The 144,179-nt window shown below is 38.0% G+C and overlaps 1 protein-coding gene across 2 annotated transcripts; it reads left to right on the forward strand.

Annotated features, from left to right (window-relative positions):
* The first annotated feature begins 7,125 nt into the window (after positions 1-7,125).
* PTH2R (parathyroid hormone 2 receptor) lies at positions 7,126-96,380 on the forward strand. 2 transcript variants are annotated; one of them, XM_065525960.2, is made up of 13 exons: positions 7,126-7,482; positions 29,220-29,322; positions 38,220-38,330; positions 38,443-38,564; positions 43,085-43,182; positions 44,077-44,266; positions 45,456-45,609; positions 50,248-50,308; positions 61,812-61,878; positions 82,828-82,922; positions 89,955-90,093; positions 92,546-92,587; positions 95,160-96,380. In XM_065525960.2, the coding sequence occupies exons 1-13, from the start codon at positions 7,408-7,410 to the stop codon at positions 95,553-95,555; spliced, it is 1,653 nt and encodes a 550-aa protein (XP_065382032.1). In that variant the 5' UTR covers positions 7,126-7,407; the 3' UTR covers positions 95,556-96,380. The 2 variants fall into 2 exon arrangements, with proteins under 2 accessions (XP_065382032.1, XP_065382033.1); XM_065525961.2 differs by lacking the exon at positions 92,546-92,587.
* Positions 96,381-144,179: the final 47,799 nt, after the last annotated feature.

Raw genomic sequence — 144,179 nt, forward strand, 5'->3', positions numbered from 1 at the left:
GTTTTCTTCCTGTTTTTGCACATTATATAACACACTCAGTTTCTTGGTGTGCTTTTGCCATTCAAAACACTTAAAATGCCCTTCCCCTTTGTCATAGCTTCTGAGAAGCTTTGCAGATTTTCTCACTATCCTGAAAGACTTCTTCAAGTAACCTTAGCCCCAAAGTAATCAGTCCCTCCCTCTGCAGCCTGTAGCTATTTTTATATTACATTATTTTGTCCATTTGATATTTTGCTTTGTCATATAAATTCTTTAGGGGAAAACCAGTATGTTCCCCTTTTTTTGGTTTTTGTCATTATTTACTTGTTACGGTGATCTTTCTTGTCTAAAAAGTACCTAGCATAAATTGCTAACAAAATGTCATAGCTCCCTACATCTTAAAAAGTCCTTAATCAAATTTTATTTTTCAAGTCTTCTTGTACTTATTTTAAGTGATAAAGAAACAACTAGATTGACATTTTCAATGTTCTTTCCTAATGCATCTCCAAATTAAAGGGTTGTTACTTTTCTTATCTAGGTGAAATTTCTCTTTCTTGTGTTATTTGGTACATTCTTGGGAGCATATGCCTTCGTATGCTGCAAGACTCAACATAAATTGCTCATAGATATGTCATACTGCCTGTAACGTTGACTGATCCTTTGGTTTAACAAGGATTAAAAATGTAATTCTATTGGGAAGTTATCTCTGTTGGGGGAAATGAGAAAATGCATGAGAAGGTGCTTAGTACATCTGTGAAGTTCTATGGAAATGCTAAAGCACATTCTATAGGGGCTCGGTAGGATGGTAGAAAAAGTGAAAAATGTGAAAACAGGAGACCTAAGCTGAGGTCTTCCCTGGCTGCTGAGTGTCCTTCTGCACATCATTTAGCTTCTTTCTGAGTTGTAGTTTCCTCATCTAAATGGGTACTACCACGAAAATGGGTATCTTAGTTTATGTCTCTCTAAGGCTTGTTTGGGGAATCAGGATATTTTGTTGGATGCAAATGTTTTGCAGAATGCAGATTTATGAAATAAATTGGTAATATGCTAAAAATATGAGCTATTGTTATAGACAGCAAATTATAGCCATTTAATCCATGATATTAGCTAGCTCAGTCAGACGTTTTCCATGGAGGCAGTAAGATTTTCATTATTAGAATTGTTTTTATTGAGGAAATATGCTATACATATGTAGGGATGGTTTAAGTATTGGGAAGAAGTTGTACGATTTTTTCACACAGTAAAATCCTATGGGATTTCTAGAGAAGACTTACAGCTTTCCTAAATTGTTGACAGAAGAGTGTGTCAACTCTGAGAAGTCCATTTAATTTTAGAAAGACAAAATGGAGGTACAAAAAGCAGAAGGGGCTATTTGTCCAGTTAGCATTTGGACAGGATTAAATCCTGGTGCTAAGTGATCTAACAATTAATGAAATCATATTGCTCTTACATGAGATGCCAGCAGCTAGATTTCACACTGCAAGCACAGGAGTTTGATGACAGGATGGTGTTCAGTTATTATTGGTGTGTAGCAAGTTACCCCTAAACTTAATGACTTAAAGTAAGTACAACCACTTACATAGCTCAGAAATCTGTAATTTGGACAGGGTTCTTCTCTACTTAAGCTGGCATCAACTGAGGCAGCTCAATTTGGGTTAGAGGATTCAGTTCCAACATGGCTCACTTATAGGGTTGATGAGTTGCCACTGGTAGTTGCCTGGAACAGTGGTTAGGATTGAGACCTGAGATCTTTAGTTGCCTGCACTGGGTTTCTCTATGGGCGTCTAGACTTCCTCACAGCATGGTGGCTAAATTCCAAGACTGAAAGAAGTCCTAGAGCCTAGAAGTAGAAGCTGCCAGTTTCTTAAGGCCAGGGTTTATTTCCACTATATTCTATAGATCAAGCAGTCATAGAGCCCATAATCACAGGAAGGAAACACAGACCCTCACCTCTCAATTAAAAGTGTGTGTCCAAGAGTTTTGGGGACATATTTTAAAACCTCTATAGTCAGAGAGTATAAGGGAAGGACAGAGAGAAGAAGAACATTAAGTCTTAGGAAGACAAGCTTGAGTTGGGGCTGTTAGTTGGCTACTGAGAAGAAAATTCTCATCTAATTATTTGAGAAACAAAGGCAGAACATTAGGAATTTAACAAGTAGGGTAGCGTAGATTTAAGAGAGAGGAAATGGCATGGTGCCAAGCACATAATTGTCCAACTTCTTAATTTTCTTCAGGCTTTATCTTGACTGAGGTGGGCCTTGAATTTGTTAATAATTTTCTTTAATCCTCAGTAGGGAAACTTTAAGATTGGCTATTGCTTCCTTTTCATTATTTCCCTTAAGCTACAAATTAATTACTATTTCCATAATAGGCTTTGCATATTAATAATTATAAATGGAATGTAATAGTGTATATGAAAGTATTATGCAAATACCAAGCTTACTGTCATTTGTATAACTGTACAGCTGATAAAAGTTTCTTCGACATTGTCATTATCTCATTTAATTGTTACATGGGCCTTATGAGGCAAATTGTTATTAGTAATAACAACCTTTCCTAATTAAACAGAGAGAAAGACACTTGCACACAAGCCACTGCACATCAGTTTGGAGTCAAGACAAAAACCCTCGCCTTGGGGAGTACCTTTTCTCTTCAGATGTACCCCAAGAAGTACCTGTGTTTGAATGGCCAGACTTCTCTGTTATCTGCCTACTTCCTGAGTTCCAGCGAGAAAACCCTCAGGACTGAGCTTCAGAGGCCTAAGTTCTTCAGCTTTCCAAATTTAACAGTCAGGCACTCAGAGGAAAGATTGCCAACCATTTGATGGAGGTGTTTCACATCTGAGTTTGATGAATGGTGTTCCACCCTGGATAAACTGGAGAGATGCTCTATTCAATCGATTGCAAACCCTACTTTGATTTCTAAGCCTCTTCTGTCAGAGCAGCCTTACATCGAGCTAAAGTTGTGATTTCAGAGGCATTAGCAAACTTTTGTCCTCCACCTCCCTTCAAAATATCTTTCCCAATAAAAAGATGGATTCTTTAATAAGTGATGTTGCATTAACTGGTTAGGTACTTGGAGAAATTGTTATATCACCTAAAAAATTGATACTTTAAAACATTACATGTAAAATTATGAAATGGTAGAAAAGAACTAGTAAAAAGATCTGATGAAAAGATTTTCTATTTTTTAGTATGCCATTCCTTTCTTCCATAAAAGCTAAGGAAGAAATTATAAAAGAAAAGATTGCTAGATTTAGATACATAAATTTTAAAAAAACTTCTGCACTGATCAAGATATTATAAATTAGGCCAAAAACAAAGTTGAAAAACATTTTGGTATTTATGTCAGAAAAATATTTTATATTGTAAATATAGACGGTGCTTTTCTACATAAATAGGGAATACTCAAACTTACCACAGCCCTTGGCCCATTCACAGACTAGGATCACAATAATAATAATAATAATAATATTCATCTTCACCAAACAATGCTAATGATACTAGCTAATACTTATTGAGCATTTCCCTGGACTTTATGTTTGTTTACTCACTTAACTTTTCCAACAAAATTTTGAGGGGGTGCAGTGGGCTGAATGTTTATGTTCCCCCAAAATACACATATTGAAGTTCTAGTCCTTAAGGTGATGGTTTACTAGGCAGAGACTTTGAGAGGTGATTTGGTCATGAGGGCTCTGAGATTAGTGCCCTTATAAAAGAGACCTCAGAAAAATCCCTCATCCCTTCTGCCATGTGAGGTTGCAATGAGAAGACAGCAGTGGTCAATGAGGAAGCAGGCTTTTATCAGACACTGAACCTGCCGGCACCTTGATCTTGGACTTTCCAGCCTCCAAACTGTGAGAAATAAATCTCTGTGGTTTATAAGCCACCCAGTTTATGGTATTTTGTTATAGCATCCGGAGCTGAGTAAAGGAGGTTCTCTCATTTCTCCCATCTTGCAATTGAGGAGATTAAGACAAAGAGAGGCCAGTATATAATTTGCTCAGGGTTACGCAGCTAGCACGTGGCAGGGCCAGAATTCAAAGCCTTTCTTCTTTCAAGAGGCAAGAACAAGAGATTTTAAAAGGCTGTAATACAATTGGCCAAAACTTAAAAATATACTAAAAATTAAAACAATAATGATATGTCCATCTTTGCTAAGTTGTCAAGACTTTGAAAAATAGTAACAACCAAGACAAGAGAGTAGGGAAACACTTCACCAAGGCCATGTGTTCTATTTGTAAATATTCACAATTAGCCTTAAATTTGAGCATATATTTTTAACAAAAATTTCATTAAAAATTTTATATCAAGACAATATGCAATGATTTACATACAAACACATGTTCAAGAATAATCATTAGAGATTCAGTAATGACCTGAGGTAAAACCTAGGAATATGCATTTTAACAAGCACAGCTGATTCTGATACCTTGACCAGCATGTGACATGGTGGTCCTGCAAAAGACAAAAACAAACTAACAAATAAATAAACACCAGCAAAAATCCAAAGCAAAACATTGCCAGAAATAACCAGAAAATGTCATTTTGACTGTGATTTGCTCAGAATTGAGTCTCTTTATCATCAAAATTCCATTTTTCATTTGTAATTGGAGATGATAAGACCTGTCACCTGCCTTTCATTGATTTAAGGACTGACAAGATGTCATTTGCAGCAATTTGGCAGGTAAGTCATTTCATCAACTTTGCATAAAGGTTTGTTTTAAAGTTGTTAGCTTGTAAATAATGTTAATTAATTATTCCTAATTTACCCATGATATAAGCAATTACATATTTTATGACAAGAGCCACAAATATCTTGATATCACAGCAATTTGTATATTTTTTCACTTTACCTAACATTTTTCAATTACTACAGTCTAATCAAGGCTTTCAATACTTTCAGTCTTGAACTGTGGATTTGTACCCGTTAGTATGAATGGACCACTTGAATAGCATACATTTAACAAAAATTGGTTTTAAGTTCCAAGGTATAGAACTTCTTATTTGATTGAACGTCTAGTTAACAAATAGCAGTAGTCTTGGGTACCCTTTGTGCTGTAATGCAGGATTTCTCAACCTTGGCACTATTGACATTTTGGGCCAGATATTTCTCTGATTTGAGGGGCTGTCCTATGAATTGTGGGATGGTTAGCAGCATCCATAGCCTCTTCCTACCACAAGCCAGTAGCATGTGTGACATATCAAAACTGACACAACCAAAAATGTTCTCAGACACTGCCAGACTCCTAAAGTGGAGCATGAAATTTTTCTTGGCCCAGAACCCATGCTGTTATGCACAGTAAATTATTCTCAATTTTTGGGAGATAGAACAATGAAATGAAAAGAAAAACTGCATGGAAAAGCATTCCTGGTTTTGTGAGTCCTAAGGAACATGATAAAAATTTGTAGTAATATTATTGCACAAATAGAACGGATGACTAGCAGTGCCACAATGACGGAATATCTGGACCTTGGACAAATACTTAGTGTCTATTTCCTTGTCTATTAATATGGATAACGATAATACTTACCTCGCAGAATTAAAGATTAATTTCATGGAAAGTACTTAGAATAGTAACTGAATGTAGTAGCACTTAAAAATGTTATATATCAGTATTACTACCATTATCATTATTTTCTTGCTTGAATAGGGTAATGTAACATGTGACGATTCTAAATCATGTAATCAAATTGAAGATTTTAGATAATAGCAACTATAGAGGGTTCTATTTTGAAAAAGAGTTTCAACACCCGCCTCCAAAAAGAACACACAAAAAACAAAAGCTCAAAACAAAAACTTTAAATCAGTGATGAAATCAGTGGAAAGTAAACTTTATTTGGTAATTCTGCAGGCATGTGCCAAGGTATGTATGTTGTATAATTTAGGTTCTGCTATTTCAAAAATGCACATGAAATTGTTTATAATACATGTACATGATATAAACAACACTATTAAAATAGAGATAGGAGTGAACATTTTCAGACATGTAGAAATGGAAATATGTCACTCCTTTAAATGTTTTAGAGCTGGCTGGCAATCAATAATCTATAAATTTTATAAGCAAACCCAGTTTTCATTTTGGCAGGAAATGAGGTCAATCTGTGAGAAATCTCAGATTATTGTGAATTATTGGGCTTCACCTATGGGATTTGCCTTTTTCCAACAGTATCAGATCCTGGGAGACTCAATGTCTAAAGCATTCTCTGGCATCTTGATAGTTATGCTTCTGAGGAAAATATAGGAATAGGCTTTGTCCCAAATCAAGGTGCTTACACAGCCACACACAAAGTGTTAAAGAATATTAGACCGGATGCGGTGACTCACGCCTGTAATCCCAACACTTTGGGAGGCAGAGGTGGGCGGATCACCTGAGGTCAAGGGTTCGAGACCAACCTGGCCAACATGGAGAAACCTCATCTCTACTTAAAAAAAATAAATAAATACATAAAAATAAAAAATAGCTGGGCGTGGTGGCGCGCCTATAGTATCAGCTACTTGGGGAGGCTGAAGCAGAAGAATCGCTTGAATCCAGGAGGTGGAGGTTGCAGTGAGCCAAGATCGTGCCACTGCACTCCAGCCTGGGCGACAGAGGGAGACTCCATCTCAAACAAAACAAAACAAAACAAAACAAAACAAAAAAAAAAGGGAAAAAAAGAATATTAGTTATCTTTTTTAAATGCCAGAATTCAAAGCACAATACCACACAAAGAACTTTTAAACCACAAGAAATACATATATTATTTCTACTTAACACACACCCAGTATTATAATGGTTAGGAGAAAATTAGAGCATTTTAGAGGGTTTTAGAACTGTCCGGCGAACAGCGCAGACGCAGGGCCCACCTGGCCTTGGGAGCCTTTAGTCATCCTGTGACTGTCCTAGGGCCGATGGTCAGCGCACGCAGGACAGTAGGGAACTTCTGGACCACTCCCCGAAGACCCAGGGGGCCCCTAGAGACAGGGCCCTGGAACCCGGGACGGAGTGGAAGGAAGCAGAAGCATTGTGAGTGGGGGGTGGCGGCATCAGCTCCGTGGGATCCTTTGCCCCCCGCCCCCGGGGCTGAGGGACGCGAGGAGGAGCGCGAGCGCAGCCGCGAGGGGCGCACCCGGATCCGCCTGGCGCGGGAGCCGCCCCCTTCCCGCGGCAGGTGGCGCGGGGCTGCGAGTCAAGTGCAGGACTCGGGCCAGTCTCTCCGGAAGACAAGACCAACCTCGAGTCGCGGCGCAGCAGGACGTGGGCTCTGAGAAGCGCGAGGCTCCGGCGACAAGACCCCAAGCACCTCGGCCGGTGGCCCGGGCCCGACCACCCCAGCTGCGCATCGTTACTGACCACAAGTTTGCCCAGGCCCAGCCAAGTTGGTGACTTGGAAGCTTCTCCCGGGCTCTGGAGGAGGGTCCCTGCTTTTCTCTACAGCCGTTCCGGGCATGGCCGGATTGGGGGCGTTACTCCACGTCTGGGGTTGGCTGATGCTCGGCAGCTGCCTCCTGGCCAGAGCCCAGGTAAGAGCCAGGGCTCCGCGACACCTGTTTTCGCGGAGCGTCCGGCGGCGATTTGGCTTTAGCAACACTGAGGCCAGGTGCGCGCGAGAGCTCATTCATGTTCACACATCCACACCCGCCCCGGCACGCACCGAGGCGCTCCCGGCAGGTGGTGGCAGGCAATTAGTGGAGCTTCAAAGATCTGCTTTAGTGGAGTGATGTCCTGGGGCATCCTGGCATCCGCAAAGTAAGGGGATATTTCAGAACAGCGGAGTCGTGGATCAGGAGTGTGAGGCTGGGAAGGTGAAGAAACTTTTCTTAAACTCCGTGGTCCCCATTTAATTAATGAAAACGGCTTTCGTCTGCTGGTAATTTACCATCGCTTTTGAGAATTTAAACTTACAGGATCGATTGTGATCACTATCTGAAAGAATAATTGGCTGTCTGTGATACAGAATCACACACCATTCAAGTTAGGAGACAGAATAAAAATACCAAAATACAGCTCATTTGTTAATGTTAAGAAGCGGTGGCTGTCACTTTCGTACCGCTAATATCATTTAGAGATTATCTGGGCGATCTTTCACAGTGAAGCCTCTTTAATGTGCAAGGCACAATTCAGACGCACTTTTTTTTTTTTTTGAGTCAAATCAAATGCAGGGTTTACAGTCAGCTTTTCAGATGAGCTAGAGAGATGCATATTGTGGTAGATGTTATGCAGTTCAAGAGCCCTGTGAATTTAAACTGAATCAAGGTATTTCTCTCCAATTCGGTAGGGGGTGCACCTAGACCATCAAATGAAGGCCCAGTAAAAAATTATTTCACCGTGAGAATGTAAAGCAGTGATTTATGTATTGATACTGTCTAAACTTAATACTATGTTCTCGGCTTTCAGATGACTAGTTTAAATTTCAATTATTCTAAAAGTGCAGTTTTAAAAACCTATTTGTTATAGACATAACCAGAGACATTAAAACTTAAAGGGGATTTCTAGAATATGTGCCATGCTAAAAGTGAGCTTTACTTAACATGACCAAGATGCTTCATGTAGATTTATTTTGTTGATAAATAAATTTTGTTAATAAGCAATTTGTGTGTCATACATTGACTAATAATATTAGCAATGGATACCTGAAAGTAAGGTACACTTAAACCTGAAAAAATTCATCAAGTGACCAGAAGGAATATGAATGCATGGAAAAAAATTTGGTGATAAATTTCCATGACCGTTATAGAACTCTGGTAGTCTCTACTATACTTCCTACATTTCTATCTTGTAAGATATTTGGATAATTTGCTTAAAAATGGCATCTTCTTATACCTAAGAGGCAACTAACCATTTATTTTCTTTAGTGTTCTAGATTACTTTTTATAAGGAAATGGGGAGGTATTATTTAGTACAATACGAAAAAAGGCTTGGTGTGGTGGCTCATGCCTGTAATCCCAGACCTTTGGGAGATAGGAGGATCTCTTGAGTCTGGGAGTTCGAGGCTGCTCTGAGCTATGATCATGCCACTGCACCCCAGCCTGGCAACAAAATGAGACCCTGTCTTGAAGGAAGGAAAGAAAGAAAAGAAAGAAAAAAAAAAGAAAAGAAAGAAAAAAGAAATCACCATGGGATTGTGGGCAGAATATTTTCTTTTTCTTTTGCTTTCAACAAAACCATTAGGACACTGAATACTTTTTCTATAATTTTAAACCAGGGTTTCCCAACCTTGGCATTATTGACATTTTGGGCTATATATAATAATTCTTTGTTTTGGTGGGGGCGGGGGTGTTGTCTTGTATATTGCAGGGTATTTAGCGCCATCCCTGTCTCTTACATCCAGTAGATGCTAGTAGCACCCCTCCCCCTAACTGAGACAACCAAAAATGTCTCTAGATGTTGCTATACATATTTTGGAAGGCAAAATCACTCCTGGTTGAGAATCATTGCTTTACACGGATTTCCATTTATATCTATAGATTATGAATTGCATAAAATGACAGTTTGTGGTATTACATTTGCCAAATTTTTGACATTTTAAACAAAATCTGGAGGTTAAATTCAAGTGATTTATATCGACAAACTGATACATTTTCTGACCTTCAGTTTCTTCATCTTCAAAAGAGTCATATTGGCCTAAGATTCTTTTAATTCTATAATTCTTGTCTTATTACTTTAGGTTACAGTCATTTTCTACTCTGAAATTCCATTAGTTAACCTGGAGTATAATAGAGACTAAATATATTCTGGGTATTATTTACTTCAAATATCAGTTGCTGATATTATTAGCTTAAGTATGAGAGACAAGGTATTTATGAAAAATGAGCCTGGCTTTATTAATTTTTTTTTAGCGTACCCAGTTAATGATGAATATATTGGTAGCTAACACAGATATTTGAAAAAATAATTATAATATATTGATAGAAAACCAAAGGGAACTCACAGGCAGAATGAACTTGTGTAGAGTAAATATTTAGTATTCAGTAAACGTTGGATCATACCATAAAATAGATGATATAGACTAGCGCTCATCAACTGTTTTAAGGGTCTCTGTGGTTTCTGGTTGGTAAAGATATACTTTTGTCTCAATGCACAGTTCAAAACCCATGCATTCATACATCATTACAGAGCCCAGCAATGCATTTTCTATAGTCAGATTATCACATGGTAATGAGGACCACTAGATAAACATGTTCAGTATTTTCTTTTACTGTGTTAGTGGATCCTCCTGGTAACAGACTGTGAGATGGAATTGGGGTTCCAGAGATTTATTAGGGGAGGAGGTAATGCTTGTGAAAGTTGAAAGGGAGAGGGAGAAGGATTGGACAGGGGTAACCTCAGACCAGCAAGCGAATCTGACAGTTTTGTCCAACTCAATGGAGAACCCTGGGGGAAAGGTTGCCCATCAGAGGAGTCCCCTGCTGTGAAAAAATGGCCACGTCTTAGAATTCCTACTATTGACCTTCCAGTATAAAGATTCAGAGCCTACTAGAAAAATCAGAAGTCTCTTTCTGGGTGTGGAAAAATGGTAATCAGTGATGCTACTTGCCAAGTACCAAATACTGTGCTAAGTACTTGATTCTCTCATTTAATTATCACAGTAACTTTATGAGATGGGCACTGTAATTGTTCACATTTTTATAAATGAGAAAATGGGGCTACGAGGTGTTAGATAATATACTCAACTCACACAAGCAGCCATGATTTATACTCTGGCTTTTACCTCTGGGGCCCACCCCTCCTACTGGTACCCTCATTGTGGAGATCAGCTGGGCACGGCTTAGTGACATTTTGTATACACATGTCCTCTGTCCCAGCAATCTCTGTCCCTGAGTCTCTATCCCAAGGAATTTCTCACCCAGGTCTATAATGATTCTCGCAGTAATTCTGTGATGTTAGAGAATTAGGGACAATCTGGGTGTTTGTAATGGGGTATTGTGCAGCAATAAAAAGCAATGGCTTAAATGTGCACAAATCAGCATGGACAAGATTGTAAAAACAGGATAACATGTGACACAGAAAGAATAGGATATATGGTATGATATCATTTACATACATTAAAATACATGCATATAAACAGTAATATATGTTTTATGAACATATTCAGATAAAAGATTTTGTGTGTGTGTGTGTGTGTCTCACATAAATGCTTGTATATGGGAGGTAGAGAAGTAGGAGTGGGGTATAGAGATAAAAGGGGATAAATCAACAAATCAAGTAGGCCTGCACTCTGCATCTCAATGCATGTGTTAATTGGAAATTGTGGTAATAATAAACAGAACTGTCAAAACTATTACTGGTGGAGTTAAGAATGAGGACAGCTGGGTGCAATGGCTCATGCCTGTAATCCCAGCACTTTGGGAGGCTGAGGTGGGCAGATTACTTGAGGTCAGGAGTTAGAGACCAGCCTGGCCAATGTGGTGAAACACCATCTCTACTAAAAATACAAAAATTAGCTGGGCATGGTGGCTCATGCCTGTAATCCCAGCTACTCGGGAGGGTGAGGTGGGAGGATGGCTTGAACACTGGAGGAAGAGGTTGCAGTGAGCTGAGATCATGCCAAGTCCTAGAATACAGGCAGCTTCTCCAAAGTGGAAACTAGGGACTATCTTTGGCAGAGTCAAATGGAAACTTGACTGTTGATTATCTCTATACTGTGTTTATTGCCACAAACACTATTATAGTTAAAGGTAAGAGAGTTGGTTTGTTCTCATTCTTTTCTGTTGACAACCAGGACTGTTTCCATTTGTCTTCTAGTTATAAGGAAGCCTTAAATCCCTGAGGAATGGGCTTCTTGGTGGCTGCATTGATTGTGAGTAGTCTCTTCAGCCCTGGTAGACCAGAGGCAGTGATATGGAAGGGTCCTAGGTGTGGCTTTTTCTTGCCAATGCACAGAGAGTAGGTTTCACTTTCCCAGAACTTCCTCAATTCTTTGTGACAAAATAAAATATTTTCAACCAGCATTCATGCATCTCACTTATTTTCCTGTCTTGAACTTCAGTTGGTTTTGTCATCTGCTAGAACCCATCTTGTCCTTTCTTTCCCCTCTGTTTTGTTTTTGTCTTTTCTCTGGGTTATTAATTAAGTTTTTAAACAGTCATGTGACTTTAGGTAGTTAATTTCATCTCTTGGTGTCTCCATTGGCTCCACTGTAAAATAGGACTTATTCATAGGATAAGCATTATAGTGACATCTACTCATAGAATGTGAGTCTTGAATTTAAAAATATACAAACAAAAAGCTTTAAGGTGCCTGATAACAAAATATGTGAGCTCTTTCCTCTTCTTTTATTAGAAGATCAGTCAAATTCTTTTTAATGGAACGATTATTAGATTAAGAATATTTCTAAGCATTAGTGGGAACTCCTGAAGGCTTTTAAATGGGGTGTGTATGTGTGTGAGAATTTTGCGAGGCTGTTTTCTCTTCCTTTTATTTCTTATGGCTTCTCCTTCAGAACCCACATTTTTCTGATAGCAAATGGACATTTTCTTCATAACACTGATAGCTGTTATAATATTACATTTATTAATATAAGTACTTGATTAATATCTACCTTCTTCATTGCTTTTGCTCAAAATTTGTTTCCTTCTTGCTGATGGATATTACCACTTCACTTTTCCCAGTTGTTATTATCTCCCAGGATCGCACAGCTGTGCTGCATGACAGATGTATTGCCTAGAGGGAGTGACACTAGTTAGAAATGAATAGAACATTGACCATTGTTGCTATTATGTGTAGATATATAATTTGGCCTTCAGCCTGATTTTCTGTAATCTCAGATCCTCGTTGCCGATTGCTGGCAGGAAACGATCTTCTTGATGATTTCTCATGTCCAAAACAGGTCAACACTATTTCTAGAGTGATAATCATTGGCTGATTTCATTTCCTCATGAAATGAACTCTATCACTGAGTAGAGCTTCCATAGAATAGCCTTGAAAGGCAGAGGTAGTGCTGTGTAAGGACACTGTACTGGAAGACAGGATACCTGGCTGTAGTCCATGTTTTACTGTAAATTAGCTGGGTGGCCACAGATAAGTGGCAAAATTCTGGGTCTCATTTTGTCATATGTCAAGAGTATAAGGCTTCAAGTTCCATCATACCAGAGATTCAGATTTTTTCAGGTTATCAACAGCGGTAGCTTTAAAAGTAATGTTTTTGCTATATACATATAACAGGGGTCAAAAGCAAAAACTACCTGCATTTCTATTTAGTCTTTGTCTATGTGCTTGTTCAATTAATATATACTTTCAATTATGTCATAAATGAAATTTTATATATATTTTCACTTGACATTATACAATCCACTTTTTTCCATTTTCCTATGACTATTTTCCTGTCTTCTGTACTCATTCTCTTTCTCTCTCAGTACAGGCCCATCTCCTCTCCATCCCACTCAGATAATACTGTACATCTTCCACCTCTTTCTCCATAATTTTTTTGCTCATATAAAATATAAACACAGATGTAGTTATTTCATCCTTATTTGTTTAAAAAGTGACCACCACACACACACACACACACACACACACACACAGAGAATGTTTATAAACAATGCAGAAGACTGGCAATTTGAACTCATTAAATTATATTACAAATGACAGAGAGCCACCACTTGAATCTTGAGAGAGTGGTCCTCCTTTCATCTTGGAGTGTTGTTATCATAGTATGTTCTCCCCATGTGATGCCACTCTAGCAATTTCAGACACAGCTACATAGAAGTCATGATTACAGAAACTCCAAGAGCCAGCCTTAGCAGAGACAGCATTTGACACTATCAAGTGTCACTGATGTACAGAAAGAAAAATTAGACTTTAAGGAATGCAAGTGTAAAAAAGATTCAGTGCTCAGGAACTATAAAGTTAGTTACTTGAAAATGGAATTTGAGCTCTGTTATGATTTCAATAGTGCAAGAGCTATACTTAATTATTCCTGCATTAACCATTATTTTTATATTTTTGAACATTTTTAACATATGGAATATAAGATATTGATTAAATGGAACATGTATTATTTTTACATTCTTGAAGTTTTCTATGTGTTGCTGAAAACCATTTGTTTATCTGTATTACCTAATTAGCCACTTTGAACAATGTCACAACTAAAAGCTGTAAGGGTTGAAGAAGGAAGAAAGAAACACAAAAAGTGGCTCAACAGTCAAAGACAGGTTTATTTTGGAGAATAAACCTGGGAGGGGCTTCTGGCCAGTTTTGGTCAGGAGCATGCTCTCTTACAGACTAAAAGTATTTAAGGGTTCAGGGTGGGAGAGCTTATCATAGACTTGGACTGCTTCTGTGCCTCTTTGTCTTGCTTATTTGAGAGGGATAGTTTTTGTGTTTGTTCCCATACATCTTCCTCCACCTGCAGGCATATCCCCCAAGTCTGCTTTTAGCTTCCCCATCTTAGTGCACCTAATGGGAAAGGAATATGCTGATTAGGGTCCACTGTTTTACTGGGGCTCATTGTATGAGTGTGAAGCTTGGTGGTTACTCAAGAGACTTTCCCCCTCCTTCTGTGCCCAAGCTGTCTTATCTTTGTTTTACTGTCGGCTCTTTCTGGTTACTTGTTGTTAGAAGAGAAGTGATTTCCTTGAAATGCGTGAGGTTAGAAAGGGAGCTAGAACTTAAAATGGTGGTATTTGTCCAAGATGACGGTGCTCCTGCTCTGTCAAAAGCAACTAAAAGTGGAGGTAACATTCACTCCATAGCCCATTTTCTTAATATATATGGTGACAATAGTAGTTAGTGATATTTTTGTATTCAGTCTTGTCCATGTATAGATATAATATATCCTACATGGTTACATTCCTCATAGTATTCCCCCAAGTTCAGTAAAAGCAATAATCCATGCACTATTTATTTTTCTGATTATCTTTTGAGTCCTTCGTCAGCTAATGAGGATAGTGAATTTTTTTTCAGTTTTTTTTCTATTGGAATATCTATTAGAATAGGAAATTTTGGGTTGATATATCCTCAGTTCTCAAACTTTATTCCAAGATTTTTATTCACTAGAACAAAAATGGGCAAACTATGGTCTGTTATCCAAATTCATTCCATCATCTGTTTTTCTATGCCTCAGAGCTAAGAATGATTTTCACATTTTTAAGTCATTGAATAAAAATCAGAAGAAGGACCGAGGTTAATAGTAAGAGTGAAGTCATGTTGATAGCTTGCACTATTGATAGGTGAGTGGCACTTTACTTCTGTGGTCTTCCTTTTCAAAATATATTGGCCCAGTTCCATAATGAGAAAACCATAGAAAAAACCTATGGATTTCTCATTATGGAACTGGATCTTTGACAAACCTGAGAGAAACAAGAAATGGGAAAGGATTCCCTATTTAATAAATGGTGCTGGGAAAATTGGCTAGCCATAAGTAGAAAGCTGAAACTGGATCCTTTCCTTACTCCTTATACGAAAATTAATTCAAGATGGATTAGAGACTTAAATGTTAGACCTAATACCATAAAAATCCTAGAGGAAAACCTAGGTAGTACCATTCAGGACATAGGCATGGGCAAAGACTTCATGTCTAAAACACCAAAAGCAACAGCAGCAAAAGCCAAAATTGACAAATGGGATCTCATTAAACTAAAGAGCTTCTGCACAGCAAAAGAAACTACCATCAGAGTGAACAGGCAACCTACAGAATGGGAGAAAATTTTTGCAATCTACTCATCTGGCAAAGGGCTAATATCCAGAACCTACAAAGAACTCAAACAAATTTACAAGAAAAAAACAAACAACCTCATCAAAAAGTGGGCAAAGGATATGAACAGACATTTCTCAAAAGAAGACATTCATACAGCCAACAGACACATGAAAAAATGCTCATCATCACTGGCCATCAGAGAAATGCAAATCAAAATCACAATGAGATACCATCTCACACCAGTTAGAATGGCGATCATTAAAAAGTCAGGAAACAACAGGTGCTGGAGAGGATGTGGAGAAATAGGAACACTTTTACACTGTTGGTGGGATTGTAAACTAGTTCAACCATTATGGAAAACAGTATGGCGATTCCTCAAGGATCTAGAACTAGATGTACCATATGACCCAGCCATCCCACTACTGGGTATATACCCAAAGGATTATAAATTATGCTGCTATAAAGACACATGCACACGTATGTTTATTGCGGCACTATTCACAATAGCAAAGACTTGGAATCAACCCAAATGTCCATCAGTGACAGATTGGATTAAGAAAATGTGGCACATATACACCATGGAATACTATGCAGCCATCAAAAAGGATGAGTTTGTGTCCTTTGTAGGGACATGGATGCAGCTGGAAACCATCATTCTTAGCAAACTATCACAAGAACAGAAAACCAAACACCGCATGTTCTCACTCATAGGTGGGAACTGAACAATGAGATCACTTGGACTCAGGAAGGAGAACATCACACACAGGGGCCTATCATGGGGAGGGGGGAGGGGGGAGGGATTGCATTGGGAGTTATACCTGATGTAAATGACGAGTTGATGGGTGCAGCACAGAAACATGGCACAAGTATACATATGTAACAAACCTGCACGTTTTGCACATGTACCCTACAACTTAAAGTATAATAATAATAAATAAATTAAAAAAAAAAAAAAGAAAAAACCCAACTGTGGGACATCATACAAAATTTCTGATTAGTGTTCCTCAAAACTGTTAAGATAATTAAAACTGAGGAAAGCCTGAGAAACTATCACAACCAAGAAGAACCTAAGGAGATATGACAAGTAAACATGATGTGGTGTCTTGATGAGACCCCAGAACAGACGAAGGATGTTAGGTAAAAACTAAGAAAATCTGAATAAAGTACCAACTTAGTGAATAACAATATATCAATATTGATTGATTAATTATGACAAATATACCTACTAAGATTTTAATAAGGGGAAACTGAGTGTTTATGGGAACTCTGTACTATCATATAACTAAATTTTTTCTGTAAATCTAAAACTATTCTAAGATTTAAAACATTTAAAAGGGGATTTTATTGTATTTTAAAAGGATAATATTTTGTAGATGTGAAGATTAAATAAAATTAAAATTTCAGTGTTAATAAAATTTTATTTGAACACAGCCACATTAATTCACTTACTTATTGTCTATAGCGATTTTATGCTACATAGCAGAGTTGACTGGTTTAGACAGAGCACCGCTTCACATGGCTGTTTGGTGCATTCTGAATTGCAGTGACTCAGTCATAACTTGACACATTTCAAGTGCTACATGTATTGCTCTACATTTTCACTTTACTTTTTTCACTACCAGGGAGAAACCATCATGTCAATATAAGAAGAGAAAAATGGACTAAATATTCTGCTTCTAAAGGCACAGTGTACGTGGATTTTTTTTGCTATCAAATAAAATGGAAAAGCATCGTGTTTATTATTCAGTGACACCACAGCTGTGCTAATAGAATACAGTATATGTTGACATTCCCAGATTAAGCAATCATTACAATATTCCCAGCTGATAGCACAGCATTCAGTCAGAAAAAATTAGAACATTTAAGATGAGATATCTCATCACATAACTTCTTTTAAAAAATGAGGCTGCAATAAAAGTAAAGTTCAAAGTAAGGTTGTCATTTGTTAGCTAAGCAAGGAAAGCCATTTACCAATGGTGAACTAATAAATGGGTTAAATCATATTTGATTGTAGCAGGTATGAAATGTGTCTAGAAAAAATAACTAGTTTAAAACTACTTACCTTTTGAAAAGAATGGAGTTGAGGATGTTGTAGCAACACCAATAATCAATTAAAAAACAAAGCAAATGATTTTAAGGGGTTTTCCTCGGCTCTTGATGAGTTAACAGATGTTACTGATATTAATCAGTTGTTTATTTGAGGAGTCAGTGCTGAGTTTGGTTTACTGAAGCGTTTGCCTTGAAAAATAGTCTGCGTGGGAGAACATTTTCAAAGAATTTGAGAAAATGACTAATTTAGTTCAACCTGAAATGGAGTGTTAAAGACGTGTTAAAAATGATGGTGTTAAACCTTTGTGTGGAAGACCAATCCAAAGCTCATGAAAATATAAAGCATTTAAAATCAATGGTTATTTATTGTATGATTTATCTGGAAGTGCTTTGTAGGAAATATTTGAATCTATCATGTGTTATTGAACCAATAATGCCAATGGCCAACTTTGTTCACCATTACGAACTTAATTATCATCAGTTCTTTAAATTTTGGCAGAAATAGAAGCCACATACTTTGACTTGCCCTACTATGGCTTAGCCATGATAAAGCTTACTATGATTTTTCTGAGCTCAGGGTTAAAATGTTGAAATTAGGTGAACTACTTTTTCAAGCTATCTGCTGTTCTGTATGTGATGGTTGATACAGAGGGTCAACTTGATTGGATTGAAGGATACAAAGTATTGATCCTGTGTGTGTCTGTAAGGCTGTTGCCCAAGGAGATTAATATTTGAGTCAGTGGGCTGGGAAAAGCAGACCCACCCTTAAGCTGGGCAGTCACAATTTAATCAGCTGCGAGCGTGGTTAGAATATAAACAGGCAGAAAAAATGTGAAAAGAGAGACTGGCCTAGCCTCCCAGTCTACATCTTTCTCCCGTGCTGGATGCTTCCTGCCCTTGAACACTGGACTCCAAGTTCTTCAGCTTTGGAACTCAGACTGGCTTTCCTTGATCTTCAGCCTGCAGATGGCCTATTGTGGAATCTCGTGATTGGTGAGTTAATACTTAATAAACTCCCCTTTATATATATATATCTATTCCATTAGTTCTGTCCCTCTAGAGAACCCTGACTAATGCAATGTACCTCCCAATGAAGACTGGAAAAGAAAGAAGGGATGAAGAAAAATATAGCTTAGTTTTAGGTCTAACAAGAGTCTCTTGATCTTTGGTACTTTTTTTTTTTTTTTTTTTTTACAAGGGGTTTATAATTCAGTAATGATGGATGAATCTCATATTAGTTTCAGGAAATTTGTTAAAGCTGCCAAAATGTCCTTCCTAGATTTCATTATTTATCTCTTGAAATGCATTAAGGATCCATTTTACATACATTGTAAAATTAGTCTTTTTTGTTATAATCCTGGAAGCCGAGTAACTAGGCATGTGTATAAAGAAAGAAGAGAGAGAAAATTCCTGTGCCAAAATTTGTAACTGGGGTGTAGCTAGATGTTTTTTCTCTTGGAGGCAATCTAGTTCATTTGCAAGAAATGGTGTTGAAAAGACATGGATTTATTTATTTGAAAAATTCCAGGTCTGTTTGTTATAATAAAGCTGGTCATAAAAACACAAGTACTTGTTAAGAGAGAAGTACTGTTCAAAGACGGGAATCTTTTTTTTTTTTTTTTTTTTTTTTTTTGAGATGGAGTCTTTCCCTCTCGCCCAGGCTGGAGTGCAATGGCACAATCTTGGCTCACTGCAACCTCCGCCTCCTGGGTTAAAGCGATTCTCCTGCCTCGGCCTCCTGAGTAGCTGGGATTACAGGCATGTGCCACCATGCCCAGCTACAAAGGTGGGAATCTATGGTCTAATAGGAGGCGAACATCATTAGAATAAGCTGGATAAAATAAGAGAAGCTAAATAGAAAATCCAGGAGTAACTGTGCAAGTCAGCCATATCTTGAGGGGAGAAAGAAAGGCAAAATATCACAGAAGTAGATCAGTCTTGCTTATCATTGCAAAACATGAAAAATCAATTTTAACTTTATGTTAAAATACAAATACCTTATGAGCAATTTTAGCTTTATTCTGTTGATTCTGTTATTTGCAGATGTTAGCAATACTTTTATAGGAAAGTCACTAGAATTCACTAGAAACTATTAAAACTAAAAAAAGTTCAGTAATGTCACCAAGAATGACATTAAAAATAGGAAATAAAATAGCTTCCTTATGTGTAAAAAAACTGCCACTTAGCATAATAAGAATATCCTATTAGTAATAGCGATCAAAAATAAAATAACTAGAAATGAACGGAAGAATTATGCTGAACCTGTATGACAAAAAGAAAGCTTTACTAAAGCTTAAAAAGATAAACATTAAATAAATGAGGAAATATACCATATATTTATCAAAGGAGGATAAAGGGAATGTCTCATATTTTCAGGAACCTATACAAGTTGTGAGGGACTACCTAATGCATGATTTCTTTTGCACTCAATTTTCTTTTTGCTAACAGAGTAGTCTTAATATATTTGACCTTACTTTAGCTCAAATACTATATTGCACTTAATTTATAATTAACTTAAAATTTAGTTGGTGTTTTTCGTGGTTATAGTCATGAAACTAAACAATTCCTGATAAACTTTAGCAGATGAATTTTTAAAAATCTGTGTTTTGGGAGAATTATAGATTCACATGCAATGTAAGAAATAATACAGATACTAAATACCTTTCATATACTTTGTCTCAATGGTAACATCTTTCATTACTATAGTACAATATTACAATCAGGAAATTGACATTGATATAATCCCTCTGTCTTATGCAGATTCCATTGGTTTTATACATACTTGTGTGTGTGCACGTGTATTTGGTTTATGCAGTTTTATCACATGTAGAGTTGCATGTGATCACCACCACAGTGAAGATATAGAATAGTTCCAGCACAGGAATCCTTTCATAGCCACGACCACTTACTTCTCCCTTCCCCGCAACACCTGGCAACTGCTAATCTGTTCTTTGTCTCTGTAATCATTATATGACTCTTAAAAATTTAACCATGCTTTGTTTCTAAGTAGTAATTGGAGCTCTACAAATATCTGTAATAAATTCACATGTAGTTAAAATATAAGAGAAAAGGATGAGCAATAGCTTTGAAGGATGACAGCTCAATGTGATCGCATTCTTAATGTTTTCATTTAACTATGTGTGAGCCATACCACAGATAGGTACATGGTTTTCTTAAATCATTTTCAATTTACTTCTTGCATGAACAGGGTCATGGAAACTTTTAGAATTTGTAGTCAAATGTGCAAAATCAACTGATCTTCAGATTTAGTTTGAATTAGAGTTCATTATGTGAAAGGATTAAAAACTTAAGAAGCCAAGACATTTTCATATTGTGTGTGTGTGTGTATCTGTGTGAGTATGCATGCTTCCTTGTGTGTGTTTGTGTAATGTATTTATGCTGTATATATTATCTGTTTTTCTTTTTTTATGTTGACTTTAAAAAGGACTAAACAAAAATAGTTTCATGGTTCATAATTTAAAGAAAGATGATTCAGTAATATATTTCTGAAAACTATATTGTTTATTATAACAGATTCCCTTATTTTAAAGCAATATTACAGACAATACATTCTAAATAATTAAAAACATGTTTTCATTGTTAAACCTCCTTTAGAACATAAAAGCTTCAGCTACCCTCAAGGGAATCACACTCATGAGAGTGACATTGGCATTTAAGAAAAGGAAAATAAAATAATTATAAGTTCATATGAACTTTTTTGAGGTCTGTGGGAAAACATGGAGTAGAGAGTTCATAAAACTGATTTGTTACTTGGCCCATTCATACTGGAGTATATGAGAAACCCTGAATTCCAAGCAAAATTCCTTCTTATAGACCAGCTCAGTTTTCTCTCAGGCTATGGAAAGTAGAATGGCTAGCTGTGTTAGAGTTCTTCAGGGATCAGAACCCCCATGGGATATATATACAAACAGATTTACTGTGAGGAAGTGATTTACACAATATGGAGACTGAGAAGTACTAGGATTTGCTGTTGTAGCTGGACCAGCTGCAGACAAAACTCAGACACCAAGTTAAAGAAGGAAGGGATTTATCCGGCCGGGGGTATTGGCAAGACTCCTGTCTCAAGAGCGGAGCCCCCTGAGTGAGCAATTCCTGTCCCTTTTAAGAACTCACAACTCTAAGGGGTACACGTGAGAGGGTCGTTATTGATTGAGTAAGCAGGGCGTATATGACTGGGGGCTGCATGCACCAGTAATTATTTCGGTACAAAACAGGATAGGGATTTTCACATTGCTTTTCAATACAAAGTCTGTAATCTATAGATAACATAACCGATTAGGTCAGAGATTGATCTTTAACTACCAGGCCCAGGGTGTGGCGCCAGGCTGTCTGCTTGTGGATTTCATTTCTGCCTTTTAGTTTTTACTTCTTCTTTCTATGGAGGCAGAAATTGGGCATAAGACAATATGAGGGGTGGTCTCCTCCCTTACTGTAAGCAAGCTGAAGATCCAGGAAAGCTAGTGGTATAATTCAGTCCAAGTCTGAACGTCGGAGAACCAGGGGAGCTGATGGACTAAATCTCACTTTGAGGGCTAGAGAAGATGAGGTGAAACGTTGCCAGGAAGGGAAAAAAAGGGTGCAAATTCCTTCTTCCTCTGCCTTTTGTTCAATTGAAACCTTCAACAAATTAGATGAGGCCTAGTTACACTGTGGGAGGGCAATCTGCTTTGCTGAGTCTACTGATTTAAACGTTAATCTTAAATGAAAACAGACACACAGACACACCAGAAACAAATGTAATCTGGGCACCCATGGCCCACCCAAGTTGCTACATGAAATTAACCAACACTCTAGCCTAGAAGGGAATTCATTTTTAAAAAACATATCCTTTTAATCCTTTCCAAATTCAAGTAAAACTTAATATATAAATGTTATAGTAACTTTCCAAGAGAACACTATATTCGTTAAGTAGACTTCACTTTAGGAAAGAGATATTTTTGTAAAATTATAAAATAATCATATCTAAAATATTTTTATATACCTTTTATTATTATTATTATTATACTTTAAGTTCTAGGGTACATGTGCACGTGCAGGTTTGTTGCATATGTATACATGTGCCATGTTGGTGTGCTGCACCCATTAACTCATCATTTACATTAGGTATATCTCCTAATGCTATCCCTCCTGGCCCCTCCGCCACCAATAGACCCCGGTGTGTGATGTTCCCCTTCCTGTGTCCAAGTGATCTCATTGTTCAATTCCCACCTATGAGTGAGAACATGTGGTGTTTGGTTTTCTGTTCTTGCAATAGTTTGCTGAGAATGATGGTTTCCAGCTGTATCCATGTCCCTACATGGTTACATCTGCAGAGGTTTCTGTTGCTTTTTGTTTAGCTATGCCCTGTCCCCAGAGGTGGAGTCTACAGAGGCAGGCAGGCCTCCTTGAGCTGTGGTGGGCTCCACCCAATTCGAGCTTCCTGGGGACTTTGTTTACCTACTTAAGCCTCAGCAATGGCGGGTGCCCCTCCCCCAGCCTCGCTGCCACCTTGCAGTTAGATCTCTGACTGCTGTGGTAGCAATGAGGGAGGCTGCGTGGGCGTGGGACCCTCCAGGCCGGGTGTGGGATATAATCTCCTAGTGTGCCGTTTGCTAAGACCTTTGGTTAAGTGCAGTATTAGGGTGGGAGTTACCCGATTTTCCAGGTGTTGTGTGTCTCAGTTTCCCTTGGCTAGGAAAAGAAATTCCCTTCCCTCTTGCACTTCCCAGGTGAGGCAATGCCTCACCCTGCTTCAGCTCTCGCTGGTCAGGCTGCACCCGCTGACCAGCACTGACTGTCCGACATGCCCCAGTGAGATGAACCCGGTACCTCAGTTGAAAATGCAGAATCACCCGTCTTCTGTGTTGCTCACACTGGGAGCTGGAGGCTGAAGCTGTCCCTATTCAGCCATCTTGGGTGCCCCCCCATATCTTTTTTTATGATCACCTTGTGGTAGATTCTCATTTACTAGAATGAGGTAATATTTTGTGGTTTTTTTAAGTTAGAGAAGAATGCTTCGAAGAATGCTTCTTTTCTTAAAAAATGATTTTTTTGGTGATAGTTGTAAATTCACATGCAGTTGGAAGAACTAATGAGAAAGAACATGTGTATCCTTTACCCAGTTTCCCCCCTTATCACTTGTAAGATGATAACCTCTTATAAAACTACAATAAAATATCACAACCAAGATAATAACATTGATAACAGTCAAGATACAGAACATTTTCTTCCCAGAAAGATCCCTTCTGATGTTCTTTATAGCCAAACCCCTTCCTTTGCACTTGCCACTCCTCAACTCCTGGCAACCACTATCTCTTTTTCATTTCTATAGTTTAATTTGTGTATTCTTCCTTTTTTTCTTGGTTGAGTTTCTAGAAGCTTGTCAATATTATTGGTAATTTTAAATCGCCAGCTCTTTGTTTTACTGATAGTCTGTATTGTTTTTCTGTTTCAATTTCATTGATTTCTCCTCTTTATGATGTCCTTCTTTCTACTTGCTTTGGTTTTATTTTCTTCTTTTTCTAGGTTCTCAAGGTGGGAGATTATATTATCGATGCAAAACTTTTCTTCTTTTCTAATGGGTGAATTTAGTGCTATGCATTTCTCTTAGCACTGCCTTAGATCTGTACCACAAATTTTGATATGTTATTTTTGTGTTTTCATTCAGTTCAATGTACTTTTGATTTCCCTTGAGACTTTCTTTTTGACCCATGGATTATTTAGAAGTGTGTTTAGTTTCTAAGTGTTTGGAGAGTTTTATTATCTTTCTGTTATTGATTTCCAGTTTGATTCCATTGTGGTCTGAGAACATTGTGGTCTGAGAACTCCGTATGCTTGCAATTCTTTAAAAATTGTTGAGATTTGTTTTATGATTCAGGATATGGTCTACTTTGGTATTTGTTCTATATGTATTTGGAAAGAAAGTGTATTCTCCATTGCTGGGTGAAGTGTTCAGTAAATGTCTATTAGATCCTGTTGGTTGATGGCATTGTTGGCTTCTATATCCTTGCTGATTTTCTGTCTAGTTGTTCTATCAATTGTTGAGTAAGGGGGTTGCAGCTTCCAATTGTAATTGTGGATTTGTTTAACTCTTCTTTCATTTCTATCAGTTTTTGCTTCAAATATTTTGCAGCTCTGTTTTTTTGATGCAAACACATTTTGGAAGCCATGTTTTCTTGATGGAGAGACCCTTGTATTATTACATAATGTCCCTCTTTTAGTCTCTGGTAATTTTGTTTGCTCTACTTTATTTGGTACTAATATAATTGGGGAAGTGGGATTATCACCTTATTACTACTCGTGGAAGTAGAAGTTTTGGTTCCCCTGTCAGCTATCACTGACACCTATGGTGGGCTGCTCCATGGTCCTGAAGGGTGGGGGTATGAGTTCTGCTTCTCATGTGGCCTCCCCTGACACCACAATGGGAGTAGCCTTGTTACTGCTAGGCTGACTCTCCACTAGGTCTTCTCTGAATCCCCTCCAGCTGAGAAGTAGAGGGACACTGTTACTGTCAGGAGGGGTGGAAGTCCAGGCTCCTCATATGCAGGTTGTGGAGAAAAGGTGGGGTGTCCAGAAACCTTTGGTAAAGCACAGTATTAGGGTGGGAGTTACTCTTGTTACGGGCCAGTGAGAGGGAATGCTTTAGTTCTTTGCTCTTAAACCATTCTGGGAGGTTGTAGAGGTCCCTTGTTTTGGGTTGAGTTTGTCAGACAGTGTGACAGGCAAGTGTTCTTGTATAAGTGGTTAGCTGTCCTTGTGTTGCTAGCTGTCCTTGTGTAAGATATCCATGTAGTAAACTGTGGTTTGGAAAAATTTCTTGCGATAGTTCCCGTTATCCAGCAAATCATGTGTGAGAGCCCTGCTTTCATGGTTCTGCCCTGCTCCACTTGCCAAGGCTTGACACAAGTTACTCTAGTTTGGATCTTACAACTTCCACATTTTTCTGAAAGCATCACTGATCGACTCTCCTGTGGGTTGGTTTTAATTGTCCCTTGGTGCTGAGATGCACCTGTCCTGGATTGTTGGTCTAGTCTCACATTGGGAAGAAGTAATTGGCGACTAGGAGTCAGTATCATAACACTTTCAGTCACATTTGAGCAACAAGCCTGACCTGGAGAAAGTGACTCTCAGGCTAAATCTTCCCAGAGTCCACTGTTAAGTTCAATTTTGTTGGTTCCATAAGTATTGGTTATCATTTGAAGCACTGGGCCAGCATTATTCTATTAGGTGTGTTGTTTCTATAGAATTGGATCATGACACAGATAGGTCCAAAGTTTAAAGGAAATAATACAAAGTAAAACCAACAGGAGCATAACGAATTTATTTTGTACAATGGTTTTGAACCAAAAGGCCAAGCCTGAGGGCAACAAACTAAGCAAATCAAAAGACCACAGGGAAATTGGGTGAGACCTGTTGTAGCCATTGAGATCAACTGACTAAATAAAAATTTCTAAAACTCTAATGAAAAAACTAATGGGTTCATGAAACTGCAAATCAAGATCAAGCAGAACAAAATAATTACATAAGATTGAATAATTCATAAAATTATAATTTTTATGACTTTTTAAGGAGAGTACATCAGTGTGGAGGCAATGATTCATGACCTGAAAATCACATGTAATGAGATGGAATAAAAAGCTGAATCCTTGAGATATTGAGGTAGGAGGTGGGGCTCAGAGACTGCACCAAATTGAGGACTAGCTAAAAGAGGGACAGGGTGGAAGTGGCTTTCCATAAGACACATCCTCCAGTGTTCCATGCCAGTTTACCACTGCCATGGCAGCACTGAAAGTTACCACACCTTTCCACAGCAATGACCCAATGACCCGGAAGTTACCACCCTTTTTAAAAGAAATTGCTATATAATCTACCTCTTAATTTGCATATAAGTGGGTATAAATATGACTACAGAGCTGCCTCTGAGCTGCTACTCTGGGCAGACTGCCTAGCCCTGCTCTGCAAGGAACAGTACCGCTGTTGCTGCTGTGCACTGTCACTTCAATAAAAGTTGCTGTCAAACACCACCAGCTTGTCTTTGAATTCTTCCCTGGGCAGAGCCAAGAACCCTCCCAGTCTAAGCCCCAGTTGTGGGCTGCAGCTTTTTCTGTGGTGTTTTTCCAGGCTGTCTTTTTCTTCCTTGGCTAGACAGCAGGCTTCTCTTGAGACTTAAAAATTTTTTTTGCCTGTGCCTATTGGTGTTCCAGAGTTTCCAGCTTCTTTTACTCCAAGTTGGGGATGTAGAAGGCAGAAAGAAAACCCAGGGAATTTACCACTATGTTGTTTTCCAGGATCTGTAGCCTGCTCTGCATCATCTCTCTGCCTTTTAGAATATTGTTATATTCATTTTATATATAAAGTGTAGGGCTTTTGTTTATATTTACTGAGAGGAATTGGGGAAAGCACATCAACTCCATCACGCTGGAAGTGGAAGTTCCAGAATACCTCTTAAATTAATCTAACTTATAGATTTATGGTTACTTAAAAATTGAATAAATGTGAATATTGGGTTAATTATGAAGATTTTCATATCTTAACATTAAAATTGGCATCTGTATTTACAACGTTAGGGGCTTTTAATAAAGTACAAATTACCAAATTACGGCTTCTCTTACCTATCAAATATGTGACAGATTGGAATTTAACATTTGATTTCAAATCATAAATGATCACTTGTCCAGGAAAAATTACTAACATCTATTTTTCTAAATGTAACATTTTGTTTTGGGTGCAATTGTTGCTTTTGGAGAAACAGACATTGAAAATGTAAACTGCTCTTCTATTTGAAGTACACTATCATTTTAATGTCATTCTATGTTAAAGAACACTTGTGTCTATAACGAAGGAATAAAAGAAAGCAATATAAAAAACAAATACTTATTTGCTTTTACTGGAAATGACTGATTTGGTTTGGCTGTGTCTCCACCCAAAATCTCATCCTGAATTGTAATCCCATAATCCCCACATATCAAGGGTGGGAGCAGGGGAGGTCATCAGATCATGGGGGTGGTTTCCCCCATGCTGTTCTGATAGTGAGTCTCATGAGATCTGATGGTTTTGTAAGCGTCTGGCATTTCCTCTGCTTGCACTCACTTCATCCTGCTGTCCAGTGAAGAAGGTGCCTCCTTCTCCTTTGCCTTCCACCTTGATTGTAAGTTTTTTGAGGCTTCCCCAGCAATCTGGAACTGTGAGTCAATCAAATCTCTTTCCTTACCCAGTCTTGGGTATTTCTTCATAGCAGTGTGAGAATGGACTAATACAATGACTAAAGATCAATTTAACAGATCATGATTTAGCACATTCTGATCATACTTGCTCCTGGCTAAACTGACCAGATGTTTTAGAACAAAATATCTTTAGAAGCTATAGTTTATAAGACGCACAGGATCCTGAAAAGGTTATCCCAATAAAAAGGCGGCATGTGCACAGAAACAAATAAAAAAGAATATTTTCAAATAAAAATGGTACAAGGGGTGATTTGAAATATTCACCTTTGATAATTGAAGTTAAATTTCTCTGAATCAAATGTACGGTTCTGAAATTTGGTCACAATTTACACAGTGTTTTCTAGGATTGAAGTAAAAGGAAGTAACGGTTTAACTGAAAAAACAGCCACAAAACAAAACAAAACAAAACAAAAAACTTCAGTGGTGCCTGACTGTTTCTAGAGGACGAATGGGAAGAAGTCAATTTTTCCTGCCGTGCCCACTCAGAGACTCATCTGTTTCCAGTTCATTCTTTCTTTTTGATATGTGAGATTTTAGGCTCACTTTCAGTGTATCTACTTATAACTCAGAATCTGTGTTGTATTATATTGATAGATAAACTCTGGTATATATTTCAGTCTCCCAAATTAGTTTTTACTTATGCTCTCATTTTCTAAAAAAATCATTAGAATAAGTTTGGGCATTGAGCTATGAATATAATCCAGAAATCTCCAAAACTATGTATTGGACTATTCACTGAGTGTCTGTTTGTGCTATAAATATCTTAGAAAATAATACCCAGCTAAGCATCTCCCAAACTGTGAAACAAATTAATGTTTGTTGTTTTAAATCACAACAATGTTTTGGGATGTTTTGTTACACAGCTATAGGTGATAAATACAGATTGTTTCCTCTTTAAGGTTCTGTTCCTCTGGAACCAACCACTCTTGGTACTAAAAAAATTATATCATGTTAGATGGAAGCATAATATTGCAGGAAATTCGTTTTTTCTTTGTATATTATTTTTATTTTTAGTAGTATATTATCTCTAATGTAATTATTTTTTTTTTTAGTATTTTTTCTTAGTATAATAGCTCTATTTTATTTTTTCCTTAGTCTATTATCTCTAATATAGTTACCTAACTATATTAAAATTTTCTCACTTCTTCTGGTATGAGATTTTTTAAAAGGCTAATCAGGTAAAAGTGAAATTATTCTAAAATCTTACACATTGATGGATTTTCAATTTTGATTTCAAATAGCTTGATATCAAAACTCATTTTCAATTAGATTAGAAGGTGAAATAATGAAAGCTTGTATCCTGACTTGGAAAAATATGATGAAAATGTTTGTATTTTGTTCCTTTCTACAGCTGGATTCGGATGGCACCATTACTATAGAGGAGCAGATTGTCCTTGTGCTGAAAGCGAAAGTACAATGTGAACTCAACATCACAGCTCAACTCCAGGAGGGAGGTAATGATGCCAAGAAAATTTGCTACCCTTGTGCCTCCTATTGGTTCTCATAAAGATTGCACATTTCCTTCCTTCTTTAGTGTTAGGGAGATCCTTATCAGTCAATCCACATTTCCACGTGGAGGAGTGTACAGCAGAATAACAACACTCTTTTCATCTCTACCCTACATGCTTTTCCTTCCCTGTGGAAAAAGTGACTTGCCTGATAGTGGGTTTGAGAATAGCAATTGGGCATGTGCACGTCAATCTGTCCCTTAGCCCTTTCTTCAGGGTTTGTCTGCCTGTAGAGACCATGCATACTGATTTGCCCTTGAACATGCAGTAAGCTTGGAGGAGTAGGCTCTGTCCCTGTGGACATTGCCTCTATTATAAAATATGAAGTTCAAAATCTACTTCATACTTCTCTAAATGCCAATAAATAATTGTGATTGATTTCTCAATTGTTTATGATCAGAGAATGTGGTCTGCATGACACTGAGTTTTAAAAATGTGTTGGGACGGCCAGGCGCGATGTCTCACTCCTGTAATCCCATCACTTCCGGAGGCCGAGGTGGGCGGATCACCTGAGGCCGGGAGCTCCAGACCAGCCTGGTCAATAATGGTGAAACCCCGTCTCTACTAAAAATGCAAAAATTAGCTGGGCATGGTGGCGCATGCCTGTAATCCCAGCTACTCGGGAGGCTGAGGCAGGAGAATCGCTTGAACCCGGGAGGCGGAGGTTGCGGTGAGCCAAGATGGTGCCACTGCACTCCAGCCTGGGCGACAGAACGAAACTCTGTCTCAAAAAAAAAAAAGAAGAAATTGTTGTCAGTTTTGATAACGTTCCATGTGGTCTTCAAAGGTATGTATGTCCTCTAGTGCCTAAGTACAATGTTTCATAGTGTCCACTAGATTAAGCTTGTTAGTTTTGTGGTTCATATATTCTGCATCCATAATTATTTTTAAAATGTGCTTGACCTATTATTTTCTGAGATAATATATCTTAAAATATGCTACTGTGATGATGAATATTTCAACTTTTCATTGAAAAATTCGCTGGATATTTTTACTTCATATATTTTGAAAATATGAGGTTATTTAAGTTTAGAAATATTAGATTTCCTGGTGAATTAAACCTTTTGTAGATATGCAGTAACCCTCTTTATCTCTAGGATACTTTTCCTTCATATTTAAAAAATATGTACAATTTAAAATTACTATATTTTAAAAAATTTAACAACACTAGTTTCCTTCTTTCTTGGTTAGTATCTGCATTGTATATATTTTCCAATCCTTTAAAAATGTTTCAATTGTGACAAAATATATATAGCATTAAATTTATCATTTAAATTTTTTTCATTGTACTACTCAGTAGTGTTAAGTATATTCGCATTGTTGTGCAATCAGTCTCCAGAAATTTTCCATCTAAATTGACACTCTGTACCCATTAAATAACAACTCATATTTCCTAATTCTTTTATTAAACTTTTCTGTATATTTACATTTCAGGAGTATCTTTTACAAACAGGACACACATAGAGTTCTTCTTGTTATCTATTCTGATAATCTTTGTCTATTAACTGAAAAATTTAGCTCAATCACTTTAATTGTAGTTACTAATATACAGTATTTGAGTTTAATTCTAAGATCTTATTTGGGCTTTCTATTTCACCAGCTCTTCCTCTGCCCTTCCACTTCCCCAGTTCCAACTCTCTCTTGGATTGAGTGAGACCTTTTACTCATTTTATTCCATCCCCTGCCACCTGCAACTAGTATGGAAGATATGTATTATATTTAATGCTTTTAGTGGTTATCCTAGAAATTTTTCACATATTTAATTTCAGAAAGTTTAAAGTTTATCATTCGCTTCCTTTTTCCAAATAATGTATACAGTTTGAGATACTTTGCTTCCAAGTTATATGCTTTTTAGCTCTGCCTTAATTTTGTCTTATAATTTTTCTTCTTTGAATAAAATATCCTTTATTTATTTATTTTTGAATCTTTATGTTAGAATATGTTTACAGTGATCTCAGTTTTTGTCTGTTGGAAAATGTCTTTATTTCAATGTCAACCTTGAAAGATACTTTTTCTGGACATATGATCCTTGGTTAAAAATTATTTGCTTTTAAGATACTTTTTTTTTTTCTTGCTTCCATTGTTATTACTGACAAATCAATTCTCAGCCTTTGTTGGTGATTAGCTTTTTCTGTCTGGCTCTTTTTAAGAAATCTTTAACATTGATATTCTGCAGTTTCACTCTGTTTCTAGGTATAGATTCACTGGATTTCCTGAATCTGAGTATCTGTATCTTTATTCAGTGATGGGAATGTTTTAGTTATTTTGCCTCTAAAATTTTGCTCTCCTTTATTTTCTCTTTTATCTCCCTCTGGAACTTTAAGAAGACGAATATAGGACCTCCTCATACTACCCTTTGTGTGTCAATGTCTTATGTATTTTCCTTTTCTTTGTTTCTTTACTGCTGTTTTAGTAATTTCTTCAAATATATTTTCCAGTTTGCCAGCTCTTTGTTCAGCTTTGTCTAACAACCATTCAATCCATCCATTAATAAATTTTGATTATATTTTTATTTTCTGAAGTCTTCATATTCAATTTTGATAGTCTCTTGCTCCTTCAATATTGTTTCAAATCTCTTCTTTTTTTCCTAGACATGCTTTATATGCTGCATATGATAATTGTAATATCTATAGACTTTGCTGATCAATGCTGACTACCACACATGGTAGCTTGTTTCCTTGTGTGTCTAATGATTTGTGATTAGTAACTCATGAGGTTCTTGTTTAAAGTGCATTTCTTTAGAGAAAATTTGTGTTTGCACCTGCAAGGTGCCTAGATGAATTATTGACCTAAGTCCATTTTAAACTAAATTTAGATCACACATGAATATGGGCTTGTGGTTAGAAATGTATAGAGAAGAATTCCCCCTGCCCCCACTGTTTTCTATTCCAACTCCAAATGTAGCCAAGAATGACACAAACCAATCTCTTTCTGAAGGATGGTTTTATTTCTTGTCCACCCACTTAGTGGGAGAAGTGTCATCTTTTGAGGATACTGACTTTCTAGAGGGGTCTCCTGTTCAATTTCTTCACCCCGTCAGGCCTCAGGCTCTTCTTTTGTTACCTGAACACCACCAAAACTCTAAGTAAACAGGTTAGTAGAAGCCTCTAAAGTAAACCCCAAATGCAGAGCTTGCTGCTCCTATATTTCTGGCCTACAATCTATTCCTTTACTTTATAGGCAGTTAAGCCATATTTAAAGAAAGAAGGCTTTTGCATTAATATAGCCTTTGTAGATATCTTGTACTAAAAGGAAGCTTTCTGAATGACTAGTCTAGTAGTGTCTGAAAAGGGAATCACTCATGCAACTTCTAAAGAATGCTGATCCTAATATCTTAGATATGGAAATCTAACAAGGAGATACATTGTCATGAAAAAATTTGAAAGCATTATTATCTATGATGGCTGAGTAAGCTGTTTTCTATGAAATCTTATAAACTGTTGAGCTAGAAGATATTTCAGAGATCACCTAGGCCAACATTATCATCGTCAGTGTCCCTTTAACAGTTCAACAAATATTATTATATGCCCAGAGTGTTTTACTTCTGTTGTAAGCTCTGAAAAGTATGAATAAGATTCTGTCTTTTCTCTGTGGGGTTAATGGTTTAATAGGGAAGGCAGGCATCTTTCAGAATGGTGTATAATTTTAGGAACTAAGGTATTTTAACAACTGTAGAACCACTGAAGATGAATCTTAATCAAGGAAGGCTTCCTGGAAGAATAATGATCTCATCTTAAAAGTAAAGAAGTAGTTAAAAGTAAAGAAGATGTGATGAGGGGAAAGTAAGACTGTATTAGTCAAAGTTCTCCAGAGGTACAGAACTAATAGGATATTCATATATATGAAAGGGAGTTTATTAGAAAGAATTAGCTCACATGATCACAGGGCGAATTCCCATGATAGGCCGTCTGCAAGCTGGGGAAGAAAGAAGACAATAGTGGCTCAATTAAGTTCAAGAGCCTCAAAAACAGGGAAGCCTTCAGCCCATGTCCAAAGACCTGAGAGCCCCCAGCAAACCACTGATGTAAGTCCAAGAGTCCAAAGGCCTAAGAACCTGGAGTCTGATGTCCAAGGACAGGAGAAATGGATGGAAGCATCTAGCACAGGGGAAAGATGAAAACTCAGCAAGCCAGCTTATCCCACCTTCTTTCCCCTGCTTTGTTCTAGCCAACCGAGAGTGCCCACCTTCATTAAGGGTGGGTCTTTCTCTCCCAGTCCACTAACTGAAATGTGAGTCTCCTCTGGCAACACCCTCACAGACACAAACGGAAACAATACTTTACCACCTATCTAGGCATCTTTCAATCCAATCAAGTCGACCCTAATATTAGCCATCACAAAGACATTTCAAAAGAGGAAATAGGATGGGCCAAGATAAGCAAGTGTGCATCAGTCACACACCATATGAATTATACAAAAAAGAATAAATTAACTGGTTGTAAACTTAGGTCACATCTAAAATTTGTGAAGATGCAAATGATGTGAAGCATGTAGATGAATAAATACTAAAAGAGAAAAAACACTTTTTTCAAGATCCTTATTTGCATGGAGATCTTTTTCTATGCAAATAAGACAGAATTAAATGTGGTCAAACTTTGGTTTACCTTTCAATTGAAATGTCTAATTATATATAAATTGACTCAAGTGCTCTTTACTTTAAAGTTGTAAAACACTAGAATGACGTTTTGAATTCTCTAGCTAATTTAAGGAATTTTAATTTTTATATTCTTCTAAAATTAAGAGATGCGTATCAAAATATTTAGGAGTGAGCTGTCAGACTGTCTATACTTTGAAAATCTGTAGCAAAAAATAAATTAGATTAACTATTGCAAAATATTAGCAGCTGCCAATTCTAGGTTATGAGTATATGATTTTCTGTTTCATTTATGAAAGATTTTTAATAAAAGAATGTAAGAACATAAAAGTTTTCCTAATGTTTATGAAAGAGAGAAAAGGATATATAAATGCAAATATTCAGCTATAAAACTATTCAAGTACTTAAAAAACAAAGACCAAAATATTATTGATCCAAAATATTATTATTTCAAGTGTGGTCACATTTTATTTGAAAAGAGAAAAACATTCTCCAAATTTTAGATTGTTCTGTGTAAATGTCATGTTTTGACATACTTCACTCATAATTAGTTTGTCCTGGCACACAAAAATAATTACAGAGTTATAATTAATGGTACTAATTTATAAAGAGAGATTAGGAACCATTAGTCAATTAATTAGATCCTTGCCAAATAATGCAGGTATTAACTCACATTGGATGGCAATGATGATCAAGGAGAGAATGCTAGTTAAGATCTTTATTTTTGGGCGGGCGCAGTGGCTCATGCCTGTAATCCCAACACTTTGGGAGGCCGAGGTGGGTGGATCACCTGAGGTCAGGAGTTCGAGACCAGCTTGACCAATATGGTGTAACCCCATCTCTACTAAAAATACAAAAATCAGCTGGGCGTGGTGGCAGGTGCCTGTAGTCCCAGCTACTTGGGAGGCTGAGACAGGAGAATTGCTTGAACTCGGGAGGCAGAGGTTGCAGTGAGCTGAGATGATGCCACTAACTCCAGAGTGAGATTCCGTCTCAAAAAAAAATTTGTATTTTCTATGTGAGGTTCATGGTGTCTTCATTTTTTTCAACCTTTTGTGAATATTCACTACTGTCTTTGTCAAAGAGAAACCACAAAAATAAGCATGATCCACAGAAATATTTTGGGAGACTGTTGGTTTTCTAAAAATTGGGCAGCATGTCCTTGTGTGTACATGTGTGAGGTGGTATCTTGTAGGAAACGAGAAAAACTGTCCCTTTTAGAGTAGGAGGAAAAAAAATTTTCATAGCAGTTTTAAAAGTATATAATTATAGAATAAACTGGCCATTGGCTTTTGCTAGAAAATAGCACATGACATTGCAGCATACATTTTGGAGGGATAGCTAGTTGCCAAGAAATAAGAATGTGTGTCCAGGTCCAATTTATGTAGAATACACAATAGATACTGGGCACATACTGACTGGGCAGTCCAGATATATAAAGACATGTGACTTATTAATGAAAAAAGGCAAATTGAAAGATATCAAGATACAGTGTTGAGTGCAAAGTTGTTGGGAAAGGTGGAGTCATTACATTCTGTATAAATGAAAATGAAAAACATACAAACAACAAAACATATAATGGTGGAAAGAGAGGCAGGTGGAGCTGTGCACCAGAAGCAGGAGCCAGTAGGGTGGGCTCCTGCCTTGCCTGTGATATGTAAAGCTCAGGCTTTTATTATGTGAGCAAAGCAAGACTTTTTCCAAGAAAATGTTTTTGGAAAGACATTTTCTTTCCTTATTGCTTTGGCAATGCACAAAGCAAATCAAATATTTGCTTCTGTGTGATATGGTGGACTCTAAAAAGTTAATTTGGGGTTCATAACTGATTTTTTTTTTCTGTAGAGATGAGTGTTTCTGTAAGATTCTGTTATGCTGACTGTTTAAAACTGAGCAAACAACTTGACAACATGAACATTAGCTAGAACAAAAATCTTCAGCACAGTTAGTGTAACTGGTAACTAAAAAATTGAGAGAGCTATAATGGGTAGTACTTGTGGTGGCAAGTAACTTCTACCCTAATACCTGCTGTTGTGCCTGTGTATGCTGTGTCACATGGCAGAAGGGACTTTGCAGGTGGAATTAAGGTTCTGGACCTTAACGTGAGGGAGCTTATTTTGGGTTATCTGGGTGGGTTCCATGTGACCATATGGGCTCCTTAAAGTGGAAGAGGAAGGCAAAAGAATCAGAGTTGAAGCAGAAAATGAGAGAGGAGGAGAGATTAAAAATGTGAGAAGGACTCAACCTGCCTTGCTGACTTTGAAGATGGAAGAAGGGGGCCATGAGCCAAGGAAAGCAAGCAGCTTCTGGAAGTTGGGAACAGCTCTCAGCTGACAGCTGACAGCAAGGAAATGGGGACCTTGGTTCTATGTCTGCAAGGAGCTGAATTCTCCCAACCACCCAAATGAACAAGGAGAGAGATACTCCCTCAGAGCCTCCAGAGAGAAATGCAGCCCTGCCCAGCCCTTGATTTTGGCCTCACGGGTCTACAAGGAGAGAAACAGCTGAGCCCAGCAGACTGTTGACCTACAGAAATAGTGAAAAAACACATTTCTGTTATTTTAAGCTGTGAAGTTTGTGGTAATTTGTTACAGTAGTGACAGAAAACTAATACAGCAGTCATTGAAGGTATCTCTTTTTGAGAAGCTGGGGTATAATTTGGCTGACAGGTTGTCTTCCTGGAAGTTCAGGCCATCACTAATCGAAAGGAGTTCTGTGAGAGCACGGAGAATTGACACTGAATATTTGTTAATCCTCCACCAAGTGCCAGGTGCATTCCAGGAATGTGGCTAAAGCTTGAGACAAAACAGGCAAAAATCTCTACCCTCAGGTTTCTTAAATCCTGTGACTTAGGAATATAATAATACAATAACACCCAATACTGGAAGGTGATGAGAACTCAGGTGAAAAATACTGCAGGAAAAGGTATAAGGAACATTTTGGGATGCAATTTTAGATAAGCGTGTTTACTCAGAAGTTGACATTTGAGTGCAAATATGTAGGAGGTAAGGGAATAAGTGTGTCTGGGTGAGAGGGCAGATTCTGTGGGCACTTCAGGCCTTATAGAAATTTATGTTTTGAGATGGGGAGCTGTTGGAAGATTTGGGGCTATTGTGTCAAAAATAAAGGAAAGAAAGTGTGAAGCAGGTTTACTGTGCACTAGTTACCAGCTTGTCTGAGTCCAGTGAGGCAGAATTCCCAGCGCGTGAGATATATGAAACGGGTTTATTACTCACAGGTAGGCAGCAAAGAACAACAGAAGCCTAGGAGTCCTTGGGAACTGGTGCTCCACAGTTTGGGAAAGCTGCCTGGGCTGGATGGAATCTCAACTGCTCATGACCTGTGTGCACCACAGCAGAGGGACCCCACAAAACAGCCCAACCCTGGTTATATACCTCAGGGAACACACAGTGCACGGGGCTAATGTCTGGAGACATCCTGTTTCTAGGAGGGCCTGCAATGGAGCCTGGACTGTTCTAGGCAGTTCCTCACCCCTTATCTCAGCATGTTGCATTCCCAGCACATTCTACAGTTATTCTTGAGAACTACAAGAAAAGGGGGCAGGGAGAATTGGGTTCATTCAATGCCACCCAGAGAACTGTCCTGCAGAAAGAAATGTTGGCATCAGGAAGGCCAGTCCTGGACTGTTGCACTCATTCAGGTTGGAGATGAAGTGGCTTGGACTATTGTGGTGGCAGTGGATGTTGTGGGAAGTGATGAAGTTCTGGATTCATCTTGAGAAGAGTGGAGTTTATGAGAATGTCGTTTGAGATGAATGTTAGACTCAAGGAAAAGTATTGGTTAAAAGATAAACCTGAGTCTTGGGGCTTGCCAGTGAAGTGTGCTGCTTTAGGTGTTACGTTCTTTAAAAACAGTTTTCAAGAATCTAGTGTAAAAATGTAGCTACAACTACGATGGTCAGAAAAACTTCACCACAGAAGTAGTTCACAATGATTTCCAATGTTTCTTATAAATTAATTGCTATAGCTACCATAACTAGTATGCTGGAATGATTTGAGTATTTTTGATGTATGCAAAGCAAATGTTCCTATGAATGGGCCTTTGATGAAGCCACACAGATGAATTTTGGGACATTTGCATCATATCTATCCTATCTAGTTTCAAAAACTACCAATTTTTTTTTTAATTTTGCTACAGACAATGACCTAAAATTTTGTATTTTGAATGCATTTGTTCTCTGGTTCCAACTACATTTTTCTTTGCTTATTTGCTTCAATTTTTTTCTCATTAGAAGGAAATTGTTTCCCTGAATGGGATGGACTCATTTGCTGGCCCAGAGGAACAGTGGGGAAAATATCGGCTGTTCCATGCCCTCCTTATATTTATGACTTCAACCATAAAGGTAGTGAATTTTTATGTATTGATTAATTTAAAACAAACATTTACTTGTCCTTTTTCTTGGTAATAGATTCTAAGGGAACTGAGCAATCTCAGTATCTTTCATGTCTTTACAGGAGTTGCTTTCCGACACTGTAACCCCAATGGAACATGGGATTTTATGCACAGTTTAAATAAAACATGGGCTAATTATTCAGACTGCCTTCGCTTTCTGCAGCCAGATATCAGCATAGGAAAGGTAATGGAATTTTTCTATTTGTGAATTCCTAAGGGAAAGCAGAATAATGTTTTAATGCAATTCTCAATTGCCAACCATTATATATAAAAACCCTCTTATTCCACGACACAAGGATCATAAAAGATAAAAGCAATGTTGCAATCCTTTCAGATGCATATCAATCATTCTGGTATTTTCTATAGCCTAGAGCTACCGGACTGAGATACATACATCCATACTTATACCTGTGTGTGTATTATGTTTATTATGTTACATTACATTGTTTACATTGCATTACATTATGCTGTATTATGAATAAAAATCCCAGTAGGTAGTTAGTAACATGATTCATGATTTCTTCTTAGTTACGTATGAATGGCTACATCTCATCTGTATGTTCCAGAAGGACCTTTGCATTTTAGAGGTGTATTTTCCACCTCATAAGATTTACCAATAGATGATTTCATTAGCATATAAAAGATTAGAGTTGTAGGATTAAAGGGGAGCAAGGGGCGTCATATAATTCTTCCAGCACAATATATTAATTTCAAAGATGTGAGTCAACTGAGAACCAGAGATTAGGTGTTAGTCAAAGTGACATAGCTCGGTGACAACAGGGTTTAAAGTAGAGCCCTTACGTCCTAATTTCACATCAGGGCTGTTTCCAATATAGAAATCATAGGTAAACTTTGGGATATTTTAGAGAGTTACTTTTAAGTTATAAAAGTTGGTTTAAAAGTCGTGTTTAAATTTATACCACTTAGACCTCGTGAGTAAAAATGCATGATGATATATGCATATGATGCTAAGAGTTAATGTGATAAATTAGTGTATAAATGATCCTTATGAAAACCCTGAGAATAGTCCATCATACAAAAACTCTTCAAATTTTTGACATATTTCTTTATGTCTGGTGATGTTTTGGGGAGGTAGGGAGGCAGAACAGCAGCCAGAGAAGTAGTGAGTTGAAGGTTTCTTTGTTTGATTTTACATTAATAGAACTTCCTGTCTTAACTTTCTACCTTAATGAGTTCTTTAGGAATTGGCTGAAAGACTTTCAGTTATCTGTTTAATTGTTGAAAAGCTTCTTAGATAAAATAAGTCAATATGAGGAGATTGTTAGGTACTCTACAATGGAACTAATGTCAACATTCAGTTAAGCTAAAATGCTTCAAAATAATTTCAGTCTCATTGATAGAAATAAACATTCACTGATACTTAGTGTACTCTGTGATTATCTTTATTTTTGCATTACATGATGAAAAATACAAACCTTTCAGAGCTGTTAATGGCCATTAAATTAAATCATGGTTTTATTTATACTGAACTCTAATCTTAAAACCATTTTCTGTGATTGCTGTGTATTTTAAGAATAAAAATAACTAAAGATGGTTGATGTGCTCAATATATGTACTAGTTTATGTAAAATAATTTAAAAGTTAATAGAAAATTTGAAGAATTGTGTTAGTATAATTTAATCTCCTTAATTAAAAACACAAAGAATGTTTTCTATTGTTTGTAACCTTTAAGTAATAATTTGGGAAAACCCAAGAAAACAAAATATGTCTAATAAGAACACTAGATATCTCCTGAAGTTTTGACGCACTGTAGGGCAAAATGATGTTACTTATTTATGAGATATAAATTATTAATAGCTAATAAAATTTTTTTATAAAGAAGGAAAAGCAAAAAACTAAAAAAAAATGTACATTTAGAATAAATGCCACATTTTTGTCAGGAAAACAAGACTAAGATATTTTTGAGCACTATTTTTTTTTCTCTACATTTTCATATAGTTGGCATGGCAAAATAAGATAATTATTTTAGTTAAAAAAAGGGAAGGAATTCTAATAATAAGTGACAAGATTATTAAATTTTTTAGAGTGTGGTATTTAAAACAGTAGCATACCGTAGAAACTACCATATAATACATCTCCTATCCAATGGCTGGATTTACTTTTGGAAAGCAATTTAGCAGTATATATTTAAAAACTTCAAAGGAATCATATTTTTTGATCTTATAAATTTACTTCTAAAATCAAGCATAAGGATTTAGAATGGGGGAACTGAATGGGAAAAAATGTTCATCAAACAAATAATTATTATAATAAATGTTTCAACGAGTTTACATTTCTAATGAAGAACTGGTTAAATAAGCTCAAATATATGCATATAAATGTTATATAGAGTTTGCAGCCTTGGGCAATTATTTTGTCTCACAAAAAATTCAGGAATAAACTTGTATATAAATGGAGAATGCAGATGCTTAAAATAATAGGCAATACTTCACAGAAATAGAATGAAATGAAATACATGAAGTACTAGCTGGGCATGGTGGCCTGTGTCTGTAGTTGCAGCTACTTGGGAGGCTGGGGCAGGAGTTCAAGATCAGCCTAGGCAACATAGGGAGATGCCATCTCTTAAAAATAATAACAACAACTTCAAGATATATGTGAAGTACATGAAGTACTAACAGTGTTTCTTTCTGATTGGTTAGAATTTGTAAGATTTTTTTCCTCCTCTCTTTTATATTTTACACATTATTCAAATATTTTCTATGAAAAGTTTTACTATTTTATTAAGAGAAAATAATAAGTAGTAAATAATATTTTTAAAAAAGAAACAAGAGGCAAAGTCTTCCTGCTTCCAGTCAGATTGTAGGCAGTTGAAACAATAAGTTGAGTTATATGCAAAATTAATAATTTGTAAAAATGAGTTGAGGATACCAAGAAATCTAAATGAACTAAATTCCAGCAATGGGCAAGCCCTTCCTATGAGAGAAGAGAACCATGGCTGCATGTATCCCTAGGACCACAGTAGAAGGGGAGAAAACAGGCCATTGAAGGGGATAAAGAGAAAAGAGACAAGCTTTTATACCAACTTTTAGCAGACAAGGGCTGGCATAAAGGCTTAGAATCCCAAGGAGTAAGCCCTAGTCTTAGTGAGCTATGATCCACCAGGCAATTCTTTGCTGTGAGATCTTAAACGAGTGCATGGGGAAAGTATGCCAAAGGCTGGGACAGACAGAGGGCTCAGAGAAATTCCTTGAGATGTGCACAGGGCTCTCACAGAATGAAAGGCAGCAGCTGGCTGAAGGCATGGATTAGGACAGAAGAGCTGAGAGGCATCTCTTGAGGCACATGGGGCCCTCGCTAACTGCATGACTGATGCAGCCCACAGGCCAGGAGAAGGGCAGGGAAGCTGAGAGAAATCCCCTAGAGATGCACAGTTCTCACTAAGCTCAAGGCAGCAGCCAATTGCAAGACCAGGCCCCTGGAAGTTCTGACTAATGACCTTCAAGTTGGGGTTCCCACAAACCCCTCTTTAGGCTTGATTAATTTGCTAGAGCAGCTCACAAAACTCAGAGAAACACTTACATTTACTATATATTATTATAAAGGGCATTTTAAAGGATACAAATAAACAGCTAGGTGAAGAGACACATAGGGTGAAGTCTGGAAGAGTCTGAAGTGCAGGAGCTTCTGTTCTGGCGGAGTTGGGGTGCATCACCCTTCTGGTAAATGGATGAGTTCTTGTTCACCTTCCTGAAAGCCTCTGTAAGTTCAGCTGTCTAGCAGCTCTTCATATCCCATTTTCTTGGCCCTTTTGTGGAGACTTCATTGGATTGGCCTGATTGAAACATGGAAAACCCTTGCTGGGTTTCCCCATTCAGTCTATTAGTGTTAGATTATATCCTTTTTGTCCAATCACATTTTTACACCATTGTCCAATCTTAAAAGATCCCATACTGTATAATTCTACTTATATGACATTTATGAAATGACAAAATTATAGAGAAAGAAAACAGATCAAGGGTTTCCAGGTGTTTGGGATAGTGGAGAAGGGGAGGTGCCACTATAAAGGGTCAGAACAAGGGAGAACTTTGTGCTGGTGAAATCATTCTGTACTTGATTTCAGTAATGGTTATGAAGATGTACATATAATAAAATGACATACAACTATAAATATGTGCATTGCATCAATATTAAATTTCTGGTTTTGATATTTTAGTAAAATTATGTAAGATGTAAGCTTTGGAGAATACTGGGTGAAGGTTCGGAACCTGGGACTTTTCTTACACTATTTTCTACTTCTTTTAAATCTATAATTATTTTAAAATGAAATAATTGAAAAGGAATGAACCATTTATACAGGTAACAATATCAATGAATATAAAAAACAGTATATTGACCAAAAGAGTTTATACTGTATCATGTAATCCTATGAAGTCTAAGAGTAGCCAAGAAGTGTATGAAGTATGTGAACAGAGAAAGCTAATTTGTGGTGACAGATATTGAACAGTGGTTTCCTGGGGGTGGATGGTGGGTGTTTTTTTGACTAGCAAGGGGCACAAATGAACTTGGTTTGTCAAAACCTATCAAAATGCTCACTCCAGATATCTACATTTTATTGCATTCTAATTACAGCTCAAAAAAGTTAAAGAGAATTAGAAATAAGATTCCAAAAATGACATGCTATTTCTTTGCCAGTTTATTGGTAAAATAGTCCTATATCATACATGAGCATCTCTTCCCTTGCAGCAAGAATTCTTTGAACGCCTCTATGTAATGTATACGGTTGGCTACTCCATCTCTTTTGGTTCCTTGGCTGTGGCTATTCTCATCATTGGTTACTTCAGGTGAGTAATGCCCATCACTTTCTCCGTGAAGGGACACATTCTCTTTTCTATCCAGAGAAGACATAGTGGTCTCACAATATTTTCCAAATGTTTTCCTCAAACGCAAGTTTTCGAATTCAGCCTAATGTTGTTATATTATTTGACAATTAATTTTTCATGACAAATTCAGGGTTCTTTGTTTAAAAACTTAAACCATCAAAGTAGTATGAAACCTTTAAGCCAATAAGTATGTATTGCAGTATATTTGTTGCAAAGTGAGACAGCATCTAGTTGAATGAGTTCCCAAGTGATTTTGGTGCTATTGGACAAAAATTCATCTTAAATAATCCCCCAAATTATTGGATATCAGCACATAAAGAAACAATATTTATTGTTTTTGTTATGGGTTATTTTTTATACACTTTAACATGTGTCCAATTCCATTCCACTTAATCTGAATCATTACAAAATTTTGAGCACCAATTCAGTCGGCCCTTCATATACCGGGATTTCACATCCCCAGATTCAACAGACTATGGATGGAAAATACTCAGAAAAAAAAAAAAAAAGTTTGGTTGTGTTTATCCTGAACATTTACGTACCTATTTTGGGGTCATTTTTCTCTAAACAACACAGTATAACATCTACTTACGCAGCATTCACATTGTATTTGGTATTGTAACTAATCTAGAGATGATTTAAAGTAACAAGATGATGTGCATAGGTTATATGCAAATACTGCAGTATATCATATAAAGGACTTGAGTATCTGCAGATTTTGGAATTTGTTTGGAGTCTTGAACCAGTCCCTGCTGGAGGGGAGCAGGCTGGCTGGTGGTGGCAGCAGTCACCGTGGGTATTTTCCCCCATTTTAAATTTTATCCATATTTAAATACTGACTATTTCTCTCCATAGACGATTGCATTGCACTAGGAACTATATCCACATGCACTTATTTGTGTCTTTCATGCTGAGAGCTACAAGCATCTTTGTCAAAGACAGAGTAGTCCACACTCACATAGGAGTAAAGGAGCTGGAGTCCCTAATAATGCAGGATGACCCACAAAATTCCATTGAAGCACCTTCTGTGGACAAATCACAATATGTAAGTGTTTTCACCATTTTCTCTCATTACTAATTTGTATAACATTACAAATAAGTACAATTTTACAGTCCACTAAACATGTTAACTTGCTTTTGCTTATCTCTGAACTAACTAAAATGGATTATCAATTTGTATAGTGATGTTTTCTCCCTCAATTCTGTCCTTTCATGTCTAATCAATCATCATTTTATTAAAAGTTCTTGGGTTTTTTCCTCAAGAATATTCTGGAATGGAAACTGCAAAATGCTCAAGATTGGAATGGTATTTGGTGTAGGCACCACAGCAACTGTCATGGGCCTCACCACTTTCGAAAGTAAAAATCCATCAGCAAAACCAGAAGCTTGCAATTTAAAAGCCCATGATATTTAGTCCCTTTATTAAATACTCAATGACTTGTTCCAATATAAAATTTTATGTTACTTGATTCTGCTCTTGAATGTCCTGGTGGTAGTAAGTAGATTGATCCAATGATTCACTCAATTAGATCACTGAAGCAATACATCTGATATTAGGTATGGTTAATTGTCTTGATGGTGTGAATTAATACCCCGTCTGGATCTGTGCCTTTGCCCTGTAACTTTATAATCCCTGCTGATTCTGATTCTGGGCTGGCACTGTGACTTGCTTTCTCCAACAGAAGGAAGTGGAAGCAACAGTGTACCAGTTGAGAGCAGACCTCTAATAAGTGAGCCTAGCCGAGACAAGCCTAGCCCAGATCAGATGAACTACCCAGCCCATCCACAGATTTATATGTTAAATATTTACTGTTTAAGTCACTAACTTTGGGGGCAGCTTGTTTTGCAGCAACAGCTGCATAAAAAGACCAAAATAAAATAAATTCAAGCTAGAAATATGGGTAACATTCTCTTCTTTATGCTTTTCTATGTGTTTCTAATTTTCTGTGATGGTCATGTATTATTTTTATAAAGTGAAAAAATTGAGAAAAGGTGATTTTTTTGGGTAACTTCTTAAAGAAAAAACTTAGTTTAAGAATAGAATCAAGTTCATGTTTTGAAAAATGATGCATTAAAATAACTGTTTTGGCCTGTCAACAGTTTTGACTTTACTGTGTAAAGGAGACATATTAGCCTGAAAAAGAAACTGAAGACTTGTTTTTTAGTGGTCTAATCTTGGCATCCAGTACAACGAAGAGTTCTAATATGATGCAATTCTGCTTTATTTGTAATAGATCGGATGCAAGATGGCTGTTGTGATGTTTATTTACTTCCTGGCTACAAACTATTATTGGATCCTGGTGGAAGGTCTCTACCTGCATAGTCTCATCTTTGTGGCTTTCTTTTCGGACACCAAATATCTATGGGGCTTCATCTTGATAGGCTGGGGTAAGGCATTTATATCTCCATTCCTTTCAAACTGGGTGATGGATATGATAACATTCTGTCATGCCCATCGTTAGCATCCCTACAGCAATTTTCCTGAAACAATCCCTCCCATTCTTATTTTTATCTCCCTTTCTTTTATTGTTCTATTCTTAGACAAAAATAATTAAGATCAAGTCTATAATTCTCCCAGTGGTGACGAACTTTTAAAGTTATTTGTGTTTAGTGTCCTTAGACCAGATTCTTGAGAGGATTGTTTGGAGGAAATGTAAGAGAACTCATTGTAAGCCATACACATGTAAAACTAAATATCAGTGTTCTGCTTTATCAATAATTTTATCTTAAAAATTTTTATTTTTGAATTTCTAAGCTACAATGATATATTTTTGGTTTGTATTTCTAGGTCATATGATGAGAGTGCCAGAAATGAATTTGTAGGACCATCCTGACTGTATTTAACAAATACAAATTCCAAACTAATGATGTGGACTTACTATGTGTTTTAGAAGGAAATTATTCAAATTACTTTTGGCATAAGTAATTAAAAAAGTATTCAGTTCTCATTCCAAAAATGATTTAGCAGTACAAGGGGATTACCGGATTAGGCACTGACTCAACATAACATAGAGAGAAGAAATTGTTTGCTTGTTAAAAATTAAGAGAAATTAAAACTCATATGTGGTTAAAATTGAGAAGAGGTTGGAGATTAACAGCTGCAGATCTCAATTGCTATTTTAATATTTACATGCTCAGCATAGGAAAAAAATTCACTAAGTAGCTCATAACTAAATTTGAAGGTTTTTTTCCTCTCCAAAATAAGAATATGCCCTTGCCTATTTTGCCTTAATTTTTTTTCTTAACAATTGAAATGTGAAGTAAAGAATGCTGAACTTTCTGCTAGCTAATTAATAACCTTTAAGAAGACAAAGAAAATCAATTTACTGTTATACTTATTTATTATGAAATAATCACACATTTAAAATTGTATTTTTGTAGACAGCTCATCTGTTTTAAGGCTCTTTCTTATCTTTGACTAGCAGTTATAAAAATAAAAAAGATAATATTTTGCTTTTTTAGGATCCTTTGGAAATTTTCTTGACAGTTTGTGGTAGTTTGCCTTCCTTCAAATCAAAATTATATCTGTGTACCCACATAATTATTAGGAGTTGGAAAAGGTGTTGATAGAAAATTCAATAATGAATGTAGACATTTGTTTATTTAGGTTATATTTTATTTTTTGAATTTCTTCATCATTGCTCACACTTTAATAAATACTACTGTTAGTCACATTGTAGTGATGTGTGGAGCTACACTTATATTGATTGTGATGATCCTTTCCTTTTTAAATGTTTTATTATTTTATTTCTTATTATTTGTTAGAGATGCGGCCTTATTATGTTGTCCAGGCTGGTCTTGAACCCCTGGCCTCAAGCAATCCTCCTGCCTTGGCCTCTCAAAGTGCTGGGATTACAGGTGTGAGCGACCGTGCTCAATCTGATCGTGATGATTCATAAAAATAAATTGGAAGGAAAGGAAATGACAAGCTGGAGAAGAATAGGTGTCATATCTGACCTTTACTAAATTAAGGGCAAATATTTAAAAGGACTGTTTTTACATTTTTTTATTATGAAACAAGATATATAGAGAAGTAAAGGTGAATACTAGTGATAACTGTTCCTTTTCTTTCAACCAAGCACATGGTTAATTTTCCCCATCCTTGTCTCAGTTTTCCCATAAATAAGGTGCTTTATTCTTAGTTCCATTTTATTTCAACTACACATTTTCCTCTATTTTAATTCTGTATGTAAAAGGTAAGTCTTTTTTTTATTGTTACTAAATATGATAATTTACTTCTATATTAACAGCCATCCTTAATTTTCAACTGTCAGATGAAACACCAGTATGTACATATCATCATATAACAGCACCTATCCTAGTAATACCATCTTACATAGAATATTTTCACATAATGTGTTCCATGAAAATAATCAGGAGATGGTCCCACACTCCCATTTTATTCCTTTTATAAAATATTTTAATCCAGCAAACATTTTTTGATCATCCACTTGGCAGTAAGTGTTTAAACACAGAGACATGTGTTAAAGTCTCCCACACAAGATGCATGCACTCTGACCCTTCAAGTTATTTTGTTTGTTTGTTTTCTTGTTGTGATCATATGTATCATATTCAACATTTTAAATTTATAGTTATTTTAAAGTTAAAGTTTTGTCTTCACAAAACTTATTTATATTGTATTGACATGTCTTATGAAAATAACTCCACTTTGGGATGCTGAAGCAGGCGGATCACGAGGTCAGGAGATCGAGACCATCTTGGCTAACACGGCGAAACCCCGTCTCTACTAAAACTACAAAAAAATTCGCAGGGCGTGGCAGTGGGTGCCTGTAGTCCCAGCTACTGGGGCGGCTGAGGCAGGAGAATGGCTTGAACCTGGGAGGCACAGCTTGCAGTGAGCCAAGATCGTGCCACTGCACTGCAGCCTGGGTAACAGAGCAAGACTCTGTTTCAAAAAAAAAAAAAAGAAAAATAACTAAACTTTCAGTAAATGCACATATTGGATAACATTTAAATGTATATTAAATTTACTTAATTTAACATTTAAATTTAAAATAACATTTACATGTCAAGTATTTTTGCCTTTATTTCTGTGTTCTAGATTAGGTAACAATGTCATATTAAGACTGGTGATCAAAAACCCTTAAAGGATCCCAAAGTGGTTTTCTGTTCTTTATTCTTCCATGATAGTCTTTATGCTAGTGTTACGCATAAGATTCTCTAAGAAGATGAGAAAAGCCAATTCCATAAAGACATGGTGCCTATGTATGATATTTGTTATAATTATCATCTAAAACATAATGCCAACTCAAGCACCACTAGGAACTATTGTATAGAACAGCATTCGGGAAGTGCCTGATTAGGAGACTATAAAGGAAGCAGAAGATGCAGATATAAGAATGATGAAATGTGAAAATTGATGAAAGACAGGCAGACACTTTTTGAAGATAACTAAGACAGAACAGCTGAGGGATGTATGTCAGGCCATATGGTAGGATCGATGCCAGGCTGTATGGTGGATTTATATCTAAGCATCCTACCAGAAGCCGCTGTCCCCTCCCCATTACACAGTATCACTTTTATTTATTCTTCATAGCACCAACTGAAGTTGCTTTGTTAATTTTGACTGCTTCACCAGAATATAAGTTTTAGAAAACAGGGATATTGTTTATTTGTTCATTATTTTTATGATTTAGAACAATCTTTGATACATAAGTAGACACTTAATAAATGACTAATGGAGAAATGTGATAGATAGATAGATATATAGATAGACAGATAGATAGATAGAATATGCAAACTGAACCTAAGAAATAACCAGAATTAGGTAGATCTATTTTGACAAAAAATTCCTAGAACACAGAATTTGAGCAGATTAAGAAAAGAATACTGTAGAAACAAGAAATAAAATGGGAATACAGAATCATAAAATTCAGTAGAAATATAGTCAGGCTGAACTTAAGTTAGATGGTCACCAAGGAGACCAAAGACATGATTGTGCATATCATTATTTTCATCTTTTTCTGAAAATTTTCTTTTTCTAAGCCTATTTCTTTGTTCACTTTGTTGCTAAGAAAGAATATCTAAAAAATTACAAATGCGTTTTTTAAAGGTAAAGAATTTAAAAGTATGCATGATAAAAAATGTTCTTGGCTAGACCAAAATTTTGTTTTCCCCTTTTGTAAGGTGCTTCCTAGATTCTAAAATGTTTTCCTTATGGTTTCTGTATATCCTTTATTTAAACCTCTTTCATAAAGGCCACATAAGAAAAGTCATCTCTTAAATCTTTCAGTCCCCTACTGCAGTGTTCCATAAAAGTTATGGTTCATGATTTTGCATGTGTGTGATGTCTGAGTTTAAACTACAACGTGAGCTGGACAGTGAACTTTTACTGGGGGGCAAAAGAAGGTTGGTATAATGGATTTGATGTTGCAAGCCCAGAAGGTGTTTAGCACTTATGAAGGACAAATATCTCGATTAGAAGACTGTAAAGGAATGCATGAAAATGCATTCCTTTTAATTAATGCATGAAAATGCTTCTATCTTGTGCCAATATGAACTAAAAGAAGAGACTAAACTGGTTAAAGCTTCCTGATTTTTATAACTTGCCTCTGTAGGCCTTCTACTTTTAGGATGAAAAAGTTCTAAGTTTTTAAAACAACAGCATCCCTCAGCTTCTCAGGAGTCTCTGTTGTTGCTTCAGTCCTTGAGAACATATGATGGTCAGTGTGACAAGAGTCAAAGTCAATGCGCTAACCATTGCCTACTTCCGACCCTAGGAACTTCACTCTTCTCCAAATGGCTTTTCCCTACACCCCTCAAATAAAAATTAGGCCAGTTTTTATCTTCAGACTAGAGGAACAAATAACATTAATATTCTTGATAATTTCTCAAACTGACACAATTGAAAATTAAGTGGACTTTTCTTGTTCACATATCAGAAATTTTCATGTCTATTTTTCTCTCTGAACTGCTAGTAGTATATTCCTATGTATGGTGAATTTGAGGAAAAAAATCCCTTAATCTTAAAATAAATCTAGTCTCTGAATCATTTTCTGATTGCAGGGTTTCCAGCAGCGTTTGTTGCAGCATGGGCTGTGGCACGGGCAACCCTGGCTGATGCGAGGTGAGTGAAAAGGAAGAGGAAAGAGAGAACCTCAGATGTTCTCAAGACTCAGGCTTCCTGCTCAGAATTCACACTCACTACTGTTCTTGATGCCATTGCTCTTTAGGGATGCCACAAAGAAAATTACCTTGATGCAATGGTAGCTTCCAACACATTACCAGCAAGCTGTCTATTCCAGAGGTCATGGAGCAGAAACACTCACAGACTAGATGCAGGTGCCTGACCTCCATAGATTATGAAATAAATTTAAAATGTAGTGTGAGAAGCAAGTGGAAAGAGATGGGTAAGAGAATCCACTTAGGATTTAGTGCAAGCAGGTTGAAGAACCACACTACCTGATTCCTAGGATAGGCAGCATTCATACTTCCTCTCTCTCTGCCACATCAGCTTTCCCTGCGGATGGTGTGGTTATGAGGACCAGGGATAAGGTGGCAGGAAGGGGAACTACAGACAGAATCTGGTGCCCTGGGCCAGTGGCACATATTTACTCCCTCATAGAGATGGAGGGGCAAGTACACTGGCCATAGTGGTAGCTTCCGAATTAGCCTGTAGAGAAGTTCTGGGTTTTATTTATGGCCCTTGGGAAAAGGACACGTGGGAAGGAGTTCCATCAGTTACTGGCTGATGATGCTCTCAAAAATATTAAGAACTTCCTGTGTATCAGGGATTATTCATGGCTCTTGTTTATTTAGTATATCATGAATGTTTAGAGCCCAGTTGCCTCATGTGTCTTTAGTACCTGTGTTTAACACACATGTGGTCTACTAACTCATCTCTTATCTATATTTAATGCAAACTGTGGGTTCATCCTTCCCATTTGTTCTCATATCTTCTGTAGCAGAATTAAATATTTTAAAATAATAAACATACATTAGAAGTGGAATTTATCTCTAACTGTGAGCCGTTAAGTTCTTCCAGGTAGCATCGGGCTAAGTTAATGTATCATTTTAAAGTACAGGACAACAATGCTGTAAATCATTTAAAATGTATCATTTTTAAGGATTCATTTTAATGTATCATGGTACACCTAATACATTTAAAGAACCATTTAAGTATAAAGGGTACATTTGCATTAAATAGTAAAGAATCCTTTCTTTACATTTTGACAGACCTGAGTTCAAATCTTAATTTAACTGCTTTGCTAGGTTTGGGACCAAGGGACCCAAAACACATGATCTCTTTGTGTATCAGTTTCTCATGTATAAAGCGGAGATAATAATGTACAAATTGCATTAATACATTATTGTGAACACTTAGCGTAGTACCTGGCACTCGATGGGAGTGTGCTGAGAAGGAGCTCAGGTACAATTGTCTTATAGGCTTGTTCTGCTACTTCTTGGTTCTGGAACAGCAGATGTACAACCTAACCTCTCTGAGCCTCAGTTTTCTCAGCTGTCAAATGCAGTTAAAATGATACTACTGTCTACAGAGTTGTTGTTAGAATAAATGAGATAATGTGTGTTAAATACCTAATGCATTTTTGTATATTGTTATTTCATTAGAAAGCCAAACTCATCCTTCTGTTAATCCTAGCTTATAATATTTTGATTTTTATCCTGTCAAGTCGATGGAACCCTGCTTCTGCTGAAGCTAGAGCTTACAAATTAGGCTGCAGAAAAGATGAGGGGTGGAGGCCTTATAGACCCTCATAGGCCAGATTAGGATGTTTGGTCTTTGTTCAGTGATAATGACAGCAAATTTGCATTTTGTAAAGATAATTACCAGAACATAGGGTAATAGTACCCGATGTTGGAAGAAAGTAATAATGAAAACAGTTGCTGGCATTTCTGAGTGCTGACCACTTTCCAAGTACTTCATAATTCTGCAAATACTAAGTAAATTAAAACTCATTATCAACTCTATGAAACTGAGGTCAGAGAAGTTGTGCCCAAGGTTGCACAGCCATGAATGATAGAGAAGGACTTTGATCTCAGACATTTAGGCTCTCGAGGCATTCAGAAAATACTTACAGGCAGATAAGATGTTTCTATTGAGATAAGTGGAATTTTTATTATATGTGGAGGAGTAGAGTTGAAGAGGGATTCTTTTTATAATATCACTGAAAGCTTCTCACTCTTCAGTTGATTTAACACGTCTGGTAATCAAGAGTGCACAGTGGAAAATGTCCAGAGTACACTAGACAGTTTTTCTCTTATCTTCACTATGTCTAGACTTTTGTCTTTTTACCTCAGAGAGGTAAAACTTCTAGTTCTTTCTGTTCTGTAAATCAGAAATAGGTTACCACCTACCATGGATTTTTCAACAATTCCCACTTTTTGTTGACATATGAGCTCATGCCTGTGTATTTGTATTGCATGTATACATGCAGTGTTGTCTCCTGGCATATGTTTTTCTCATTCACATGATAAAATTAAACATATCTGCATGTCACGTATTAAATGATAAAATTAAATATATCTGCATTTCATGGTGAAAACCATAACTACAAATGTTCTACCTTGTTAGTGTGTTTGAAATCTACTATTCTACCATATAAATCTTCCTTATCATATTCCTGCAGCATTTAGTATACATATTATGTAACTATTCCTTTCTTATCTACCACCTTATTTCTCTTAATGTGCAAGTGTAACTGCCTAATTTTTCCAACAAACCATGAATTCCAAATGGGCATAAGTGAAATTCCCTGTTTTACAGTAGATAACTCTTCAATGCATGCTGATCAATTCTTCTAGATTCGGCTGACCATTTTTTCTCTCTTTGCTCAGTATCTATTAAGCAATGATAAAGTTTGAGTTAATGCAAGTTGTGAGTTATAAGGAGATGTGGTTTTTCTTCCGTTCAGGACTTGCAGCAGTTATTCTCAGCCTCAGTCTTCCATCTGTAAGATGAGAATAATATTCTTGGCCATGACTAATGCTGTGAGTTAGCAGGGGACAGATCTGAGAATTAGATGAGAGGCCATTATGAAAGGGCTTTGTAAACTCCAGATTTTAGACAAACCATAAATGTTACCTTCATTGTGGGTAAAGAACTAGTAACTTTTAAGGCCCAATCATCATATATAAATAGAAAAAATCTTGACCGCCCATCTCCTATCATTCCTTATAAGTGTCTGATAGCTTGTAAGTCGCCCTTTGATTCTGTCTGACTCAAGTGCCTTCCATGGCCGACTGCAGGGAGGCTGCCTGGTAAAGGCTTTCAGTTGTCTCAAATGGACTTTGACCAGAGTCCCCCAGTTGTCTGTGTTTCTCTTGAGGGGCTATATGATGAATGAATATGAAAACATTCATTTTTGGGGTATGATTTCTATTTTAAATAATGATGAGTCAAAGAAAGAAAAGGAAAAAGTAGAAAAGCATCCGGGTACCTGCGCTTTGCTCTCATGGTCAAGCTTATTGCTATGGACTGAATTATGTCTCCCAAAATTCACATGTTAAAGCCTTAACCCCCAACGTGACTGTATTTGGAGATAGGGTCTATAAGGACCTAATTAGGGTTAAGGAGGTCATGAGAGTGGGGCCCTGATATGAAAGGATTAGTGACCTTATAAGAAGAGATGCCAGAGAGGCTGGCTCTCCCTCTCTCTCTGTGCACACAAAGAAGAGGTCATGTGAGCACACAGTGAGATGGAGGCTACTTACAAGCCAAGAAGAGAGGTCTCACCAGAAATGGACCATGCTGGCACCCTGATCTTGAACTTATAGTCTCCAGACCGAGAAAATAAATGTCTGTTGTTTAAGCCACTCAGCCTGTGGTATTTTGCTATGGCACCAGCCTGTGGTATTTTGCTATCACATGTCAAGTAGATTAACACACTTATGATAAAGAAAAGGTAATTTAAAGAGAGGCAGTTTTAAACTATATATGCAGTAATGCCAAGAATTCTTTCATGTTAATAGAGAACAATTTAATATCCATAGATTGTGTACGCTTTGTGATAGCACTTCCCTTTTTGTTATCTCCTGGGAACTTTTCTTTATTTAAGCCAATATATTGTTTTGAGTTACTAGATATTTCCTTCAGGAATTATTTTGTCTGCTATACACTGAAAAAAAAGTCACATGCTGTGAATACCTAAACTCTATAAAGAACCTGTCACTCATTGTTCCTGAAAATTGGAACCGTACAGAGTCATTGTCTTTAGGTGTAGCCTTCCTCCTACTTGCTTCAAAGCTCCCCATTGATCAGCTTCCCTCAGTTCTAAAACTTGTTGGCTTTGGACTTTTCCTTGCTTTGATCCCTTTATGCTATTTGAATTTGTTAACAATTGAGGGTTGATGTTCTCTACGTTGACATCATTATTGCTATATATACACAGTGAGATTGGAAATCGCAAAGAAAACTTGCAACGGCTGCTATTTGATTTACATGGGAGGGAAGTGGCATCAGTAAAGAGGTACTAATTATTGCTATCATGATCATATTCTGAGATGTGTAACTGTATGACCTAGATTCAGAATTTTAGAGATGACAGGACTGAAGGCATTTTCTGGTTCAATCTTCCCGTATTAGGGATAAGTAAAATGTGATCCAGAGACATCAGGACATATTCTCAAAGCCTACAGCTAGACTGAAGCAGAATTTTGACTCATTCATTCAATTAGTTATATCATGTGACCACCGTGCAAAATATTTCACTTTCTTCCTAACTTACTCAGAATAAAATCTTGAATTTTACAGTGCCCAAATCTGGGATAATTGGATGAAGGGTCATTTTATATTTAATTTTGCCTATAAACATAAGCTATATTACTACTTAACTGAGAAGATTTCAAAATTGCCTGATTCAACTTCACATAAAATTCAGCTTTTCTATAGATGAAGTTTTTGTGGATTTTCTTGTGTGTTATCTGACCTATATAGTGCCATGTGACAACATTCGCGGGAGAGAACAGAAGTTAAATATCTTCAAAGGATGGATGGGGTTCATATTCATGTCTTACATTTGAGACTCACTGTTTTCTTTCTTTTTTTTTTTTTTAATAAAACTAATAAATCAATTTATTTATTTATTTTATTTATTTTATTTTTTTTAAAATTTATTTATTATTATTATACTTTAAGTTGTAGGGTACATGTGCATAACGTGCAGGTTTGTTACATATGTATACTTGTGCCATGTTGGTGTGCTGCACCCATCAAGTCGTCATTTACATCAGGTATAACTCCCAATTCAATCCCTCCCCCCTCCCCCCTCCCCATGATAGGCCCCGGTGTGTGATGTTCCCCTTCCTGAGTCCAAGTGATCTCATTGTTCAGTTCCCACCTATGAGTGAGAAAATGCGGTGTTTGGTTTTCTGTTCTTGTGATAGTTTGCTAAGAATGATGGTTTCCAGCTGCATCCATGTCCCTACAAAGGACACAAACTCATCCTTTTTGATGGCTGCATAGTATTCCATGGTGTATATGTGCCACATTTTCTTAATCCAATCTGTCACTGATGGACATTTGGGTTGATTCCAAGTCTTTGCTGTTGTGAATAGTGCTGCAATAAACATACGTGTGCATGTGTCTTTATAGCAGCATAATTTATAATCCTTTGGGTATATACCCAGTAATGAGATGGCTGGGTCATATGGTACATCTAGTTCTAGATCCTTGAGGAATCGCCATACTGTTTTCCATAATGGTTGAACTAGTTTACAATCCCACCAACAGTGTAAAAGTGTTCCTATTTCTCCACATCCTCTCCAGCACCTGTTGTTTCCTGACTTTTTAATGATCGCCATTCTAACTGGTGTGAGATGGTATCTCATTGTGGTTTTGATTTGCATTTCTCTGATGGCCAGGGATGATGAGCATTTTTTCATGTGTCTGTTGGCTGTATGAATGTCTTCTTTTGAGAAATGTCTGTTCATATCCTTTGCCCACTTTTTGATGGGGTTGTTTGTTTTTTTCTTGTAAATTTATTTGAGTTCTTTGTAGGTTCTGGATATTAGCCCTTTGTCAGATGAGTAGATTGCAAAAATTTTCTCCCATTCTGTAGGTTGCCTGTTCACTCTGATGGTAGTTTCTTTTGCTGTGCAGAAGCTCTTTAGTTTAATGAGATCCCATTTGTCAATTTTGGCTTTTGCTGCCGTTGCTTTTGGTGTTTTAGACATGAAGTCTTTGCCCATGCCTATGTCCTGAATGGTACTACCTAGGTTTTCCTCTAGGATTTTTATGGTATTAGGTCTAACATTTAAGTCTCTAATCCATCTTGAATTAATTTTCGTATAAGGAGTAAGGAAAGGATCCAGTTTCAGCTTTCTACTTATGGCTAGCCAATTTTCCCAGCACCATTTATTAAATAAGGAATCCTTTCCCCATTTCTTGTTTTTGTCAGGTTTGTCAAAGATCAGATGGCTGTAGATGTGTGGTATTATTTCTGAGGACTCTGTTCTGTTCTACTGGTCTATATCTCTGTTTTGGTACCAGTACCATGCTGTTTTGGTTACTGTAGCCTTGTAGTATAGTTTGAAGTCAGGTAGCGTGATGCCTCCAGCTTTGTTCTTTTGACTTAGGATTGTCTTGGAGATGCGGGCTCTTTTTTGGTTCCATATGAACTTTAAAGCAGTTTTTTCCAATTCTGTGAAGAAACTCATTGGTAGCTTGATGGGGATGGCATTGAATCTATAAATAACCTTGGGCAGTATGGCCATTTTCACGATATTGATTCTTCCTATCCATGAGCATGGTATGTTCTTCCATTTGTTTGTGTCCTCTTTTATTTCACTGAGCAGTGGTTTGTAGTTCTCCTTGAAGAGGTCCTTTACATCCCTTGTAAGTTGGATTCCTAGGTATTTTATTCTCTTTGAAGCAATTGTGAATGGAAGTTCATTCCTGATTTGGCTCTCTGTTTGTCTGTTACTGGTGTATAAGAATACTTGTGATTTTTGCACATTAATTTTGTATCCTGAGACTTTGCTGAAGTTGCTTATCAGCTTAAGGAGATTTTGGGCTGAGACAATGGGGTTTTCTAAATATACAATCATGTCATCTGCAAACAGGGACAATTTGACTTCTTCTTTTCCTAACTGAATACCCTTGATTTCTTTCTCTTGCCTGATTGCCCTAGCCAGAACTTCCAGCACTATGTTGAATAGGAGTGGTGAGAGAGGGCATCCCTGTGGGCTTCATCCCTGGGATGCAAGGCTTGTTCAACATTCGCAAATCAATAAACATAATCCAGCATATAAACAGAACCAAAGACAAGAACCACATGATTATCTCAATAGATGCAGAAAAGGCTTTTGACAAAATTCAACAGCCCTTCATGCTAAAAACGCTCAATAAATTCGGTATTGATGGAACGTACCTCAAAATAATAAGAGCTATTTATGACAAACCCACAGCCAATATCATACTGAATGGGCAAAAACTGGAAAAATTCCCTTTGAAAACTGGCACAAGACAGAGACTCACTGTTTTCTAATCTGGCCTTTCAAAGTGAAACCTCTGATTTTCTCTGCATCTTGGCCATTTAGAGAGAAGCATATCAGACCCAGTTTTAAATGATACCTTAAACTCTATTGATATACAAAAGAAGTCTCTTTCAGATCTAAAATTCTATTAGGTGTTATTTGGGCTGGGCATGGTGGCTCATGCCTGTAATCCCAGTGCTTTGGGAGGCCAAAGCGGGCTGATCTCTTGAGGCCAGGGGTTCAAGACCAGCATGGCCAACATGGTAAAACTCCATCTCTACTAAAAATGAAAAAAAAAAAAAATTAGCTGGGCGTGGTGGTGCATGCCTGTAATTCCAAATACTTGGGAGGTTGAGGCAGGAGAATTGCTTGAACTGGGGAAGCAGAGGCTACAGTGAGGCGAGATCATGCCACTGTACTCCAGCCTGGGCGCCAGAGGGAGACTCTGTCTTTAAAAAAAAAAAAAAAAGAAGAGTGTTATTTTACTAAGGTCAGCTAAGATAATCAAGTAGGTTGGGCAAATTAAATTAAACAGTGAGCAATTTTGTTCTCTTTCTTTTTACTTACAAAAGCAAAAACACCTTACAAGATAATCTTATTATCTTCTCTCTGCTTCATTCAAAGGAGATAAGAGATGCCAGTGAGAGGAGAAACCCATAACTTCTTTACTTCTTTGCTATATTTTTGTTTCACCATCCAGCAGCAAAGGTGGGGGCTGCAAAGGACCAAGAAGCCGTCTGACATTTCTAGAACATCTGCACAGGCTTTTGGGGTCAGCTTCTCTCGCTTCTTCTACTCTTACTGATTGTATAAGTTGTGGAGAGAAGGTAGTACTCAGCCAATTCAATTCTTTGGATCCCTTGGGAAGAACAACCCACCTGTTTTCAACCCTGACTGTAGGAAGTCCTACTTTCTAGTCAGACCTTTGTATCTCTTGCTTCACCATCCAGAACTGCATTTCCTAGAAGGTTAAAGTTTATCATTAAAATTTTGAACAGAGAGTAGTTTCTGGGACATGTTAACAAAGACAATGTGAGTGGGAGCATTGAAGAATTAACTAAAAACAAGCATTAATAGCATTTTCTTTAAAAGGTTTGAAATCTCAGCTTCCTGTCTTACATCACAGGGCAAATTTGAAACTTTGACACTGAAAAGCATCAAAGAGAAGTGTTTTATGTTTTTAGAGGTAGCTGGTTTTGACCTACTTCCAAATGCAAGCATTTTATAGAGCCTGAATTGCATAATTGAATCCCAATGTGTTAGGAGACACCATGATGAAATGCCATTAAAGCAAAGAAAGAGGACTGTGAAGATATTACCAAATGTCAAAAACTGAAAAGAAAATTTATGGAATCTGAAAGCCTTGTAGCTTAGATCTTGGCTAAGTGAATCAATGTTCAATTTACAGTCACATGATATATGCCACCTTCCTTATGGTCGAAAGCTTTTTTAGAGCAGTGTGATTCTGCATAACTCAGTAACATTGTCTTTTATCTTTCTTGTCTGGTTAAATAATGTGAAAAACAGATGCATGTAAATAATGCCAGAAAATGTTCAATAATATGCAAGTGTAACATTTTTGTTCTTAAATTTCCATGTTATTCGAACTTCAGGTCCATTGAATATGCGCATTTCAGTTGGGCTGAACCAGAATTACATTTTAGTGTAGGGTTCCGGTTGATTTGCCTGTGGTATGTTCTCCCAGTGGAGTGTGGAGCTACTGAGCTCAATTGGTACAGATATACAAAGAAATAAAAAATACAGTTGTAAAAGGAAAAAGCAAATTGCAGAATAGTGCATACATGACATTTTTGTATGATAGAGGAAAGTAAGAATATAACCTTTGTATTTGTTTGCATAGGCATGAAGAAGCATTGGAAGCATATACAATAAAGTAATAGAAGATGTTACCTGTAAGGAGGCAGACAGGAATGTGGGGAGGATTGAGACATCTCAATGGCTGTCTTTTTATATAGTTTGACTTTAAAAATGAGAACATATTGCCTATATGTAAAAGTTAAACTTTAAAAAAATGTAGTTCTTAGTGTGTATTGAAAATGTCTTACCCTTAAGGAATAGTCAAAATGGTATTTTATTATCTATAACTTGCTCATTAAGAAAAAAGTAACTTCGTTATGTTTATTATCTAGAATTTAAAAATTATCATTGTATCCCACAAATTTCTTTTTTTTATTTATCATTGCCACAATCAATACTGGGTTTTGTGAAAAGAGAAAGAAACTTAAGAGTTTTATTTATGTGTCTTTAGTTTAAAAAGACTGTTTGAAGTGCTATATTAAAGTGCCAAGTGGTGCTAGTTTCTTATCATTTCTGTGCTATTTATTCTAGTGTAAGATCTTTACTAGTACAAACCAGATTGGGAGATTGGGTGAGCATGAGTAAAACTTAATTTGAATTCAGCTGATGTCAATTCAATCCAATAGATATTTATTGACTACCTACATACTGTTCTAGGACTTGCAATACATCAGAACACGAAAACAACAGTGATCTCTGCCCATGTAGAGCTTAAACTCAAGTTAGGGTGGAAGGGAAGCACCAAATATAAAAAATAGGCAAATTATATAATTTTTAAATTAAATACTGTTAAACATAAAAATTAAGATAAGGTCATGGATCTTATACAAATAGAAAATGAACACATGTCAAAGATTTTTTTTTAACTTTTATTTTAGTTTTGGGGGTACATGTGAAGGTTTGTTCCATAAATAAACATGTGTCACAGAGGTTTGTTGTACATAATATTATATCACCCAGGTATTAAGCCCAGTACCCAATAGTTATCTTTTCTGCTCTTCCCCCTCCTCCTACCTCCCTCATCAAGAAGACCCCAGTGTCTGTTGTTTCCTTCTTTGTCTTCACAAATTCTTATCATTTAGCTTCCACTTACAAGTTAGAACATGTGGTACTTGGTTTTCTGTTCCTGTGTTAGTTTGCTGAGGATGATAGCCTCCAGCTCCATCCACGTTCCTGCAAAAGACATGATCCTGTTTTTTTTTTTGTGGATGTGTAATATTCCATGGTATACATGTACCACATTTTCTTTATCCAGTCTGTCACTGATGGGCATTGAGATTGATTCCATGTCTTTGCTATTGTGAACAGTACTGCAATGAACATTTGCAAACATGTGTCTTTATGGTAGAATGCTTTATATTCCTCTGCGTATATGCCCAGTAATGGGATTGCTGGGTTGAATGGTAGCTCTTCTTTTAGCTCTTTGAGGAATCACCATACTGCTTTCCACAGTGGTTGAACTAATTTACGCTCGCACCAACAGTGTATAAGGGTTCCCTTTCTCCATAACCTCGCCAGCATGTGTTATTTCTTGACTTTTTGATAATAGCCGTTCTAACTTGTGTGAGATGATATCTCACTGTGGGTTTGAGTTGCATTTCTCTAGATACTTTAACCTCATTAATTAATGAGAGAAATACCAAGATGTTATGGTTGGTTCAAAGGAGAAATCTAAAGAATCACATTTACATTCAGTACAATAAATACCAAAATTTATAAACAAATGCAAAAACTACTCAATATTTTCAGGATACTAATCAATTACATTCCACTGAACATCACAGCTAATTTTCATTTCTATGGACAAGAATAATTTGCATTAATTCTCTATTGCATTACTATGGATAAGAATAACTTGCATTATTGTAAGGATTCTACAATTTATGAAGTAAAATAGAATTGCTGTAATGTCTGAGAGAGAGAACTTTCTCTATCAATGAATTTAAATTATTATGGCTTATTCCAATAATAGTAAAAGTGAAGTATGAATTGTATGACATTTAGAAGACTATTACTTTTTGTGGCTCTGGAAACATGGTTTTTAACTCTTGTCACAATAAAAGTAATTCACTAATATTTATAATTCTCTACTCATCTTCAAGGGGTAGCTAATAATGTGAAAATCAATACCTGCCACATGTTTTTTCCCCCGCCCTGACTGGCTTGGGTGTTTTAAGATAAGATTTCTTAAACTATTTGTTTCTTAATTGGAAGTGTGGGGCTGGAGTTTTTGGTAAAACTTAAAATTCTACTTAATTCTTACTACCCATTTGCTTTGCCAATTTATTCATGACAATTTTTTTTTTTCAATGTTGCAGGTGCTGGGAACTTAGTGCTGGAGACATCAAGTGGATTTATCAAGCACCAATCTTAGCAGCTATTGGGGTAAGTTTAAAAGTTTGTATAGTTAAAAAAAAGATGGATAATTAACCTGCTGCTAAAACCCAGAGAAAGTGTGTCTGTCACTGCGTTCTACAATAGATTTGAGAAACTCACATGTACAGCAATATCTGTTGGGAGAGTCTGGGACAGAGATCAGACCCTTATTGTGACTGACACTGAGACCCATGAAAGCCTTCCTTTAAGCAGCTAGCACTTGGGTCAATTCTGAGACTTCAAAATATCTATGAGCATTTATATGTTTAGGGAGTTGGAAGGCCCTACGTCTCCTTTTCACCCATTATATTATTTTACCACTTTAACATTCTGACCACCTGGTAGTAGGTCAGTGTGGCAGGGAGGGAAAGATGGAATAGCAGGAAAGCAGAGAAATTACTGAGACAGAAGAATGGTAATATGATGTATAAAGTATTCCCTAAAGCTTTTATTTGGCATACTTCCCCCAAGGAGTTAAGTGCATCCTATACCAGGAAATAGCTCACATAATTCTATCTAACAGATATTAGATAGAAAATTAGAATTGAAAGTAATGGCAAAAAACACAATTACTTTTTCACTAACCTGATAGTAGGGAGAGAGACCACAATGCATTTTGCACTGAACCTTGTCTGCCTGTATTTCCAATGCACATTGCATCTGTGTTGCAAAGGAAAACAAAATCACACACTTCTTTGCATCTAATAAAACTTATCAAAATGTTTACTCTTGATCTTCTTTGAAGACTTTAAGGTGTCAGTTTCTTTTGGTTTGTGAAAGAAATTATACCACCTTGTGTTCATGTATGTGATACATATTACAAGCATTTTTAAAAAACAATTACTATCCTGATAATAAATGTTAAAGTAGAAAACAATATAGCAACCTGATTATTAACTAATTTTGATGTTTTTCTTTGTTTCCCAGTTTCCTATTCCTCTTTTTTCTTTTGGACAATGTGTCACCCACTTTGTCAGAAGGGCAGCTATTAATGTAGTTGAGGTATTGTAGCCTCATCCAAAGAATCAGATAAAAGCTTATTTACCTCATAGGAAAAATGCGTAAAGAAAATAGGAGAGATCAAAAGGAATCTTCAGTTTAGAAGTCCATTGAAATAAATGTTTAGAGAGGGAAATAAAATACAGAACACTTTTAGAGAAGCTATTTTGTATCCTTGCTAAACCATCCTATTAACAAATTGGTCCCAATTCCATATATCCTAGGAGAAGCTCAAAAATGGATTATGGATGAATGAATGGCTTGAATTACAAACACCTGTAATTTTAACTTTTTATGTAAATGAAATGCTGCTATATTAATCCACTGATAAACAATCCTAGATCTGTAACTATATCCCTGAGAGACATCAGTGAACTTAAAGATAAAAATTAACTGCTCAGATTTCCCTTTCATTCATTGGTATTTAATCCTTATTTATACTTTCAAGGCTTTTATTTTCCTCCTTTCTAGTTCATCTTCTGTGTGTTTGCTTCTCCATATCTTACCTTTTTAAGGGAACAATCTATATCTTATTATTTTTTCTTTGCCTTCAGTGTCTTGTACTGAGACTTACCAATAAGAGTTAATGAATGCTCTCAAATTTACCTACATTTTAATATAATGATTATATAATGATTAAGTTTGATTTTACATTTGATGAAAATGAAGGACCTATTGAATTCCAGGAGATCCTTGTAAAATTACCAGGAACTGAAGCAAAGGACGGTGGAGAAAAGGAAATCTTAGGGCATTTTCCATGAAAATGACTGATTTTTATCCAAAGCTTTATAGTTTGTTTACAGATCTAAGTCACTCACATCATCAACATGGATGAAAAATTTATTTTCTGAGGTTTGTAACTTGTAATGTGAAACAGTAAAGCTAGGTGATTAAAGGGTTTCTGAAGATTCGCCTTTGGAGGAGAAATAGAAGTGATGGCACACTCAGTAAACTTTGAAGAAAATTAGTGTGGAAGGCCATTTTCCTCTTCTTGAGTTAAAATTATGACAGTTCTAAGCTAAGAATTCTGAAGTACTTTTCCTATATTATGAAGTTCATTTAATCTCAAAAATCACAGCTGATACTCAAGAATATCTTTCTGTTCACTAAGAGTTACCTTTTTGTTTCATTATTATAATTTAGTGTTATCATAATTCCCTTGAAGGTTCTTAACTTACTCACAATCTACTAGTGTATCTGAAAGTTTTCATAAAATGTCAAGAATTGGATTTGAAATAAATAATTTACTTATTTTAATCAATAATTTAGAGAAGGCTGAGTTATGAAAGAGAAAAACTAAAAAAGCAAGTGGAAAACTAAAGGAAAGAAAAAACAGAATTATAAAGAAAAACTCCAAGGTATAGTTTTCAATTCAAAAGAGGGGAATACCTCAAGAGACAAGAAGATACACCTCAAGAATACAGAGTTCCTAGGAGAGAGATTTGGTCCTCCTGGGAATAAGAATATGGAAGGCCTGTGTGGATAATTCTGTGATGTATAACACCAGGTAGTTAGATTGCCAGTGGCACTGGTTCAGAGCATCAGCTTGAAGCCTACACAGAAATCCTGGAAATCCAGGAGTTTGGATTCTACATAGTGAACCCAAGTTGATATGTTTTAAAACCTGGATTCCAAGGACAGTGATTATTTCACTTAGAATGCCAAAGACTAGAGCTCTGTAAGCATGATTGACATTCGGGAAAAAGAATAATTTAATATCTGCATTGGAAGTAAATAATAAACACAAAATCTTGAGCTAAGGTGGTAGTGATTAATGGGGGAAATGTATTCACTGCAGGCTGGCAAGTGGTACGAGAGCATTCCAATGGCCTGTGCCAAGGTTGAGTGTGGGTGTGGAATAATATCAGGAGCTGAGGCTGCAAAGGAGGCCGGGCCAGACCCTGAAGGGGCTTCTAAGCCTCACTAAAGAATTGACACCTAATCCTGCAAGGGGTGACAACCAAAGGTTTAGACATTGGAAAGTGAAGGAATCAGGTTTTTCATTTGGAAAGATCTCAGGGCTTCATTGAAGCTGGCAGTGGGGAAACCACTGTGGGTGTCTGCTGGGTGGGGGTTTAAGCCACAGTGATGTGAAGTGGAAAGGACATAGGTCTGAGAGAGTTAGGGCGTGGAGTTCTGAGCACTGTCCCTTCACACTTGGCATACACATTTTCCTCATTTCCATGACCTGGTCCCTTCTTCCTCCCCCATCTCATGTCGCCTCATGTTCTCCTTCCCGCTGCCTCAGCTCCACACAATGGCTTTCTTTAGTTCCCTGAACGTGCTACACTCTTCCCACCTCAGGGCCTTTGCCTGCGCTGTTCTGTATGCCTGCCATACTGTTCTGCCTGCTTGTGCATTCTTCCTTCAGGTCCCAGCTTACGGATAACCTTTTCAGACAGTCTTTTCTGACCACTTGACAGTGTCACAGTGGTTACAGCATAGGCTCTGGGCGAGACTGCCTTCGTTAGAATCTCAGGTTTGCCCTTCTGTCGAGTGTGCAGGCTGAAATTTTATGGTACAGGCTGGTCTTGGGCAAGTTATTTAAACTCACAATTCCCTTTTGCCATCTATAAGATGGGAATAATAGTGTAGATTACAAGAGTTAATCATTGGGCTGCATTAGGAACAGTGGCTGGCACGTAGCGCTATAAGCGTTAGCTATTATCATTTTTACTTTTCACGTGTTAATAACTTGCCCACACTCCAGGTAGATTTCTCCTACTCCCTGCAACACATTAACTTAAAAAATGTCTCCATAAAGTCATAAAAATAATGTTGGTTTCTGGACAGCAGTAAGGCTAACACATTGTATCTTGTATATCAGTAAGTGGCTGTTCAGACCTGAGGGGACTCCCAGGGATGATCTGGTTTCCCAGGCTCCACGGTCCCCTAGGATGATACCATGATTGCTTCTCTGTTTGTGCATAGGCACTTCTGATTGCAGAATGTCTGCTCTCCTCGTATCCCATAAAAGCTGGCATACCATCGGTGTGACTATTTTTTAAAAGGCTGTAACGTTATCTACCCAAAATGGTATAATTGTTAACTCTTTTTGGTAGGAGTAGAGCTTATTTTTACCCTTTTGTTAAACATTTTAGTATTCTCCATTTTAGGGGCATTGGAAGGCTCTACTTCATAATCGAGAAATCGATATTTACATTTTGGAAAAGTTATTAAGCTCTCACTTTTGTAATTTTCCAGGTAAACCATTCCATGATTCACCTTCTATTCAAACACAATAAAACACGAGGTGAGAAAAGTATACATAATGTTATTTTCATTTTCACTTTCTTGCTTCCTATGTGAGTTCCTGTTATTAAATGCAATAAATACTTGATTAAAAAGAAACTTCTTCCTAAGTACATTCTATGATCTTCCCCGTGACTTGCTGGCAAACCAGGCAGACAGTAAGTTAGCACCACTGTGGTGAACCTGATGGGCACCCGAGCTCTCTTCTCTCCAGGTCTGCGTGAAGATGTAAAGACAGGGAAAGCTCTGCCACACCAGTGCATGATTTGTCTGTCCAGCCCATTTGAGATGCGCATGGACACAGTATGAAGGACCAAGGAGGTCTGCCCTTTCTTGGGGGTGACACCAAATGTGTCACAGTAGTTACAGCTTAGACTCTGGGCCAGGCTGTCTTTGTTAGCATCCCAGGCCTGCCCTTCTGTTGAGTGTGCAGGCTGAAATTTTTCTGGGCAGGCTAGGCTTGGGCAAGTTTTAAAAACTCAGGGTCCACTTTTGCAATCTATAAAATGGGAATAGACTGGGCATGGTGGCTCATGCCTGTAATCACAGTGCTTTGGTAGGCATAGGCAGGAGGCTCGCTTGAGGCCAAGAGTTCAAGACCAGCCTGGGCAACAAAGCAAAACCCCAAATTCTTTTTCCCATAATGACTACACCTACTCACATTCATACTAACAGGGTACACATTTTTGTTTTTCCTCTCTGCATCCTAGCTAATGTTTATCTTTTGTCTTTTTGAACTACCAACGGCCATTAAGCCATTCTTTGTTTGTTTGTTTGAGACAGGATCTCACTCTGTCACCCAGGCTGGAGTGCAGTGGTGCAATCACGGCTCACTGCAGCCTTGATCTCCTGGGCTCAAGCGGTCCTCCTGCCTCAGCCTCCTGAGTAACTAGGACTTATGGCATGAGTCCTAGGTGGCATGTGCCACCATGCCTGGCTAATTTTTGTATTTTTTGTAGAGATGTGATTTTGCCATGTTGCCCAGGCTGGTCTCAAACTCCTGGGCTCAAGCAATCCACTCGCCTCCACCTCCCATAGTGCTGGGATTACAGGTGGGAGCCACCATGCCCAGCCCCATTAAGCCATTCTAACAGGTATGAGGTGATAGCTTGTGGTTTTGATTTGGATTTCCCTGATAATTAGCGATGATGATCACCTTTTCACACACTTGTTGGCTATTTGTAAGTGTTTTTTTTTTTTTTTTTGAGACGGAGTCTTACTCTGTCGCCCAGGCTGGAGTGCAGTGGTGCGATCTCAACTCACTGCAACCTCTGCCTCCTGGGTTCAAGCGGTTCTCCTGTCTCAGACTCCTGAGTAGCTGAGATTACAGGCACGTGCCACCATGCCCAGCTAATTTTTGTGTTTTTAGTAGAGACGGGATTTCGCCACATTGGCCAGGCTGATCTCAAACTCCTGACCTCAGTGATCCACCTGCCTCGGCCTCCTGAAGTGCTGGAATTACAGGCGTGAGCCACCGCAGGGCCAACTCCTCTTCTTTTTAAAAGTAGTTTAATGCATTTTGGTAGTAAACTGACAGGGACAGCACAAAACAACATTAAAAACATGTACTTGCATGTAGAATTATTCAGAAAAATATAGTGAGTGGATGGAATTTACTGTATGATAAAAGTGCTACTAACACCAGTTAGTTGCAGTCAAGAAATTTGTTTTTTTGAAAATCCAAATGCTGGCATTGTTCAGAAAAAATTAACAGCTATTTATAACTGCTGTAAAGGTGAACTGCTGAAACTTGTTCAGCTGAAACATTTGGGTGCATTAATACTTTGTTTCCATGCATTTATATTACAAATTCACACAAAAATGAAAATGGAGAAACTGCCAATACCTGGTTTCTGTTCCCTATTTTTTCACTCACTGTCATTAAGTTAGGTGCCTTTTGACTCCATGGGGGCGGCGGCAGGGGGAATCTGATGCTCAGAAATACCAATAAGAGGAAGAAGAGCTTTTTATTTTTTTCTTTGAGAATGGAATGTTTCCCATCTTAGTGGATTGTCAAGCAAGTTCTCCATGAATGCAGCATGGATGTCTTTTGATAATTGTTACACATTTGGCCTGGATTGCACACGGCTCGGTGTCTCCAGAAAGGCCATTATGATAGATCTCATTTGTTTCCCACAAGGCACCAGTAGCTGTGCTCTGGATGTGCTGCTCTGTTTTGAAGTCCTTAGCAGTTTCTTGCACCAGACACTAGGAGGAAAGTTTATGGATTAGGCTTTCAGTGGATTTCTGATAACATCTAATTTCACCAAGTGCCTTGGTATCCAGGTTGTTACTGGTGAAGTTTCGTCACCCATCCAGTAGATGGCACACTGGCCTTTGTAGTTTTTTTTGTAGGTTGTTTTGAGGGCAATCTGCATGGCATAGAGACCTCCTAACTCACCCCACTTCTCCTTCAGCTAGGGCCTGGTGAGCTAGAGTTGTATGTCTTTTTTTGAGAAACGTCTATTCAGCTCCTTTGCCCATTTTTAAATTGGGTTGTTTCTTGGTATTCAGTTGTCTGAGTTCCTTATATCATTTGGATATTAGTCCCTTATTTAATACGTTAATTTTTATTGAACACATTCAATACATAAATATTGCAGACATTTTCTACCATTTGACAGGTTGCCTTTTCGCTCTATTGATTGTTTCCTTTGCTGTGCAGAGGCATTTTAGTTTAATGTAATCCTGCTTGTTCATTTTTGTTTCTCTTGCCTGTGCTTTTGGTACTTATTTCTAAGTATTGTATTCTTTTTTGTTGTTATTGTAAATTGATTTTTTTCTTAATTTTTTTGGATAGTTCATTGTTTGTACAATTTGTTCAACATTTCAGCCGAATTCTTCTTATCAGCTAGCTTTTGGCATCTGCCCCAGGGAAGCAAGTGCTTACATTCCATCCTCCTTGGAGATGTCAGACTTTCCTTAAATTTTGGGTTAATTGCTCATCCTATAACTTTGTTCTCTGATGCATTTAAAAAAGTTTAAAAAATTTTTGTCAGATTATCCAGCATTTGTTTTTTATAATAGTGGGAGCAAGTTTTCTTTTCTTTTCTTTTTTTCCCTAGCTTTCTACTATTGGGGAAATATAATTTTAAACAAAAATCTTCTCCTAATCTAAAAATCTTCTCCACATAGGTAATACAGAAGAAAAACACTTTTAGTATTAAGTTATTAAAGCAGAATGTGGTGTGCATTACACGCAATCTGCTAAGAGATTGCAAAGAGAAAGAAGTCTCGCTCGTTTGTATAGCCAAGCAGTGACAACTCATTATATATATGTTTTCAAGAGACACAATAACTAGTTCTCAAGTAAGAGGGACTTGACAATACTATATGCCACACATGATTCATCCTAACTTTACCTGGTAATTGGGGTGACCACTTGTCATGGCTAAGTAGCTTTATTGGAGGAAAAACAGGTTTGTTATTTCTTTATGGCAGGAGGAAGTTTTGCCACTTCAAGATAGGTGCCTACAGAAGTTAAGCTCCTACCCTACAAAAACCGGGAGATGATGGGGATGCTATCTCTCTTGATGTTAGCATTTCAAAAAGATGGTTCCTAGGTCCTTGCGGAAGACATTCCTGGGCCATAAAGCTGACCGAAGGCCTACTTAATCTTCAAAAGGATTTATAAGCATTTCAAAGAGATGAGAAAGTACATACAAGTTTTCTAAGGTAAATGCTCTAAGAAAAAGGGGGAAAGTGAAGTCTCTTCCCCCATTTTCAACAGGGAGAATGAAGCCTCTTATATTTAAATTTGTATTTGACCTCACTCTGTCTCCTAAGTAACAGGTGGCATCTCTAGGTTAATCTGATAATGAAATGGTCTTGCAGTGATTTCCAGCAAAACTCTCCTACGTATTTCCTCCTGGGATTTCAGGCCCACATTCTTATGGACCATGAAGCCTACATCCCTCATTTTACTTTTGAACCTGTCTGTAAAGGGAGAAATAAGCCCAGAACTTAAGCTCCATGTGTTCAGAGTATGGTGCTCCTTCTTCGGAGTTGTTCTGTGTGGTGAAGCCAGGAAGGATGAAGATAATAATGACAACAAACACGACATAGTTCTTACAATGTGCTGGGCAGTGTTTTATATACATCAATATATCTAATCCGACAAATAACTCTAAATAAGGAAACTGTCCAAGAATACCCAATATTAAGTGATGGAGCGGGGTTCTGACTTCAGGATCCATGTCCGCACCCAATGAACTCCATGCACTTATAATAAAATCTAACATCTCTGATGATCCAGCAAAGATGCCTCACTCGTGCTTGTGCCTCTTTACATGCCACACCCTGGCTATGTTGTTTACCAGTCAGTTGCTTGACCTTGTCCACCTCTGTTTTTCTCAGGGCTGTTCTACATGCCCCACTGTACTTCTAGAAGGTTGGAATGTGCTTCCTTCTATGCTTCTTTTGAAATACTACTTTTTCTTTGTGACCTGGATGCCCTCCAATCTAAATTAGATTACCAATTATAATCTACGGGTCGTAGAAAGGCTTTTTCTTTTCAGCATCATGGTATATCATGTCTTTCATTGTTGAATGTCCATCTTGTCCACTGAACTGCAAGGTTTATGTAAACAAGGATCATTTTTGTTTTTTCTAAACTTATGATGCCTAGTGCTTAGCTAGTTTCCTGGCACAGAGTGACCACTCAATAAATAGTTGTTGGAAAAACAAAACATGCATATAAAATAGATATCCTGGGGAACTGGGAAGAGGAAAGAGGCAAAATAAGAGCACAAGGCAAGTAAAATTACAGAACTTGTGAGTTCATTTTATGCAATCTTTTCAATTTCTAGAGAAGAAAACTACAGCTCACACAGATAAAGGTCACATGACTAGTACAAAGACTTTAACATGCATTTTGTGACCACGTTCTTTTCACTTGCATTCCAAAACCTGTCAAACTGTGTCTTGAAATTAGGGGAAAAATCTTTCCATTTATATAGCTACGTTCGTAGTTTTAAAAATAACTTAACTTTAGGATATAAAGTTGTTTTGTAGTCATGCATTGCATATGGCATGGTTTTATGTAAATATATGCATCATATGTGCTAACAAAGAAACTATTTGCTCAGAATTTAAAATCCAAATTAGATCCCTTACTTAATTCTGTCTTTGGATATTATAATACTATAGATTCTGTTAATTTGATGTTTGTATATATAGGAGTAAAATTAGATAAATTATGGTCAGAATTTCTAAGCAATATATGAGGTAAACTAAATTTAAGAGAGTAAAGGAATTTGTTAAGTATGAGCAGTCTGGAGAAGTCACGTCAAGATAACTGATTTTTAGAGATAACCATAGACTGCAGTATAAGTTTGGAAGGAATCACTTAATTTTGGAATTGTAAGATCTATAATTATAGCATTGTTGTTTTCTGTTTTGTTCAAGTGTGTTAAAATTATGTTAAGAGAACTACAGTCATTGGAAAATACTAAATTTTGTTCTGAAAATAAATGTCCCCAAATGTAATCATTTATCAGACACCTGTGTCATCTTGATGTTGGTTTGAGGATGATTTTTTAATTCTTCCCCTGTAAGATCAAAATATAAGAGAAATATTCCCTAATTAACAACAGAGCGTGATGCTTTGTTTTGGTTCTGGGCCTCCTGGAGCATCATGAGAAGACGTAGGGATGCTCAACCTGAAGAGCAGGAGTTGCTGCAGGCAGGACAGCTTGCTTGGAAGAAGTGGGAAAGGTGAGATTGATTGATTCGATACATTCTGACCAAGCTGGGGCACTTACTGAGACATGAGCACCTGCATTTGCACTGATGTCAACCAAGAGGCACTGTAACAGCTGAAACAAAATAAAACCAGAGACATAAAAATACAGATTGGGAAATTCAGCAGATTCACTCTTGGGTACTTATGAGAGGGCCTTGAGAATGCCAGTATTATGGTGTGAAGAGTTGTATGGTACTGACAGAAACCTGAGATCTTGAATTTATAGTTTAGGGAAAACAAAAGGAGGAACTGTGGTATTTGTCTTTATGTAAGTATTTCCTTCATGCTGTGTTACTGTCCCCATTCACCCATCCTTTCATCCACCATCCAGTGATAGGTCATCAAACTGTCTTTCTAGGCCCTGCTCAAATTTTATCTTTACCAAAATTGATATGGTTTGGCTGTGTCCCCACTCAAATCTCATCCTGAATTCCAACATGTTATGGGAGGGATCTGTGGGAGGTAATTGAATCATGGGGGCAGGTCTTTCTTGGGCTGTTCTCATGAGAGTGAATAAGTGTTATGAGATCTGATGATTATATGAGGGGCATTTTTCCCTGCACAAGCTCTCTTCTCTTGCCTGCCGCCATGTGAAAAGTGCCCTTTCATCTTCTGTCATTATTTGAGGCATCCCCAGCCACATGGAACTGTTAAGTCCATTAAACCTTTTTTTCTTCCCATTCTCAGGTATGCCTTTATCAGCAGTATGAAAACAGACTAATACAGTAAATTGGTACCAGTAGAGTGGGGCGCTGCTGAGAAGATACCTGAAAATGTTTAAGTGACTTTGGAACTGGGTAACAGGCAGAGGTTGGAACAGTTCAAAGGGTTCACAGACAGGAAAATGTGGGAAAGTTTGGAACTCCCTAGAGACTTGTTGAATGGCTTTGACCAAAATGCTGACAATAATGTGGACAATGAAATCCAGGCTAAGGTGGTCTCAGATGGAGGTGAGGAACTTGTTGGGAACTGGAGCAAAGGTGACCCTTGTTATCTTTTATGAAAGAGACTGGTGGCATTTTGTCCCTGCCCTAGAGATTTTTGGAACTTTGAATTGGAGGGAAATGATTTAGGTATCTGGTAGAAGAAATTTCTAAGCAGCAAAGGATTCAAGAGGTGACTTGGGTGCTGTTAAAGGCATTTAGTTTAAAAAGGGAAACAGGGCATAAAAGTTTGGAAAATTTGCAGCCTGACAATGCAGTAAAAAAGAAAATCCCATTTTCTGAGGAGAAATTGAAGCTGGCTGCAGAAATCTGTATTAGTAACAAGGAGCTGAATATTAATCCCCAAGACAATGGATAAAATGTCTTCAGGGCATATCAGAGGTCTTCACAGCAACCCCTTCCATCACAGGCCTGGAGGTTTAGGAGGAAAAAGTGGTTTTGTGGGCTGGGTCCAAGGTCCCTGTGCTGTGTGCAGCCTAGGGTCTTGGTGCCCTGTGTCCCAGCTGCTCCAGCCATTGCTGAAAGGGGCCAATGTAGAGCTCGGATCATGGCTTCAGAGGGTGCAAGCCCCAAGCCTTGGCAGCTTCCATGTGGTGTTGAGCCTGTGAGTGTACAGAAATAAAAAACTGAGGTTTGGAAACCTCTGCCTAGATTTCAGAAAATGTATGGAAATGCTTGGATGTCCAGGCAGAAATTTGCTGCAAGGGCAAGGCCCTCATGGAGAACCTGTACCAGGGCAGTGTGGAAGGGAAATGTGAGGTTGGAGCTGCCACACAGAGTCCCTACTGGGGCACTGACTAGTGGAGCTGTGAGAAGAGGGCCACTGTCCTCCAGACCCCAGAATGGTAGCTCCACCAACAGCTTGCACCATGTGCCTGGAAAAGCTGCAGACACTCAATGCCAGCTTGTGAAAGAAGCCAGGATGGGGGCTATACCTTGCAAAGCCACAGGGGCAGAGCTGCCCAAGGCCATTGGAGCCACCTCTTTCATCAGCATGACCTGAACGTGAGACATGGAGTCAGAGGATATCATTTTGGAGCTTTAAAATTTGATTGCTTCAGTGGATTTCAGACTTGCATGGGCCCTGTAGCCCCTTTGTTTTGGCCAATTTCTCCCATTTGGAATGGCTGTAGTTACCCAATGCCTGTACCCCCATTGTATCTAGGAAGTAACTAACTTGATTTTGATATTACAGGCTCATAGGCAGAAGGGATTTGCCTTGTCTTGGATGAGACTTTGGACTGTGGAGTTTGAGCTGTTGCTGAAATGAATTAAGACTTTGGGGGACTGTTGGGAAGGTGTGATTGCTTTTGAAATGTAAGGACGTGAAATTTGGGAAGGTCCAGGGGTGGAATGATACCTAAATCATTTCCTTCTAATTCAAAGTTCCAAAAATCTCTAGGGTGGGGACAAAATGCCACCAGTCTCTTTGATAAAAAATAACAAGAGTCACGTTTGTTCCAGTTCTCAACAAGTTCCTCACCTCCAAATCTCATCTCGAATTCCCACATGTTGTGGGAGGGACCCAGTGGGAGGTAATTGAATCATGGGGTCACTTTCCTGTGCCATTCTCATGATAGTGAATAAGTCTCATGAGATCTGATGATTGTATAAGGGGAAGTTTCCCTGCACAGCTCTCTTCTCTTGTCTGCTGCCATGTGAGATGTGCCTTTCACCTTCCGTTATGATTGTGAGGCATCCCTAGCCGCCTAGAACTATAAGTCCAGTAAACCTTTTTTTTTCTTTTTCAGTCTTGGGTATGTCTTTATCAGCAGTATGTAAATGAACTAATACAGTCTTCTTTTGTCTCTTAACAAAGTTAATTTCTTATATTTTATTAATCATCTGATAATAAATATTTGAGTCCCTTTTTGTTTCAAGCATATTTCAGAGTCTTTTTTTTGCATTGATCCTCAAATAACTTTTAAGTAGGTATTTTTATTATTCCCAGTTTGGGTTCACAAAAGGTTATATAACTTGTCTGAGGTTATAAATTTAGAAAATGCTGAAGCCAAAGTCAAACCCAGGCAATGCCATTCCAGAGCCCACAGGTTTTCCTCTTTCTTGCCATAGGATTTAAGCTAGGGCGGTGTTTCCTTATGTAGGGGCACATACCCTGGTACATGAGAGGACTTAGGTGGTATATGCAAGGTCACTAAGCAATATTGAATCATATATGAATTTTGGTCCCTTTCCAACCCTTCTGAACACATCAAGGAGAAAGTTTTATTTTGGTCCTGGTCTTGAACAACACTCACATGTGTAGTGTCTTTCTTTGGGGATAGGGGGAGGTAGGACAGGCAACCCAATCTAGATAACATTTCATAAGGCTTTTTGTTTCCATCATATGTATTTCACAGTTGTCTCTTATTTGTAAAAGTGTCTACTGGTTCTTTTTTTATGTTTAATGGTATGAAATTTAAATTTTAATAATTTAATGAAAGTCGATTGAAGAAAGGTATGAAGTAGGCATTAGTAGGTAAATAATATCAATATGGCAAAATCATGATGGTGGCACCCTAAATGACTTATTTGGAGAACACTGAACTCTACAAATTCCTTTAACAATGAAACCTGAAATTACGCAAAAGTCCTGACCAGTGTAAGCAGTGGGCGTTCTCCTGGCTGTGGCAGGCTGGTTGTGTTTCATGTGATCAGACACTTTAGAAGGAGTGTACCACACTGCATTTTACTTACTAGCTCTGTCTTCCCTGTGTGCTCATGGGTAGGGATAATCTATTCTTTTATTTTCCTAGAATGCCTGCCCTTTATTGGTGCCTAGGAAATATTGGCTGAATGAAAATATAAATATATACTTAATAATATTACTTATAGTGGATCATAAGATTATTTGATAAGCATGCCACATGTAGGTACCTTACAATCATTTAAAATATAGTTTCCTTCATAGTTAACTGAAATAAATATATCAATATTATTGTTTCAATTTTATGACTGGCAATACCGGCACACAGAGAAGTTTTGGAGGGTTTTGGAGCTGGGGGTACTCTTAGATTTTGTTGAGTCTCACTAACTTTACTAGTCTACAAGCAGTCAAACTCACATCCAAGGTCATACAGGTCATTAGTGGAGGAGGTGCAACTCATAATAGTTTTTATTATAGGGTTGGTAGTTATGTGAACAAGTGTATGAATCCTGTGTGAACTCTTACCAGTTGCTGACTGTACTATGATTTAGCTTCTTTTAAAGTGAAGTTTTCTAAAAAGGAAATTGGATATTCTAATATTTACTTCATAGGGTTATTAGGAGGACTATGTGAGATTATTAAAGTGCTTAGTATAACCTATGAAAAGCGTTCAATAAGTAGTAGCCTATAATACAGGTAGTAACACTACTAATACTACTACTAGTGATAGCATGGTAATAGTAGAGTTGTAGTAACAGAAATGGTGGTTCATGTAGTAGTGATATAAGCTTATCCAAGTCTTTCTGACACCATCATGAAGTTCAGAATAGGGAAGAGACAGCACCAAACTCTGAAGGGCTTAATAAAGGAAACACCAAGAAGGTGAGATTTGAACGAAAAGTATGAAGAAAGAGTAGAAATCACTTACCTAAATCACTTAATAGGTAAATCACAGAGAAGGGTTTTCCTGGCATGGAGATTAGCCCATGCCAAGTGGGCATGTTATGTTTTCTATGGCTGGAAGGAACAATGCATCTGCAGAATGTGCAGAAGATCAGACTGTGAAGTTGGATGGGAGTGGACTTATGTCATGCTAAAGCACGTTGGAATTTTCCTTAAAATTGTGATGAGACATCAAAATATTTTAAGCAGGTTAGTAAGCAGATCAGATTTGGGTTTTAAAAAGGAAACTCTAGAGGTATTATGATGGATAGATAAGATGAACTAGCCTGGAGACGCAAATGTCTAAGAGAGGTACTATTCACCTTTAAGTGCATAGTCCTATTTGATTCTGGCAACTATATGAGAGACTGTACTCTTGATGCAACCTTCCAAGAAAGAGACAGGAATTAAAGAGTTTTATTAAAATGATAACCATAAATAACTGTCAGCTACTGATATGAATAATGGAAGGAGATCAGCTTCAGCAGCGGGGGAGCTTGGGCAGCGAGCGTGATGACAATCCATGTTTTTTGCTATTTGATGACAGTTAGTCCCACATATTCCATTCATTTAAATTCATTTCTTTGGAGATGCTGTAAAGTCTGAAAATATTTTCCTTTATAATGAGTTGATTCATCTTAGCTGAATTAAAATGTGAATGTGCAATAAGGAGAACTATTTTTTTTAAAGACCCAAGAAAAGGTAAATATTATCATAAAATGTAAATGTATAACTAATTTAATGACATATCTTTTATATTTGAATAATAGAAACTTCTTCCAGGGTCACCTTTCTTATAGTACATATGTCTAAGCTGTGCTTATAGAATAGGAGTAATAAAAGAGAAAATCCTAAACTCAGTGTTTAAAGCAACCCTTAACTGGCATTAAAAAAAACAAACCATAAAACCTATTAGGGAATTAGGGTCTATCACTCATTGAGATTTAGAATTCATATGCTTATTTTTTGCAGTAGTTCAGGCAGTAGTTCCTTTTCTGGCAACTCCATAAAAATAATTCATAGAATCAAAGAATGTTCAAGTTGGGAAGCATTTTGGGGATAGCTTGCCCAATGTTTATCTGACAACATTATTGCTGAGATTATGACCTTTAAATAACCCTCCAGAGAAGTAATGTCACTAACAGCTTGTGGTTTGCATTAGAGATGTTGACAGGTATGAGAAGTATATGGGGCATTTGTGATTATTTCTTTTTCAGGTCACTTTTTATTGGCGTGTATTTACTTACTTTTAGATGTTTGTTTCATCATGCCTCACGTCATCATTGTGTATCCAAGCTGAGAACTAATCTTTCTGGTCAATAAACAATTTGTGATGTCTATCTTGGGTTTGCTCATTGTATCAGTAATGATTAAATTTGAATATTGAATGACATTGAATGACTAAGCAAGTAGGCGACTCCTGGGGAAGCTGCATACTACATAGAGTGCATTAAATACAGAGCTAAATGTTTTTAAAATAAGTGTTTTGTTTTCCATACTTGTCACAGGGTATCTTAGGGAACTCTGGCAGAAGGAATAAGATGGAATTCTAATAAAGGTCTTTAGGAAATATTTTAGGTGATAAGTTTAAAAAATATTATATCCAGTGTACTTTTCAAAATATGAAAAGAAAGGGACAAACAAGGTGCATGCTTCTTAGCTGTTGTCAGGTGAGTGATTCATTTTCTTCCAGTTGCAGGGAGAGGTGCAGTCACCAAAAACAAGGGTTGACTGGGAAGGAAGGAATTTTAAGAAAAATGGATAAAATTTAATCTCTGATCATTGACACAATTGTAAATACCAAATTGATTTTTCCCCAGAGAAAAATCTCCCCTTCAGAACTCCCTTTTCTAAATCAGTTAGAAATATAACTTTAAATGAAATTAAAGCTCTAACATTTGCCATAGAAACTGTCTCCAAGTTATAAATTGAATTCTGACTGATTAGAAATGAACTATATATTTTGATCTTTATATTTGTGATACAGATAATCAAATTATAGTATTTGATAGAGATCAGGGAGTTTATTACCTGTTATGTAAAAGTTCAGCATTTAATACCAATATGCAAATAAGCAAAGCAAAAAAATTCTTATGTTTGTGATATTGAAAAATAAGCCGAAACATGCGTTGAGCAGATAAGACGTATTTAGAGTGTCTCTGAGGGAAACTAACACATAGCATCTCTCTTGGCTGCCCTGATTCTAAACATGTTAAGATATAAAGCAAGGGAGTGAGGGAGAACCTTATTGCTGCAGGAGGCTGAGGTGGATGATGTGATCCTAGGTCTGTTAGACAAGTGGGTCTATTGAAGAAACCCATAATTAGTCAGGATCTTCCCACCTGGGCACGGGATGCTGAGGGACAGGCTCCTATCCCTGGAGATGCTGCAGAGAAAGTCTGCTCACTGCAAGTTACCTTTTCTATGCCTAAATTTTGACTTCTTTCTGTGATTACATCTTTTGTGAGTTATGCCTAGAAGTGAAAATTCTACATTGAAGGGGGATGTGCTGATTAACTTCAATATAAATAGTGTTTACAGTGTGCACATCTTATTCACTTATGTATTCACTCTCATTGGACAAATCTTGATTCAACACCAAGAACATTGCAGGCCCTGTGTGACGCATTGGAGAAGAGAGAGTAGAGGAGAAGATAGACACCAGTTTTTTCTCCCACAGCTAAAGCTTAGTGAGTGAGGCAAACATTTAAACATGAAAAATGCTTCTGAGAATAAGTGACATTCAGCCTGAACCCTGATAACTGACCTAGGAAGGGCGAGTGAGTGGAGAGAGTAAAGGATCCAGGCAAAGAAAACTCCAGGAACCAAGTCTCCGAGACAGAACAGCCTGCGCTTCCATGGCTAAAATGTTTTCTTTGTTGTAGTTCATCTGTGGTTCACGCTGAACAAATCTTTACATTTATTTAAATAATTACCTGCAGGCTACCTGTTGGGTACAGTGTACACTGCTCAGGTGATGGGGGCACTAAAATCTCAGGAATCACCACTAAAGAACTTAGCAATGTAACAGAAAACCGCCTCTACCCCAAAACTATTGGAATTAAATAAAAGAATCTTTAATTGCAAAATAATTTGATTTCTATATTTGCATTATTTTAAAACCATATTTACAAAAAATGAATTCTATGTGTTATTAGCTTTAATGTTTATTAAAAGTCATGTTATTCTAAGCCTTCTTTCTTTTTTTAGATTTCTTTGCTTTGTTTTGTCTGTAGTTTGCTTCAAGCAAAATTTTTCCTATAGGAAGTTTACATAAAATATGCAAGAACTCTTTAATGATGTTTTTCGTAGAATTATGTCTTAATTAAAAAAAATTACTACTACTACTACTACTACTACTGCTGCTGCTGCTGCTAAAATTTCACCAGAAACTTCGTCTTTGTCTTATTCTCTTTTATTTCTTTTGCCTGGTATAAAATGCCACCTTCCCATTTGCAGACTCAAGTCTTCCTTTAGTGCAAGATTTTTCTTCTGTTATGTTTTTATTGATTTATTCTATTTGTTGCTGTCTTTTCTTCAGAAAGAGAAGTAATCTGCCACATCCTCCAGATAGGTATCTTACACCTCATATACCTCCTCACACTAGTCTTTGTTCTTCTTCTTTTCTTTTTTTAGTGGCTTAGAAGAACATGCATTTGTTCTCTTACAGTTCTGGAAGTCAGAAGTCCTAAAATCAAGGTGTCAGCAGGGCTGCCTTCCTTGTGGAGGTGCTAGGGGGAATCTTCATCTTTTTCAGCTTCTAGAGGCCGCTGGCATTCCATGACTCTTGGTCCCTTCCTCCATCATCAAAGCCAAAAGTGTAGCAATTTCCACTCTTAAATCCCTGGCCGCATCCTCACTCGAACGCCCTTTCTCAAACTCTCAAGTCTTTGATCTTTTCCCCTCCCTTTGGGAGGATTCTTCAAATGTCTCCTAAATTGCCGAATTCATTTTTTTGCTTTGTCAGATCTACTGTTTGTTGTTCTAATACTGATTTTAAAACTTGGTTATATTTTAGATTCCATATAATTTTTTGTTAATCCATCCTGCTCTTAAATTTCTGTCTCCATCTCAGTCTACTCTTAACTCAATTCTATTTTATGGACACTATAGTGCAGTGATTAAGGGTTTACAGTGTGGATACAGGCTGCATGGGCTGCATTAAGGCCCTGCCATTTGCTAGCTGTGTGGCTGGGAAAAATATGTGGAATCTGTGTCTCAGGTTCCTCATCTGTGAAATGGGGACAAGAAAATGCCTGTCTCATAGAGACGCTGTGAGACTAAGAATCAATTCATTTGCCATGGTTAGTAGTCAATAACGTAGTTTCTAATTCACCCACAGTCTATATTTTTCTAAATTATTCAGAATAATTATTTAGAATTTCATCCAGCTGTTGCTTATATCAGTATGTGTGTATATATGTCATGTGTGTGTTTGTTACTTATCTTTTAAGGCATCAAGTTTTACTCAGCCTTAATATTTTAAAATTCTTAATTCTTTCCATAATCAATTTGGTTGGCCTTGAACGTATCTTCTCAGTTATTAAATGGATGGACTGTTTGGCATGTATTTCCTTTAGTCAGTTTTCTGGGAGGGGGAGGTGCAGATTTATTTAGTGCAGTTTACTAAAGGACTGAGTGCTTGGTCCCAGGCCTTTTAATAAGGTGAAGCTTAAGGCTGGCTCATCAGAAGCCGTCTATACTTCTTCCTTTTCCAGGACAAGGTGTGACAAATGGCAATCCAGCCGACGTTGCCCCACAGCTCTCCCAGCTTCAGCTCCTAGCACTTAGTCCTTTACCCAGCCGTTCCATGCATCACTCCCCAGTATCTTCACCCCAGCTACATCCTGTTGCCGGGGGCTGTTGTCTTAGAGGGACAGGAATTAATGGGGCATGAAATAAATCTTGTCGTTCAGGAAGTAACGCTCACGTACTTCTTTCTCAGTGACCTGAGCAGTACTCAAGTAGCTTTTCAACTTCTCATTAAAACAAAATCTGTCTGTGGGCTGCGAGTTGTAGTGGGTGAAGATGGAAATCCTCAGCTCTCATGTTTTGCATCTTTTTGTCCTCCTGAACAGAAGGTATCAGATGGTGGTTAAGGATTCACAATACAGACTCACAAAGACCTGGTTCAAATTCCAACCGATTGGTGGGTATTCCAGGTTAAAACAGTTAATCTCTTTGAGATAAAGTTTCTTCATCCATAACAAATGGATGTAAAAAAATAAAAGTGTCTCCTCCATGCTCATGTAAGGTTTTAAATTAGAAAATGTTCAATAAATGGCAGCTGTTATCAGCCTGGAAACATCCCTTTCCTTTCATCAGCTCACAGCACAACTTTGTTTTCCCCCATGCGTGGGGCTGAAGACCTAACCCTCAGTTCTTGGAGTAAGTTGTGATTGTTGAGAGGTGCTCACAGGGTTGTCAGTGGTAGGATAGCAGAGAGGTTGGTGGGGTGTTCAAGGCTGATACAGACAGTCAGCTGAATTTGGGACTGAGACACACAAATCCTCTGATAACCAAATTCCCAAACTTCCAGAAGAGATTGAGGACTCTGCAAGACAAGTTATCCCCAGGGCTGCAGGACTTGATGACTTTCTCTTCTGCCCCTGCTCTGGCAGGGACACAGTGCTTACTGTTGGCAATCTACATTTCCATTATTCCTAAGCACTAACACTTCCTGGAATGCAGACATTTCCCTGAATGGAGGGACCCAGAATTTCAGGCCTCGATCTCCTTATGACCCCAGACCTGGAGACATGTTCTTCATCTTCATCTGGAATGTCTTCACTGATCCTTGAGGTCCTCAGACAGAAAGGGATTTATTCCTTCGACACTCCCCTCCCTCCCCTTTTAAAAGCCAGGACTTGATTATCTCTAGTGGTATTCACACTTACAACATTTTAAAAAATCAATCTAATTGACTACACTGGGAGCCTTTTCTTATATAGCATCTTACTTCCCTTAAAAAAAAAAACACCTCATATCACCTTCACCCAATACTTTTCATACGTCATAGACAGAGTGGATCCCCAAAATAGCTCTGTTATTCCTCTCCCTAAAGTAGAGACATAGCTGGGAATTCATTTTAAAGAGGGCAGTTGATTACATTTATATAATAACTGTTACCCTTTGTCCTGCCAGTTTGCCAAAGGGCTTCATCTAAACTTCAGTTTAGAAAGGCCCCGTGGATCCCGGCAGATCATCCTCCGGTATTTTCAGTGTTGTTGAAACTTTATATTTCTTTGTGTTTTCATGAGGGTGAATCAAGAATCACTAGCCTTTCAATATCTGATCTCAGGTTCCCCTGTTCACATTTATGAAATGGGTAATTTTTCTTATTTGAATGGAAAAAATTTCAATTTATGTAAATGTTTATAAAAATCTTGAAGACTAACAATAATTCTTTGTAATCTTACCTTCTTTTTCAGCTGAATTTTATTCTGTTTCTGAATACGGTTAGAGTTCTAGCTACCAAAATCTGGGAGACCAATGCAGTTGGGAATGACACAAGGAAGCAATACAGGTAATTTCAGGACAGGCACCATCAGAGGACATATTTTGGTCCTTCCTTCCTTCCTTCCTTCCTTCCTTCCTTCCTTCCTTCCTTCCTTCCTTCCTTCCTTCCTTCCTTCCTTCCTTTTCCTTTCTTTTTCTTTTTGGCAGAGTATCACTCTGTTGCCCAGGCTGGAGTGCAATGGCACAATCTCAGCTCACTGCAACCTCCGCCTCCCGGGTTCAAGCAATTCTCATGCCTCAGCCTCACGAGTAGCTGGAATTACAGGTGTGCGCCATCATGTCCAGTTAATTTTTGTATTTTTAGTAGAGATGGGGTTTTGCCATGTTGGCCAGGCTGGTCTCAAACTCCTGACCTCAGGTGATCCACCTGCCTTGGCCTCCCAAAGTGCTGGGGTTACAGGTATGAGCCACCATGCCCAGCCTTTGGTTACTATTTCAAGTAAAGAACAGATATAAATTAATTTGAAATACCTTTAAGAGATTAAATTTATGAATGTATATTTATTGTGTGATTTATCAGAAAAGCATATATATTAAGAAAAACATAAGTAACCCCAAGGACTACCCCTTGTGCTTAAATTCTAAGTATATTTTAAAATCTGTTTTTAGCAGGTTGGGATGTTCCCATCAACCGTTTGTGAACTCACAGAAAATATGTTGATGATCTTGGCAGACAATTTTGTTTGCATTCTACAAATATGTCATAACTGAAAAGATCAAGTAGATTTGCTGTATTGGTTCTAATCTTTACATCAAATTGTCTCTCACTAAATATGCAAATGTATTGATTGAGAGAGGTCCATTCTTCAGCCTTTCATGAGGAAAAGGACAATCGAGTGTTTGTGATTGTTATCAAACTATCTTAAGGTTGTGTGCATTTCTCATAATGATCATTTTGGAAATTTTGAATATTAGTGGCATCTATCCAACTGGACATCCAGTAATCAGGTAGATGTGGATTTGGTTTTATAATCTTCAGTTAACTATTTATTTCTGCCTCAGATTGTTATGAAATGCTATCTCAGACATAGAGAGGAAAAACATCATAGTCAGCATTTTGATCTTCTCTCATGAATCTTCCATAAGTCCTCGTTGATTTAGTCCTCTCCACCATTTAGGTCGTATTTACTGTTGAGCTGCAAAGACTACAGGTATGGCCTGCAGGATTCACAGTATCCTATGCCCATAGGATGCACAGTCTTAACAAATCAGCAGCTGCCAGTGCCAGTTATTTTTTGTGTGCTGTCAGTGGTACTATTATACATTGTGCATGAGTTTACGGTGAAAGGTCTATGCTATACTAACACAGCTTATCTCTCACGTCACATCCCATCTGTGAAGACACAGGCCAAAGGATAGAATAATAAGAAATGTAAATAACTTTTCACTCTTCTTCATAAAGTGGAAGAGTATAGTGGTGTTTGGAAGCTACTTACTTCTCTAGTTCTGAACAAAGCTGCTTATTTCTATAGTTCTGAATGACATGAACTAATATTTTTAGTAAAGTGTTGCCCAAGGGACATGAGAAATTTTGGAGGGAACAAAGGGTGACTTCTTTTTAAAAATGGATAGAATAGACAACATTTTGAATTAATTCGTGGAGGATTATTTCCCAGAACAATTGAAGAGAATAATTTATCAAGGATTGAAATAATCAACTACTGAGAATTCAGAATAACTTTGAAATAATCTGGTGCCCAGAAGATTTCAAGTATGAAATTATTAATTAGAACAGTTTAGAGTAATGGAAGTCAGAAAAAGTATTTTTCAGCCAAATACATTTTTTAATGGCTGAAACATATTTAATATCCTTAATTATGTCCAAAGTTAAGCCACAGATAAAAATGTAGTGAAAAGTGACTCTTTTTTTCAGAGAAAAATGTGGGAACCTACTTGACACCAGTTTGAGAATTCAATTCCATATTCTGTTTCTGAGGCCATAGATTTTCAAGTTCAAATAGCATCTCACTTTTTAAATAGGCTTAGGAAAATTAAATCTGTGTCCCTGTCTCAGTGACATTCCTACAATGAGGGTTAATTGAGTATTTAAATTTATATCAGCTAATTTTTGTACCTTTACACTTATCTTCCATTCTGTTATTACCTTTGTCTAACAAATGTTCAAATATTCTTGCTAAAATAAAATGATACAAAATTTCCAAATGGTGGCATCTAAAACAGTTACAAAGCATGTTTCCATGCATACTACTATGAAAAACTAAAAACACCTTTCAGAGCTGAGATAATCTCTCCAGGTGAATGTGCGCTCACACACAAACAAGACAGACTTCTGAAAAGTGCATAAAATCTCTTAGTTGGCATGGTGGTTTAAAATGGAAAGGAATTAATCAATCAATTCTTAAAATAATTTTTTATTTTGGGATAATTGTAGATTCACATACAGTTGCAAAAATCATACAGAGAGATCCCATATATCCTTTGACCCATTTCCCTCAGTGGTGACATAGTGTATAACTACAGTTTACAATAATTTACCTTAAAACAAAATTGTATAAGTAAAATTCAATCATCTATTAGATTTAATAACACAGATAATACATTTTTTTCCTTTTAAATTACAACTCAATTACTTCATAAAATAAGAAGAGGTTGCCAGGCCTGCAAAAACAAGAGATATGAAAAAATGCAAGATTTGGTGAAAAAGAATACTTGGATGTTTTGACTAATTTGACTTCCCATTTGATGTTAGACAAAACTCATATTTAATGTTTATTAGTTTTAGAATAAATCCAACCAGTATTTATCATGTAGCATGCTAATAAAGAGGAGAGGTTTTAAGGCCGCATCCATCACTTACTTCATCACATTGAGTGGATACTTTCTCTCTCTGAGCCTTTGTCCTCTCTTGGCAGTGGGACAATAATAGCTCTCTCCCATGGTTGTTAGAATAAAATGAGGCAACCAGCATGGGATGTAACAGTAGCATGGTGCTTGATGGCCAGTAGCGTCATTTGCTGAATGCCCTCCTTGAACCCTCAATTTAAGTGGGGATGGGTAGAGACAGAGAGAGTGGGAGTGATAGATATTATGATTGATTTAATTAAATAAAATGAGGAAAGTACCAACAGAGATGCCCATACAAAGTGCTATGTATACAGAAAAGAGGGAAGGATTAATTCAAGGCCACGGGGGATCAATCAAGAAAGGCTTAAGAGCAATAGTAGTTTCTTTTTAAACCTAAATTGATTCTTAAAAGAAAATCAGAGATTTTCTAGAGCTGCTCACCTGGAGAGAAATCACCTAGGGAGAGAGAGCACAGAATTAGGAATCTATTTTCTAAACAGGACACTGAGTCCCAAAACCACCTGACTTCTTTGCATTCCTCTCATGGCTTTGTCCTTGGACACAGAGCACACCATGTTTCCAGCAAGCCAGAAGACTGCTATCAGTTGGTACATCCCTGAATCATCTTATTAGACAGCTGTGCATTTTCAGAGAGCCAGGGTGTAAAAACGTACAATGTGCGTGGGTGACCATATGGACGCTGAAAAATATCAGTGCCCAGGATTGCTACATGATTTGAATAGAGAGTAAATGTCCATTTTAAGTGAACAGCCAGACCCATGACCCATGTACACATTTGCCTGGCATATGCAAACTAGCAAAACTCATCAATATTCACAGGGCTATAATTAGTTACATTCCACTGGACAGAATTGTATTTCTATGGGCAGGAATTATTTGCATCACTGTGGTAGGCATATTTCTATACTGGCCCCCAAGATTCCTGCCCCTGGGTGTATAAGCCTTATAAAATCCCTGCTCCCCCAATATCCTTCGCCTTGAGTGTAGATAAGACCTATGATGGGGTAGCCTTTCCATTGGTTAGTTTACTTTATATGATAAAGATGTTAGGATAGTCATTCCTGTGATTATGATGTGTTATATAAGAGTCCATCCTGTGAGCCTGGAGAGAGATTCTCTGGCTGACTTTGAGGAAGCAATCTGACATGTTGTGAGGGCCTATAGCTAGAACCTGAGAGAAGCCTGTGGGTATTGAGTGACCCCTGGTTGACAGCCAACAAATAGCCCTGCAACTGCAAGAATCTGAGATTTTTCTAGCAATGTGAATGAACTTAGAAGTGAACCCTGAGGCCCAGGTAAGAATGCAGCCAACACCTTAATTTCAGCCTTGAGAGACTGTGGGCCAGGGACCCAGGGTATGTGCCTGGACTCCTAGCCTATAGAAACTGAGAGAGAATGAATGAGTACTGTTTTAAACCACTAAATTCTTAGTAATTTGTTATACAATAGAAGATGAATATAATTACTACCGGTTTTCTATAAATGAACTTCTATCTCCATGGAGTTGTAAAAGAGCTTAGTCCTAGAAAAAGAGGGAGAAAACCCAGATGGCTGAGCCTGCAAGATACCCACTACATTTTGGTTGCCTAAAGCAACTTTGCCTTAACTCTGCATTGAACCAAACTGTCCCTAATGTTCACATTTGTGATAATTTCACAGTGTGCTCCATTGGTGTCGTTTTTGTTTTCACTTAGTTTTGGGCTCCTAGTCATACACAGTAGGAAAAATCAGCAGCTTGATTCTGAGAACAGTCTCTGGGAGGATTTACCCTTTCATCTTAAAGGAGGAAATATAATTTTTGTTTCAGAGTGATATTCGAAAGACTTTCAAGGTTTTGCAAGTGAGTTAATTCTGTCCCCTTTTATCTGATTAGGCTGAACTAAAAGGCCATGAAGGCACTCAGTGTCCTGCCCAGATAGGCAGTGATGGAAAGAGGGCACTCACCATCAGGATTCAGGAGAACAAGCACATCCCAGGGAGCCCTGACAGTTGAAAGGACTAGTTCGGTCAGAGGAACCCTCTGTTTATCAGGGATCTTGCCTTGGATGGAACAGATTTAAGGTAGAATCTTCATATTGAATAGGCTATAGGTAACTTGAAGTATGAGGTGTGAGGACCAGGAGCAGCATAGGAGAAAGCCCATAGGCTGCAGGGAAGCTCTGAATGTGAGGATGAGTGGGTGGAGCAGATGGTTCAGGCACTAGTGAGAGATAAGACAGACAAAGGACAATGAGGTGGAGCAAATGTGCAACCTCACCTACATCTACACTAGACATTTCAATATGATTTCAATATGATTTTATGGGACACTTTAGCTCCTATTGTCAAGAGGATTATGCTAGGAAAGTGTATGTACATGGAAGACGGTTCCCAGTGGAGCCTGAGAATATTATAGCTCATATGGACTTCTAGGCCCTATTTCCTCATTTTGATGACAACTAAATCACAATCACACAGGTAGTTAATATCAAGTCTGGAACCTGAATCAAGATCTCTGCAGCCTTAGTCTAATGTGATCTCTACTCACTCACACAGCTTATTTCCAAGAAGAAAAACAGATAAATAAAGCAGCTGGAGGAAAGACTAGTGAGAAAGGAAGAGGATCAATTGTTTGAGATTATTAGAGTGTAAATAATTCACAGAGAAAGGGATATATTTGCAATAAGTATGAAAGAAGAAGCCAGATTTGGCAATTTCTTGGATAAAAAGTATAACGTCATCCACCTCAGGAAAACCTCCCAGAAAATAGTATGCTTGAGGGTGCTAGCTATCTATTGCTGCAAAAGGAATGACCACAAACCTAGTGGCTTAAAACAACTCCCTTGCTATTTCCCAGTTTCTGTAGGTCAGGAATCTAGGTATGAATCCCCTGCTTCAGGATCTCTTACCAGGCTGCAACTGATTTTTCAGCTGGGACTGTGGTCTTATCTTAAGGTTGGACTGGGGAAGAATCTACTTCTAAGTTCATGTGATTGTTGGTAAGATTCAGTTACTTGCTGGCTGTTGTCCAGATGCCACCTTTCCTTGCCACATGGGCCTCTCAGTATAGCAGCTCACAACATGGTAGCTTACTTCATTGAACCAAGCAAGAGAGCCAGTCTGCTAGTGAGATGAAAGTTACAGCCTTATGCGATGTAATCTCAGAAGTGGCGTGCTGTCATCTTTGCCATAATCTACTGGTTAGACACAAGTCCCAGGTCTTGCCTACACCTAGAAGGAAAGGATAAAACAGGGGCATAAATAGCAGGCGGGGGATCATGAAGGCCCACTTAGAATAACCATCATATTGGAAAGCCTGGGATTCTTCCAAATACTTAAGAAAATTTATAGAAGGAGGCAGTTAAGGAGAATGATAAAAATATATCAAACGACTTAGTTTGCCAAAAAAATAGACAAAATAGACCTATAGGAACTTTGAGACAGAGTATTTGGCAGAGAATATTCAGAGAAGGCAAGATGAACTGACCACATATGGCTCATAGAAAAATATAAAATGTCTCCCAAAATAAGCATCATCAGAGAAAAATGGAGATACAAATGTAAGAAGAAACAAGGGAGTAATGAATTTTAAAATGAACAAAATAAGCTGAACTACTTCTATGAAAGTAAAGGCAGTTAGTCTGGATGGAAGTAATACTTCTTTACGTCTCAAATATAGAAGTTAAAGGAAACTTAGGACAGAAAAAAGGTATTCTACAACTTTATGTAAATAGTATCCTTTAAGCAAGAAGAGTGGAAATGAGACTGGAGAGATTTATGGGATAGCAATTATAGGGAGTGAGAATAAACTACCTGATTTAGTATGTAAGTGACAGAAAGAGGAGGGAAGGGAAAAAACCAGCAGAAGCAGTGGGATCCAAAGAGATAGGGAAAGGTCAGCCCAAGCCTGGACAACATGGTGAGATCCCGTCTCTAAAAAAAATAAAAAAATAGCAGGCATGGTGGCAAGCACCTGTAGTCACAGCTACTTGGGAGGCTGAGGCAGAAGGATTGCTTGAGCTCAGGAGCTCGACGCTGCAGTAAACTGTGATCACGCCACTGTATGTCAGCCTGGGAGACAGATAGAGTGAAATGTTATCTCAAGAAAAGATAAAAAGAAAGGGTCAGTCCCACCCCCGTTAGCTCTGCTAAGTTATTTTTTTTCCTCCAGCACGCTGTCTCTACTGAAAGGCACTCTAGTTAATGAATGAAAAGACTTGCTGTTCTCCTTTAGGAAACTGGCCAAATCGACCCTGGTCCTGGTCCTGGTCTTCGGAGTGCATTACATCGTGTTCGTGTGCCTGCCTCACTCCTTCACTGGGCTCGGGTGGGAGATCCGCATGCACTGTGAGCTCTTCTTCAACTCCTTTCAGGTAAAGGGTGCTGCCTAGTCATCTGATTCTTGTAATTTTCTCTTTCTTTCTTTCTTTCTTTCTTTCTTTCTTTCTTTCTTTCTTTCTTTCTTTCTTTCTTTCTTTCTTTCTTTCTTTCTTTCTTTCTTTCTTTCTCTCTCTCTCTCTCTCTCTCTTTCTTTCTTTCTTTCTTTCTCTTTCTTTCTTTTCCTTCCTCCCTCCCTCCCTCCTTTCTCTTTCTTTCTTTCCTTTCTTTTCCTTCCTCCCTCCCTCCTTTCTTTCTCTTTCTTTCTTTCTTTCTTTTTCTTTCTTTCTTTCTTTCTTTCTTTCTTTCTTTCTTTCTTTCTTTCTTTCTCTCTCTCTCTCCCTCTCCCTCCTTCCTTCCTTCCTTTCTTTCTTTCTCTTTCTTTCTTTCTTTCTTTCTTTCTTTCTTTCTTTCTTTCTTTCTTTCTTTTTCTTTCTTTCTTTCTTTCTCTTTCTTTCTTTCTTTTCCTTCCTCCCTCCCTCCCTCCCTCTCTCTCTCTTTCTCTCTCTCTCTCTTTCTCTCTCTCTCCCTTCCTTCCTTCCTTCTTTCTCTCTCTCTCTTTCTCTCTCCTTTCCTTCTTTCCTTCCTTCCTTCCTTCCTTCCTTCCTTCCTTCCTTCCTTCCTTCCTTCCTTCCTTCCTTCCCTCCCTCCCTCCCTCCCTCCCTCCCTCCCTCCTTTCTTTCTTTCTTTCTTTCTTTCTTTCTTTCTTTCTTTCTTTCTTTCTTTCTTTCTTTCTTTCTTTCTTTCTTTCTTTCTTTCTTTTCCTTCCTCCCTCCCTCCCTCCCTCCCTCTCTCTCTCTTTCTCTCTCTCTCTCTTTCTCTCTCTCTCTCTTTCTCTCTCTCTCCCTTCCTTCCTTCCTTCTTTCTCTCTCTCTCTTTCTCTCTCCCTTCCTTCCTTCCTTCCTTCCTTCCTTCCTTCCTTCCTTCCTTCCTTCCTTCCTTCCTTCCTTCCTTCCTTCCTTCCTTCCTTCCTTCCTTCCTTCCTTCCTTCCTTCCTTCCTTCCTTCCTTCCTTCCTTCCTTCCTTTGCAACCTTTTGCTCTGCCCTCTCTCTGGCTTTGGTGCACCTGTCTGGGGAGTCGGGGGTGGCAGAAAGGTCGATATTCTGTAGTGCCGGTGCTTCTCTGTCCTCTAGAGGTCAGGTTAATCCTCTGCTCACAGCAGGAGCAGTCTGGAGCTGTTCCTCACACAAAAAAGCCTGGACAGAGAGATAAGGAAATATCTTGCTGTAAAATATATAACACCTACAAGAATGAGGAACTCTGCTTGTGTGTATGGAAGATAAATAAAAATAAAAGAAGGTGAAGGCAGGAAAGAGAAAAAAGGAGTGGGGAGGGGAGACAAAACTGAGGAATAGGTTGCTGGCACACATTTTGTCTCATTTGAAGCTATAATTACCGTCATCTCTCACATGGATTACTCTTTGTCCTGCTTACTCATTTGCTAGTCCACATATGATAGTCTGGAGAATCTTAAGAATATAAATTTGATCATGTCATATACTTGCCAGAAATACTCGAAGTTCTCCAGTTGCAGTCAGACTAAAACTCACATACCATTGTTTGGCATACACAGCCCTGCATGTCGTGGAACCTGTCTGCTTCTCACTCTGTATCACACCAGCCTCCATGTAGCTCATTAAGTTAGGGCACAATATTGCTTCCATACGTTCTGTTGCTGAAGTTCACCTGTGCCTCCAGGGCTCACACTTGTATTCCCTTTGCCTAGACTGCTTTTTCCCCAAATATTTACACAGCTGGCTACTTGTTCTTGTCACTCAAACCCACTTGAATATCACTCTCAGAGATACTTTTTTGAGTTCCTCATCTAATATACCCACTACGTTACTCTTTTTAAAATCACTCATTTTTTTTTCTTGCATAACCCTTATCATTTTGCATTTTTCTCATGTGCTCTTTGTTTATATTTTATCCATGTCTCTTCCTTTCTAGAACAGGGAACTTGTCTGTCTTGTTTACATTGTTTATCCCTGCCCCTGTCATGCTGAACATCTACCACACTGCATAAGCTCAATACATATTTTTGAATGAATGAAATAAAAGGTTTCTTTGTATTCTTACCATGTATTTTATGTTTGTAGTTTTCAGCATTTACAGCCTATAACTTCCTTTTACCAAGCAGAGGACCGGTATTATGTGATCCATGGGTCACAACATAAATGAAACTAATAGGATAGAAACCTATTCCATGTGTGTCTTGGAGTGTTTTATGTAGCAACTTATTTGGTTCAGCTGACACCAAGGAAAGACGTCAAACAAATTTAATGTAAACGTAAGGATTTGAAAACACTAGGAGAGAATAATTTGTATATAATTCTCTGAAGGAATCATAAAAAACAATTTTTGGACGTACACATTTTGACACACGATGCCTTAGTGCTGTGAGTTTTGTGAGTTGGCAGTGGGCTAACATTCTCTTTTGTCTGCAGGGTTTCTTTGTATCTATCATCTACTGCTACTGCAATGGAGAGGTAGGTTTGTAGGAACGTTGGATATCCCACAGGTCTCACTTCAGCTTGTAAATGGCCATCACAATGTATCCTGAATCTCTTTAGAATTTCCAGGATTTACAGGATGGAATGGGTGAGGAGAAGGAAGCTATTTTAATCATAAATTATTCTGGAAAAGAAAAAATTAGTGTAAATAACCTAAAGTCTTCCTCTTCTAGTACTTTTAAATGTGAACTCATCTGTAGACGCTGATGTTAGAAAGCAACTTGTTGGAATACAAACAGACACTTGGATGGACAGTGAACATCATATTCCAGTTAATACTTCTATTCCATTTCAAGTTCTGTACAAAACTCAAATAAAAGTTTCCCTGGGACAAAGTCTTTCAACAATTTTGATGTTTTTTGAACTATAAGATGATGGTGGGACAATTTCAGTTCATTTAGGAGTTGGCTGGAAAGATAATAATACATTTTACCTTGTAACTTTTAATATGCCCTGCTGTTGGATGAGCTGCCATGTTTCTTCTCTCAAATTTTAAGCTTGCTGCAGGCCCCAGAAGTACATGGATACTTTTGTTGCGGTAGACCCGCTGATGCTTCTGACCATGTTTAGGGTTTGGACATTGTGGCATGCTAGTCCAGTACTTGCAGAAAGAGCTTAAATTAGTTTCCTGACTTACTTCTGTATTGTTCTTACCTTATTTTGCAGGAGGGGTAAGTAGTTCGGTGTAAGAGTTAAAGAAAGAGGAAAGAAACACAAAAAGCACTCAACAGTCAAAGACGAATTTATTTTGCAGAATAACCCTGGGAGGGGCTTCTGGCCAAGTTAGGTCAGAAAGCCTTCTCTCTTACAGACTAAGAGTTTTTAAGGGTTCAGGGCAGGAGAGCTTATAACAGGCTTGGAGTGCTTCTGTGTCTCTTTGTCTTGGTTATCTGGGACGGTGAATTTTTGTGCGTCTTTTCTCATACATCTTCCTGCAGCTGCCTGCACACCCCCTCCCACCCCCACCCCCTGAGTCTGCTTTTAGCTTCCCTATCTTAGTGCACCTAAAGGGAAAGGAATGGGCTTATTAGAACCCACTGTTTTACTGGGGTCCATTGTAGACTGTGAAGTTTGGTGGTTACCCAAGAGACTTTCCCTACTTCCTCTGTGCCCGAGCTTTCTTACCAGTGTTTTACTGTCTGCTCTTTCTGGCTGCTTGTTGTTAGAAGGGAAGGGATTTCCTCAAAATGCATGAGGTTAGAAAGGGAGCTGGAACTTAAAGTGGTGGCGTTTGTCCAAGATGACGGCGCTTCTGCTCTGTCAGTCAGGTGTTGAGTTTTTTTGCCAAGATGAACAGATAGAAGTTTGTTGTTTCAGGTGACATCAGCATACCAGGTTTCCACTGCTTCCCATGGAAATTCCAAATAAGCTCCTTTCTGAAAAGTGGCAATTGAAGTAGAAATGAATCTTCAGTAGTAGGAATGGAAATAAGAGCCCCACCCTTTTAAGAACGCATTTGCAGTGCCTGCTTTTCTATCCACGAACCTTCTTTTCTCACTCTGAGTCCTTCAGGCTGCCGATGCAGACTGATAGCATGACAGTTACATCTCAAATTGAGTACCTTCTATGCCATTGCTCAGCCTCAGCTGGTGCCAAAGACATCAGCAATTTAAGTGGTAAAAACGGATTTTATTCAGTAACTGCTGACAGTAGGGGAAAGAGCTGAGCCCAATTCCAATTCACACAGAGGTGATTTGGGCATTTTAAAGGGAGAATGAGGGAGGTGGAGTGTAAGGGCTCAGTAGAGTCAGAGAAGTGAAAAAATGTTTGGTCAGTATCAACATGTTTAGGCCAGCTGTGCTACCAAGCAGGCAGTTAAGTTAGAATTCTATCTTCCACAGAGACTGGGAGACAAGAGGCCTTATCCCTCTTGATGATTATATTTTGAAGGGATGGCTCTCAGGTCTTTGAGAGAGATGCTTCTGAATTACAAGAGCTGCATACTTACAACTGTGAGCCTTTTTAGTAAATGTCCTAAGAAAGGGGAGTCATGGGCCTATCATCAGGTGTGTGCTAGCTACAGCAAATAGTAAATTCTCCTGGCAGCACTGAGCTTTCTCAGGCAGGACTATCAATGGCTGAGATCATCCTAGGGAAGCCACGCTGTGCTGCTAGAAGCTGTGCTTGAGTTTGGGCGAGTGTCAGTGCAGGGGTTCCAATGGGCTTGTCATGTGCCAAGCAGGAGTTCTGAAGTTCTCACTGGCACTGTTTATCTTGAGTTTCTCTTCCAACCCAGAATCTCTTTTTTTTTTCTCTCCCGTATGTCAGATATTTCTATTGGCTGCATTTAAACTTCTATTTAAATTCTGATCTTGGACAGGTCCCTTTACCTCTCTCTAAGCTTCAATTTGCTCACTTCCAAAACTAACACCTATCTCAAAGGTATTTTTTGCGGTTGAGAGAAAATACATAGATGAAGTCCCTGGCAGGTAGAGGTACCTCAATCAATGATTATTGCTGTCATTGAAATCAAGGCAAACCTCCTTGTAACAAGGCTGCAGGGTCTCCTTTAGGATTTCTCATGCACAACCTGTTTCTTGTGGCTTAGGTTCAGGCAGAGGTGAAGAAGATGTGGAGTCGGTGGAATCTCTCTGTGGACTGGAAAAGGACCCCGCCATGTGGCAGCCGCAGATGCGGCTCAGTGCTCACCACCGTGACGCACAGCACCAGCAGCCAGTCACAGGTGGCGGCCAGCACACGCATGGTGCTTATCTCCGGCAAAGCTGCCAAGATTGCCAGCAGACAGCCTGACAGCCACATCACCTTACCCGGCTACGTCTGGAGTAACTCAGAGCTGGACTGCCTGCCACACTCTTTCCATGAGGAGACCAAGGAAGGTAGTGGGAGGCAGGGAGATGATCTTCTAATGGAGAAGTCTTCCAGGCCTATGGAATTTAACCCAGACACTAAAGGATGCCAAGGGGAAACTGAGGATGTTCTCTGAATGGACATTTGTGGCTAACTTTCATGGGCTGGTCCAATGGCTTGGCTGATATTCCTATGCTTGAACTCAAAGGCTGAAAATTCAGAGTTAAGGTGTAACTTAAAGTTTTAGGCTCCATGAATCGGCTCCTGTAAATACGAAAGACATGAAAAGGCAAGTGTCAACGGAGTAGTTTATTACCTTCTCTTGGCATCAAGTTTTCCACTAAATTAATGTATGGTATTTTCTCTGTGATTGTTCATGTTTTTTCTGCTACTTTTGGGTAGAAAAAAGTTTCAATTGCTTGGTGGTAGCTTTCTCTCGTATATATCACCCTAAATATAATGAAGATCATTTAGTGTGTATCAGTTTCCTTTTAGGAACTAGTATTCTCTTATTTCTTACTTTAATGTACTTCTATCATTGCATTTATTTTGCCTGTGCATAGGGGCAATTAGGATCTAAAAAAATATGTGGGAAGATAAAAGTTCTAAGAACAAGTACTTGCTGGAAAATTAGTTGGCTGGACATTGATAAAATAATGCATTTATAACAATTACACATGTTTCTAGGAACAAGGAAAATTTCTCAAAAAAGAATATTTCACACATCCCTTCTTTTGAATGTCCTCTTTGTGACCAGCCAGACCTCAGGTCTTCACTCTTTCTTCTTTGTAAACCATGTCCTATAGAAAGGTTTCCTCAGTTATTGAGCTTCTGTCTGCAATTGATTTTGTTTGTAATTTATTTTGATAGCAAATCACACTGCATCTATATCTTTTTCTTGTCTGAGCTATTACTACATTGTACATGGCATGTGGGAGCAATTAAAAATTTGTTTTAAAAATACATTTTGGATCACTTTTTAAAATTTTTCTTTCAATATCTCACTTTATTTTTGAGAAACAACCAAACTTCCCTTCTTTAAATGTACACATATCAACATTTAGCTTTTGTACTTTATTCAACTTGAAATTTCAGTATGTTGCAGTTTTGAAAACTTTTATTGAGGGCATGTTATGTATCGGCAGGCATGCTGCTAGGTTCTTACAAGCATTCATTTATTTAATTCTCACTATAATTTATGCAGTAAGTCTTATTACTGTCGCCTCTTTTACAGATGACAGTGTGACTTGTAGGGGTGGAGTTAACTTGCCCAAAGTCGCCCAGCTGGTCATTGACAGCTCTATTGACTTTAAGTCCCATGTTCTTAATCATTATGTTGTATTGTCACTAGTATATATGTAGTCTATTAACCCATCAAAAATTCAATAAGGCCGGGCGCGATGGCGCACGCCTGTAATCCCAGCACTTTGGGAGGCCAAGGTGGGCGTATCATGAGGTCAGGAGATCAAGACCATCCTGGCCAATACAGTGAAATCCCGTCTCTACTAAAAATACAAAAAATTGGCCAGGTGTGGCGGCACAAGCCTGTAGTCCCAGCTACTTGGGAGACTGAGGCAGGAGAATCACTTGAACCCAGGAGGTGGAGGTTACAGTAAGCTGAGATTGTGCCACTGCACTCCAGCCTGGGCAACAGAGCAAGACTCCGTCTCAAAAAAAAAAAAAAATCAATGAATTCTTAATAGAGAGTACTTGGGAGTCTTGCACTGTAGTATGTTTTAGCCTCTGATCCTCATAAAATTTCCACTCTAGTGGAGAAGACGTACACCTAGGAAATAAAAAAAAAATCACAGAACAATATGTTTCCAGATAAAATGACATGGATCCAGCTGATCTATGTCATTTTGCTGAATGACTTAACCAATAGGCAAGTAGTGTCATGATGAATAAAGTTCTCCAATATCAACAAACCGTCTTGAAAAATATTACACCTCCCTTCCATGCTTTTTCTTCCCTTCCTCTCCTGTGCCATAGCAGAGGCCATTTCCATACTTCCTGTTCAGGAAGGTACCACTGTGCATATGTAATTCACCTGATTCAATTCTATTGTTAGTTCCCCGGGGTACCTCCGTGTTAGGAGAGAACCATCATGAGCTGAGTCAGATATTAAGTTATATTGCTAATTTTATGCAAGGCTTTATAAAATCACTTACCTTCCTGTATAGTTCAATTTTTTTCATCTTTAAAATGAAGACAATATCTGTCTAGCTCAGAGCGATGTTCTGTGTTAAGGGAAATCACATGTTGAAAGCACTTTGTAATATAAAAATTCCATACAAATACTTGGTTTAGGTTCTTGTTTTAAGTTAAATCTCATTTTACCCCTTTATATTATAAAAGCTCTCATTAGTCACTGCAGTATTATAGAAATTACTAGAATAGATATATTTTGATAATATAGAAAATACAGAGTTCTTGCTTTTCAAGCCAACTCCAAATTCTAAGGCTACATCACTATTCCTTTTCTTCTATTTTCTTGCTGCCTTTGAAGACAGAATATTTCTTTACATTAACAAGTATAATAAAGCCCTCAGAATTACCAAGATTTTTCTTAAAGCTTATTTATTTATTAAGCCAACAAACATTTACTTAGAGCTTATTATGGGACAGATACTATGTTAAGTGGTGACCCACAAAAAAGAACAAGGCATAATCTATTTTCTCAAGGAACAAATAACTTAGTTGCTAGGGCTCTTAGTCTCTCTCTCGAAGATGAGGTTTTGCTATGCTGCCCAGGCTGGTTTCAAACTCCTGAGCTCAAGGGATACTCCACCTCAGCCTCCTGTGTAGCTGGGACTACAGGCGCACTACACTGTGCCTGGCTTAATCTTATTTTGTGCACAGGTTTTTTTCCTTCTAGGTTTTGATAATGTCTGCATCCAATTAGACCACACAGACAATGAGTTATGCCAGTCTGTTGATTTTTCTTATAAAATATTGGACAGTTATTGAGGATTGGCTGATCTAGATCCAAAGGTGCAAACTACTGGCTCATGAGCTAAATTTAGTTCATACTTATATTTTATTTGCTCTGCCAAGGGGTTTGAAAATATATTATTTACTTGCCAGCATTTAAAATTTGAGCTATTTCTCATAAATTACACTTCCTGACTTATAAAAATACCCGAGGATTTAATGAGACAACCATGAGCTGGTGTTGACTGATGGCTAGCTATTCAGGCAGGTCAAGAGCTCCACTATGGCCAGGTGGGCACTGGGCAGTATTTTGTGACTGTCAGAAAAAAATGTAACTCTAGCTGCCTGGGCTCTGGACACATTTGTTCTATGTCCTCTGATCTAGATGATGCACTTATATACAACTAAGCAATCATTTTAAAAATATTGTTGAGGAATGTATATCTATACATTTTTACTAATGAAATCAAGCAACCGAATATCCTTAGGTATACTGGAATTTAATTGTAGCTTGACATATCAACAGTTACTCTGTTTAAATGAGCCTATTAAGAGGGAAACCCATCACAATTTCTGTATTCATACTGTAGATACCAACCACACTATTCAAAGATTCACTTTCTAAATCATCGCTCTGAGGTACTTATCTGTGGAAGACATTGTCATCTTTTCTGAAGAGTTTAAAACATCTTATTTTATGGGTTGGATATCAGTTTTCTTCTCTCTTTAGACTTGCTCTGACTATTCAAGTCTCAGGCCCTCTCCCTAAGACACACAGGGAATCAATTGTTCAGTAAATCTCTTACCTGTGCATCCAGAGAAGTGTTAGGCTAAAAAATTGGCTTCCCTATGGTTGTTTAGGAATAAAATAGAAAAACAATTAATGTAACCTGCTTTATTTTAGAAACTGAGCATAATATTTTGGGTATATTTTATCATATAATGATTGTAACACACAATTATCCCCATTTCAAAAATGTAGAAACAATTAGAGAGGCTAGATGACTTACTGCAGATTAAAATGTCTGAGTTGGGATTTGAACCCAGTTCTGTTTGACTCCAAGGCCCCTGAGCATTCTCCTCCCTATGTGATCTTTACTTTCTTCATGAAAAGTGCAATAATAAACCAAATCATTAAGAAAATAAGTAAGAATGTATTTAAACTATTTTGCTGTTATAATTGTGGGAATGTGAAAATCAATAATTACATAATTATAGTGTTAGATATAAACATTCTTATCTCCCAGTATTTTGTGACTATAAGAATAAAAAGTAACCATTACATCTAAATTCTCCTTTCAACCCCATCCAAAATGTATAACTAGATATAAAAATCTAAATTCTGTTCTTAAACTGCGTCATAAGACCATGGAAATTTGCCCACGTATTGTTGTAAAAATAACTTTGAACAACTTTATCTTTAAATTACTCATCTGTATCACATTTAAAGACAGATTTTATGTAGGTTTCCATTTATTCACTATTATAATAACCACCCAGGGCAATGGAATATCTATAAATGGTGCAGAAGCCGGGGAAAATGGCTAACATTCTTATCCCTTACTGACTCTCGTTTTAATACTATTAACGTTTAAATTCCATTCCTGTTTAGACACCTAATCTCTATCAAAGCTACTTTTATTTTGGGAGCTTATATGGTTTATTTGATTAATGATTTAAATGGTGAAATACAAAGCGAGATTAGTACATAAAGGTGTCATTTGCACACATTTTTTCCCATCTCTAAGACATATAGTAGATTTTTGCTGACCAAGATATTTCCGCTTGACCTCCCCAGACCGTGGCAACAGAAATCTGTGCCTCAGAAAAATGCCAACCTGAGCATGCAAAAGCCAGGCACCCCCAGTTCAGCTTAATTTCAGGGGCACTGGAGGCACTGTTTTCCAGCTCCATTCCAATTGGCTAGCAGGGTATCTAACATTTTCAAAGGCAGAGTAACTTGGAAAGAATGCCTTTCTAAATCATAAGAAGTCCTTAAAATGTGCACGTACCTCAAAAACTGCAATGCCTGATTTAATCTTGTTGGATCTAGTTTGGGGTCTGATTATGAGCAGAATAAACCAAGAAGGTTTTCACAGCTTTTTTTTTTTTTTTTTTGGCCCACGTAAAATGACTTCTTAACATATGACCGTTTAAACAACTGGTATTTCCCTTAAAAAATATCTTATTTTATTTTGGCTTAATAATGAAAACAAAACAAAACAAAAAAACAAAAAACCCAGACAAACTTAGATTGAGGGACAGTTGGTCATACTTAGATTGAGGATGCTTGATTAGTATTCCTGAAGTCTGTCAGAGTCAGGATAAAAGGGGATAGATGGCCGGGGGTGGTGGCTCATGCCTGTAATCCCAGCACTTTGGGAGGCCAAGGCTGGCAGATCACGAGGTTAGGAGTTCAAGACCAGCCTGACCAAGATAGTGAAACCCCATCTCTACTAAAAATACAAAAATTAGCCGGGCGTGGTAGCAGGTGCCTGTAATCCCAGTTACTCAGGAGGCTGAGGCAGGAGAATCACTTGAACCTGGGAGGTGGAGGTTGCAGTGAGCCAAGATCTCACCACTGTACTCCAGCTTGGGCGACAGAGTGAGACTCTGTCTCAGAAAAAAAAAAAAAAAAGAAAAAAAAAAAAAAAAAAAGAAAAAAGGGATGGACTCAGAAGCTGTCATAGGTCAGAGGAGACTGGCGACACATGACAACTAAATGTTAGATTTAGTACATTTGTTACTTTAGGTGGGTGATGGGACAGAAAGCAGAGATTAATGTTAAAACTGGTATATCCAAATAAAGCATGGAGTTTAATTGTTAGCAATGTGCCATATGTATAATGGTAATGTAAAATGTTAACCATGAAGGAAACTAGAGGTCAGGTATATAAAAAATCTGTACTATTTTTGCAACTTTTCTATACATCTAAAACTATTCCAAAATAAGAAGTTTATTTTTAAAAATCTCACTTTAGCAGTTTAGGAATAAATTTAGTAAATCATGAATACTATAGTCCAACTCCACTTGAGTTTTTCCATGTCAAATATTTGATATGATTGAGCTGACATATCACAAAAATCACACACCAAGATTCTTTAGTTCATAAATATATACAATATCTATTCTACATTTGAGAATAACTAAAAATTACTGAACGTTTTTATCTGAAAATGTCAAATACTTATTTTTAGCTGTTCTCATACCAAGCCTTCTGCCTCTTTCAAATTCAGTAACTACACTATAATTTTTCCAGTTTTAATTTGTCTGCATGATATTAGATCTTAGATGAATTTAGCAATGTTTTATTTAAATGTAAGGGTTTTGAGGCCCTTGGGGGAAAATGATAAACTCTGAAAGTGTAGTCTATGGCCTTAGCTTTAGGAATCTTCCCTTCATCACAATTCTTTTTGGTAAAACTTCATTGCCACCTCCCACCTTCCAGATCTTTTGAATGCCATTTTTATTCTAGCTGAATTTATTTTATTCAATAAAATGAATTCTAGCTGAATACATTTTATTACATTGAAAAGTAGTTGGTAAAATGTCATATTTAGAATTCAGCTGCTATAATTTTATTATATTTGTTGTAATATTTGTAATATCATCAAGCACATCACAAGTACCTCTCTGCAGATTTCCTGTTTGATAATCGCCCTTTGTGAAGTTATCAGTTTCTAACATGCAGTCTATTTTACATGATTTTCTTTGTAAATAAAAGTTACAATAATCCCACTGTCCTCTCATTATAATTTTCATACACATATACATTTATTGATTAGAGTTGGAGATAAGTAAGGTGGAGGATTTATTCTTTGTAGAGTGTTAGGCTGTATGTTTATAAGTTTTGAAACTGCCAACTGAGCAACAGGGGTATGTCGATTTATTCTTTTGTTTAATCAACACCTATTGAACTCTGACTAAAAATTGTAAGTTTAAGACACAGAAATAACAGAATGCTCTCTGATTTATAAATTCAACTGCTCTCAAGAAGCTAACAGTTGAATTTATTTATTTATTAAAATTTTAAAAAAATTTCAGTAGCTTTAGGGATATAAGTGGTTTTTGGTTACATAGATGAATTGTATAGTGGTGAAATCTGGGCTTTTAGTGTACCCATTACCCAAACAGTATACATCGGTACATCAGTGGTCCCCAAGCTTTTTGGCACAAGGGACCGGTCTTGTGGAAGACATTTTTTCCACTGACTGAAGTCAGGGGTTGGGGGATGGCTTCAGGATGATTCAAGCACATTACATTTATTCACTTCAGTCTATTATTACTACATCGTAATATATAGTGAAATAATTATACAACTCACCATAATGTAGAATCAGGGAAACCCTGAGCTTTTTTTCCTGCAACTAGACGATCCCATCTCGGGTTGATGGGAAACAGTGACAGATTATCAGGCATTCGATTTTCATAAGGAGCGTACAACCTAGATCCCGCGAATGCACAGTTCACAGTAAGGTTTGCACTCCCATGAAATCTAATGCGGCGGCAGCTCTGACAGGAGGTGGAGCTCAGGCAGTAATGTGAGCTATGGGGAGTGGTTGTAAATCCTGGGTTCTGTTTCCTGTTCTATTGATCTATTTATTTTTCACCAATGCCATTTATCGTTGTATAGTATTCCATTCTGTTGCATGGATATACAATAATTTTTTCAAAATTAATTTCCTGTTGATTGACATGAGTTGTTTCTAGCTTTCAGTCCTTATAACTAATGCCGCTAAAAACGCTTACCAGCAAGTCTTTGTGTGAACATGTGTTTTTATTTCTCTTGAGTGAATACTAAGGAGTGGAATTGCTAGGTGGTATGTTTAACTAAGTGTATGTTTAACTATATAAAGAACTACTTAGTAGTGTTGGTTGTGTTATATTACACTCATATTAGCAATACATGAAAATTAAGTTGTTCCATATGTTTGTCAACAATTGATTGTCATTAAATTAACGTGTGGTTTTAATTTTTTTTCTTTTTCTTATGGGTAAGGGGAGCCAGTTATGTGTATGTGCATAGAGGTGAGGGATAAGGAATGGGAGATCCCCAATGGGAGAAAGATACTTCAAGAAGTTCTGCATTTGTGTCTCCAGTGCCCCCATCAACAACTCTCTGCTGGTGGATGGGAATGTTCTGGTCACTGGGGATGACACAGGTGGTATCCATCTCTAGGATCAGTGGAAGGAGGGCCTCTTAATGGATAAGAGGTAGCATGAGGAGCACATTGAAGACATGGCTCTGCATCCAGCTGAGAAGGTGCTGCTGATAGCCAGCTACAACTTCAAAGCTGCCTTCCCTCCCCATGTTCAATGTTTTCCTGAGGGGGAACTTGTGGCTAAGACTGTTGCCCTACTCTCTACAGTGAAAATGGCTACCTTGACATTTTCGAAATCAAGAGATGTTGGTTTGAGTTGCAAAATAGTGGTATATCAATGTAGCTTTAATGAGAATTTCTATGATGACTAATGATTTTATCCTTTTTTGTGCTTATTGACCATTCATATATCTTATTCTATGAAGATACACAAAAGATATATTTATTTTTTCATCTTATTAGGTTATTTGTCCTTTGTTGAGTCGTATAAATTCTTAATATTTCTGGATAAAATTCATTTTTAGAAATACGTTTTGTGGTTTTGTGAATGTTTTCTCTGTATAGTCTTTTTATTTTCTAAATGATGCCTTTTTAAGAGCTGAACTTCAAAATTTTGATGAAGTACAATTTGTCAGTTTTTTCGATTGTTTTTATGGCCTAAGATCTTTTTCTATCCCAAGGTCAAGGATTTTCTCTTATGCTTTCTTCTAAGAGTGTTAGGGTTTTTGTTAAGAATTATGATTCATTTTGAGTTTATATTTGTGTGTATATATATAAATTTATATATATACATATTTTGTGCATATATATTTGTGTATATATATATACATATATATGAGGAATTGTTCACTGCTTATTTTTTCCTATGTAGATATTCAGTTGTAACAGCACTATTTATTGAAAAAGACTACTCTTTTGCTACTCTTTTGTCCATTGAAATTACCTGCGTGGCATTGTCTAAAATTAATTGACTATGTTGTTGTGGGTCTATTTATGTACTCTCTATTCTGTTCCATGAATCTATATATCTACCTTTATGCCAAAAATAAGTTTTATAATACATTTTAAAAACCAGGCAAGAGTTTGTTCCTCCAGTTTTGTTCTTTTTCAAAATTACTTTGGCTATTCTTAGTCCTTTTCATTTCTCTGTAAGTTTTAGGATCAACTTTCAAACTCTGCAAGAAAGACTGCTAAGATTTTGATTGGAATAGTATTAAATCCATAGATTAATTTGGGGTAGAACTGGTGTCTTAACAATATTAAGTGTTCTGCTCCACCAGTGTATTATATCTCTCCATGTATTTACATCTTCTTTGATTTCACTCAGCAATATTTTGTAGTTTTCTGTGCATGGACCTCACATACATTTAGTGAAATTAATCCCTAAGTATGACATGCTTTTTTTTTTTTTTTTTCTGACAGAGTCTTGCTCTGCCACCCAGGCTGGAGTGCAGTGGTGCATTCTTGGCTCACCGCAACCTCTGCCTCCCAGGTTCAAGTGATTCTCCTGCCTCAACCACCCGAGTAGCAGAGATTACAGATGTCTGCCATCACACCTGGCTAATTTTTTGTATTTTTGGTAGAGACAGGGTTTCACCATGTCGGCCAGGCTGGTCTTGAACTCCTGACCTCAGGTGATCCACTCACCTCAGCCTCCCAAAGTGCTGGGATTACAGGTGTGAGTCACTGCACCTGGCCAATTACATGCTTTTTTATGCTATTATAAGTGACATTTAAAAATTCAAATTTCCACATGTTTATTGCTAGTTTGTAGAAATATTTTGATTTTGGAATATTAACCTAGTATCCCACAACCTTACTATACACACTGAGAGTTATAATTTTTACATATTTTTTCAGCCTTATTGAGATATCACTAACAAATAAAGGAGTCTTTCTACACAGTCATGTCAGCTGTGAATAATGACATTTGACTTTGTTCTTTCTAATATGTATGCATTTTCTTCCCTTTTCTTGCCTAATTACCATAGCTAGGACTTCAAGAACAATGTTGAGTGGATGTGGTGAGAGTAGACATCTTTGCCTTTTTCTCAATCTTAGAGAGAAAGCAATCATTCCTTCACCATTGATCATGGTGTGAACTGTGGGTTTAATCAATGCACATTGATTTTGTATCCCGAGACTTTACTGAAGTTGCTTATCAGCTTAAGGAGTTTTTGGGCTGAGATGATGGGTTTCTAAATATACAATCATGTTATCTGCAAATAGAGACAATTGGACTTCCTCTCTTCCTATTTGAATATCCTTTATTTCTTTCTCTTGCCTGATTGCTCTGGCCAGAAATTCCAGTACTATGTTGAATAGTAGTGAGAGACGGCATCCTTGTCTTGTACTGGTATTAAAAGGGAATGCTTCCAGCTTCTGCCCATTCAGTATGATATTGGCTGTGGGTTTGTCATAAATAGCTCTTATTATTTTGAGATACATTCCATCAATACGTAGTTTATTGAGAGTTTTTAGCATGAAGTGCTGTTGAATTTTGATGAAGGCCTTTTCTGCATTTATTGAGACAATCATGTGGTTTTTGTCATTGGTTCTGTTTATGTTTTGAATTACATTTATTGATTTGTGTATGTTGAACCAGTCTTGCATCCCAGGGATGAAGCCAACTTGATCGTGGTGGATAAGCTTTTTGATGTGCTGCTGGATTTGGTTTGCCAGTATTTTATTGAGGCTTTTTGCATTGGTGTTCATCAGGGATATTGGTCTGAAATTGTCTTTTTTTGTTGGGTCTTTGCCAGGTTTTGGTATCAGGGTGATGCTGGCCTCATAAAATGAGTTAGGGAGGAGTCCCTGTGTTTTCTATTGTTTGGAATGTTTCAGAAAGAATGGTACCAGCTCCTCTTTGTACCTCTGGGAGAATTCAGAAGTGAATCCATCTGGTCCTGGGCTTTTTTTTGGTTGGTAGGCTATTAATTACTGCCTCAATTTCTGAACTTGTTATTGATCTATTCAGGGATTCAACCTCGTCCTGGTTTAGTCTTGGGAGGGAATATGTGTACAGGAATTTATCCATTTCCTTTAGATTTTCTAGTTTATTTGCATAGATGTGTTTTTAGTATCCTCTGATGGTAGTTTGTATTTCTGTGGGTAGTTTGTATTTTTAGTATCCTCTGATGGTAGTTTGTATTTCTGTCACTGTATTTCAGTGGTGACATCCCCTTTCTCATTTTTTATTGTATCTGTTTGATTCTTCACCCTTTTCTTCTGTATTAGTCTGGCTTGTGTTCTATCTATTTTGTTAATCTTTTCAAAAAACCACCCCCTGGATTCATTCATTTTTTGAAGGATTCATTCATTTTTTGTGTCTCTCCTTCAGTTCTGCTCTGATCTTAGTTATTTCTTGTCTTCTGCTAGCTTTTGAATTTGTTGGGTCTTCTCTCTAGTTCTTTTAAGTGTGATGTTAGGATGTCAATTTTAGATCTTTCCTGCTTTCTCCTGTGGGCATTTAGCACTATAAATTTCCCTCTAAACACCGCTTTAGTTGTGTCCCAGAGATTCTGGTACATTGCATCTTTATTCTCACTGGTTTCAAAGAATGTATTTATTTCTGCCTTAATTTCGTTATTTACCCAGTAGTCGTTCAGGTGCAGGATATTCAGTTTCCATGTAGTTGGGCAGTTTTGAGCGAGTTTCTTAATCCTGAGTCTTAATTTGATTGCACTGTGTTCTGAGAGACTGTTTGTTATTATTTCAGTTCTTTTCCATTTGCTGAGGAATGATTTACTTCCAATCATGTGGTAGATTTTAGAATAAGTGTAATGTGGTGTTGAGATGAATGTATATTCTGTTGATATGGGGTGGAGAGTTCTGTAGATGTCTATTAGGTCTGCTTGGTCCATAGCTGAGCTCAAATCCTGAATATCCTTGTTAATTTTCTCTCTGTGTGATTATTGACAGTGGGGTGTTAAAGTCTCCCACTATTATTGTGTGGGAGTCTTAAGTTTCTTTGTAGGTCTCTAAGAACTTGCTTTAATGAATCTGGGTGCTCCTGTTTTGGGCACATATATATTTAGTATAGTCAGCTCTTCTTGTTGCATTGATCCCTTTACCATTATGCAATGCCCTTCTTTGTCTTTTTTTATCTTTGTTGGTTTAAAGTCTGTTTTTTTAGATACTAGGATTGCAACCCCTGATTTTCTTTTTTCTTTTTTTTTGCTTTCCATTTGCTTGGTGAATATTTCTCCATCCCTTTATTTTGAGCCTATGTGCATCTTTGCAGGTGCAATTGGTCTCCTGAATATAGCACACCAATGGGTCTTGGCTCTTTATCCAATTTGCAAATCTGTGTCTTTTAATTGGGGCAGTTAGCCCATTTACATTTAAGGTTAATATTGTTAGGTGTGAATTTGATCCTGTCGTTATGATGCTAGCTGGTTATTTTGTCTGTGAGTTGATGAAGTTTCTTCATAGTGTTAATGGTCTTTACAATTTGGAATGTTATTTCAGTGGCTGGTACTGGTTTTTTCTTTCCATATTTAGTGATTCCTTCAGGCGCTCTTGTAAGGCAGGCCTGGTGGTGACAAAATCTCTCAGCATTTGCTTATCTGTAAATGATTTTATTTATGCTTCACTTATGAAGCTTAGTTTGGCTGGATATGAAATTCTGGGTTGAAAATTCTTTTCTTTAAGAATGTTGAATATTGGCACCCATTCTCTTCTGGCTTGTAGGGTCTCTGCAGAGAGATCCATTGTTGGTCTGATGGGCTTTCCTTTGTGGGTAACCTCACCTTTCTCTCTGTCTGCCCTTAACATTTTTTCCTTCATTTCAACCTTGGTGAATCTGATGAGTATGTGTCCTGGGGTTGCTCTTCTCGAGGAATATCTTAATGGTATTCTCTGTATTTCCTGAATTTGAATGTTGGCCTGTGTTTCTAAGTTGGGGACGTTCTCCTGGATAACATCCTGAAGAGGGTTTTCCATCTTGGTTCCATACTCCCTGTCACTTTCAGGTATACCAATGAAACGTAGGTTTGGTCTTTTCACATAGTCCCATATTTCTTGTAGGCTTTGTTTGTTTCTTTTTACTCATTTTTCTCTAAACTTCTCTTCTTGCTTCATTTCATTCATTTGATCTTCAATTGCTGATATTCTTTCTTCTGCTTGATCAATTCAGCTATTGATACTTGTATATGCTTCAGGAAGTTCTCGTGCTGTGTTTTTCAGCTCCATCAGGTCATTTATGTCCTCCTCTAAACTGGTTATTCTAGCTAGCAATTCATCTCACCTTTTTTCAAGGTTCTTATCTTCCTTGCATTGGGTTAGAACTTGCTTCTTTAGCTCGGAGGAGTTTGTTATTACCTACCTTCTGAAACCTTCTTCTTTCAATTTGTCAAACTCATTCTCTGTGCAGTTTTGTTCCTTTACTGGTGAGGAGTTGTGATCCTCTGCAGGAGAAGAGGTGTTCTGGTGTTTTGAATTTTCAACCTTTTGCGCTGGTTTTTCCTCATCTTTGTGGATTTATCTACCTTCATTCTTTGATGTTGGTGATCTTTGGATGGGGTTTTTGTGTGGACTTCCTTTTTGTTGATGTTGATGCTATTCCTTTCTGTTTGTTAGTTTTCCTTGTAACAGTCAGGCCCCTCTGCTGCAGGTCTGCTGAAGTTTGCTGGAGGTCCACTCCACTTCAGAACCTGTTTGCCTGGGTATCACCAGCGGAGGCTGCAGTACAGCAAAGATTGCTGCCTGTTCCTTCCTCTGGAAGTTTTGTTCCAGAGGGGCACCTGCCAGATGCCAGCTGGAGCTCTCCTGTATGAGGTATCTGTTGACCCCTGCTGGGAGGTGTCTCCCAGTTAGGAGGCGTGGGGGTCAGGGACCCACTAGAGAAGGCAGTGTGTCCCGTAGCAGAGCTCGAGTGCTGGGCTAGGAGATATGCTGCTCTCTTCAGGCTGGCAGGCAGGAGTGTTTAAGTTTGCTGAAGCTTTGCCCACAGCTGTTCCTTCCTTCAAGTGCTCTGTCCTAGGGAGATGGGAGTTTTATCTATACCCTCCTGACTGGGGCTGCTGCCTTTCTTTCAGAGGTGCCCCGCCCAGAGAGGAGGAATCTAGAGAGGCAGTCTGGCTACAGTGGCTTTGCTGAGTTGTGGTGGGCTCTGCCCAGTGTGAACTTCCTGGTGGCTTTGTTTACACTGTGACGGGAAAACCACCTACTCAAACCTCAGTAATGGCAAATGCCCCTCCCCCCCAAGCTCGAGTGTCCCAATTCGACTTCAGACTGCTGTGCTGGCATTGAGAATTTCAAGCCAGTGGATCTTAACTTGCTGGGCTTTGTAGGGGAGGGATCTGCTGAGCTAAACCACTTGGCTCCCTGGCTTCAGCCCCCTTTCCAGGGGAGCGAACGGTTCTGTCTCCCTGGCCTTCCAAGCGCCACTGGAGTATGAAGAGAAAATCCTGCAGTTAGCTTGGTGTCTGCCCGAAGAGCTGCCCAGTTTTTGTGCTTGAAACCCAGGGCTCTGCTGGTGTAGGCACCTGAGGGAATCTCCCGGACTGCAGGTTGTGAAGACCATGGGAAAAGCATAGTTTCTGGGCTGGAATGCACTGTTCCTCATGGCACAGTTTCTCATGGCTTCCCTTGTGCTGCTCAGGTGAGACGATGCCCCACCCTGCTTTGGCTCACCTTTCGTGGGCTGCACCCGCTGTCTAACCAGTCCCGATGAGATGAGCCAGGTACTTCAGTTGGAAATGCAGGAATCACCCGCCTTCTGCATTGATCTCGCTGGGAGCTGCAGACCAGAGCTGTTCCTGGTCAGCCATCTTGCCAGCCCCTGGTATATTATCATTTTTATATCTTGCTGTTAAGGATGTTTGCATCTAAATGCTTAAGGATTAAAGTCTTGTGTTCTTATAAAATCTTTTTTGAATTGCTTATTTTATGTTTTCATCCAGCTTTCATTTCTTTTTAAAAACATTTTTTGACACATACTTGTACACACTTATGGGGTACACAGGGATGTTGCAATACATACAATGTGCAGTGATCAGATCAGGGTAATTAGCATATCTGTCATCTGAAACATTTATTATTTCTTTGTGTTGGAAATATTCAATATCCTTCTTCTAGCTACTTGAAAATACGTATTATTGTTAACTATAGTCATCCTACAGTGCTGTCGAACGTTAGAACTTATTCCTCCTATCTAGCTGTAATTTCGCATCCTTCGGTGAATCTCTGACCCTCTCTCCCTTTCTCCTACCCTTTCCTACCTCTAGTAGCCTCTGTTCTACTTTTTGCTTCTACAAGATTAACTTTTTTTGGCTTCCGTGTATAACAGAACATGTGGTGTTTAACTTTCTATTCCTGGCTGATTTCACTTAACAGTGTCCTCAAGTTCCATCCATATTGCTACAAATGACAGGAGTTTTGTGGTTGAATAGTATTCCATTGTGTATATATATCACATTTTCTTTATCCATTCATCTCTTGTGATATCTTTGTCTAGTTCTGGTTTCATGGCAATAGTGGTCTCATAAAACGAGTTAGGAAGTCTGTCTTTTTTCTCTGTTTTTGATGTAATTTGTGTAGGTTTGGTATTTCTTCCTTACATGTTTAGTCTCCATATATAGAGTTCTCTTAGTGAAAATGCTTTAAATTATGAAGTCAGTTATTTAAAAATTTGATATGGGGTTATTTGGCTTTTTAACTTCTTTTTGATTCAGTTTTGATTATTTGTGTCTGTCAAAGTGCTTCTTAATCTAAGATGGCAAATTGACTAGTGTAATGTTATTCACAATAGTTTCCTAGTTATTTTGTTTTTGTTTGAGATGGAGTCTCTCTCTTTCACTCAGACTGGAGTACATTGGCACAATCTCGGTTCACTGTAACCTTTACCTCCCGGGTTCAAGCTTTTCTCCTGCCTCAGCCTTCCATTAGCTGAGACTACAGACACGCACCACCACACCTGGCTAATTCTTGTATTTTTAGTAGAGACAGGGTTTCACTATGTTGGCCAGGCTGGTCTCGAACTCCTGACCTCAGGTGAGCCACCTGCCTCAGCCTCCCAAAGTGCTGGGATTACAGGCATGAGCCAACACACCCAGCCCCTAATTATCTTTTTAATGTCTGTAGTTATGTTCTTTTTTTATTCTTTATATTGCTAATTTTTTATTTTTTATTCAGTCCAGCTAAAAGTTTATGAAAATTTTCAACCCTTTCAAAGAATCAGCTTTTAATTTCCTTGATTTTCTTATTGTTTGACCATTTTTCATTTCATTGATTTCTATTCTTTATTATTTTATTCTTTCTATTTTGTGCTTACTTTGCTCCTATTTTTGTAGATTTATAAAGTGGAAACTTAAATCATTAATTTTAGAACTTTCTCTTTTTCAAAATTAAGCGTTTAAATTAAGCATCTACCCCATTCACCACTATCTTTGCCAGCCTTTGGTAATCAATATTCTTCTTTCTATCTTTAGGAGTTTAATTAGAGAAGTTGGTTAATGGGTACAAAAATATAGTTAGATTGAAGGAATAAGATCTAGGGTTTGGGAGCACAATAGGGTGACTATATCTAACAATAATTTATTGTATGTTTCAAAATAACTAACACAGTAGAATTGTAATGTTCCTAACAAAAATAAATGATAAATGTTTGAGGTCATGGATATCCCAGTTACCCTGATTTGATCATTACACATTGTATACTTATATCAAAATATCACATGCCCCTGTAAATATGTACAACTATTATATCCACAATAATTATAAAAATAAATTTTTAAAAGATAAGCATTTAAAATTACAAAGTTTTAAAGCACTGCTTATTAGCATTGCAGATATTTTGATATGTCATGTTTCATTTTTATTCTTTTCAAAGTATTTTCTAATTTCCCTTGTGATTTCTTTTTGACAAAAGTGTACTGTTCAACAATGTTCACTATGCAGGTCATGGGTACAATAAAAGCCCAGTCTTCGCTACTACGTAATACATGCATGTAAGAGACCTGGACTTGTATCCCCTAAATATATCTTTTAAAAGTGTACTGTTTAATTTCCAAATACTTGGGGGACTTTTCAGATATGTTTCTATTGTTTGTTTCCAATTTAATTTTATTGTGATCAGTGAACATATTTTGAACTACTGCGATTGTTTTAAATTTATTGAGACTTGTTTTATGGAACATTGTATGGTCTGTCTTTGCTCATATTCCACATCCACTTGAAGAGAATGTATATTCTGCTGTTGTTAAAGAGTTAATTACAGTTAACTTAGAGTTATATCAGCATTTGTATGGTTAGCGCTACAATATTGTAATATTAGTCATTGAAGCACCCATTATTAGCACTGTCAGTGAGAGTTTTGTGTATCTTACATAAGATGCTTTTAACCTTACACCCATCCATTATTCAATAATCCATGTAATTATCAGCTGGAAATGATTAAGGAAGCAGGTGTAGTAAAATTTTTGAAAGGCAGTAAGTCACACTCAATTTGCACCCAAATCCAACACATCTGCTGAGAATGGTTTAGTTCTTAATTAAAATTTGATTTTGAATGGAAACATCTTTTCCTGTCAGCCAGGGAAAAGCCATGGTCAAGCCAAGCCAACTCTTGGAAAGAGTTGAAGTGGCCTTTATCTTAGGTATCCACAGGAGAAACTACCTCAGGTGGTATGTAAGCTAATATAAACCACAGAAAAAATAAAAAATCAAATCCAGAACCAAATTCTGGGAGAGGGGAGATTGAAACTGATATGAGAGAATTTTCTGAGGACATGGAAATGTTTTATTTCATCATAAAGGTATAGGTTACACAGTAGCATACATTTGTTAAAATTGTACATACAAGGCCTGGCACGGTAGCTCACTCCTGTAATCCTAGCACTTTTGGAGGCCAAGGTGTGTGGATTTCTTGAGCTCAAGAGTTTGAGACCAGCCTGGGCAACATGTTGAAATCATGTCTCTATAAAAATACAAAAAAATTAGCCAGGCATGGTGGCACATGCCTATAGTCCCAGTTACTCAGGAGACTGAGGCACAAAATCACTTGATCTGGGAGGCAGAGGTTGCAGTGAGCTGAGACAGCACTACTGCATTCCAGCCTGGGCAACAGAGCAAGACTCTGTCTCAAAAAAAAAAATGTACATATAAGATTCCTTTAAAAGATATTTCACTGTTTAAAGCAAACAATAATATATTGTGAGATTTATGACATACAGAATTTTACTTTAGAAAAGTAAAAATGATTTGAAAGTGTACAATTAAAAAAAACTTTAGTTTTTTTTTTTTTTTTTTTTTTGAGACGGAGTCTCGCTCTGTCGCCCAGGCTGGAGTGTAGTGGCACCATCTTGGCTCACTGCAAGCTCTGCCTCCTGAGTTCACACCATTCTCCTGCCTCAGCTTCCCGAGGAGCTGGGACTACAGTCGCCCGCCACCACGCCAGGCAAACTTTTTTTTTTTTTTTTTGTATTTTTAGTAGAGATGGGGTTTCACCGTGTTAGCCAGGATGGTCTCGATCTCCTCACCTTGTGATCCGCCCGCCTTGGCCTCCCAAAGTACTGGGATAACAGGAGTGAGCCCCCCCTTTTTTTTTTGGAGACAGAGTGCCCCTCTGTCGCTGAGGCTGGAGCGCAGCGCAGTGGTGCGATCTCAGCTCACTCTAACCTCTGCTTCCTAAGTTCAAGTGATTCTCGTGCCTCAGCCTCCTGAGTAGCTGGGATTACAGGTGCTGCTCCACCATACCTGGCTAATTTTTGTATTTTTAGTAGAGACAGGGTTTTGCCATGTTGGTCAGGCTGGTCTCAAACTCCTGGCTTCAAGATATCTGCCCTCCTCAGCCTCCCAGACTTAGTGTGCATATTAAGTATCTGGGATGTTAAATATTTAATTACCATATTCCACAATAAAGATTCTGATTTTTTAGGTCTGGGGTGGAACCTAGGAACTGGTTCATTTAACTCTTCCAGGTGCTTCCTATAAGGATAGTTCAGTGGCTCACACTTGAGAAATAATGAGCAGAAATAAATCTAAAGGGGACAAGGGAGAGAGAGGTTTCTGGTAGTTGGGAAGCGCTTTTTGAAAGAAGTAGGAAGTAGGGTAAACACTGTCAAATAGGAAACTTCTGCTAAAGTTCAATAAACAGTGAGGAGTTGCATGAATTTTGTAGAGAAACATTCATTGCCCAAAAGTCCTGAGATGTAAGGATCCATCCATTTGGTAAACTTCAATCCTATCATTATTTGGTGAATAGAAAGTTTAAAAAAACAAACAAAACCAACTGACTTCTGAACCATGTGTAACCATGGTAACCTTTTTACAACCACAATTCTCTAGAAGAGAAAGTAGTGAAAATGGCTAAGTAAACAATAAAGCATATTCTTTAAACATCCTAATGAAAACTAGTTGAAGAGAGGAAATGAATATAGTGAGACTTGGAATTGCAACTCAAGAAAATATTTCACAACATGATCTATACTAATCTCTCACACAACCTTTTCTCAGGGATAACAGGCAAGATAAGGCAGTTTTTTTTTTCTTTTTGTAAAGAAACTTACTGTGATTAGTAAGTTAGAAGGTCTCTTAAGCTACATTAAAGTGAAGACTTGAATGTTGTCCTAATGCATTTAGAATTTGAAGATGAACAGGGATATGTGCAATGATTTATAATTCACATTGAGGTAGGTATATCATGTATTAAAACTGAATGGTGATTTCAGTATCAGTTAGGAACTTGGTGATTAATAGGTTTTGAGACATGCCAAGGAACATCATTTTACTCTTCATATCTAGTGAGGTCTCCTATTCAAAGTCCATGTACTTGTTATGAGTTATATGAAAAGAACACATAGTCATTATAGTAATGGAAGGAGGCCATGACCCGAAATTAGTAAGTGCTAAACTCAGACACAAAGGAAACAGGCATAGACCATTTCCTTCTTCCTTATTTTTGTTGTGTTTGCATGCATGTGTGCATGTGTGTGTAGGTATAGTTGTATGCATTTTTATATGCTTTTATGCATTTGTGAATGAAATTGGTAGAAGTTATGGATATAGATATGAAGTTGTACATTATTTATCAAATTTAGCATCAATGAAATGGGGTAAATATGTAGTGATTTAATTGAAAATTGAACCAAAAGCCTAATTAATGCAGAAATACATTCAAATTAATTAAAGAGCTGTCACAACCAGTCAGAATATTTTCATAATTACTGTGAATAGTTTTAAAAATTTCTACATAGATTTAATAATCTCAAGCACCTGGAGCATGTTATAATGATCTTATATTGGGAAATGATATATCCTCATCAGATAAATGTGCATGATGTTAAATTAATGTCTTTTTGAAGATGCTGTTAAATATAAAAAATCAAAGTAGGATATTGGAATACATGTACATATTCACACACAGTGACATTCAGAATCTACAAAAAATAGTCATTTTTCCCTGAATCAGAGCAATGAATCAGAATGATAAGGATGTAATGAGGACTGGTATGTTATTCCTTTTTGTGTTGTCCCTTTATTCAAGAATATGATCAAACCTCAGTCAAATGAAGTGCCTGAGATGAATGGGGAATAAAATATAAAATATATTTAAATGTTAAAGATGTGACTGATGAGTGCCTACTTCAGAGAGTCCCTAAATCGAATACCCTGTCAGCATTGAAGTGGAAGACAGTATTTTCATCTTGCATTGATCAGTTCCATTGAATTCTTACTGGGTTCAGAGTTCTATACTAGACATAAAAACACAAGGCTTAATAGAGTTGTTGCTGAGATAGAAAATATTGCCTCCTTTTACATCAATATTTATAATAATACCATTGGATCCTATCTATAAAGCAAATCAGTTGTGTAAATAACTAGTACTAGTTATTGGGAAAAGGTCTTATGCTAGCTAGCTGCTTAGTGCTTTGTATGTATTGTCACCATAAACCTACTTTACCATAATAGAATTCATGCCCACAATGTGAACAGGGAGGATTTAAATTTTATTATCAATAAGGTATTGATAAATAATGTTCATATTGATGATTCATTTGCTATAATTGCAAATTGTTCAACTGGAATTAAACTAGGCAATGAAGGAACTGTTCTCATTTAAATGGAATCTACACAGGGTTGAAAGCCACAGGACTTGTCCTACTCCAGCTCTGGAGCAAGCCTGCCAGGTGACCTCCATGAGGTTGCAAGGTATTCCATTTTAAAACAAGTGGGCCCACATTCAAACTTTCCATCTGAAATATTTATGTCTGAAATATTTTATCTGGATAATACTTAATGTTTTCATTTGGAAAACAATTTGAGAAAATAACAAACTTAGCAGTGTATCTTCTAGTTGAGTTTTAGTGTCATGTTATGACATATGGGAGACTTCCGACTTCCTGCCTGGATATTCACTAACAGTTACTGGATGAGAAACTGCTGGACAAAATCAAAAGAGTCCTTCAGGAGCTCAGAGCAGGAGTTTTTTTGAGCACAGTCTGGTCCACCTCTGGGCAGCAACCAAGGACACTGCCTCTGTCAGGCAGTAAGTGACTGCACAATCATACTGGAGGTTTTAAATATTTGTTTGCCCTGATATAGTCATTTGGCTAGTTTTTAGATTGCCCCACTGCTCCATAGATGAGTAATAATTGAACACTTTGTCAAATATAGTTGGTTGCCTTAAATCAAAATTTATAAAACACAGTTAATTAGAACATTTCTTGATAAAAAAGATCAATGATAATGTTATGGGATCTTTGGGGTTCTGGCTGGAAACCTCTGTGGCTGGTGGTGCCTTTGCCCGAGTTTTGCTCAGGCCTGCTGGGCTCGTTTCACCCACTTGGTCTGGCAGGCTGAGCTTGGCTTATGCTACCGGCCTGGTTCCCGTGCCTAGAAAGGGTGTCAGGCGTGGAACAGCGAGGGGTGTGTGAGTGAGCGTGTGGCCCGGCCACTGTACACAGACATGCTGGCTGCTGCAGTGGGGTGGGCAGCTCCAGGTTCCAGCATGGGTGCCGACTCTGTGAGGCTGTGGCTAGACCAGGTGCCCCACATACAGCTTTCATGACTGGCATCGGGCAACATGGTGGCACCCAGAAGCTTGGAGATGCCTGGAGCCCCAGGACCCCAAAGAGGGAGTCACAGCCCTGGCTTGGGGAGCTCCCAGGTCTGGGCCCCTCAAAGGGCTGCAACTCTTTTTTCCTTCTCTTTGCCCATAATGTGGCAAGCAAGGGGCATGTCTCAGCCCTGTTTGTGTTACAGCTCTTTCAGCCTTGCCATTTGGTGGTTTCTGAGTTCTTGTCCTGTGACCAGGAAGAATGAGGTATGCAGACAAATGAAGGGTGGGCCAGATGAAGAGGAGCTTTATTGAGCATTAGAACAGCTCAGTGGAAACCCACAGCGGGCAGCTCCTTTCCTCAGCTAAGATGTCCCATCATGAGTTCATCTCCTAACAGAGAGGGTAGCTCCTCTCTGCAGCTGGTCATTCCAATGTCTGCAGCTCTCAGCAGAGAGGAGGCTCTGGAGTGGGTAGCTCCTCTTTGAAGCTAGTCATCCTGACATCTGCTCTCAGCAGAGAGAAGGCTCTGGAGTGGGTACCTCCTATCTGCAGCTGGTCATCCCCATATCTGCTGAGCTCTGGTTGAGTCCAGGGCTTTTATGGGAGGAAGTGCATGCTGATTGGCTCATGGGCAACCATGGGCAGGCCAGAAAAGGCACCACAAGGTTGGTGGTGCCTGGCCTAAAGGTGGGGCCTCACCGGAGACCTGCCCTTTTCTGCCCAGGAGTCTGTCTCCCTCTGGCTGCCATTCATGGCACCCAGGCTGTTTATACCAAGGAGCACCTGCAGGCCAGTGCTGAGTTGCCCTCCATCCCCCTTGGCTTCCCTCCCATGCTCATCCGTGGCCAAAGTCTGGAGGGAGCTGAGGTGACAGAGGGCTGGTGTGTCAGCACTGCCCTGAGTGTGTGCATACCCTGCCAGGCTGTAACAGCACCTGGGCTCAGTCCCAACTTTGCTCCAAGATCTGAGCAGGTGCTACAGCAGGGAAAAGCGTGGCAGTGGGAGCAGGCATTTCTTTCTTTCTTTTTTTTTAAATTTTTTTGAGACCAAGTCTCGCTCTGTCGCCCAGGCTGGAGTGAAGTGGCATGACATTTCTGAGCCAGTGAGGGCAGGGAGGGCCTTCCCAGGCCCCCAAGAGTTCAGGGATGCCTGGGTTCGAAGCTGCAATTTGGGAAGCTGCAGTTGTGTAGGAGGCGGGGCTCCTTCCTGCTCCATGGATCGGGAGGCCCGGGTCTGCAGCCATGACTTGCGTGGCTGCAGCTGTCCCTAGGAGGGCGGGGCTCCTTCCTGCTCCATGGAGCAGGAGACCCAGGTCCGCAGCCATGACTTGGGCACCTGTGGTTGTACCCGGGGAACTCCCACCCCAGTAACTCATAAGGGGCAGGCCTCCCTCTTGTCACTGGCTCCACAGAGTGTGCAGCCCCAGCTGTGCCTCCCTGCTTGAGCTGGCATGATGGCAGCGACCACTGCAGACTGGCTGCTGCTGCCATCAAATAAGTTTTAGAGTATGAATGTCATGTTATTAGCACATATAACAAATACCTTTTCTGTTGAAGCAATAAATTTCTTCTTTTGATACCAATATGTAGAAAAAATAATTTCCTTTTGAAAATTTACTGACAAACCCTCTGATACCACTTCATAGAACATGGGGTCATCAAAATTCCATTTTGAAGCCAAGGGATAGTGTTTGATCTTAGGTTCAAGGGCGTGAGGATAAGGTTGGTCTCCCTTTGTCTTTGACTGTTGTCAATTTGAATATAAAAGTTAGTATTTTGTAGATGGATTAATAAGATCAAGGTAGAGGTGTTTGTAGGTATGCTTGTGTGTATGTATTAACAAAAGTGTTCTGTATGTATTATCAATAAACCAAATTGATTTTGATGTTACACTTCTAAGTACTATTTTATTATAAAAATGAAGGAAGTCTAAATGTATCCTTCATCTTTCAAAAGCCTCACATTTTTAAATGAAGTAGATATTTATTATAAAATGTTTGCTAAATCAAAGAAGGAAGTGATTTGAAAGTAGGAAAAAAATGGAAAGCCTCTCATGAAAATAGTGCACGTGGATGAAGGCTTTTAATGCTCCTTTTTCTAAGCATATGTCAAGATTTTGATTTTTTTCTTCCTCTGAACTAGGTATAGAACTCTTAGGGATGATTCTGTTCGTTCTATCACTCTCAGCAGAAATCCCATTACAAAGAGGAAACTGTGATATTATGAAGACTGAAAATATCTGTGTTTTAGTATAAACCTACTACAATATTTTGTCATGTTGCTAATGCACTTTCCCTAACAAGCAAAATTGTTCCATAACTCCATTTATAGGTTATATTTTTTTTCCCATGGGTTATTTTTTTCTGTGCACCTTTGTCCTCTTCAATATCTCTTTACACAGATGCAACACGTTGCTTTCCATTTCTGTGAAAGTTAGTGAAACTTGAAAGCAGATGTTTCAGTCAGCCATTTCACTCTTTCAGCAGACACCTTACCCAAAGGGAAGGAATTATGCAAAAGTTGCCCCCAACTAACACAACAAAGTGAGCAAATACAAGGCCTCCAATTTTGCTGTTAGTAACACAATTTGTCCTGCTAACAAGAACTTTTAATGGTTACTCAGAACTACAGGTGTAGAAAACATTCTTTTATTTTGTATAACTAGGGTAATTCCTCCATTTCAGCTGGCCTGCCTCAGGCTGTTCTCAGGGTGTTCCTAGGACCACCAGGGTGTCCTTAAGTCACTTTCCCACAGTTTACAAGGTCCTCTTTTATCCAACTATATATCTGGGTGAGGCCAGATTTTCTTCATATACTTCCACCAAAAACAACACATCACAACAAATTGAATACCAAAGCAGTTATATGAATCCAACTGTCTTTTGTTAAGCACAACATGAAATAGCTTTTTCCAAAATGTAAGATAACTATTTTTCTTTTAAAAATATAGTCATTTTAATACAATGTTTAGTATTATGTATATTGTACATAATATGTACTTTTTTATTGTATAATGATTTATAAATAAATATTTCTAGATGCCACAGTATTAATTTTGAATCTGGTAAATATTGATGGATAGAACTGACACAGATTAAACATTCCTTTGGGTTCCTGATTTTTAAGAGTGTAAAGGGTCCTGAAACCAAAAAGTTTCAGATTTGATGTTTTAAAGCATGACATCTACCCACTAAAGCAGAAGAAAACTAATACTTTTTCCTTAAAATAAGAATTTCAGGGAATATATTTTGGGGTGTATTGTCTCAAGCATATATTTCAAGGTAGTTTTCATGGCATTGGTGTGAAAGTCTAAGAATATCATTGCTAAAATAAACAAATGAAAACATTTAGAATGCAAGGTATTTATTTTTTATTCTAGTTGTGTGACTCAAACTTCTATATAAATTAAATTAACAATGACATTTCCAAATAAATAGTTCCCTTGGTGTTGTGTGAATTAGAGAGTGAAAAGTCATGAGTACAGGCACACCTCATTATATTGTTCTTCACTTTATTGTGCTTCACATATATTGTGTTTCACATATATTGTGTTTTTCTTACAAATCGAAGATTTATGGTAATCCTGCATTGAGCAAGTCTATCAGCACCATTTTTCCAATAGTATGTGCTCACTTCATGTCTCTTGTCATGTTTGGTAATTCTCACAGTATTTCAAACTTTTTCATCATGATTATATCTTTCATAATAATTTGTGATCAATGATCTTTGATGTTACCATTGTAATTGTTTTGGGGTGCCATGAAACACATGCTTGGAAGACAGTCAACTTAACAAATATGCGTGTTCTCACTGCTCCACTGACTAGCCATTCCCCTATCTCTCTCCTCTCCTCTGGCCTCCCCCTTTCCTGAGGCATGACAATACTGACATGTCAACCAATAACCCTACAATGGCCTCTCAAGTGTTCTAGTGAAAGGAAGAGTTGCACATCTCTCACTTTAAATCAAAAGCTAGAAACAAGAAAGCTTTGTGAGAAAGACATGTTGAAAGCCAAGATAGGCTGAAAGCTAGGCTTCTTGTACCAGTTAGCCAAGTTGCAAGTGCAAAAGAAAAGTTCTTAAAGGAAATTAAATTGCTACTCCAATGAACACCCAAATGATAAGAAAGTGAAATAGTTTTATTGCTGATATTGGGAAAGTTTTAGTGGTCTGGATAAAAGATCAAACCTGCCACAGCATTTCCTTAAGCCAAAGCCTAATCCAGAGCGAGGCCCTAACTCTTTTTAATTCAACAAAGGCTGAGAGAGGTGAAGAAGCTGCCAAAAAAAGTTTGAAGCCAGCAGAGAGGTTGGTTCGTGAGGTTAAAGGAAAGAAGCCACATCCATAACATAAAAGTGAAAGGTGAAGCAGCAAGTGCTGATGGAGAAGCTGCAGCAAATTATCTGGAAGAACTAGCTAAGATAATTGATGAAGGTGGCTACATTAAATAACAAATTTTCAGTGTAGATGAAACAGTCTTGTGTTGTTAGAAGACGCCGTCTAGGATTTCACAGATACAGAGAAATTAATGAGTGATTTCAAAGCTTTGAAAAACAGGCTCAATCTCTTGTTAGGGGCTAATGTAGCTGGTGAGTTTAAGTTGAACCCAGTGCACATTTTCCATTCCAAAAATCCTAGAACCCTAAAGAAGTATGCTAAATCTACTCTGCCTGTGCTCTATAAATGGAACAACAAAGCCTGGATGATAGCACATCTTTTGGCAGTATGGTTTTTTGACTATTTTTAGCCCACTGTTGAAACATCCTGCCCAAAAGATGTCTTTTGAAATATTACTTCTTATTGACAACGCACCTAGTCACTCAAGAGTACATCTGATAGAGATGTACAAGAAGATGAATGTTGTTTTCATGCCTGCTACATCCATTTGGTAGCCTAAGGATCAAGGAGTAATTTTTGACTTTCAAGTCTTAATTCATATATATATATATATATATATATTTTTTTTTTGTAAGGCTATAGATGCCATAAATAGAGTATATTTTGATAAATCTGGGTAAATTCAAATCCTTCTAGAAAGGACTCAGCATTCTCGATGCATTAAGAACTTTAATGATTCATAGGAGGAGGTCAAATATCAACATTAACAGGAGTTTGGAAGAAGTTTATTCCTACCCTCATGGATGACTTTGAGGGATTCAAGACTTCAGTGGAGGACGTAACTGCAGATGGAATGGAAACAGCAAGAGAACTAGAATTAGGAGGGGAGCCTAAATACATGACTGAATTGCTGCAATCTCATGATAAAAAACTTGAATGTATAAGGAGGTGCTTCTTGTGCATGAGCAAAGAAAATGATCTCAAGAAATCTCTTGAGAAACTGACTGCTGGTAAAGATATTGTGAATGTTGTTAAAGTGATAGAAAATGATCTAGAATATTACATAAACTTAGTTGTCAAAACAGTGGCAGGGTTTGAAAGGGTTGACTCCAATTTTGAAAGAGATTCTACTGTGAGTAAAATTCTGTCAAACAACCTTGCCTACTCCAGAGAAATCTTTTGTGAAAGGAAGATTCAATGTATGCAGCAGATTTCATTGTTGTCTTATTTTAAGAAATTGGCACAGCCACTCCAATCTTTAGCAACCACCCCCAATGGATCAGCAGCCATCAACATTGAGGCAAGACCCTCCACCAGCAAAAAGATTATGAATCATTGAGGGCTCAGATAATTGTTACCATTTTTTAGCAATGAAGTATTTTTAAAATAAGGCATGTACATTTTTTAGACATACTCTCATATGCCTAATAGATTACAGTACAGTGTAAATATAACTTTTATATTCACTGGAAACCAGAAAACTCATGTGACTCACTTGTTGCAATATTCACTTTATCTCGGTGGTCTGGAACCAAATCTGCAATATCTCCAAGGTATGATTGTTTTCTAAATTATGACCAAAAAATTATTTTGACACTTGCTTTCATTTTTATACCACCTTTTCCCCCATTTGCCATTGCTATTTGTTATTTATTTACAGTATTTAGGCATCCAAATTATTTTTTGAATCAAGTTATCTTCCTTTTATTTATTTCATGCTAGTCTGGATTATTTTCTTCCAAAAATTGTAAATACCCTATAGAAAGAGTTATGTTTAAATTTGTTCACCTTCACTTATATACTGTTCGTGAGAATGTAAATTAGCCCAGCCACTATTGAGAGCAGTTTGCATATTTCTTGAAGAACTAAAAGTTGAACTAACACTTGACCCTGCAATCTCATCACTAGGTATACACCCAGTGGAAAATAAATCATTCTACCAAAAGAAAACATGCACTCCTATTCACAATAGCAAAACCATGGAATAAACCCAATAGCCCATCAATGGTGGATTGAATAAAGGACATGTGCTACATATACACTGTGTGTATTAGTTCATTCTCACACTGCTAATAAAGACATGCCCGAGACTGGATAACTTGTAAAGGAAAGAAGTTTAATTGACTCACAGTTAAGCATGACTGAGAATGCCTCAAAATCATGGCAGAAGATGAAGGAGGAGCAAAGGCACATCTTCCGTGGTGGCAGGCAAGAGACCATGTGCAGGGGAACTACCTTTTATAAAACCATCAGATCTTGTGAGAATTATTCACTATCACAAGAACAGCATGGGAAAAACCCACACCCATGATTTAATTACCTCATGACAGGTCCCTCCCGTGACACATGGGGATTATGGGAGCTATAATTCAAGATGAGATTTGGGTGGGGACAAAGCCAAACCATAGCATTTCACCCCTGGGTTCTCCCAAATCTCATATCCTCATATTTCAAAACCAAGCATGCCTTCCCAACAGTCCTCCAAAGTCTTAACTCACTTCAGCATTAACTCAAAAGTCCACAGTCTCATCTGAGACAAGGCAAGTCCCTTCTGCCTATGAGCCTGTAAAATCAAAAGCAAGTTAATTGCTTCCTACCTGCAATGGGGGTACGGGCTTTGGGTAAATACAGCCATTCCAAATGGGAGAAATTGGCCAAAACAAAAGGGGCTACAGAGCCCATGCAAGTCTGAAATCCAGTGGGGCAGTCAAATTTTAAAGCTCTGAAATAACCTCCTTTGACTCCAGGTCTCATATCCAGGTCACACTGATGCAAGAGGTGGATTCCCATGGTCTTGGGCAGCTCCACCCTTGTGACTTTGCAGGGTAAAGCTTCCTTCCTGGCTACTTTCATGGGTTGGTGTTGAGTTTCTGCAGCTTTTCCAGGTGCATTGTGCAAGCTGTTGGTGGATCTACCATTCTAGGGTGTGGAGGATGGTGGCCCTCTTCTCACAGCTCCACTAAGCAGTCCCCAGTGGGGATTCTGTGTAGGGGTTCTGATCCCACATTTCCCATCCACACTGCCCTAGCAGAGATTCTCCATGAGGGCTCCACCTCTGCAGCACACCTCTGCCTGGACATCCAGGTGTTTCCATACATCCTCTGAAATCTAGGCAGAGGCATCAAAACCTCCATTTTTGACTTCTGTGCACCCAGAAGGCCCAACACCATGTGGAAGCTGCCACAGCTGGGGCTTGCACCCTCTCAAGCCATGGCTGGAGCTGTACCTTGGCCCCTTTTAGCTATAGCTGGAGTGGCTGGGAGGCAGGGTACCAAGGCCTGAGGCTTCACACAGCAGGGAGGTCCTGGGCCAAGCCCAAAAAAGCATTTTTTCCTCCTAGGACTCTGGGCAGGCAGGCTGGTGATGGTAGGGGCTGCCTCAAAGTTCTCTGACATGCCCTGGAGATGTTTTCCCCATTGTCTTGGTGATTAGCATTTAGCTCCTCATTATTTATGCAAATTTCTGCAGCTGGTTTGAATTTCTCCCCAGAAAATGGGTTTTTCTTTTCTATAGTATTGTCAGGCTGCAAATTTTCCAAACTTTTATGCTCTGCTTCCCTTTTAAACATAAGTTCCAATTTCAGATTACCTCTCTCAAGTTCAAAGTTCCACAGGTCTCTAGGGCAGGGAAAAATGCTGCCAATCTATTTGCACAGCAAGAGTGACCTTTACTACAGTTTCCAACAAGTTCCTCGGCCTGGATCTTATTGTCCATATCACTATCAGCATTTTTGTCAATTCATTCAACAAGTCTTTAGGAAGTTCTAAACTTTCCCACACTTTCCTGTCTTCTTCTGAGTCCTCTAAACTGTTCCAACCTCGCCTGTTACCCAGTTCCAAAGTTGCTTCCATAACTTCAGTTATCTTTATAACAGCACCCCACTCTACTGGTACCAATTTGCTATATTAGTCTGTTCTCATGATGCTAATAAAGGCATAAGCAACACTGGGTAATTTGTAAAGGAAAGAGGTTTAATTGACTTACTGTTAAGCATGGCTGGGGAGGCCTTACAATCATGGTAGAAGGCAAAGGAAAAGCAAAGGTACCTCTTACATGGCAGCAGGCAAGAGACTGTGTGCAGGGGACCTGCCCTTTATAAAACCATTAGATGTCATGAGGCTTATTCACTATCATGAGAACAGCAAGGCAAAAACCTACCCCCATGATTTAATTACCTCCCACTGGGTCCCTCCCACAACATGTGGGGATTATGGAAGCTACAATTTAAGATGAGATTTGGGTGGAGACACAGCCAAACCATATCACTGTGGAATACTATGTATCCATAAAAGTGAATGAAATCATGTCCTTTGCAGCAACATGGATGCAGCTGGAGGTCATTATCCTAAGCAAATCAATGCAAGGACAAAAACCTAAATACTGTATGTTCTCAAATGTAAGAGGGAGCTGAACATTAGGTCCACATGGACATAAAGATGGGAACAATAGATACTGGGGTCTACTAGAGGAGGGAGAGAGGAGGCCAGGCACGGTGGCTCACACCTCTAGTCCCAGCACTTTGGGAGGTTGAGGTGGGCAGATCACGAGGTCAGGAGATTCAGACAATCCTGGCTAACATGGTGAAACCCTGTTTCTACTAAAAAATATAAAAAATTAGCCAGGCGTGTGGCGGGTGCCTGTAGTCCCAGCAACTTGGGAGGCTGAGAGGCAAGAGAATGACCTGAACCCAGGAGGCGGATGTTGCAGTGAGCCAAGATCATGCCACTCCAGCCTGAGTGACAGAGCAAGACTCTGTCTCAAAAAAAAAAAAAAAAAAAAAAAAAAAAGGGGGAGAGAGGTAGGTGGGCAAGGGTTGAAAAACTACCTATTGGGTGCTATGCTCACTACCTGGGTGACGAGTTTAGCCATACCCCAAACTTCTGCATCATGGGAAATACTTTTGTAACAAACCTGCACATGTGCCCCCTGATTCTAAAATAAAAGTTGAAAAGAAAAAAAAGTGGTCCCTAAAATACAAAATATGGTATAGTAGGTACAAAATGATCCTTATTACATGAATTAGCAGATGTTATAAAATTTAGTTAGTACAATTAATATTACATCTAATAAATCTAATTGTTTTCTTTTGGGTGAAGTTGCAAAAACAATGATAAGACTCATGGGACTAAATTATTTCTATAGTCCTCTTACTCTTTATACTCAATGAAAGTATGTCTTCTCAGAATTGAGTTTTAAAAATTTGTTTCCCCCAAATCAAAGGTTACAATTTAAAAATCTTTTCACGTGTTTTGCTTACTGTGTTCCCACTTTCTCAAGAAATAGGAAAAATACGCAACATATTTGTGAAACATTTATTTCATGAACTTTAAATAAAATTGCTATGATACAAAGAGATGGATGACTCATTTAAATCAGAGAGTTAGAAAAATGGTTCTTCGCTTAAAATGTCAGTAAAATCAGCCACATCTAGACCTCCACAAATTCATCCCCACTTTAAAGTCACTTTAAAGTGATTTTAGCAAGTTTGGGTGAAACTTATTTCAGGTTTAAGAAAAGCTGGGTTTTTTTTTCCCCTTTCAGAAGTCACTTCCAAAAAACAACTTTTTATTAAAAATTTTAAACCTAAAAGTTTAAAATTCAAAACCAATTCTACGGTAGGTGTAGGCCACAAAGAAGTAGGTGTAAAATGGTCAGGAACGAATCAGCAACAGTAGGGAAAGCTAGTCTAAGAGTCTGGCAGAGAGACTATTATGGCATCTACAGCTCTGCCTAATGGAAGAGCATTTGGAAAACTGAATTAAAGCTGAAAACTGCCACATACACAAGAAGTATATGTTTCAAAAAACAAAGCCAGCAGTTAGAAGGGACAGAGAGGGAAAGAGAGAGTGAGAGCAAGAGTGAGTGAGTGAGTGAGAGAGACAGAGAGAGAATAAGCTCAGGATGCACAAAAAAGTCATTCCTATTATGTAAATTAGAACTTAAAGCAGTGTCATAAACAAAAACAGATTTTTCTGTCATTAATAAATTCCCTAATGAAAACTACAATGATCAACTGTGCAGATGATCAAAGAACATGAAAGATTATAGATGAAGACCAGCAAAATTATATAATTGTAAAAAAGAGTATTAAGACAAATTCTTCAGCCAGGTAATCCTTAATGATGCAGGATTTAAAGTCAATATCATTTGTAAGTATTGGTATCTAGTTAACTGATATTGTACACAATTTAAATATTGTATTTAGCAAATTATTATTCTGTATCAGTGTTTCTCAGCCTGTCTTTAAAAAATTATCAGTCCCATATAGAGAAAAAAATTAATTTAAATTTACCTTTTACCTAAGGAGATAATGGAATGCTAAAGAATAATATTTTGCTGGGTAAGTTACAAACCCAGCAAGATTTGCTGCCCTGTCCCCACCAAAAGAACTGATCTTACTTCTTTGGGGGGCAATATTACTCTAGTTGAGAAGGCATGTTCTATTTGAATTCAATGTTTCTCATTTTTTAATATCAACCATTTCAAAATCTTTTCAGTTACAGGTAAAAAAAATGAGAACATCTGCTGGGCGTGGTGGCTCATGCCTGTAATCCCAGCACTTTGGGAGGCCAAGGCAGGCAGATCACGAGGTCAGGAGATCGAGACCATCCTGGCTAACACGGTGAAACTCCATCTCTACTAAAAATACAAAAACAGAATTAGCCTGGTGTGGTGGTGGGTGCCTGTAGTCCCAGCTACTCGGGAAGCTGAGGCAGGAGAATGGCGTGAACCCGGGAGGTGGAGCTTACAGTGAACCGAGATCGCGTCACTGCACACCAGCCTGGGTAACAGAGCGAGACTCTTGTCTCAAAAAAAAAAAAAAAAAAAAAAAAAAAAAAACACCAACAAAGAACATCAGTGGGAAAATTACTTACTTTTACAAACCTATTTTCTCCTTTGTTAAGTGGGGTTAATTGCCTGATCTCTCTCCTTTCTAGATGGGAGATGAGCCACGTGTAGGTATGTCTGGGGACGGAAAGTGGACCTCTTCCCACGATGTTGGCGGCTAGGAAGAGTCCACAAACATTCCAAAAGAGAAGTGCTGAAGGTACATTGTCTAGACTGGGAACAGAATAAAGACCAGGAACTCAAATCCAAGGGATCATTTGAGATGTGACGCCAGATACCACAAATTTTGATTTTAGAGATGTTTACATGGGAAGTTGGAGGTTCTTCAAGACTTTCACAGACCATGTATTTTAACACACATTTGTAGTCAGCCTCTTTTTTAGGTCTTGTAGCTTCTTTTACTTTTTCCTAATTAACTGAAGTCCATACTTTATTTGGATTTCCTTAGTTCTAGCATTGTTCCTTTTAAAAAACCTTTTATTTTAAGTTCAGTGGTACATGTGCAGGTTTGCTACATAGGTAAACTTGTGTCATGGGGGTTTGAACAGATTATTTCATCACCCAGGTATTAAGCATCACACCCTTAGTAATTTTTTCTGATTTTCTCTTTCTTCTCACCTTCTACCTTCTGATAGGTCCCAGTCATGTTCTTCCCCTCTATGTGTTCATGTGTTCTCATCATTTAGTTCCCACTTGTAGAACATGCAGTATTTGGTTTTCTGTTCCTGTGTTAGCTGAGGATCATGGCCACCAAATCCATGTATCTGCAAAAGACATAATCTCATTTTTTTTATTGGCTGCATTGTATTCCATGGTGTATATGTGCCACATTTTCTTTATTCAGTCTATCATTGATGGGCATTTAGGTTGACTCCATGTCTTTGCTATTATGAATAAATGTTGCAGTGAACATACACATGTATGTGTCTTAAAGTCATGTTTTTTGTTGTGCTTCCTCTTGCCCTCTTGCAACTGCCTTTTAGATACAGATGTTATGACTCTTCTCAGTTTTTCTCCTTCCATCTTTTCCTCATTCTTGAGGTCTGAGGTAAAGGGTGTAGAAACATTGCTGGTCCACAGTAAAATTCACATTGAAAATCTGCTCCGGAGGATGTGATTCTCAAAATTTTTAAAGCTGTGCTTGTAAAGTGTTGGATTGGGTGTATTTCTAAATGTTCTCTGCCATCTAAGATCTGGTTGTGATCTCTGAGATTTCGTTGCAATCTCCTTAGTAACAGAAGAATCCATCCTTCCCCATGCGAGAGTAATTTCTTATGAAATTCATCAACATTCTTTGTCAAAGAAAATATAAGTAGTTGAAATAATGTTTTGTTATCAGCTAGGAACAAACTCCTATCCCTACACCATTACAGAGCCTAAGGAGCTTGCTGCCACATGTGCTAGAAGCCAATACTGTGACACTGGGATTTTTGGGAAAAATAAAGCCTATTATTGCAAATTGGCCAACAAGGAGACAGGAATCCAGCTCAAATTTATTCCCTATGCTGTCTTTAAGGCAGTAATTTGATCAGATAGGATTTAGGTGGTGGAATCTGGGATTAATAGGTGATTGGTGGAAGTAAAGGGAGGTCTGGAAAATCCTTGGGCGTGCTCAGTTATCTCTTCACACTACCTCATGGGTAACGTGCAGATTTGGGGAGGAGTTAGTATGAAACATGCAGTGCAAATTCGGATTGTGACGTCAGCAAGCTGGTTCTGTGCAGAATCTATTTGGCCATATTGATTGCAACCAATTTCAGCCAGCTGTGTTATCTTACAAGCAGACAGAGTTTCAGTGTTTTTGCAAGTTGTTTCTTTTCTTATCTATCATCCTGCAAACTCAAGAATTTCTGTTAGTTGTTGGTGTGTTTAACTCTTTGGGGCATAGTTTCAACACTATGGACCTTTCAACACAGAGGACCTTGAGACGTGTTTACACAATACTTTGAGTAGTGCTGAAACTTATATTTCATTATTTTGTATTTCTTAAATTGTTTTGCATGTCAATATGACATGTTGAATTGTCAAAGAAAAGTCATATGAAACATCAGCTTACCCAATATCAAATTTTATAATAATTAACAGGTTGAGCATTGATGAAATGTTCATTTCCTAGAGGAGCCTGAAACCATAAGACTCAGTACCCCCAATGTCCTCTTTTTTCTGCTTTACCTGTTTTGATTTTAGAATTCTTGAGAAATGTATACAGAAACATTGTTCCCAAAAAGAGATATTCTGCTTTGGAGCACCTCCATTCTATACTTCATTAATCACACAGCTTACATGGCTACCGCATTCTCCAACCAGACAGACTCCATGAATCCAAAAATTGTAGGTTTATGTACATGAAATAATCGAGGTGTCTAAAAGACATTTTATAGATTGAGACTTTCTATTAGTAAATATCATAAGCTTTTTATAAAAGGTTATAAAAGGGGTTGGTCAAGGTTATTCATTTACGCTGGAGTTTGGAGAGAGCAGAGAGGAAATACCTATGGGCCAATTTTGAAATCAACAATGCTATTGTTTCCATCAGTGGATTTTTAGAAATTACTTTTTTGGATACATGTGATTTTCTTTTTTTATTTATACTTCCTTACAAAGCAGAGATGCAGCTATAACTTATTATCTAGGAAAGTAAATCAGGCTGCATATCCCAAGACACTGATATCCATTTTACTTCTTAAGTGTTTAATACCTACGTGACCAGTGAGTTTCTATGCCAAAGGCAATGATTTCTCATTGATCAATTCACTATTGAGTCAAAGTTCTCTGTACTTTGTTTCCTTCAGGGAAGAAAAAAAGGAAAGGGAAATGCATCATTTTCAGAGCCCAGGGAAAGTTTCACACTGTGTAACGTAGATTCTTGACGTCAAGGGCTTCGGAATCTTTGTGTCTTTGAGTAACATAAATAGTTCAAATCTAGACTAATGATTTATTAACCCAATATTTATAATCATGAATAGACAAGGTCATAGAAAGGCATAAGGACAGACTGCACTCAAGGAGTATGTTTAGCCTGTTTAGCAAGAGGAACTACAAAGTCATATGGCAACTGGAGTGAATATGAAGGAGAGTGGGTATGAAGAGTTGGGGTCATCATTGCAATGTACCAGTGTCCTCGTGGTGGTTTTCTCTTATTCAGCACTTATTATTTATACTTACAAAGTAAATAATTATATTTTTATTCCTTTTTATCTTTCATATACAATAAAAACATCTATTTAGTAATATCTACCTAGTTTTTGGAAGGGTTAGTCATTTCTAAAAGGAGCAAAGTTCTTTTTCTCTGAATATTTAAATGGTTAAAATATCATTTAAATAAATGTTTACATAACTTGAATGGAAGCTGCTGCATCCTTCTGTTCCAGTCTGGAATTGGCTCAGAACTTACTTAACAATAAGTTAGTAGACATAGATCATCAGTGACCCCAGAGGGATAAGATGGTGCCTGTAAAAGTACATAGTTTAAGAACAGGAAAGTCTACTTCAGAAGGCGTGATTCACCAATGTGGGTAGTAATAGTCCATGGTTTTAGGGGCTGGGAAAAAGAGTGAGAATGTAAATTTTTAAAAAGAGAATTTAAAAAACTGTGAAAGACGAGATTTTATCCTACTTGCAAGCTAACAAGGTAGTCTGCCAGTTTCATGGCTGTTATCATAAACAGGAGCCTCCTGAGTCCGAGACAAAGGACTTTATTATCGTGATATCAAAATATTTGCATCAGTTCCCCTTGCCTCCAAGCCCCAAGCTCCAAGCCCCATAGGGGTGATGTGTGTGAGCCCAGATGAATGCCTGTATGCCAGGAGGTTGTATCACAGGAGGAGAACCCTGAGCCTAAGCTCAAATCTTTTTTTTTTTTTTGAGATGGAGTTTCATCTTGTTGCCTAGGCTGGAGTGCAATGGGATGATCTTGGCTCACTGCAACCTCCATCTCCCAGATTCAAGCGATTCTCCTGCCTCAGCCTCCCAAGTAGCTGGGATCACAGGCATGTGCCACCACACTCGGCTATTATTACTATTTTTTTTTTTTGTATTTAGTAGAGACAGGGTCTCAACATGTTAGTCAAGCTAGTCTCGAACTCCTGACCCCAGGTGATCCACCCGCCTTGGCCTCCCAAAGTGCTGGGAATTACAGACATGCGCTGCGCCCGGCCCAGCTCAAATCTTTTATAACAAACAGTAGGCATATTAGCCCTGTGGTCCAGATGGAGACATTATCTTATCTTCCAAGGCTGTTTGCCATGCAAAATCTTTGAAAGGATAGCCTAGAACAAAATGTCAGTGCCTCTGCTTGTAAGCTGTGCAGAAATCGAAAAGATCCTATAAAACAGTTGTCTTCTAACAGGAAAGAAACATCAGCAGAGCGACTGGGGAGAAGTCTCTCTGATAAATGGAGGAGTTTTTTTTGCTCAAAGTAAAGGTCAGTCCAAGGTCTTGTGATGGTTAATTGTACATTTCAGCTTGACTGGCTATGGGGTGCCCATATATTTGGTCAAACATTATTCTAGGTGTTTCTGTGAGGGTGTTTTGGGTGAGATTAATATTTAAATCAGAGAGATTGGAGTAAAGCTGATTGTCCTCTCTAATGTGAGTGGGCCTCATGCAATCAACTGAAGTCTCGAATAGTGCAAAGAAGCTGACCTTTCCACAGAGTAAGAGATAATTCTTCCTTCCTTCAGACGAACTGAAACATTGGCGCTTCCTTGATTTCAAGCCTCCTAACCTTCAGACTGGAGCTACATCACTGACTTTCCTGCATCTCCTGCTTACTAACTCACCCTGCAGATCTATATTTCATTGAGTCCCCTTGTTGTTTCTTTTACTATATATATTTTTAGTTATTTCCTAGGTGATTGCTACAGGGGTTATAATTAAAATCCCAACTTAAAACAATCTAGCTCAGTTTAACATCAACTTTATTTCAATAATATATAATATGTTTGCTCAAATATAGCTCAATTTCCTCCTCACTTGTGCTACTAATTTTATACCCACTATATCTTTAACATTTAGGCTTATAAACTAGTATTTATAATTGCCTTCTTCTGTTGTGTTTTAAATTGTGGTAAGAACATTTAACATGATATTTTTTATATTTAATAAATTTTAAATGTACAATATAGTAATGCTAACTATAGGTATAATATTGTACAGCAAATCGCTAAAACTCATTCATTATGCACAAGTGAAACTTTATATCTTTAAATAGCAACTTCCAATTTTCCCTCTCTGCCAGCCACTGGCAACCACCATTCTACTCTCTGTTTCTATGAGAGTAGTTTTGAAAATGACTATGTATTGGAGCATAGTCACATAGCAGTTACTAGTTTTGTGTGTCATTGGTACTTAGCCTGTCTTAAGAGCAGTAGACACATAGCAGTGTCTTAAAATGAATGTATTCAGCAGGAGACATTTCTTAGAACTATTTTAAGAAATGTGAGAGCTGGACCCTTAAAAATACCTGTGATTAGGTCACAGCTGGAATCTAGGAAGCCTGTCAAATTTAACTTCCTTGTTGATACTAATTGACTCTAGTCCGCTAGAGAGTAAAAGCTTTTATATAGTGTAATGTCTGTCACATGCACGGAATTATGCATAATTACATGATTATAAAGCTAATTCTATTGGAAGGGAGACCTGTTAAAAGTTATAATCTTTAAATCAGAGCTAGGATTGTAATACATTCAGTCTGGCAAGCCTGCCATTTTGGGTTGACCTTCCACCAGGTAAGAATCCAAATATAAATTCCACCAAAAGAGAATTTCTACCAGCAAAAATAGCTTTTTTAAAGTTCTGGAAAAATGTATCTACCCTGACACCCTATTTTACAAAATTATTATAATTATTTTGTTTCTCAATATTCAATAAAATCTATGATGCTTTTGAATTCATTTGGAAATGAGTTTATTGCTATACTAATTCATTAGAGACATTGTGATTTATTAATTGGCTTTTAAAATATTTTACCTGCTGTGAGCATTTAAAACCTATTTAAAAATTTAAAATGGAAATATGCCAATGATTTTTATTTTGCCTAATCAATAGTCAGAAAATATATAGAATGCCATTCAATAGCTGATCTAAACTTTAAATTACTTTTTATCACAATACTAATTATTTTTCCCTCATGTAACTATAACCTGTGACAAATTTTAACTTCATCTTTAGGCTGCTGCACTTATCAAATTAACATTCAAATTCAACACATGTATTAGATTTCTATTGTTTCATAGCAAATTATCACAAATTTAGGGAATTAAAACAATACACATTCATAGCTGGGCACAGAGTCTCATGCCTGCAATCCCTGCACTTTGGGAGGCCAAGGCCGGCGGATCACATGGTCAGGGGATTGAGACCATCGTGCCTAACATGGTGAAACCCCATCTCTACTAAAAATACAAAAAAATCAGTTGGGTGTGGTGGCAGGTGCCTGTAGTCCCAGCTACTCGGGAGGCTGAGGCAGGTGAATGGCGTGAACACGGGAGGCAGAGGTTGCAGTGAGCTGAGATTGTGCCACTGCACTCCAGCCTAGGCGACAGAGTGAGACTCCATCTCAAGAAACCAAACCAAACCAAAAAATATACATTCATTATCTCATAATTTCTGTGAATCAGGAACCCAGTTATGGCTTAACTGGGTTCTCTGCCTCAGGCCGTCTCACGAGGCTGCAGTCAAGGTTTTGCAGCAGGGCCTGGATTCTTATCTGGAGACTTGAGCCCTCTTCCATGTTCATGAGAAGTATATGTTTCCTTGTAGCTTTAATACTCAGTGAAGTTTACTTCTTAGAGGTTAGCAGGAGAGCATCTTTCTGACACTTCGCCTTCTTTGAAAGGCTTTTCTGATTAGATCAAACCCACCCAGGATAATCTCCCATTTTATTACTTGAAAGTCAACTGATTACTAGCCTAGTCATGGGAGTGAAATCCCATCATGTTCAGAGGTTCTACCTACACTCAAAGGGAGAGGATTTTACTGGGTTAGGGCAACAGTAGGTGGGAATCTTGGGGGCTGAATTAGTCAGGGTTCTCTAGAGGAACAGGACTAATAGGATAGATGTATATATGAAGGGGAGTTTATTGAAGAGTATTGACTCACACAACCACAAGGTGAAGTCCCACAATAGGCCATCTGCAAGCTGAGGAGCAAGGAAGCCAGTCAGAGTCCCAAAACCTCCAAAGTAGGGAAACTGACAGTGCAGCCTTTAGTCTGTAGCCAAAGACCCAAGAGCACTTGGCAAACCACTGGTGTAGGTCCAAGAGTCCAAAAGCTGAAGAACTTGGAGTCTGATGTTGAAGGCAGGAAAGATCCAACTTCCCGGATATAGGAGAAAGGTGTAGGCCAGAAGACGCAGTCAGTCTTGTCCTTCCACGTTCTTCTGCCTGCTTTCATTCTAGCCATGCTGGCAGTTGATTAGAATGTGCCTACCTAGATTGAGGGTGGGTCTACCTCTCCCAGTCCACTGACTTAAGTGTTAATCTCCTTTGGCAACACACTCACAGAGACACCCAGGAACAATACTTTGCATCCTTCAATCCAATCAAGTTGACACTCAATATTAACCATCATGGGGCCTTCTTAAAATTCTGCCCACCACAGAATGAAACTCAGTGTAACACAGTTCTAAAAGACCTTTGAAATAAACATGTTAAATTTTGACATTTTATTTTTAAAATAAGAAATTCACAGTTAACATGTGTTATGAACTAAATGTGTACCCCCAAATTCATATGTTGAAACCGTAACCCCTAATGTGATGGTATTTGGAGATGGGGCCTTTGGGCGGTTATTAGATTTAGATGAAATCATAAGTGTGGGGCCCCCAAAATGGAATTAGTGCCCTTATAGGTATTGGTTTATATTTACTTAAAAGAATTGGTTTATATTTACTGTATTAGTCCATTCTCACACTACTATGGAGAAATACCTGAAACTGGGTCTCTTATAAAGGAAAGAGGTTTAATTGACTCACAGTTCCAAATGGCTGGGGAGGCCTAAGGAAACTTACAATCATGTCAGAAGGGAAAGGGGAAGCAGGCACCTTCACAGGGCAGCAGGACACAGTGAGTGCAAGCAGGGGAAATGCCAGATGCTTATAAAACCATCAGATCTCATGAGACTCACTATCATGAGGACAACATGGGGGAAACTGCTTTCATGATCTAATTACCTCCACCTGGCCCTGCCCTTGAGCTGTGGAGATTTTGGGGATTATAGGGATTATAATTCAAGATGAGATTTTGGGTGGGGACACAGTCAAACCATATCATTCCACCCTTGGCCCCAAGGTGGAATGTCCTCCCAAGTCTCATGTCCTCACATTTCAAAACACATTTATGCCTTTTCAACAGTCCTCCAAAGTCTTAACTTATTCCAGCATAAACCTGAAAGGCCAAGTCCAAAGTCTCATCTGAGACAAGGCAAGCACATTCTGCCTACGAGCCTGTAAAATCAAAAGCAAGTTAGTTATGTCTTAGATACAATGAGAACACAGGCATTGGGTAAATACATGCATTCCAAATGGGAGAAATTGGCTAAAACAAAGGGGCTACATGACCTATGCAAATCCAAAATCCAATAGGGCATTCATTAAACCTTAATATTCCAAAATGATCTCCTTTGACTCCATGTCTCCAGCATCCAGGTTATGCTGATGCAAGAGGTGGGTTCCCATTGCCTTAGGCAGCTCCACCCCTGTGGCTTTGCAGGGTACAAGTCCCCTCCTAGCTGCTTTCATGGGCTGTTGTTCAGTGCCTGTGGCTTTTCCAGGCACATAGTGCAAGCTGTTGGTGGATCTACCATTCTGTGGTCTGGAGGATGGTGGCCCTCTTCTCACAGCTCCACTAGGCAGTGCCCCAGTGGGAACTCTGTGTGTGGGTTCGAACTTCACATTTTCCTTCTACACTGCCCTAGCAGAGGTTTTCCATGAGGGCTCTGCCCCTGCAGCAAACTTCTGCCTAGATATCTAGGCATTTTTATACATCCTCTGAAATCTAGGTAGAGGTTCCCATACCTCAGTTCCTGACTTCTGTATACCCATAGGCTCAACACCACATGGGAGGTGCCAAGGCTTGTGGCTTGTACCCTCTGAAGCCATGGCCTGAGCTATATCTTGGCCCCTTTTAACCATGGCTGGAGCTGAAGCAGCTGGGATGCAGGGCACCACGTCCTGAGACTGCATAGAGCAGGAAGCCCCTCGGTCTGGCCCAGGAAACCATTTTTCCCTCTTAGGCCTCTGGGTCTGTGATGGGAAGGGCTGCTGTGAATATCTCTGACATGCCCTGGAGACATTTTCCCCATTGTCTTGGTATTAACATTTGACTCCTCAGTATTTATGCAAATTTCTGCAGCTGACTTGAATTTCTCCCCAGATTTTTTTTTTTTTCTATCACAATGTCAGGCTGCAAATTTTCCAAACTTTTATGCTCTGCTTCCTCTTGAATGCTTTGTTGCTTAGAAATTTCTTCTGTCAGATACCCTAAATCATCTCTCATGTTCAAAGTCCTACAGATCTCTAGGACGGGGCAAAATGCCACTAGTCTCTTTGCTAAAGCATAGCAAGAGTGACCTTTACTCCAGTTCCCAACAAGTTCCTCATCTCCATCTGAGACCACCTCAGCCTGGACTTCATTGTCCATATCACTATCAGCATTTTGATCAAAGCCATTCAACATGTCTCTAGGAAATTCCAAACTTTCCCACATTTTTCTGTTTCCTGGGCCCTCCAAGTTTCTAGGAAGTCCCAAACTTTCCCACATTTTTCTATCTTCTGAGCCTTCCAAACTGTTCCAACCTCTTTCTGTTGCCTAGTTCCAAAGTTGCTTCCACATTTTTGGGTATCTTTACAGCAACGCCCCACTACCTTGGTACTAATTCTTGCTCTCTCTCTCTCCACTGTGTAAAGACACAGAGAGAAGGCATCCATCTGCAAGCCAGGGAGAGAGTCCTCACCAGTGCCCAACCAGGTTGGCAACCTGATCTTGAAATTTCAGCCTCCAGAACTGTGAGAAAATAAACTTCCATTGCTTAAGCCACCCAGTCTATGGTATTTTGTTTTGGCAGCCTAAGCTGACTAATACAACATGTATCTAATTTATTTATTGTGTTTTGCTTTGTGTACAGGTGTACATAAATACACACTCAGGAGTATACTTTTATACTATAGTATGGTCCGTGATCATTCATGGAGCTTGTTTGATGAATAATTCTTTTTTAAAAAAATTATTCTTTATTTCCTCTTTTGTTTTGCTTGTTTTATATGACCACTTACCTTCAAGTTCTCGAATAAGTAAAGCCTAATTAGAAATAATTTTTTAAATATTGGAATGTAAATGTGTATGTGTCTCTTCATGAAAAAACCTTTCTCATATCTCTGACATTATTATTAAAATATATTAACAGAAAATACTAATAGGAGACCATTAGCAATTATTCCAGCTAATGAAAAATGATCATTTATGGAATTTAATATTCCAATAGGGTTTAGCTACACTGCCCTAAAAGTGGTCTTTCCATGATCTTTGCAGAAATAAAGCAAATTAAATAAGTTAACTCTAACTTAATTATTTTAAAAATTTTTGGAAGGTTTTTAAAGGGATCTGATGAGTGGCTTGAAGCGTTCTCTTGGAATTCTGCATATCACAAAATAAAAATGGACAGATTTTAATGGTTCTCTCATTTGTTAACCATAAAACATGTTACATGCTTGCTGATCTTTTATGAATCTAATGGATGGAATTAAGGGAGGTAACAAAAATTAATATTACAATATTATAAAATAAAAAGAAAGTTAATTAAAAAGTTAATGGAAAAGTCATGACATAAAAGAAAATAAAAAGGAGGGATGAAATTGGGATTGAGGTTGAAGGGAGACCCCAAATTTGACTTTCCAATGCTAGAAACCAATGGAAAGAGTGATGCTAAAGTATGAACACAGAAAAAATTCTCTCTTGGATGCTTATAAAGGGATACTATGTGATTCTTTCATTCCAAAAATATATTTAAGTGACAACTCTATGTCAAGCACTGTTTTGGATGTTGGGGATATGACAGTGAACAAAAGCAAGGAGTTACTGCTCTCAAGAAGTTTATATTCTATTACAAAGTAGCAAATAATAAGTTTAAAAAAGTTTTTGTGTGTCAAATGGTGATAAGCCTATGAAGAAAAAAGAAAGGAACTGGGTGTGGTGGCTCACGCCTGTAATCCCAGCACTTTGGGAGGCCAGGGCGGGTGGATCACTTGAGGTCAGGAGTTCAAGACCAGCCTGGCCAACATAGTGAAACCCCCGTTTCTACTAAAACTACAAAAATCAGTCAAGCGTAGTGGTGTGTGCCTGTAATCCCAGCTACTAGGGGGGCTGAGGCAGGAGAATCGCTTGAACCCAGGAGGCAGAGTTTGCAGTGAGCTGAGATTGCACCATTGCACTCCAGCCTGGGCAACAGAACAACACTCTGTCTCAAATAAATAAATAAGTAAATAAATAAATAAATAAATAAATAAGAAAGACAGGCAGAGAAATGGGAGAGAGGAGGATGGGTAGATAAGGAACTGGTAGTTAGCGAGGGTTTCTCTGATGATATAACAAGTTTTCAACCCATGCTGAAAAACACAGGGGATTAAGTTATGTGGTTTTTAAGGCAGAAAGCTTTCCAGTCCAAGGAAAAAGCAAGTACAAAGGCCATGAGGTGGGAGCATACCTGGTGTGTACTTTGAACAGTAATAAGACCAGTGAGGAGGTGCAGAAGGAGAGTGAAAGAGTTTGTTCTGAATTACATAAAAAGCCATTTGGAAGGGTTAGATAAGGACGTGATATGATCTAACTTATACTCTAAAAGGATCACCTTGGCTGCTGTGTTGAGATTATACTTAAGGGAGTAAGTACAAACAGGCAGATCAGTTATGGTTCTAGAAAAATAATCTGACAAGAAGACATGGTGGCTTAGATCAAAGAGGTAGCAGGCAAGGTGGTTGGATTCTGAATATTCTTTGAATACAGAGCCAAGAAATTGGTTGTGGCATAGATGAGAAAGAGAAGTGTCAGGGATGACCTAAAGATTTCGGCTTGAGCCTCTGGAAGACAGAGATGCCATTGATGGGGAGATGCGGGAAAATTGGGAAGGAAGAAACTTCTTTAAGCTTTGAGAGAGTAAGTTTGAAACGCCGATTAGACGTCTAAGTGGACATGTGATGGAAATAGATGATTACCTGAGTTTGAAGGTCAGGAGGGAGATCAAAGCTAGAGATATATCTTTGGAAATCATCAATATGTATATTCTCTTTAAAGTATGTGGCCAAAGGAAATTAGTGCATGTGGATAGTGAAGGGAAGAGGCCCTGTGACTGAGATGCTGTGGCAACTTAAAATTTGGAGGAAGTGGGCAACCATAGAGCAAGTTGAAAACTAAGAACTAAGACCCTTGGGTCCCCTCAAAGTTATTTGAAAATTGTTGATATGAGGCAGATAGATTAACAGGAGACAAGGCATACAAATTTATTTCAATGGCATGACATTTCATGGGAGGGAGAAAGGAAGAGGCTTGGCTAGCATAGGTGGCCTTGTCATATAGATGAAGCCTCATAGGTAGTGGTTCTCAGAGAGAATAGATGGTAAATGCTTCTTTCCAGTTTTTCAGTTAATCTTTTCTAGATCCAGAAATGGCCTAGAACAGGAAGGCCTGGCTGCCCTAAGAGAGAGTCACTCTAGATGCAAATTTCCCCCAGTGAGTCTGCTGGCCCTGTGGCAGCCATTTCAATATACATAAAAGAAATATATGTTGGGGTAAAATGTTTTGATTTCCTTCAGAATTGACCACTGTATTGGTCAAGTGGAGGTTATAGTCACTGGTGACATTGACAAGAACACTTGCATTGGAAGTATGTGGATACCATTTTGGTTGGGGTGAGTTTAAGAGAACAGATGGAGAGGAAATAGAAACAGCAAGTAGAAAAATTTGTTTTAAAGATTTTTGCCTTATATAGAGCAGAAAAATGAAGGAGTATTTGGTGGGGGAATGGGTGGACAGAGAAAGGTTTTTCTTTTCAAAATAAAAGATTTTATATCGTTTGTACTGAAAGCAGTCATGCAGTGGAAGTGAAAAAATAATGGAAGAAATGAAAGAACACATGAAAACAATTGCAGGAAGTAAACACTGCCCCCCAAATCCTCCTTTGAGTAAACATAGCAGAAAATTTTATGAAGATGTTTCTTGTCACATTACTCAGTCTAGGTTTGTGGTAAAGCACCAACACTCGTTTGTATGAAAGTGGACAGATGTAATGGTGCAGCTAGCCACAAAACTTTGCACAAGTCTGGTTAACTCAAGAATAGATTATCGTGTATCTGGATGAATACATGCACAGGTGCAAATCCTCCAGGCAATCCCCCCTACATTTTAAATTCTTTCCTAATTGAGCCTTTGATAATCTGTAAGGGATACTGAGTTAAAAGTTGTCCTCCAGGTTCTTCTAGTATACTTACAGGAATCACCACTTTAGTGCTGCAGACAGCTGAAATCACTGTCAGCACTAATAGAGTTCCTGAAGCCACACACCTGGCATTTATTCCCCCAATTTATGAGGGGTCTTTCTTCCATTATAACCAAAAGGAAGGCAGGAATATGTATAAGAAGGTTGCTAAATTTGGTTTGGGAAGATGATGTAGTTTTTGTCGGTAAGTCCTATTTTTTTCAGTGAAATTAGAAGCAAGGCATCAGTAAGAATGAGACAAAAAAGGAAAGATGAGGTAGAAGCTTTCAAATTATGATCTCAGAAGGAAGGAAGCTCAACTCATTTGGATCATATACTAGGCTTGCTAAATCAGTGCTAGGTGTCCATTTGAGGTTTGTGGTCATGCACTAAAAGACCAGAAAATCTTTCTCTCCAGTCATGTTCAGTTGCTTGGGTAAAGCTATGGTGAACCACACAGCTAGTGAAGTTTCACCAGGGTGGATTTTTAAAGTCCAAGTATGATAGAGAAGGGAGAGAAAGTTAGGAGTGAATGTGAAGAAGAGAGTATAGCGATGAACTGTAAAATCTTAGCTGGGTAAGGAAGAATGCATAAACAAAAACAAAAGAGTGGCATTCATGCTAGGGCTTTGAGTAAAAATGGAGTTAAAAATTGCAGAAATAGTGGTCACTAGAGAAAAGAACATTAAAAATTTGAAGAATTTCACAATTTCAGAATTGTGAACTTTAAAGACTCTAAAGAACTTCTTTGCAGCAACAAAACAGGGGCATGCTCATCACCTGCGGATCATAACCACCACGCCTGACTTTCCCACATGTGCCATTCATTATAACCTTGATCTTCTCTGAGAACTGGCTTGTGTTCGGAAAAGGAGGAGTAAAGGAAATCTAGTGATTCTCAGCAGGAGAGGGGAGGTGGAATGCGGGGTTATAAATTCTTGAAGTGCAAAACAGCTCTTTTAAAAAAGTGCTCATAAATTACATTTGAAAGAAGTCAAGGACCCCACATGGTGGCTCATGCCTGTAATCCTAGCACTTTGGGAGGCCGAGGCGGGCAGATCACCTATGTCGGGAGTTTGAGACCAGCCTGACCAACATGGAGAAACCCCATCTCTACTCAAAATACAAAATTAGCTGGGCGTGGTGGCGCATGCCTGTAATCGCAGCTACTCAGAAGGCTGAGGCAGGAGAATCGCTTGAACCTGGGAGGCAGAGGTTGCGGTGAGCCAAGATCATGCCATTGCAATCCAGCCTGAGCAAAAAGAGCAAGACTCCATCTCAAAAAAAAAAAAAAAAAAGAAAAAAGAAGAGAAGTCAGAGTGTTTGTCCTGTGAAACATTTGGTGAGCCTCTAACTTTCCTTCAATAACTTTGTAAGAGTAGTGCTGTCAAGACAGAGGGGCTAACTTTCTCATCCATGGGATGTCCACATCAAGATTTGAGAGGAAGTGTAGTTATTTGTGAAGATGAGGTCTAGGTATGACCACAAATGGATGATTAAGCTTAAAAACAATAGGTGGAGGTTTGAGATTCCAGAGTGTCAGATACAACCTCTGTGGGGATCCTCAAGTCATAAGAATAATAACAGCAGGATAGTAAAAAAGAAGCCATTGAGACAAGTGCAAAAGCCAAAATAGACAAAATCGGTAGTTGACAAAAAGAGGGGTAGGGAATAGCACAGTCTGGTGCATGTGCTTAAATCGAGCTGGATTTTTGAGGGAGAAGGAGAGAGAAATGATCCAGAAGCATCACTGAGGCTTCAGAAAGATTTCCCATTGCAGCTCACAGGAGCTGGGGTGTGAGAGGAAAGCAGGCTTCCTTTGTGAGAGCTGCAGGGTATGTGTTATTATTAAGGACATGGCAGATTTCAGTTACAGCAAGGAAGACAAATGCTGGGAGAAGCAGATCTAATTAAGATACTTTGCTGGTGACAGACTTGAGTTCCAGAGGGCAGAAGAAGCATAGAGGGCTGAATAAAAGATTTTGGTTTTCCCTGTTGGAGTCAGAGAAAGAAAGTTTCAACTCATCTGTTCTGCCCACTTCTGCGGGTACTGTGGAGAGCAGGCACAT

This window comes from Macaca fascicularis, chromosome 12 (genome assembly GCF_037993035.2).
Source record: "Macaca fascicularis isolate 582-1 chromosome 12, T2T-MFA8v1.1".
In the NCBI taxonomy this organism is placed as follows: domain Eukaryota; kingdom Metazoa; phylum Chordata; class Mammalia; order Primates; family Cercopithecidae; genus Macaca; species Macaca fascicularis.

Bases quoted from the DNA above. Each gene is read 5' to 3' on its own strand.
- PTH2R (XM_065525960.2), top strand. From the start codon at position 7,408: ATGGCCGGATTGGGGGCGTTACTCCACGTCTGGGGTTGGCTGATGCTC. The intron at 38,331-38,442 runs GTAGTGAATTTT...ATGTCTTTACAG, and splicing joins TTATGACTTCAACCATAAAG to GAGTTGCTTTCCGACACTGT. The intron at 43,183-44,076 runs GTGAGTAATGCC...TTCTCTCCATAG, and splicing joins CTCATCATTGGTTACTTCAG to ACGATTGCATTGCACTAGGA.